At 40.4% G+C, this 144179-nt stretch overlaps 1 protein-coding gene across 6 annotated transcripts; it reads left to right on the forward strand.

Moving 5' to 3' along the window:
• Nucleotides 1–16896: 16896 nt before the first annotated feature.
• Nucleotides 16897–99463, forward strand: LOC124789286 (calcium-independent phospholipase A2-gamma-like). 6 transcript variants are annotated; one of them, XM_047256598.1, is made up of 9 exons: nt 16897–16993; nt 18019–18424; nt 43490–43627; nt 44753–44907; nt 51203–51321; nt 51401–51606; nt 58927–59118; nt 72312–72513; nt 98808–99463. In XM_047256598.1, exons 2-9 carry the CDS (start codon nt 18101–18103, stop codon nt 99062–99064), a joined length of 1593 nt encoding a protein of 530 aa, XP_047112554.1. In that variant the 5' UTR covers nt 16897–16993; nt 18019–18100; the 3' UTR covers nt 99065–99463. The 6 variants fall into 6 exon arrangements, with proteins under 6 accessions (XP_047112554.1, XP_047112548.1, XP_047112551.1 ...); XM_047256592.1 differs by lacking the exon at nt 16897–16993 and adding an exon at nt 17001–17412 and having other exon boundaries at nt 17996–18424; XM_047256595.1 differs by lacking the exon at nt 16897–16993 and adding an exon at nt 17001–17412.
• The last annotated feature ends 44716 nt before the right edge of the window (nt 99464–144179 follow it).

Here is a 144179-nt window from a genome sequence, read left to right on the forward strand (position 1 = left end):
ATTTAGGTTTTCTGTGATTTCCCTAAATCGCTCCAGGCAAATGCCGGGATGGTTCCTTTGAAAGGGTATGGCCGACTTCCTTCCCCATCCTTCCCTAATCTGATGAGACCGATGACCTCGCTGATTGGTCTCTTCCCCCAAAACAAAACAAACAAGTAAGAAAAATTTGATGTGGGATTCTCAACACAGAATACTTACTGAAAATTTTTAATTAGTAGGTGCATCTGATTTTATTCATTACATATTTTCTGGATAGCTTTTTTAGTGCAGTTTATATTGGCATTTTAAATTTTTAAAATCAGTCAGTAATTAGCTGAGAAATAGAGAAAAAGCGATCTATTTAATTGCCTATGTGGCAGCTGCTTCATAGATGTCCGACCTCTGGCAGATCTTTCAGCTGATTGAGCTGGGCGCCGCTGTTTTGGGTCTTCCACTTCGCTCCCCCTTCCTTATCGCCATCTCACTCACACAGTACATCCTGCTTTGTCACGCAGCTACAGTCACCATGTTAGCACACAAGGAAGTGTTCTAAATTCTGATTTTGAAATATTAACAGCATAGTAAAATTTACTACGACGTTTTTAGCATTTTTTACCTATTTCTTAACAAACATTAATGGTTTAAACTTTATGTTATTGCTGTTTAAGTGGTTTGCTATTGCTGTCTTAATGGTTAAAATTCATTTTAAAAGATTAGCACCTACCACATATTTCGAGTGACAAAACGTTTGTAAACAATTTTTTCACTTAATTTTTTCATCGCGTTTCACAGTTTAAACTTCGACTATTTAAGTCAGTTACTAACATTTACAATGTGTGCTGCTTGAGATGCAAATGAAATTAAAGTAATAGTTCTTGCCTTGTGCAGACAGCCCAGTGCTGAGGTGGGTGGAGACAAATCATTAATTTCATAGTTTGAATGCTGCTCAAATGCTGGGCATTTTAAAAAAATCCTGTGTAGTGTTACAAGTGATTTCTCCATACAAGACAAGGAATTTTGCCAAAAAAAAACAGTGTTTGGAGTAGTAAATTTGTAACTAAATTTTTTTGTTCATTGTGTTAATATTCTTGCTAAAGATTTTAATTGGTATGAAGATGATAATTTTAGGAATGAAAAAACGTTTTAAAAATAATGATGAAATTAATGCATTATAATTTTTGTTAACTGATTCTAGTGATTCAAAATTGATATGGAATTCTATATAGTAGCAATAGTACTACTAGTAAGTGGGTACTTTCAGTGTAGTTGGCATGTTTTTATTGCACACCTTTTTTTGGTGAATTAATTTTATTTTTGATTTTTAGTTAACTTTATTTGAATTAGAACTAATTTTATTTATGAAAATTTTAGGTTCAGTCGAAACATCGGCATTTTAACTGCTTCAGAGTTTCGTAATGACGTGGTCTTACACCCACAAAGATTTTATTCAAATTGATACTGTGGAAACCAACTGTTGTTAATTCTGCCACAACCATCAACAACTTCATGGAGTGTGGCAAACCTGCATTTGCTATAGAAGTCTTCTGACTATATTACTCAACAAGACATTAATTTATTCATATTAAAAAAGAAACACACTCACACCTTAAACTAAGATTGAATTAAATTTTGTGGGATTGAGTGAAATGAGTGAAATAGACTGAATTATAAAAAGGAACTCAAGGCTGATAATATAAAATATTTTGCAACATATAAAATTCAGTAATTAATTAATAGTCCCATCATCTACAGCTCATGACACTACGCACAAAAATATTTAATACAAAAAAGCACATTAAAGGGTTAAATGTGAAGAAACAGACACAATGAACAATTGTATTATTTTCATTTTTTATGAATGTTGATGAAACGTTGAAACGAAACACAAGTTGTAATGTGTCATCATACTGCTGTTGCACAAAACTGTAATAGAGTACATAAGTACCCTATGGCCACTTGTATAAGCAGTCTCTAATGGAATGACAATGTGGTATACCACTTGGTGTTTATATCATGTCACTAGTCTAGAATGTCTACAAGGTTACAAATTGACGCATCTCCCTTCATTGAGCTTGCATTCTCACAGTATTCTGAGCAGTTTAAATGTACATAACAGTTGTACATATAAAGATGGCGTATTGAAATTTACAGTCAACCTAAACAACTAGTATTTCTGCTCAAACAACATAAATAAGCGTAAATTGCAACTATATACATCTTATTCCTTTCCAAAGTAAAATATTTTACTCACTCTGAATTCCATTTTAAATTATCTACCGAAATTTGGGACCGACATATGATCATTTGATCCATCTTTTGCTATGTGTAAACTGAACTAGCAAAGATCTATTTTAATTATAAATCAGAGATAATGTTCACCCAAGCATGATCAGAGAACAGCATGGAGGTACAAAAAAAGAAGGGAAATGGCGCTACAGACTCACACTGTATGTTGTTTTGTAGCCATAGTGGGCAGGGCCTGCCCTCATCTTATACAGCCCAAAACATCAGCAGACTATGACTGATTCTTGTTCATTATTTTTGTCATGTGAACGCAAGGGGTTTTTAAAAACTAAAAATTACAGCGCTTACACAAATAATTTAGTGGAAGGAAGGGATTTTCGACGTTTTTCTGTTCTTGAATGCATATTCGCTCAAGTAATAAGTCACATTTAGCCTCGTTAATCGAACCTGATTTTTGTTAAAATGTTCGAATAACCAAAAGAGAAGGATGTGATGTGAAAAAGATGCTTTCTATATGCATTTAATGCCTTTTCTACTGTATTTGTATCGATGGCAAATGAAGCTATAACTAAAAAACTACAGCTTGTTTGCTTACTGGTACTGCTTCTTATACATCACATTATCTGATTTCAACCCATATGCACAATTTGTTAATGTTCATGTTTGCAAAAAATATGTGCATGTTCCTCATTAGTCCACAAACGTTTGCGATCAGGAAAGAAGCAAGGCATACTGTTGCATCTTGTGCACACCAACAAAGTAAATAATCATTGAAATGTCAAAGAAACAGACTGCATAAAGGTATACCTTTGTGCAGAATAGAGTTCTTGCAGTACTGAAATGTCAGTGCATTAGTCTCAGTTTACACGTCTCACCATTTTGATTATAAATGAGAGATAATGTTCACCCTAGCATGATCAAAGAACAGCATGGAGGTACAAAAAAAGAAGGGAAATGGCGCTGTAGACTTACACTGTATGTTGTTTTGTAGCCATAGTGGGCAGGGCCTGTCCCCATCTTAAATAGCCCAAAACATCAGCAGACTATGACTGATTCTTGTTCTTTATTTTTGACATATGAACGCAAGGGGTTTTTAAAAACTAAAAATTACAGTGCTTACACGAATAATTTAGTGGATGGGAGGCATTTTCGACGTTTTTCTGTTCTTGAATGCATATTCGCTCAAGTAATATGTCACATTTAGCCTCGTTAATCTAACTTGATTATTGTTAATATGTTTCGAATAACCAAAAAGAGAAGGATGTGATGTGAAAAAGATGCTTTCTATATGTATTTAATTCCTTTTCTACTGTATTTGTATCGATGGCAAATGAAGCCAGAACTCAAAAAATACAGCTTGTCTGCTTACTGGTACTGCTTCTTATACATCACATTACCTGCTTTCAATTCATATGCACAACATTGTTAATGTTCATGTTTGCAAAAAAAAAAAGAAAAAAAGATGTGCGTGTTCCTCATTAGTCCACAAACGTCTCCAAACAGGAAAGAAGCAAGGCATGCTGTTGCATCTTGTGCACATCTACAAAGAAAATAATTATTGAAATGTCAAAGAAACAGAATGCAGAATAGAGTTCTTGCAGTATTGAAATATCAGTGCATTAGTCTCAATTTACACATCTCACTTTAAAATTTTACCTAAGATGCATCATTCAGTGTGTGACCAATAAAGCATTTTACATGTTAAAAACGTGTTCCAGTCTTGGGCAATGCATTGGATGTGGTGAAGGGAATGGTCCTCAAACGCTGAAGACCCCTCAAAATTGATATTTTGCTTCAACATGTACGTAAGTTATTTTTAGTAATATAGCTTAATCTGTGTAACATGTAGGCTTACCTTTCCAACAGTAGCCTATTTCCTTCTTTTTCCAGAATCTTTCTCGCCAGCACCTCTATTGGTTTTTCAGGAATAACCAAATACACAATTGGAATTTACATCTACTTTATCAGCTTGATTTTACTTTCGACTTTTATTTTAATGTTTTCAAATATATATAAGTCTGTACTATGCTTTGTGATATATCAACAGTTAGTTACTTAATTAGTTAATTTCATGTTGCATGTAGCATTTGCACAATAAAGCGTAATGATGCCTAAAAAGTGATTTTATATTAACATCAATTTCTTTTTTGTAAATATGCCTCCATGCTGATCATTTATTAGTTTCTTCTTTAAATTAAAGACAGACAGATGTTAGTCAAATTCCTACCCAGCATCGTTTACATATTTCAATAATGTATAGCCTTCTGCAGAATAGAAGCATTTGTCAGAAGGAAACGTTATCCGTTAAGTTTTGAATTTTACTTTGCTGTCTGTCAAGCACTTCATATCAATGGGTAAGTGATCAAAACCTTTGGTTGCAGCGTTCTAACGCCTGTTCATACAACACACAACCTAAAAGTGGCAGAATGAATGTTATTTCTCTATTAATGTTGTAATTGTCATTGTTCCTGTTGAAGTACAGTGAATTATTTACAATAATCTTCACGTGGGAGTAACTATACTGTGCAGCACACTGAGCAGCAGGCAGGCATGATAAAAAGAGTGTTCAGATACGTTTTTGGCTACAGGCTTCTTCAGAAAGGAAGCAAAGTTCGCAAACATATTCATACAATAATATACACTCTCTCTCTCTCTCTCTCTCTCTCTCTCTCTCTCTCACACACACACACACACACACAGACACACACACACACACACACACACACACACACACAGGTGACTGCTGTCTCTGGCTGTTCTACGCAGAATCTTTTTTTAAAGAGGGATAAAATGTCAATAATGAATAGTTATTGGCGGGAGGAGTTAGAAAATGTGGCGTCTGTGAGTGTTGACATGACTTGGTGGAGATGGTTGCCCCAGTCGGTATGACGTGGAACGGCGTCCGTCTCTCACGACATCGCCACCCTGTAACTAGTAGAAAACCACAAACTCGTCACATGGTTTTCTTTTGTTGTGACTCCGTGACACTTTTCAGCTTGCGTGAACTGGCTAACTGTAGTTCTTTTTATTATGCCTGGTTAGATAATGGATGTTGAATATTAATAATATAGTGTCTTAACTCTTCAATCCATCACCCAGGTCATGGCCACATTATAGAATTGCGAGGATGTTAAACTGATAAATTGTTATTCCGATGTCAAGACGTCGCTACGTCGCATGTTCAATAACTACATGACGTAATTCCAGAGATAACATATACTTAAGCAATGTTCAGACTGCGTCGTAATCTTGGGACAAATCGATGATTGTACATTGTTAAATAATCATGAATTCACTTTTCACTTCATAATATTCTAATAGTCAATTAATTTTCGCTAATACCCATGATACTGTCTATTCAGTTACGTAGGTGACACAAAGAATTAAAGTTTGAATCCAATTTTATTGTTCCTTGTAATTAATTGTTCCTACACTGAGCACATACACCGATTTCTCACTCAGGGAATTGCTTCTGTTTGCATCAGTAATCCTGTCGTTGGCAACAACATCTGACAACTCGGTACAATTACACGTTCTTCGTGTTGGCGTTTGTATGTTACCTACTCGAGACTAATAATTGTTTCTCTGTCAGCAATCTTTCTTTTACAATGTCCTTGAATGTTCGTACTTATTCAGTATCATGGAGGATAAGTCCCATCACATATCTCACACGATTTAACTTCATCGCAAATCTCTGTATCCTATTATCTTGCTAACGGTAAAGATGAATTTGCTTTAGTATGACTTCTGAATAATGCTTCAGTCTATATCGTAAAACTTTCAAACTTCCGATTAGCTTAAAACAGTCTAGTAGCGCTTACATGCATGCTACGATCACGATAGTACTCAAAAGCGACTAGAGAGCAACTGAAGCTAACATTTCCATTTCCGAGTTACATTCTAGTCACATCGAACTTCGTTTACGATACAGCTGCAACTCTCTTATATGGTAAATGTTATCTTTGGCCAATTTACCATCTGGCTTTAACCTTCGTTACTAATAATTTCGCAATTCTTTCTTTGATGTTTTTGTATCCTATCATATTCTTTCTTTCAGTCTCTATATCATGATAAATATTATTATTCGCATGACATTCCTGCTGATCAAATTATCACAGGTGTAAATTTTGTCGTCAGTAGCTGCTGTCCCTGTCAAGATGACTAATTTTCCTACTTCTTTTACGACTAAGGTTTGTTTATTAGTGTTTCTGTAACTGGGGTGTTGCAAATGCCCCCCCCCCTCCCCCGGGAAATGAAGTGGGTATGTGACTTCCCGCTTCAATGTCCCTAACCAGGTAAGGTCCTTGTTTTTATTGTTGGCACACTCACATTCACACACATACACATATACATACAAAATTTAAATCATTACAACTTTTTTCTACAATACAATTAACTTAAGGTTCATGTCTTATGAATAATTCATTTTTCATTTTATTTTCGGCACATCGCCACACTGATGCTGCATCCTCACCAGAACATGAAAGCTGCAAACATGGCCTGGTTTGAAGCCAGTTTCTTCTCCACCATCAAGCATGGCGAAGCTGCCACAGCATCGGATCGTATATGGCAGCAAGTACGATCCGATTACTCGTGCTCATCTGGTTACTCTCGATCTCCAGTGGCTGCTCTCCCGGTAGACTGCACTAACACCTCAGCACAATCTGCCCTAAGAATGTCTGCATTACCATTGTTGTATATGCTGCAACAATTAAATCACTTCTCTTCTCGGTACGTAACATGAGATTACATATTACTGTTGCAGTTCATAATGCTCGTTCTGCACATTGTCTCTGCATTTAATTAATGTTTGTGGTAAGTATGACTAGTCTATCGCCACTTCACACATGTACTATCAGTCTATGCACAAGTACAACGTTCTACAGATCAGCACCATTCTAAGAGTTTTCCTTTATCAGTTAGTTTTTTCCTCTTTTTCAAGTCTTATTGGTTCATTTATTCATTTCTATTCTCTTGTAATCGTCTCTCATCTTTTCACTCCTCAAAATAAGTGATTTTGTTCAAACAAATTCCCTTATTCCCGAATGATCGTGGTAAGATGTTTCATTCTGCTCGCGTACTCTATCTTAAATTGATGCCTCGTTGATCACACAACACATACAGGCATTTTAGCATATGAATATCAATATCAATCATTAACATAATAATATACACTCAATTATACTACTTAATAAACTTTCAATGAACAAAATGATGATTATGAACTTGTAGTTCGTGATCTTTCTTGAACACTTAACTAAATAAAACTTAATTGTTGCAAGAATTACTTAGCACAAATTCATTGTCAACTACACAGAAAAATTCATAAACATTGTTGTAATGTCTTCCTGTTTTATGACTTATCCTAGTCTGCATACTTAAATCTAAACTTTCAATCAACTAAAATATTTCTTTAACTCTAAATGAGAGTACATCCCCCTTTATCTTCTTAGTATCTTCGTCTTCCAGCAGGTAACTTCCTTGATGTGGAATCTTAATAATTCTATATGGTCCTTTATACAAATTACACAATTTTCGATCTAATTTCCTTATCTTTTTTAGGATGATTCTTTAATAAAACACTATCACCACCTTTATACTTTCCTCCTAAACATAGCAATTCGTCAAATTTACATTTCCTAAGATTTGCTTTATGTTGAAATTTTAAATATACCTTTTTTGTAACTTCATTACGATTTTTCGGTTTATTATGCAGACATGGTAAATTACCAACCCAATTATTAATATTTTGTTTATTAAATAAGATCTCATTCGGTGAATATCCAGTTGATATATGAGGTAAGTCATTGTAGATCTCTTCAAAAAATTTGACTAATTCGATCCACCTATGGTTGATTAGGTACATAGGTTCTTACAAATCTATTCAATTCTACAAAGACTCTTTCTAGTGGGTTTCCTGACGGATTAAAGTGGGCAATGAATACATGAGGAATCCCACATGTCTTCATTGTATCCTTCCACACTTTACTTCGAAAATATGATGTATTATCTGAAATGAGCCTTGCAGGTTTCCCTAATGAATGCCGTATACATACTGGATTCCTTTGATATTTTAGTTTGCCAGTAGGAACTTCAGAGGTCAAGAATTTCACCCCGTGAAATTTCTGCAATAGTTCTTCGAAGTTACCTGGGTGAGTTCTTACAGGTTTGAAAATCTTACTAATGTCGCTAGCGTCAAGAACTAATAAAATATCGCCGTTCGGTTTAGTGAACGCTAACAATGGACTTGAGTATTCGGAAGCTGAAGTCTCAATTATTCGCCAGTCTATCACCTTATTTATTTCTTTCATGACAGCTTCTCTTTTCGACCAGGGGACTGAATAAGTAGTTTTACAAAACGTCAAGTAGGGGTACGTTTGAATACAATATTCAAAATCCTTAATTACGCCCGGTCTTTTATTAAATACTGGAAAATATCAATTCAATACTTCTCCCAATTCATCCTGTTGTTCTGTTGATAGACATTCTGAATCACATACTTTTTCTACGATGCTTGATACATCTATCTCAGCATCAGTTTGCCTAGCACAATCAGTAACCAGCAAATGCAAAGCATTCACAGGTAGACAATTAACTGTTATATTTTGGCAATACTTTACCAAAATAATCTTTTTCTTTAATAAAGTTACCCTTCATGGTTTGCCTTTAACTATAAAAGTACATACATCCTCCTTAATATCAATTACTGCACTGTAATCTCATAAAAAATCCATTCCCCAAATACAAGGCGTTGACATTCGAGACACTACCAAGAAAGTTCATTCAATGGCTACTCCTTGTAGTTCTACCATCACCTGTAGCTGTTTAATGATGTGTTGCGCTTTTGCACTAAACGCCCCTGACACCGTGCAGCCTGTTGCTGGTAAGGTGAGTATTTTTCTTTACCAACTAACCATATTCACACATCACATTAACCATCGCCCCTGTACCTATAAGTACATTAATCAGTGTGTTATTAATTTTTACTTCGACAATTGCTTGCAATGTATACCCACTCTCGTTCATTTCCTGTTTTGGTTCCAACATGAGATCTTCCCGAATATCAGTTTCCTTACCATATTCCAGAATACGAAATTTGCCTCCCTACTCAATACTAGCCACCTGAAGAAGGCCTAAAATGACTGGCATTAGTTTGACCATCCATCTTTTAGGTCACTCGGCTGTTATGCACCTCAACTATATGAATTTCGTTTCCTGTTTGTGGAAATGGATTGTCCACAACTACACCCCTTCCGTCTGATAACAGTAAGGGTCTCTTGGACCCAGACGATGCATCTGTATTATTAGAGTTTCTCCAATTTACATTGTGCATTGGACAATTTCCGCAATTCGATTTATTCTGCGGCTCCATAGGAAAGTAATTATTCCTACTGCCATTTTCAAAACATTGATATTCGACGACTGGCGCCCCCCCATACTCTCTTTTCTTGTTGGTAGTTACGACGATAACTCGTTGAAAACTTCCTTCTCCAAGCACTTGGTTATTAATTCCTACAAAATTCCCTTTTGAATATTGGTAATTCATGTTCCAATCATGACTTTTCTTTTGTCTGTGACCTAAATGATCATTACTGCTCTTAGAATTAGAGTTATTTTGGTTAAATTCCAGAATACGATTGTTAATTTGAGTGCCACTGTTCCAGTTGTTATTACTAGTGTTATTCCTAGAATAATAATAGTTATTGTTACTACTATGCCACTGTTTAGCATGCTCCATCAGCATGTCGATAGAATCGATTACTGATAGCAATTGTTCTATGTCAGAGTCGGGACCATGAATTAGTTTTTCTCGAATATTAAAAGGTACCCTGCCCTTCAGTATTCAGATCACTTCTCTACTCGAAATCGGTCTGTCCAATAACGCATCTTATTCAAATAGCGTTCAAAATACTGCCTTAGTGTTTCCTTTTTCGAGTTGTAAAACTCTGTTTTGTATACTTCCTTCTGCAGTTTCTCTGGTTTATTCAGGACCAATATTTAGCTAGAAATAATCTTTCAAACTCAGAATATGTGTTGCAGGTCTCGCTGACCTCAGTGGCCCATAACGCTGCTTCTCCTACTCTTTTCGATACTATAAACTGTAGTTTATCAAACTCCATCCAACTACGGGGTAATATTCTTTTAAAGGAATCGATAAATACTCTGGCTTTGATGTTATTCTTTTCATTCGAAAACGTCGGAAACTGTCGCCTTTTGAAAATACTATGTTCTACTCCTACTTTCAATGACGAAATGCATCCTCTCTGAACGTAAGGATCATCCTCCTCGTCTAATTGGCTGTTCGTTTCCCACAGTTCGCCTACATACATGCTACGTTGCACTCGCGGGCGTTTTCTCTCGCACTTAGATTTCATATTGTTATGTATTTGTTCATTTTCCTCCTTGGAATTGATTCCTGACGGGTGATCGGAAGACCAAGCGATACTTGGCACATTCCTCGACAATTTTGTCTTTAACTTGCCGAAATTCTGTTACAGAGGTCTCTATCAGAGAATTATCGGTCGTCACCTGTCTACATACTTGTCTTTGGGTGCTGTCAATAGTTAAACGCACCTTTCCGTCAATTCTACTGTTTTGTTTTCTATCCATTCTTTCAAGTCTCTTGCTGTTCAGCAAACTTAATGTTTAAAGTCGATTCCTGTTCAGCGAACTTACTATCCATATGAGAGAACTTAGTATTTAAATCATCCAACATAGTTAATTTTGCAAATATGGCACTAAGGACATCTATATTTCCTGACCACGTCGGTGTAACGTTCGTCATGTATTCATTGACTGCTTGCTCCTTAGGATCGGAATTATTATCCTCAGATTCCATTTTCTTACTTGCAAACCCAGAGCCAGATACACTAGGGATGTTAATTTTGTGTGACTCGGCAAAAGATTCTATTCCCACATTGACAATCGTTCTATTGATCTCCTCATGGGCTGATACTTCACTTAGTTCATCACAGGATTCGGGAACAGTTTTTTTCGAAGTCGCTACACAACTTTCTACCTCTTCTTGACATGATGTAAATTTTGTTAACTACCTTTTACTAGTAACCACGCTTACTATATCCACCATTGTCACACAATACTAAATTTACTATCTACTTGACACCAGAACAATGAAATACAATTACCATTTTGGTAAAGTAACGAAATCTACCGTACCTGAATAATCACTTATTTTGAGTAGTGATTACTGTATGTAGTCTGCTTGCAGACTCGCTCACGTCACTACCGGCAGCCGATGTCGCTGTCTCGACCGACGTCCTGCTCTGTTCCTGTTCTCCGACGCGTTGCGTCGCTCCGTCTGCAGATGTCTCGTACTCGCGAAGCGTCGACCCTCGTGTTGGAGTCGTCGTGGCGTCAAGCTCCACACGTCGTCGAGCCCCGCGTTGTATGCGCCAAGTACTGTGGCGTCTGCATCTCCTTAGAGTTGACACGACTTGGTGGTGATGGTTGCCCCAGTCGGTATGACGTGGAACGGCGTCCGTCTCTCACGACAACGCCACCCTGTAACTAGTAGAAAAACAAACTCCTCACATGGTTTTCTTTTGTTGTGAGTCCGCGACAGACTTTTCAGCTTGCGCGAACTGGCTAACTGTAGTTCTTCTGTTTATTATGCCCGGTTAGATAATGAATGTTGAATATTAATAATATAAAGTTTTGGATCTTCAATCCATCACCAAAGTCATGGGCACATTATGGAACTGCGAGGATGTTAAATTGATAATTTGTTATTCCGTTGTCAAGACGTCGCTACGTCGCGTGTTCAATAACTACATGACGTAATTCCAGAGATAACATATACTTAAGCAATGTTCAGAATGCGTCGTAATCTTAGGACAAATCGATGATTGTTCACTGTTAAATAATCATGAATTCACTTTTCAGTTCATAATATTCTAATAGTCAATTAATTTTCACTAATACCCATGATAATGTCTATTCAATTATGTAGGCGAAACGAAGAATTAAAGTTTGAATCGAATTTTACTGTTCCTTGTAATTAATTGTCCCTATGCTGAGCACGCAAACTGCTTTCTCACTCAGGGAATTGCTTCCGTTTGCATCAGTAATCCTTCTGACAACTCGGCGGAATTGTACATTCTTCTTGTTGGCGTTTGTATGTTACCTACTCGAGACTAATAATTGTTTCTCTTGGCAAGCTTTCTTTTTCAATGTTCGTACTTATTCAGTATCGTGGAGGATAAGTCCCATCACACATCTCACACGACTTAACTTCGTCGCGAACCTCCGTATCCCATTGTCTTGCTAACAGTAAAGATGACTTTGCTTTAGTATGACTTCTGAATAATGCTTCAGTCTATATCGCAAAACTTTCAAACTTCCAATTAGCTTAAAACACATGCATGCTACAATCGCGATAGTACTAGACAGCGACTAGATAGTATCTGAAGCTAACATTTCCATTTACGAGCTACATTGTAGTCACATCGAACTTCCTTTTCGATGCGGCTACAACTCTCTTATATGGTGAATGTTATCTTTGGGCAATTTACCATCTGGCTTTAATCTTCATTATTAATTATTTTGCAATTCTTTCTTTGATGTTTTTGTTGATTATCCTATCATATTCTTTCATTCAGTCTCTATTTTGTGATAAATATTATTATTCACATGACATTCCTGTTGATCAAATTATCACAAGTGTAAATTTTGTCGTCAGTAGGTGCTGTCACTGTCTGGATGACTAATTTTCCTACTTCTTTTACAACAAAGGGTTGGTTATTAGATTTTCTGTAATTGGGATGTTACAAACATGAGATGCTGCATCAACAACCAGCACTGTTACATAGCAGTGTGTTGTGCAGGGATGGGTCTGTTGACATAGTGGTTTGGATGATGAAGTGCTTGTGGTTTGTAAAGCAATGAAACACAGGAAAGAAGAATTTACAATAATATTTTAAATTTTTTGTGTTAGATATACTTTGTTGCATAACCAAATTTAATACATGGACTCAGCAGTGAGTGAGAAGAGCCTTCAGATTTCTTGTTACAACGTTATTACTGATGTGTCTGACCATACATTATTGATGCTCCATTATACTTCTGGCCAACCAACTTCTCTGCAATGGCAAATTCTTGAACTATGCATTCAACATGAGCAAACAAACTATTAATGGTTCTGTCTCCTTGACATCAGCAAAATATTTAGTTCACTTTCCCTTTATGCATTATTTACTTTCTTAATAGAAGCATCTGATTCATTATGTCCCCAAAATAGCAGCTCTTGTTTAGCTAAATAACACACTGCATCGAAGAATATTTTACAATTTTCCCTGTCCATTTAACTTGTTCGTTGTGTTGGCTAATGTTACTACAGTGCTGCACATTTAATAAGATGCCAATTCTGTCCTTTCCAAACATTTTTAATTGCCAAAGTGATTGAATGTCATTTTGTGATTTCGAATGTCTTTGTTGCCCAACTGACAGGTGACTTAAATCTGAAAAGCCAAGTACCTTCCAGGCAAATTCTTCTTTGGAAAACAACAAACATGGCCAACAAAAGGTTTTATTTGAATCGGGTGAACCTGTCAACCAATCAAGATTTTCATATTGCGAAACAGAAAAAAATGTCTAGCATAATGTTCTTTTTTGCCCTCATGCTATGAAACTAGGTTAGGTGGTCATGACTTTGGTCTACCTTTTTTAACTAGTTTCAATTTTTCTTGTAGAATTCTCATGGAAAAGTGGTTCAGAGTTACATTTACTTCCATTGTCAGTTCAAAATTGGAACAAAAACACTACAACCTACCTCAGCATTTCAAACAAAACCCTACATCTCATTTTAGATTATTAGAATTAAGTACAGTTCAAAATAAAAACCGAAAATGTCTTGGGGAACTTGTCTGGAATCCGCAAGTCCCATGTGTGAAAGCGTCCTTGCCGGTAGAAGTGAGTGGCTTAGTGTCTTTACTGCACACGTCAGTGACGTCCAGTCGCAACCGCCTCCCGAAAACTCAAAGTTCATGCATCCTGCCGTCTCCCCCCCCCCCCCTCCCCTTCCCATTCCTGCCCACATTTCCTCAACAATGTGTGTGGCCTCGACGTGTGACGCAGAACATGTTTCGTGTAGTCATTCGCCTGGATGAAGGCGTGTAAGGACTCAAGTGTCGACCAGCTATAACAAGAAATACAATCCATTCGACCAACAGGCGACTCGTTTCTATTGACTCGCGGAGAAAACTCAGTGATGCTGTGCCAATTGCAATCATAATTGACGATGTCGTCGGGTCAACATAGGAACATTAGGGGTCGTGTGATGTGGAGCTCCATGTTCAACAATGGCCTTTGAAAACAGTTCTCCGTGCATCAGCATTGTACTCACATATACGATATTGCAGTGCCTAATGCCGACTTACGATGCACTGTTCCTTTGCAAATGCATGCACGTCCGAAGGAACGAGCACTGCGGCGACTACAGCCGTTTGAAATACGTTAAATGTATTTGCAGTTGCAAGTGTCGATAACTATCCGCAGTATAATGGAATGACGACAATGAAACTTTGTGCCCGACTGAGAGTCGAACCCGGGTTTCCCGCTTATGGTGAGCGGCCGGCTTACCATTTGGCTACCCGAACACAAGTTATGGCCAGACGCAAACTTCCATATGTCGTCAGCCAAGTGTCTACAACCTGCACTCGTACATCCATTATGAATATTCCCGCGTAGAGGATACGTTTTACTCGAAAGTTGCTCGCCTGATGTCGGCAGATTTGTGCTCTGATAGCCAACTGATAAGGCGACTGCTCACGACAAGTGGGAAATTCTGGTTCGAGTCCCTGTCCGTCACAATTCATTGTCGTCCTTTATGCAGCTGATGGTTATCGGTATTCACAAATACATTTCATGTAAAACATTGTACTTTGTCGTCAAATCTGCCACAGATAGCTTTCATCTTGTATTACGCAGTGGGGGATCAATCGACCTCTACGTTTTGTGATGAGTAGACTTCGGGCTTTTAGGTTCTAAAAATCTTAAAAACTGAAGTATTGTGAAAAACGGCGCTCGGCATGTCTTTCAGCTGCCGGTGCAGGCTCATAGTGTAGTCGTCGCCTCCACGGAGTTTCGGTCATTTTGGATACCTCCCACGCCAACAGGTCACAGCATCTTTCTCCCTTCTTTTCATCTACGAGAATTTTGTGTCACAATTTACATCAATAAGCCACAAAGAAATTACATAAACCTTTTAATTCATAATAGTATCTGCTTATTGATGCATAAGTTGGGGTCACATTTGTCTCCTTGTCTCACGACAAACGACACGTAAATTTTGGCAGGTTACAAGGTCGATGTTTACGCTTGTTAGCGTAGTTAGTAAATATACCTAACAAGCATGTAACTTCATTCAGATTGTTTGTATTTACTAGTTTCTAAATATACACGTTTGTCTAAATTACTTACCATTCGTATTTCCAGTTATTGAACGAATTGAGAACGTCGTCGGCGTTATGCACACACATAAAAGTCAGCTGCTTCCCGCGATTTGTTTTTCAGTACAAATGAAAACACGTAACAAACAAGTGGGGGGACGCGAGGGACCGTCACCACCATGGAATGGAGGTACGAAGTCACGGCCAGTCAATGGGTGAGAAGAGGGCAGAAGTTGAAGCATGTTCATAAAACAGCAGCATGCGGGATACAATACGACAATGGAAGCCACGCAGCTGTGTGTTTTCGAAAGGTACCGTCGGGCATGCGATGAGGCGTCTGCTTACTTCGTGTGCTGATTGTGACCACCTAGCGTATCCTATATGCCATCGACACCTTCCTGTTTCGACAATTTTTGGAGCGAATACGTATTATATTTAGAATTGTTAGTAGTGCTTAAAAGTCGGGGTATTTGGCGCTCCGACGTTTCATGACACTCCAAAAAAAGTGAACATCCCACGAAAATCGGACAGCTGACAAAGCTACACATGCTTGTTCACAGACAGTTGCAGTTTCAAGTCGATCATACATACACATTTTGAATAGTGTTGTTCAAAATATCACATGTAAGTATCTCCGTCTTTCGCATATACTACTATTACACAGTAAACTCCTGAACCAGCTGTGAGCAGCAAGGTAGATTGAAAGATACCCAGTTTTCTTCCAATCATATATATAGTTCCTTGTGCTATGGGGATAATTCTATGCGCCTCGCTGTTACACAGTTTGAGTCCAGTTCTTCGTCCAAGTGACATTGATAGTTGGGCCAGTCGACATCTTTGATTCTAAACGTATGAGATGGGTAACATATATGTCATAATCGCATTCTATTGATGATAGTTGAATGTCTGCGCATGAGACTGATTCGAATTTACCGAGACGTACTACTGGGTGCTACAGAGATGGGATACGAATAAAACCCTCCCTGTTTCTGCAATTTTGCTGTATTTCCAGGCTGTGAGCCTGATACTGCCACATTCCGTACGACATTGGTATCCGAATAATTAGCTTGTGCTGGTCGGGAAATTTGTGCGTCCCAGTCGCAACAACAAGCGGTCAAATAGCATTATTAACGGCAGGTGAAGTGTAATGTTGTTTTCTTTCTTCCGCCCTTGGCTGTGTGTGGAGATAAGCGAGGTCATTTGAATCCACGTAGCTTCTACGTCTTTTCTAATGCTGTGCGCAGTTCCGAGTGTACGAACTACGAGCACTGCGAAAAACCTGTTCTTGATATACTACCTACGTAGACGTATGGAGCTCTCTCATTGGTCAAGCCTTCAGAAGACAGTCACGCCATCCGCTGTCAGTGAGTGACGTTGTAACCGTAAATAACACAGGGACACACAAACCGTTTCAAGTACACGTGCAGACATGATTAACTTAATCAAGAAAAATTTTGCGAGAAAATATTTCAAGAAATATGTTAAAACGTCACATTTTTCTCTTGTAAATGAAAGACTTTCGATTTCTTAGTAAGAATGCCCGGAATTTGCAGTAGTAAACATGTTTCAAGGCCTATACGCGAACATTTTTGGCTACAGTGATTGTTTGCGAATAGAAAGGTAAAGGTGGGCGAGCAGTAATATAAATGCGAGCATGAAGCGCACTTGTGTACAACTTGCGATGAGTGCATAAGTGATGTTGCTGTGCTCAGTCGTACAGTGTAAAGATGTCTCTAAGCAAAAATATTCCTCGGTGCAGTCAGTGCATCTGTATGTCAAAAAGGTATTTGTGTTTCTGCAGTAACTATCAGTAGCCATTTACTCTGTTATAAACAATATTTAGAGCTAGGCTGAAGAAATTACTCTCATGAAATTGTGGTAGGCGTGATAATCCGAAATGCTAACAGGATTTCAGTTAATAACAGTCGTGTGCTTCCGGAAGTTAGTGAAGTATGGTTAAATAATTTGGCATAGCAGTCACTACTGCTACGAAAGATGATGATATGCTGTCGTCTTCAATGGTGTAATCTAATCCGAATGACACAAATATGTGCGCCTCACTGTCACGATTGACAGTGAGAATGTACGTCGTCTGCTGCAACAAACATGGCGAACAAATTTATTGTAAGCAAATTGAGGAAGGTGTTAATAGTGAACCAACCCCTCGCTTCCGTCAGTTGTTCACAATACCGTAATTAATTTAGGTTAAAGGTACATGTATTGATATAATAGAGCTTATACATTGTTTTTGGGATACGGCAGATGACGTTTACCAGGCAGAAAACTGTAACTTCCATACTCATGTCAAATTTGCGTAGTGGTGACATTATTCTCTTAATATTTAACGTTATATCGATTGGTCACAGGTACACTGCCTGTTTTCTTCCAGACAATACGCCACTCGTAACCCCATTCATGAAAGATCTACATCAGTTGACAATGAAAAGCTGCTCGGATCAGCCTCGAAGGACATGCCCACAAATCATTGGAAACTGCTTAATCAACTGAAGGATTTTGTAACGAAGACACCCATTAACAAAGGTTTATTATTTGTATTGAATAATGAATGGGCGAAAGTTCTTCAGAAGATTCCATCACTTCAAAATCAGCTGAAGAAACAAGATACGTCGACCATATCACAGAGTTTGCAGAAGGTTACCACCAAGGAAAGCAGTACTCAGGAATTAGCAAATGTTTTGGAGGGACCGAACAAAAAGCAAAATGAAATTCGAATTACAGATTCGTCACAAGAAGTGCTGCCAAAATGGAAATCATTCAATAAAGCAATGTCAAAGGTATGGCAATTAGTAACACTGTATTCATAAGCACGGATATATGTAAATAACATGAATATGTTACAAAGCCTGAAAGCCACTGCTTAAATGTAGCATAGTCTAGTGATTCTTGATTGGCTTGTTTGCATTATACACTTTGTAAAATAATTAAAATCATATTATTGCCCTCTGAAGATTTGTCGTCATGCTACAATGAAAATAAATAACTCTATTATACACGAACACTATGGAACCATAGGAGTATGTTTATGAAAATGGGTCAGGAGGTTGGCTGTGGCCTTGCTGCAGGAACTGTTATGGCATTTTCCCTTAATGATTTAGGAAAATCACAGGCAACTTAAATCAGGATGGCGAGACAGCAAACACTATTCTCCCAAATCAGAAATCAGTGTCTCAACAAATCTGCACTGCTTCGTTAAGTTGGTTCCTACTGTACATTGTTCTCTTGATCATAAATAACTTGCACAAAATATTTTATACTAAAAACAGTTTTGTAGTGCACAAACTGTGGATGCCTGTTGGTGATTCCAGCACCAAGAATGTGCACAGCTCCATGTTGTCACATCAGTCTGTCTGGAACAGTGAGTTGAGTGAGATGTTGAGCTCAGGAGAACAAATAATCTTTGTATAGTATGCTGCAATTTTGAAGCACGATTTAGCTGTCATTTCAAACAAGTGTATTTAAGCAATTTGTTTCATCACTTTTGGCAGTTCATTACACACCTTTGTTTTGAGTTTTTGTAAGTGAAATCCAAAAGTGACTTTTGTTCCATGGTTATGGATAAAACTATTAGTGAAACACTTACTAATGTTTTCTGCGATACACACAACAAATTGATAATGTACTCACTTGGTGCATTAAGGATACCCAGTTTTTAAAATAGTTCTTTACAATGAGCCCAGTTACTGTTCCAAAATATTATTCTCGCAGCTGATTTATTACAGTTTGAAACTATGTCAATGTTTCTGTCTTTGATCCCCAGAAAGTAATCCCATATCTTAGAATTTAGTGCTTGTAGGAGCAGTGTATCACCACAAGACAGTGGCTGTTACTAGCTGCTGCTAGAACCCAGAGAGCATAACATGCTGACGACATTCTTTTTGCCACTATCTTTGTGTAATTATTCTGGATGTTATTTGTCGGATCAGTGTTCATCTCTAACAACTTAGTGTTTGTTACATAATCTGTGGGTTTATCATCTGTGCTCAATGTGATAGTCGTTTGCCCCTGTTTGTGCTGAAAGGCATGCCGTTTGTTTTCCTTATGCTTATTGTCAATTCTTTATATACAGCCCACTCACAAACATCATTGAGGGTGTCACTTGTCTTCCCTGTTGGGAGTTCTGGTGTTTTATCAGTAATTACGATGTTGCAGTCATCAGCAAATAGAACTTTTTCTTCGTGTCTTAAACTGTCCTGAAGGTTATTGATATTTATTAAGAACAGAACTCAGACTTCACAGTACATGTACTCCCTAGTAAAGTTCACTGTCAGCAAAGTACAGTGACTAACTAAAATTACAGTTGTTTTTTCACTAATGTGAAAGTTTTGTAAGTACTGTAAGAGCCAGAGCCAACTTTTAAAGTGAATGCAACAAAAAGTGTGAAACATTAGCACATACACTGCTACAAGGATCTCTCCTCTATCAGATACAAGTGCTCACATTCTGCTTCATAATAATGTGTAATTATTTGGTTATTCCGTTATTTAATTATTCAATTATTTGCACATTATGCAGATCACAACTGTTATATCTTGATATGATTTAGAATGGGACAGTTTTAGAATTATTATTCACATACCTGGTGGATAATATGGTAGTGTGATAATTGCTGATTGTCTTAAGCCACTTCTTCTTCATACAGTAATTCACAATGAACTGTGAATCATAGCAAGTCTGTGCATCGCTCCCGTAGCGATTGTAAGGAGAAGATTAGACTAATTACAGCAGCCATTGGAGCATGTAAACAGTCGTTCTTCATGCACCCCATACATGAATGGAACAGAAAGAATCTCAAGTATACTATCTGATCAAAATATCCAGGTGCCTGTTAGTCGAGCTTAATATGGGCTGTGTGCATTGTTTGCTTTTGCTTGAATCTGCTGGGGACACTTTCAGACGTGTCTTCCTCGACTTCAAAGTCACTGAATTCATGTGACCAACCCATTCTACTAGTGCTTTTCGACTGATACCACAATACTTCCAGCCTCCTTTTGTACTGGTGGGTCCACCTCTCAAGGCATCTAGTGGTCAATTCTACATTATGTAGGGGTATCTGGATACTTTTGATCAAATGGTGTAACTGATGCCATGGGAAATGCCCACATCCATGCACTTGACAGTGGTTTGTAGAGTGTGGCTGTAGATGTAGATTGCAATAGTGGTCTGCAGAACATGGAGACAACTAACTGCCTGACCACATATCAGCCTATCTATAACATTCATGTTCTTATCAATATACACATAATTAAAAATATCCTGTTTCACGTACAAATGCCTGTGTGCTGCTTTCCTTTGTAATTCCAGTGTGAGAATTAACTAGAGAACTTAGGTTATAAGGCTATATTTTAAGTGAGGTTGTATTTAAAGTGAAACTGATTATTGATTCTTAGGAGGGCACCCACTAAAGGCATCAGCACAACAAAATAATTTGTAATTGATCAAATATCAAGAAAAATAAATAAAAAATTGCAAAATTTGTCTGTGTTTTTAACCCATACCCCATATTAAACAAGCACAAAATCATTACCCTTTAGGCGGAGGGGGGGCGGGGGGGGGGGGCAGGGGAGTGCCTAATTTGCAAACTGTGAGTGGAATGCCGGGGGGGGGGGGGGGGAGTAATTTTTGCTGTTAAATCAGTTACTAAGGACGGGTATACACTCGCGCGCGCACACACACACACACATCCATCCACACATATACAGACACAAGCAGACATATTGGTCTTTAAATATGTCTGCTTGTGTCTGTATATGTGTGGATGGATATGTGTGTGTGTGCGCGAGTGTATACCCGTCCTTTTTTCCCCCTAAGGTAAGTCTTTCCGCTCCCGGGATTGGAATGACTCCTTACCCTCTCCCTTAAAACCCACATCCTTTCGTCTTTCCCTCTCCTTCCCTCTTTCCTGATGAGGCAACAGTTTGTTGCGAAAGCTTGAATTTTGTGTGTATGTTTGTGTTTGTTTGTGTGTCTGTCGACCTGCCAGCACCTTCATTTGGTAAGTCATATCATCTTTGTTTTTAGATATATATCTATAAAAATATAGATAGAAAAAAAGGACAACAATGGGCGGGACTACAGAACATGGGAATAAGTAGATTTTATTTAATCGTATGGCAAGGGGGGGTGGGGGTGGGGTGCCCTCCCTCCGCCCTCCCTCCGCCCTCACCTTCGGGCACACCATTCGCTGGGTGCCGGTCTTTCAATTTGATGATACTTCGGTGACCTACAGTCAATGAGGATGATAAAATGATGATGCTGCTGCTGCTGCTGCTGCTGCTGCTGCTGATGATGATGATGATAGCGCAAGACCCAATCGCTGGGCAGAGAAAATTCCCTGACACAGCCGGTGAATCGAACCTAGGCCCAGAGGATTGACAATCCGTCACGCTGACCACTCAGCTACCGGGGGGCGGACAATAAGTAGATGTCCAAGAAAAATTAAAATTTTAAAGTCAGTAGTGACCGCTGCTCATGTGTCTAGAATTAATAGTAAAGTACATTAATATTTATATATCCCTCCAGCCATCATCGTCTGAGTCTTCCTCTGCCAACTGGAAAGGCTCCAAGAAGTCAAACAAAAGTAAACAGTCTTCTCCTTTGCTGACTCGAAGATCCTCTTTGATGGTGTCACCATATGATAGCCGTGTAGCAGCGAGTCTTTGAAAGCTGGCGCTTGGCAGTCGCCGAGGTGACACCGCTTCATGTTTTCCTCATCATGACTCTCCAATGGAACCTCTGCAATCTTGGATCCAACAAAGAGGATTTATGACTGCTCTTAAAATCGCAGTGTCCACTTGTTCTCTTCCTTCAGGAAACAAAATTGCATCCGTACGATCTCTTGCACTTCTTGCCGATCTGTTTTTTTTTTTAAAGAATTTGTCAGGTAGGCGCGAACACAATCCTGACTTCCAAAAATTATGCACCCGAAGGACACATTTTCTTTTCTTTTCTTTTCTTTTATTTTTTTTGTTTTTTATTAATATTACATCATTACAACATAACATCTTTACAACAGTACATGAACAGAATTTTTGACCTTCCCCCCTGAAGATGGCTCATGGGGGAGTCATGCTGCTCATACAGAATGATGATCGTAGTAAATCCATCTTCCTGACTACCTACCTTCAAGCTGTTGCAGTTTGCCTTTTCCTTCCTCACTTGATTTTTCCCGTTGTACTATTTACGTCCCTCTGTCTTTCGATGTCACCAGGCCAGACTTCCTCTGGCTTATTGGGCAGCTAAGTCACCCCTTTGTGCTGCTTGGTGACTTTAACAGGCACCATCCCCTTTGATGTTCTCCCAGAACCTATCCGAAAGGTGCCCTCTTGGCTGACCTTCTCAGTTTACTTAACCTCAGCTGTCTTAACACAGAAGCACTCGTGTTCATTTCAGACTCCACATGTACATTTTCCCCTTTGGACCTATCCTTTTGCACTGCCGAGCTTGCCCATGTGTTGAGTGGCCCGTTCTCTCTGATAGGTACGTCAGCGATCATTTCCCGTGTTCTGTCCATTTGCTGACACCTACCCCACCTATGTGCACACCCAAATAGCAGCTTACTATGGCTGACTGGAGGCTTTACTCCTCCCTGACGACCTTCGATGAACAACATTTCCTTGGTTGTGATGACCAGGTAAAAATCTTAAATACATTATCCTTTACTGCCGCAGAACGTTCCATTCCTCGCACTTCCTCTTTACTACGCCATGTCCTGGTCAGAGGTGTGCCACGACGCAATTCATGCATGGAGATGTGCTCTCTGCATTTTTAACCATCATCCTATGATAGCAGACTGCATTCATTATAAATAGTTGCGTGCACAGTAACGTCGTGTTCTTCCGAATAGCAAAAAAACTAGCTTGATTTCATCCACTAATTCTTTTAACAGTTCCACTCCCACTTCCTTTGTATGACGGCTCTCTGCGACAAAGATCCATTCTCAAATTTCCAGCCTGACAGTCGCAGACAGTGTCATCGTAGACCCTATTGCTATTTCCAACACCTTCGACCGCTGTTTTGTGGACATTTTGAGCTCCTCCCACTATCACCATGCCTTTCTCCATCGGAAACAAGTGGAAGAGGCTTGGGCGATACCCTTCTCTGTTCAGTCGTGCTGCCTTTACAGTGAGGGAGCTAGATCGTGCCCTCACTTCATCCCTATCCTCCGCCCTAGGGCCAGACGTGTTCACATTCAGGTGTTGAGCACCTTTCTCTTGCAGGCAAATACTTTCTGCTTAATAAGTACAACCGCTTCTGGACAGAGGGCACGTTTCCCAGACTCTAGCATGAAGCCACTGTCATACCCATACCCATAGCTAAGCCTGGTAGGGACAAAGGTCTTTCTTCTAACTACCGGCCTATTTCTCTTACCAACTGCGTTTGGAAGATGATGGAACATGTGATTCATGCCCGGTTGGTATGGTGGCTAGAGTATCGCAATTTGCTAACCACTACACAGTGTGGATTTTGAATGCGCCATTCTGCAGGCTTCCGAGGCTGCATGACACCGAGCGAGGTGGCGCAGTGGTTAAACACTGGACTCGCATTCAGGAGGACGACGGTTCAATCCCATGTCCGGCCATCCTGATTTAGGTTTTCCGTGATTTCCCTAAATCGCTCCAGGCAAATGCCGGGATGGTTACTTTCAAAGGGCACGGCCGACTTCCTTCCCCGTCCTTCCCTAATCCGATGAGACCGATGACCTCGCTGTCTGGTCTCCTTCCCCAAAACAACCCAGCCCTCTGCAGATGACCATCTTGTCACTTTGTCCACCCATATCCTGAATGGTTTTCTGCAGAAATCCCAGATTGTGGCCATGTTTTTCGATTTGGAGAAAGCCTACGACACCTGCTGGAGGACAGGCTTCCGAGGCTGCATGCCTTGTTTCCTTTAGGAATTCTTAAAAGACCGAGTTTTCAAGGTACGTATGGGTTCTGCCGTGCTGGACACCGTTATCCAGGAAAACAGTGTGCCTTGAGCGTCGTCCTCTTTGCTATCGCCATTAACCCTATAATGGCCTGTCTCCCGCTGGACATCTTCAGCTTCCTTTTCGTTGACGATTTTGCCATCTACTGCAGTTCTCCGTGACTTGTCTGATTGAGTGCCGTCTTCACCGATGTCTTGATCGATTTGCTCATGGAGCATCGGCAATGCTTTCAGTTTTTCACTGTCAAAACCATTTGTATGAATTTCTGGCAATGCAGTCGGTTTCTGCCACCGTGTTTATGTCTTGGCCCTGTTGCTGTTCCATTCATTGAAACTACGAATTTCCTGGAGCTCCTCCTCGATAGGAAACTTTCTTGGTCCTCCCAAGTGTCTTACCTGGCAGCCCGCTGTACGCAGTCCCTCAATGTCCTGTGTGTCCTCAATGGTGCTTCCTGGGGAGCAGATCGAATGACCCTCCTCTGTTTGTGCCAGTCCCTTGTCCGTTTGAAACTAGACTACGGGTGCTGCGTTCATACATCTGCACATCTGTCACTCTTACACTTTCTCAGAAGTATCCACCGTTGTGGCATCCATTTGGCCACTGGTGCCTCCCACTAGCCCAGTTGAGTGTCTGTCTACAGAAGCTGCTAAACTACCACTGTCCTACCGTTGTCACTTTATCCTCAGCAGATATGCATGCCATTTGTCTGGTACGTGTTGCCACCCATCCTATGCCTCCTCCTTTGACGCCTGCTTTGATCGCCAGTATGGGGCGTGTCCCTCTTCTCTGTTACCCCATGGAGTTTGCTTGTGGCTCTTGCTACGGCAGCTTAACTTCATGCTACGTGCAACTTTCCCAGTGGGTATAAACCCTTCACCACCTTCACTTCGTGCAGCGGCCCATGTTCACCTTGGCCTTCATTCACTTCCTAAGGACACTACTCCAGCCTCACTCTATCATCTTCAGTTTCACGACATTTGCACGGAACTTCACAATAGTACCTTTGTGTACACTGATGGCTCTTGGGCTGACCGTGGTGTCAGGTGTGCCTTCATCATTGGCACTGATGTTTTTTGGTATTGGTTTCTGGAACACTGTTCAGTATCTACAGCAGAGCACTTCACCCTGTATCAGGCCACACAGTACTTCCGACGACACAGGCTTTTTAACTGCGTCATCAGCTCTGACTCTCTCGGTGCCCTTCAAAGACTCTGTGTGCTGTATGCCATCTATCTGTTAGTGCAACGGGTCCAAGAAAGCTGTCACTTGCTCACTCTTGATGGAATCACTGTAATATTTATGTGGGTTCGTGGTCATGTGAGTCTGACAGGAAACGAGGCCACCGACACTGCTGCCAAGGCTGATCTGTGTGGTGTTGTATGTCAACAAGTGATGACACTTTGGCATCACAGTTGGCCCTCACTTCATGGGAACAAGTTCCAGGTTATCAAGCCTCTCCCAGCGGCTTGGACAACCTCCTCGTGGCCCTCTCACTATGAGGAGATCATTTTAGCTAAGTTGCGTATCAGGCACTGTCTTTTTAGCCATCTCCATTTGTTAAGTGGTTCTCTTCCGCCACTTTGTACTCGTTGCGCCCAACCTTTGACAGTCCGCCATTTCCTGACAGAATGCATTTCTTGTTTGTGTTTGCCATCTGAATTATCGGCAGTTTTTGCAAATGACACCCAGGCTGTCAACCGCATTTCACTTTTTATTAGTCGTAACAATATGGCAGCCATTTCATTTTTAGTTCAGGACCTCCATTTCCCTATAGCGTATTTCAAAGACTTTTCTCCACGTCCGTCTTTTTAGCTGTCTTCTCTTCTGTTGTTTGGGATTAACGTGTAGTCATTTGAACTCCTCTATCTTCATATTCTACAGTTCTGACGTGGGCGCATATGACCCTAGTTGTTTTTGCACATTAAAACAAAACAAACAAACAAACCCTAAGGAAACCCCAAATTACAGTCCCTCAACTACATAAATTTGTCAGAAAAGTTTGTGATTTTTCCCTTCTACCATATTGCAGTAATTTATTCAGCTGTATTCTGTGATCTACACAGGAGCTCCCAATGCTTCATATAAGCTAAAAAGAACTTATTAGCTGTTCCTGCCGCCTAACTGTAAGTTTGTGGAAAAGTTACATTTACTTATGTAAACAACATTTTTTTTTGGTAACATTTTCAATTTTTTTGAAGAGACCAGAAGTGGTAATTAGCCTATAGTTGTTGACTTCCTTTACTTCCCCTTTTGTATGAAAATGTGTAAGACTGTTTGGAAGAGAACTTCTTGAATGGATGGAAGTGTTGTGAAAGCAACTACCTACTCAGTTACAGCAGAGTGCGAAGGCTGTGACAGTCGTAATATTCCGTGACATCCGTTTATTGTATAAAAAGTAGAATTTACTTCGGAGAAACAGTGAAATTAAAGGGAAACTGGCTGGATGGCCAATAGGCCTATTTAACGTTATCAACAGAATGACCTCCTCAGTGCCATCCAGCATGGATTTCAAAACTATCAATTGCATGAAATCAGACTTCACTTTTTCCACTTGACAATCTGACAATCATGGGTCAAGCTTCAGAGTGAAACTTCTTCAGTGTAATAGAAATGGCCTTGGTCCATCCACATTTTGACTGTGCTACAGACGTTTCAGTTGGGAAGCCTTTATGCATCCCCCATATAGTTTTGAACTTTCTCCATGTGATTTCCATAGTTTTGGAGCCATGAGGAAAGACATTCATAGCTGTCAGTTCATTTTGAATGAAGTAGTGTCTGTCTGGGTACAATCATATAGGCTACCGAAGTCATTTTTCCCTGAAGTCATTGACTATCTTGTCTGTCTTGTCTCACAGTGGGGTAGACATATTAACATTTTTGGTGATTAGTTTTGAAATGATAAATAGTTAATGTAGTTTCTTTCCATCTGTCTTGTTTCCATTTGACTGCCTCGTAATATTAACAATTTCAACACTGCCCTCTTTACACCCGGCACTTGGCTGTGAACTGGCATATTTAATGGATGTTTGAAATTAGATTGCAAAGAACAGAAAAATGATAGGAATATGGTTCTTGCATCATTTAAAAGGAAAAAGGAAGAGCTTTACATGAATGTGAGTTTATTTTACAATATAAAATACAAATGAGTGTTATAATTAAAAAAAGAAAACACAGAAATATAGTGGATAAAAAAGTTTTGCATGATCTCTCTCTTGAGTAATGCCATTATTACTTTATCTAAATTTAAAACAAAATATCACTGGACTGTCTAACTGCAGGTACCTGTAAACAAGAGTATTTTAATAGTGCAGATGTAGTTAGCCTTTGTGGGAAAATCCTGGAAACACTGTGGGACGCAAACTCCAACGCCACAGTCCTTGCACCACCATCTACTTTCCTTCCTGATGCTCTTACCCGTCTCTTTCTTCCCCCTGTCTGAACATACTTTGCAATACCTAGTAGTATTCACCATGTTTGCAGTGGGTGGTACCTTCTCTGGACAGTGCCTTGCAAATGTCCTCTCAGTTTGTGAGGATGAAGCGGCTTGTTGCTGAAAAATATTTCTGCCCTTCACAGCCAATTTCTTCCCCACTCTGTGAATAAAGTCTACTAGGGATACATTCTTCCTAGTGTTCTTTATATAAAATAAAACTGTTGACAGTTGACATGATAAACAAGTGGAAAAACAGCTTTTACCACCACCTCAAAGTTTTTCGGGCAAACGGATAATAACTGGAGAACTGATCTGCTCTGTCAATCCCAGCTTTATTCTTGTTGTAATCAATAATAACGTCTGGCTGTACAATTTATGCTATTCCACCTTTGGCCCTAACTTGAATACTAGTGCTGGTAGACCTATGCTTTGTGGAAAGACAAAAAGACATCTCGTTTTAACTTCCACTTCACTGCCAAGAGATGGTGTTTCCTTTGAAAAACTATTTTTTTTGTTTTGTTTTAGTGCTCTGAATATTCGTCGCAAACCTTTCCTGCTTTTCATTACAGTTCCCACTCCAAGACCTTTATTTTCCCACAACATGACCAAAAGAGATGGACTGGTGTAGTACCTATCCATATAAATGCAGTGTCCTTTGCCAAAGTACTGTGTACACAACCTTTTTACAAGGCCCTGGATACTATTGTCAACACTGCCTGCAGAACCTGTATATACATCACAGTTTAGCATATAAGTAGTTGATGAATCACAGAGAGCATACAATTTTATTCCATATTCATTGGGTTTGTTTTTCATGTATACTCTGAAGCTTGTTCTACCACGAAAGGGACACATTGCCTCATCTATTGTCAGATTCATGCCTGGACGAAAAGTAATTTTGCTTTCATTCACAAAGAAATCAAAAAAAGGCCTCACTTTGTGAAGTGGGTCGTGCTTTTCTACGCCTCTGCTAATGAACGTAGCATTGTCATTCAAGTGTAATACCGACAATGTAGTGCAAAATCGATAGTGACTCAACAATTTACTCGCAAATCCTGTCTGCGGAAACGGGTCTGTTGACCAATAATCACTGAATTTCGGCAATTTGATGACGCACATATGCAAAATAATACTATGAGACCAGTAAAGCTCTTGCAATTTTACTACAGACCACTTATGCCAGAGTTTATTTTCAGGCTACCTTTGCGTTTCATTGTCGTAATAACGTTACCAGCGTACAGATTCATTTCACTTTTGATGAGCCAAATAAGGTCGTCTTCAAAGAAATAACTAAAATATCGAAGCTCCTCAGTGGCATCTGAAAAATGCTATGCTACGCTGACTACTTCCTGGAAATCTGGCTGATCGTCTAGTTCCGACAAATCTTGCTCTTTGTGCTCAGTGAGCCACACACGACCAGGTACCACAGATGGTGACTGATGGTCTGTACCATTGTCTGCATAGAAAAAAAAAATAATGCTAAGATTGGTACTAAAAGGTACTAAATGCAAGTGAAGTAATGAACATTACTCACAATACAAAATGCGGGACCGTAATGAACTCTTCACTTTATGAACAATTGAGACATATACATACCTGAATCATCACTTGAACTTTTGTCTGGAGAGTACAAATCCTCTTTGTCAGAATCGTCAATTTCAGATCCTGCATCTCCATAAAGAATATCTAAGATCTCTGCCTCCGTCAACTTGCTGTGCGATATTTTTACGATCTTAAACACCTGTGAATGAACTGCAGGTAACTTCGTCTTTGCAGTGCTCACAGCCGCTCCCAGGATGAGATAGCCGATAAGTGCTTACCACTTGCGGAAGAAGAATGAAATACCTTCACATTAGTTAACGAAACTGCTTCGGAGACGCACTAAACGCGCTTACGGAGCCAAATAAAGGCTCGCCCATACGGTATACGGGCCCCGTCGTCAACGTCAGGGCGGCCGCGCCCGTATGGCATATGGGTGCCGTGCTGTAAGTGTTAATGAAATTGCAATCGTATGGGATGTTAAACAAAATTTGTAATTGTATTAAGGATTTCTTGGGCGGAGAAGAAGAAGTGGATGGAAAAATGGACAAGAATGTTAGAAGAGGACAGTGAAGGGAACAAAAAAGTACTTTACACCATGGTAAGAAATAAGAGGAATGACAGAAGCGAGTGCCTGAGGATCATGGATAATAATGGAAGAGTTGTGGAGGAAATGCATGAGCTCAAAAAGATTTGGAAGGAGTACTTTGAAGATCTGTTGAATGCTGCCAAGCAGGTAACTAACAGCGATGGAGAGCCTAAGGCAGCAGACGATTATAATAGTGGGGAAATTGATGATCTAACTTGGAATGAAGTGGAAGAAGCCATAAAGAGGATGAAAGGGGGCAAGGCACCAGGTTGGGACGAAGTAACAGTGGATATGATACGAGCAGCAGGAGAAGTAGGAACCCAGTGGCTATACAGAGTGCTGAGGGTGGTGTGGAAGGAGAACAGAATTCCTGAGGATTGGAAGAAAGGAATTATAGTCCCGATCTTCAAGAAAGGGGATAAAAGGAGATGTGAGAACTACAGAGGAATCACCCTGCTATGCCACTGTGGAAAAATCTATGAAAAGATGCTGGAGAAGAGAATAAGAAGCAGTATTGAAAGTAGACTGCAAGAGGAGCAGTACGGTTTCAGACCGGGAAGATCAACAACGGACCTCATATTTGCGGTAAGGCAACTGCAGGAAAGGCACTATGAGTACGGGAAGGACTTAATCATGGCCTTTTTGGATATTGAGAAGGCGTATGACAGTATCTGTAGGGACAAGCTCTGGGATGTGCTGAACGCAAAAGGGATAGATGAAGAGATTACACGAAAAGTCAGAAAAATGTATGAGGGAAGTGAGAGTTGTGTGAAAGTGGGGAGGGAACGTACTGCATGGTTCAAGCTGGAAAATGGGCTGCGACAGGGAAGTGCACTTTCGCCTTTATTGTTTATTATTGTTATGGATGAAATCCTACAGCAAGTATCAGATGCAATTGGAGATCATAAAATGAAAGCAGTGCTTTTTGCCGATGACCTGATGTTATGGGGAAATTGCGTGAAGGAGGTGCAAGAGCAGTTAGATGCATGGGAGGCAACGGCAGCACAATATGGAATGCATTTCTCTGCAAAGAAAAGTGAAATAATCGTCACAACAAGGAAGAAGAATAGGCCAAATGTGGATATAACTTGTGGAGGGGAAAAACTACAAGTGGTAGAGAACTTCAAGTACCTGGGAAGCGTGATTGAAAGTAAGGGGGGAAACGCAATGGAAATAAATGAAAGATGCAGAAAAGCAGGGCAGTTCTACAAATGCATTAGGGGGCTTATTTGGAGCAAGGAGGTGCCACAGAAATCCAAGGGAATTATATACCGAACCTACTTTGTCCCCATATTGACATACGGAAGTGAGACATGGGTAATGCACAAAAGCGACAAAAGTAGAATACAGGCTAGTGAAATGAAGTTCCAGAGGAGCAGGTTGGGTGTAACAAGACGAGACAGATTGCGAAATTTGTATGTGAGGGAAAGACTAAAGGAGGAACCAGTACAGGACAGGATAGAAAAATCAAGACTGCAGTGGTATGGACACATGAAGAGAATGGATGAGGGAAGAATTCCAAAGAGGATGTTTGATCTGCAACTGGAGGGGAAGAGGCCCAGAGGAAGACCAAGAGATAGATGGGTGAAGGGTGTGAAGGAATGTGTGATGAGAAGAGGAGAGAACTGGACGAAGGTGGAAGAGGGGGAATGGTGGAAAGACAGAACACGGTGGAGAGGCTTGTGTTCCCGACAGACCCAGCCAGTGGCTGGAAACTGTCCAAGATGATGATGATGATTAAGGATTTCTTGGTGGGAAGGACACAGCATGTTATCTTAGGTGGAGAATCATGCACAGATGTATAAGTAACTTTAGGTTGCATGGAAGTGCCTTGGGATCATTGCTGTTCTTGTTATATGTAATGATTGTTTAGAACAATATTAATGGTAACATCAAACTTTTTGCATATGATTCAGTTATCTGTGTTGAAGTACTGTGTGAAAGAACTGCACAAATATCCAGCAATAGAAACTCCAGGTTGGGATGTCTACAATGTAAGGAAAAAGATAGATTTCTACTTACATTAAGGATGAACATTAAGTTGCAGACAAGCACAGACTGGTCCGAGCTGCCGGAGTTGGTAGTCACGTGTGCCTGAGGTATGCTTATTTGTGTGACTGAATAGTGTGTGTTTCTTTGTCTCTTTCTGATGAAGGCTGTGGCCAGCCAAAAGCTAATGTGTAAGCGTCTTTTAATTGTGCCTGTCTGCTACTTAAAATGTCATCTTTACGGGTAGTAGCACACAATCTTTTCCTTGCATTGTTGCAAAAATATCCAGTCAGATCATGTTTCCAACTGGTGTGTGGCTTGGCATCTTGCTTTAAATTTTCACAGTGTAAAATTTTGCACTTCACAAAATGACAAAAAAAGTTGTATGCAGTGACTACAGTGTCAGTGAGTCATAGTTGTAATTGGTCAGCTCGTACAAATGCCTGGGTATAACAGTTTCCAGTTTTCACTGGAGTATCTTACAGGTCCCTACTAGCTGCCATGCTACATTGCTTAGATTCAGCTACTTTTTCTGAAAGAATTATAGGCATCTGAGCAACATAAAAATCAGGAAGTTAGTATTTTTGTTTTTCCATTTTTTTATGTCCTATGGGGCAATATTTTGGAGTAACTGTTTGTATAGGCCATACACAAAAGAGAGTAACTAAATTTATGTATGACGTTCCCACACAAATATTTTCAAGGCATTTGTTCAAACATTTAGGACTTTTTACAACCACATTTTATTTATTGGTTGATGTGCACACTTATTTGTTGATGAAATTTATTTTCAACAATTGTTTGAGTTTGAGACTAACAAGTACCAAAGAATACTGTACTAGAAGGGAAAATGATCTGTATTGTTCTCTGTTGCATCCTATATGGTCAATTCAAGGCAATAAAAGCCTGGCACACAGCACTAGCATTTCTAAATGCAAATTGAAGTTCACTGTGTGAAATAACTATTTCCACATGTAATGGCACAAAATGACATTGGCTAACATTTTGAAAATAACATACTATTTTTATCATATAAACTATTTGAAATTTGGTGGTAATGCATTATAAAGTATAAGGATTATAGACAAAAGTATGCATAACTGTAAGTAAAACCATCAAGTGAGGAAAAAATGAATACCTTTTTATACTTTATTTTGTAGAAAAATATTGTTCACCATTACATTGAATGTCACATAAAGGGAAAGGGATAGTACTAGAAATTATTATATTGTTATTATTATTATTACACTTTTGCAAAATGGAAAACTATAATTTTTTCTTCTGGACACATTCACACCTCTGAAAATTGGTAAGTTCTTCCATCTGATGTTTCTGGACATTCATCAACAGCAAGTGCAAGGGGATTGGCAACTGGGCAAACATCCTCTAATTTGGACCAATGAAATGATGACAAAAGTCTTGAAAGATGCATAAATTATCTGGTAACATCACGTTCCATTGTATTTACTTCAGTGATTATCAGAAAGTACTACAGAAGGTATTATTTTTGAGCCACATATGTTGATGAGATAAAATTTTCTTCTCTCACAAAGGACATCAATTTTTCTTTGAATTATATTTCCATGTGAACTCCTCATCACTAATAAGCCTCCTTGCTTTCACTTACCCTATATGACCTAATAGCTTAAATTTATGGAAATTTCTGGATCTGGGAAGTGTCAGAAGTTCTGTGAAGCATTCTGCAAGGTAACGATGTGTCTGGTCTGCAGGCTCTTCAGACGTAAAATGAAACTTGAGTTTGGTAATGTTAACATTATGAACTGAAAGAAATCTGTCTCGAGTAATATTTGATTTCCTGGGATTCTTTGTGTAGTGTTCATGACTTAGGGGAAGAACATGCTGTGATTGAAGTGCCCAGGTAGTGAAGGAATATTGTGTGTTATTAAGTCTAATGAACGGAATACAAGAACACAGTTTGTTGGGATATGCGGCACACTACTTGGTGCAGGCTGAAAAGTGAGTCACTGACAGTTGCACTGAAATGTTCATACACTAATGAGGTCCGTAAGGCCACAGGCGGCAGTGAGCGATAGGGTGCTCAAGGATGAATGAAGTTGATGAATGCTGTGGTGAGATACTGCTTGTTGGCATGGTAGTGTGAACTCCAGTTGATGAGCTGCTAGGCACAGATGGCTTAAGCCTGTAGAGCAGTCAGGTGGTGACCTAAATACTTGCCTGGCAGAAGGAAACCAAGGGAGGCAAATAACTCGTGGAAGTGAGGTAATGCCACAGTGGAAGCATCATTAGTGGAAGCAAGGCTGGCACCACACTATACCATGGCAGCTACTGGACGTTTGGTTGAAAACGACTCGGTATGTGTCTCTTGATACAGATTGTTTTCATCTAATCCCCAAAGAAAGTATCATGTGCACACCGGAGCTGTGGCAACCTGCAACACACTGTATGGTTGGTGGCTGTGGCATATATGGTATCCAGAGGATTCAGCAGCCTTTCCCTCTGTAAGGGAGAGATGGCAGAGCCATCTCAGAGATGATCTGGCATCCGAAGGGAGAAGGCACCCCTTTGTAGGTTTTCCTGGGAAAATAACTTTTGATACTCTTCTTGGGTTTGCAGTCATGTCAGTACTATATTTTGAGAACCCAACTGGCCACTGTTTTGAGGTGAGATGCTGCTTTTGCTGAATGGCATTGCACCGATGCCATGCTGGAGCCTATGCCCCTTTAAAGGCCAGCAAAGACTATTTCGTACATGTGCCAAGTGCTGTGAGTGCTGCCCCCACTGCAAAGAGCAAGAGCAGTGCTGGCAGTGGTGATGTTGATTAAATCAAAGACTGTCATGTTTTAATGCATATCAACACAAGGTTCGACAACTTGCTCAAATGATCGCCCTCGTCCCTATTAATAAGATTATCAGCTAACCTAATTTCGGTTCATTTTGTGAGAACAGAGTTCTGGTAATGGGAAGTGGTAGCAGCCACCTGTGTCTTATTATTGCATGTCTCTCAGCTAAGCAATGCCCTGCCACCACAGACCTTTCAGATTGTTGTAAGCTAGCATGGCAGCTGTGTTCTGCACACTTGTCCTCAGCAGTATGAATAGTCTGACCAGTGAATGCTTTATCACAGCAGAATGGAATCATAAACACCAGTGTTCCTTAGTCACAGATCTTTTTTAATATAACCCAACTGAATTCTAATCTTGGCTGCCAGACAGAACCCCGTCTTGATGTTAAAACTTCTTAAAATGCTCCCTGTTTTGAATGATATGCTCTCAGCATGTTTGTAGGAAAGCAACTGACATAGGTTCATTTTGATGTACTCACGGTGATGGTTTGAACTCCAAAGCATGAGTGGTATGCCTCTCAGAGGATACATTCTTTATAAATATAGACTTAAGTGTTCAGGTAAGCTTCCTTTATCAAATATGGTATACACTCTTTGCATCAGCATTGTAATAACTCTTCTGCATTGATATGATGGGTAACAGTTTGTCACATCTTGGATACCAGTCAGTATGCATAGATTTGTGGTGAATACAATGCCCCAGATTACCATTGTTTTGTTTGTGGACAAGAACGTCCACAAATGGGAGCATGCAATTAAGCTCCATTTCCATTGTAGACTTATTGGTAGGATTGAAGGGAATTAAAATGTTCCAATAATAGTTATGGATGGCAGCTCCATGTGGTCATATTAAAATGATTTTGTCATTGTATCTCCAGAAACATGTTGGTTTCAAGACTGCTGTCCTCAATGCTCTATCCTCAAAGTCCTCCATAAATTGACTAGCAACTATGGGAGATAAGAGGCTACCCATAGCTGCTCCATCAGTTAGTTGATCTAACTTTTCATTCAATTCTGAAAGTTTCAGTCCACTGTTGACAACCTGACCCTCCTAGAAGTGGCTATTCAGCAGGCTTTCCTCAGTCAGTATCACTGTGTTGGCATATTCTTTGATATTAGTAAGCCTTACGATACTACTTGGAGACACAGTATTCTCGCACAACTGCATCAATGGGGCTTTGTGGCCACCTCCCCATTTTCATTCGGTCTTTCCAGTCTCAGCGGTTTTTTCGGACCCGAGTTGGTCACACACTGTCTGATCGATTTGAGCAGGAGAATGGTGTCCCCCAGGGCAGTGTTTTAAGTGTTACCCTCTTTGCCATAGCCATCAACAGTATAACATCTACGGTAAGGAGTCCAGTACAGTGCTCCTTATTTGTGGATGACTTGGCTGTTTTATGTTCCTCATCCAGTGTTGCAACGGTGAGCTGACAGTTGCAACTAACAGTGCAGCCGTTAGAGGAGTGGGCTGCAAAAGACGAGTTTTCTGCCAATAAGTGTGTGTGTGTGTGTGTGTGTGTGTGTGTGTGTGTGTGTGTGTGTGTGTGTGTGTTTGTGTGTGTGTGTGTGTGTGTTTGTGTGTGTGTGTGTGTTCATTTTAATCATTCTCGTCATACTTTTAATTTGCCTGTCTTGCACATAGGGGACACTATCCTACATTTTAGAGACACAGTGCGGTTTGTGGGCTTCTTTTTTGTCTCCAGATTGTCATGGTTGCCACACCTGCGAGACTTGAAAGCCAGAACCCTGAAGGCACTGAACATGCTCAAGTGCCTTAGCCACATATCTTGGGGAGCAGACAGGGCGCGTCTTCTTCAGTTTTATCGGGCTTTCGTGAATTCGCAGCTGTACTGCGGGTGCACGGTGTATGGGTCAGCGAGGCACTCTTATTTGCGGATCCTTGACGCTGTCCACCATGCGGGGATTCGACTGGCCATGGGTGCTTATCGGACTAGTCCCATACCCAGCCTCTGTGCTGAGGTGGGAGAACTGCCACTTACCATCCGGTGTCAGCTCCTGTTGGTGCGGCATACTTGTAAGTTTCTTGCAGCTCCAATTCACCCGCTCACCATATTGTTGCTCGTCTGCTTTTGGAGCGCCTTTTTTCCAACCATCCACAAGCCACAATGCCATTAGGGATCCATGTGCAACATGTGCTGGAGTCCTTTGGTGTGGAGCCCGTACAGCCCCAAATCCAGGGTTTTAACCGCCTGCCACCATTGTAACTAGAGAGGCCGAGAGTGATTTTAGATTTGGTGCGTTACAAGAGAGATTGCACTCCTGCCACCGTTTTTAATGCAACATTTTCTGCCATTTTATCCGAGCACCAAGACTATGTAGACATTTTTACAGATGGGTCGAAACAGGAGGATTCTGTTGGTTGCTCTGTTGTTTTTACAGATCGTGTCCTCAAGGTCAGACTGCCTCAAGTATTTACTGTCTTTGATGCATAATTGTCTGTGATCTTGAAGGCACTGGAGCAGATGAGATGCTCTTCCCATCCTAAATTTCTTGTCTGTTCAGATTCACGAAGTGCTCTTCACTCATTGTAACATTTGTATCCAGCAGATAAAATAGTCTAGAACATCCAGGACACACTCCTCCAACTACAGCTTTTGGGGAAGGAGGTGGTTTTCTGCTGGGTTTCAGGGCATGTCGGCATTGCTGGGAACAAAAGGGCAGATCCCGCAGCCAAGGAGGCCTGTCTTGATTTGCAAGTATTTCAGTGCGCCATCCCCCTGCACGCACTCACCACACTATTGAGCTCACGAGTCATGCGTCGGTGGGAGGATGAGTGGTTGGAAATGACTGACAATAAGCTCCATTTAGTCAAGCCCACAATGCGAGTGTGGTACTTCTTTCCAGCCCCATACACAGGATGAGGTTCTCCTCACTTGTCTTCGGATAGGCGACAGTCCAATGACGCATGGCTTCCTGCTCCGGCGAGAAGACCCTCCAATGTGTGGTACTTGTGGCATCCAGCTCACTGTGTACCACGTTTTATTGGACTGCATTTTATTTTCTGACCAGCGGGCCGCAGCTGACTTAACGGCGGATATGCCATCTCTTTTAGGAAATACTCAAACAAATGTGGTTAAAGTTTTAAAGTTCTGTGACTTGTCCAATATTTTTACCAAGATTTTAGGGAGAGAGTCTTAATTTGTTCACAGGAAGACTGGCTTGCCCATATTTTACATAAGTGGCCAGCCAGTGACAATTTCCTGCGGCGTCCTTGACGCACCTTTCTCGTTTTCCTCACATTTTATTTTCTTATACAGCATTTTGCATCTTTTCCCGCTTTCTTTGCGTTTATGCTTCCATTTTACTAAGTTTGTCCACATTTGTTTCTTTTAATGTGTGTCAGGGCACTGATGACCTCGATCTCGATGTTGAGTGCCTGTAAGCCCCAACACACACACACACACACACACACACACACACACACACACACACACACACACACACACACACAGGGTAGTGCAGTGTGGCGACATAAGGATCCTAGGCACCGGGAAGTGTCTCAGTCATAGAGTCAGTTGGCGGTGGGCCAGAGGTGGTATTGGCTGGTGGTGTGTCAGACACAACATTGGGGCTGGCGTCGGTCAGTGGCACATCAGGAACATCGGAGGGGACCTTGTTGGCCTGCATAGTATTCGGTGTAGTGTTGATGGTGCTGTGACTGGGACTGGTGGCAGGTGGTGGAAACTCCACCTCGATGGTGCTGTTCTCACTGGCTGGAGAGGGCTCTAGGATGTAGGCCAGCTTGGGCCTGTCTATGGGGGCAGCTGTGACCCCATTCAGGCAAATGGAGAATGTCTTGTCTCCATGTACAAACACCAAGTGCGGGCCCAAATACTGAGGGCAGAGCGGTTGCTGGTAAGCTTCCAGCCAAAGCATGATGTTTGTGCATGCTGTGACGTCATGGTGGATGAAGGCTCACTATGATGGTGCGGAGGTGTTGGTTGCAGCTGGGCCACGAAGCCATGGAGCTGCTGCACAAAACCTGGGATGCTACTGTTAGTTGGGAGCAGCATCGCTTCCACAAAATCACCAGGAATGGCGAAGGACTATCCTTGTACCAGTCCGGTAGCAGAAGTTTCCAGGCCAGTTTTGTGTGCAATCCGCAGGCCTAGGCATACTGTGGGCAGGCCAGTGGACCATTCAGAAGAATAATTTGTGAGGACTGCTTTAAGTGTACTGTGGAACTGCTCCACAGTGCTGTTAGCTGCATGGTGGTAGCTGGTGGTATGGTGGAAACTGGAGCCTCAGGTAGCTGTTTGAGTGGAAGAGGGCCAAGGTGAATGGGAACTCGCAGTCTTTAGTGATGACACGTGGGCAATCAAAATGGGACACCCAGTTTCAAACAAAGGCTGCAGCCACAGTTTCAGCTGAAATGTCGGATATACAGTTGCCAGCAGATATCGATATCCATTGGAGGAGGATAGTGGAACAACAATGTTGAGATGAACGTGTGTGAACCAGTGGGGGGGGGGGGGGGGGGCAGGCGGACGCAGGGGAGTGAACGTGAACACAGTGTCCGACCTTTGTGTGCTATCATGTGACACAGGCCCAGTTTCTGCAGTCACACTGGATGCCCGGCAAGACAAAGCATTGTTTCATGAGAGTGGCAGAAGTGTGGATGCCGTGATGTGTGAGGCTGTGGACAATGTCAAATACTCGTTTTTGGGAGGCAGGAGGGAAGAAAGGGTGGGGGAGATCATCGGAACTGTCAGACTGTGAAGGATCCATAAGGATGTCACACCAGATGTTATGATCAGAGCTGGGTACGGATTTTAGCTGGAAGTTGAGGCCCAAGTCTGCATTTTGAAGGGAGTGGGCTAGTTCCGGATCCCCGTCTTTGAGCATTGGCCAGCTTATTGTAGTGTAAGGGTTGGGTGATGACACAAGAGTGGCTAAGGCAATCTGCTGCAATGTTACTATGTAGCCTAAATTGTCAAGGTGCAGTGGGCAGTGGTCTGTGAAGATAGTAAAGACGCATACTCGACTGAAGCTCGGAAATAGCAGATGGCTTTGTGGACTGTGAACAGCTCGCTGTCATATATGGTCCAGCGGCACTGTGTGTCGGATAGCTTGGACGAAAACAAGGTGATCGATTGCCAGACATTGTCCATGTATTGTTGCAGGATGGTCCCAATAGCCGTATGGCTCACATCTGCCACTATTGTGAAGGGGCCATTAGGGTGGATGGGGGACAACACAGAGCCACATTGGTGAGGTCCTGTTTTGTTTTTCTGAAGCTCTTGATCATGGCCTGGGGCCAACTGACCAGCTTGTTGCCTTTGTTTTTATCGCAACAGAGTGCTGTGATAAGGGACTCTTGGCTGGCAGCAGTGTCCTTAAGATGGCAGCGGAAAAGTTGACCGTGACCATGAAACTTCTGAGGCCTTTGAATGTAATAGGGTGTGGAAGGTATGCTACTGCTTGTACTGTCTCGAGGAGGAAGTGGGAAATGGCAGCAGAGACTAAGTGCCTGAGGCATTTGACCTCGCTCACCGAGAAAAAACATTTTGCCATGTTGAGGAAAAAATTTCGCGTAGGTGTTGGATGTTCAATAGGATCTCTGGAGTAGATGATATCATCTATGTAGGTGAAACACCTTGGTGTTCCCTGGAGGATGTTGTCCAAAATTCGCTATGTTTCTTCAGCATTGTAGACGCTGAATGTTGCGGACACTGAATGTGATGAATACACTCTTGAACAGATTGAAATGTTTGATTATGGCTGTTTTCTCAATGTCCGCTGAGGCAGCTGAGATTTGTGTGTAGGATTTACCACAGTCTATCTCAACTAAAGACAGTAGCTTCCAAGATAGCATTGTTGTAGATGCGGAGGAGTGGGACTGGATAGTGGTCAGCGATGGTTTGAGTGTTGAGTTTCCTTTTCTTGGGGGTGCGGTGAATAGCTGAAGAGCAGGTCATGCGGGGGCATGGTGTATGTGGAGGGGAGCAGGGAGAGGTGCAGGAGGGGAGCAGTGGTGCATGTTAAGGGAGGGCATGCATGGAGGGGTGTGGGGGGAGGGGGGAGGTGATGCATGTGGAGGGATAGTGTGTGTGTGGAGGGGTGCAGGAGGTGTGCAGAAGGCAAGGGGCAGGTGGGAATGCGAGCTGGATGCATCCGGCCGACCTAATGGGAACTGATTTCATGACCACGTGGGGTGTGCTAATCGGAATAATAAAAAAGAAAAGCCAGTGTTTTGATAGTGAGACTCGGCACTTTGGTTTAGAGGAGGTCGCCAAGGAATGTACGATTTAAGTTCCTTCCTATACTTGTAAGGGGCTATGTGCCTAAAAGGTGTGCTGATTAAGGAAAATGACAACAAATACTGGGATATTTTGGAAGATCCTTAAGGGCTGGTTCCAAGGTATTATTCGTAAAGATAATGACTACAGTAAAATTCAATGAATTAATACCACTTAATTAAGGAAGGCCCTTGCTCGGGTTGAAGTCTCTGGACAGGGCAGATCTTGAATGGCTTACAGCCTTTGTTCAGCCTTATCTGTCAGGAAAACCCACTTCAATGGCATGCTTGGTGGCAAAGGGTATGCCAAAACAGCCAGACGTGTACTAGCAATAAACCCACTTAGTACTCCAGGCCCGCACTGCACTTTGCTGTGCTATTTACACTCCACTCCACACAGTATTCCAATTGTTTATGCTGGGAGGACAAACCAGGCGTCCGGCATCAGTAGTCAGTAGAAGTACCACGAGGGGAGCAGCTTGGGAAGGTAGGGCAGAAAAATGCAGTAGCATTCCTCTTGTCAAAGGAATCATGACAGAACACTGACAATGAATGCGTAGTAAGAATTATGCTGTTCACGAATACCCCAACAAAATGCACCAGGCGATGATGCGAGCCAAGTGATGTGGCGCAAGTGGGCTGCCGAGAGCACGGCTGGGGGGCGTTGCTTCATCAGAGCAGGATAAGGGACTGGTCAAGCAGCGGTTCAGTGTGCGTGGTGTCTGGAAAGCGTGTCCATCATATTATTTCTCATCCTTTCTTGTTATGTTGATAGTTTTGCTTGCTTAACAATTGATTTTCTCTGGAGTCTGTAAACATCCTGGAAAAGTTGCAACTGACTGAAATTTCACTTCATTTTGTGAGGTGTACTGTAATTGCTCAATTTATAGAGAATGTACTGGCTGTGGAAAGTAGAAATAAAGTTTTCATTTCAATCTGTGACACTGTGTTTATCTACTACAGAGGTTTTAGGACAAGAATGTATTGCATTTAATATAAACAAAAAAGTTTTTGTGGAACAAGAAATAAAATGTTGATCATAACAAAATAGCTGCACAAGCGAGTTGTTTCAGACAGTGTGTATGTTCATAAAACCTATTTGACAACTACATATATGGAAGACAACATACCATACAGAAAGAAAATGGGAAAATGCAGAAAAGTCAAAGTGAATGGCAAACAGTAGAAAGAGGAAAAATAATAAAACAACAACAGAGGATGAAAAGGGTGTTGTTGTGACAGAGGCTGTGTTCTTTAGTAAGTTATCCCAGCTGCCATGGTCCTCCTTGCAAAGTTTTTTTTAGTGTTGATATTGTAAAAGGAGACTGAATATTTGCTATCAGACAGACAATTTATGTGCAGATGTGTTTGTCTTTCTACCTGTTTTATGCAGATTCCTATGTTCTAACTTTTTCTTTCTTTTATCTTTACTAGTATTTTCCTTTGTGCATTTCTTTTATTTCATAGTTTCCCATTTTCAAAGTGAAAGGATACTGGCCCCACCTCCATTAGGGATAAACATTAAAGGAGTTGTATAATTGCTCATTTGTCTTTGCCTTAGAGTTTCTCATAATTTTTACTACAGCTTTTTCTTTAAATTATTATATTCCTTTGTTTTTTCTGTCCTTCATGTATCTAGGTTGTCTTGTTTGATACAGTTTGTTGGTTAAATGGCAGGCTGTAAGTTTGTGTCATATATTTTCCTGTACCATTGGCATAAATAACTGCCCAATCATTAAGTAAAATGTGAACACTCCCTCCCCCCTGCCCTCCCCCCCCCCCCCCCCCCCCCCCGCCCTGTCCGTGTGACATAGTAAAGGGGCTCGGATGAGAAAAAAAAGGAGATATACATATATACAAATACTATGAGAAAAGCTGTTGTTTTTCCATTTGTATAATTTAAATACCCTTTCCTATTACAACCATTATGTGTTTTAATGTTCCACGAATGAATGTTGTTCGATGTGTGAAATGACTTACAGATATCCTTGTTGAATACACACTACTCATACACACATACATAATTATTGGAGTTTCTGGATTTAAAAATATTTAGTGATTTTTCCATCACTTTATTACTTTCTACCTCCTCAATGTTCACCATATTCCATCTAACTTTGTAAACAGGCACCCGTCATTCCAAGCTTACGAACTCTTAACTATCTGTATAGTAGTTTATTATTTTTGTATCTTATATTCTTTTCTGTCCATATCTTTGGGGCATTTTGCTTCTGATTTTCGAAAATCATTTGCTTCAACCAGAATTTCAAATTCTGTTTGCAGCCAAGCCTGAGATCTAGAACAAAACATGTGATTGCATCAATAAGCGCAGCCGAAAGTGAGCTATCGAGACATAAACGACTCGAAGATTTGACAAACCATTTAAATCAGTACCCAGAGGCCAAGCATCTAGTTATAAAGGTAATTCTCTCTCTCTCTCTCTCTGTTCTTTTTTTTCTGATTTTTGAATTTTTGTACTTCAATACAGAAGGCTTTACAAATTCATGAGGACTACATTTTATAAAACCTCGTGCTGAATTTGACACCATTTATAACTTCTTGTAAATCAATCATGCGGTTTAGTGTTGTTAATATAAGTTGATGTGTGATATTATTACATGTCTAAAAATACTCAAGAGCATAGTGTTCACCTAAGACTGTTGAAAATTCACCTTCAGTAATGTAGTCTATGATCGTGTGAAGTTGTTCATAAGTCTACTCCTTCACTAACATTTGTCAAGAGTTAGTATAGCCAGTCTTCAGGATAGCTTTATAGATTACATGTTTGTATACTCTCTGTTTTAGTGAAAATAATAAAGTCCACATTCACACAAAACGGGGGGGGGGGGGGGGCGGAGGAGGAGGAATCAAGTTACATGTAGATTGTTAAGTTCTGACTCAAAAAGTGAATAACACTAATTGGAAAAGATAAAGTCAGTGAGGATTCAGTTCAGGAATGTTATCAGCTATTTGTTGGAGAACAAGTAATTTATGAACTGTCTAGAATAATATTGAAATGCGCCTTCATCAGAATTACACACACACACACACACACAACTGTTTTCATAACACTGTCTAGAATAGTATTGCGTTTATAGATCATCTAGGCTGTAAATTTTCAGCATAACCAAAAGGTTGGTTTGAACACTGCAGTTTTACATTAGGCAAGGTCCTATTGGAGTTAGTGTGCTCTTTCTATCCCTTGACTTTTAAACTGATGTACCCAGCCAGTTACAGGGGGACCTACAGTTTGATGTGAACTATGTACCACAGCGTGATTCGACACATGTCACACATACAAATCTTTGCCAGAGATAAAGTATTAAGTTGTAGGAAAAATATACAGTGACCGACAAAAGATTAAACCCAAAACCTGTGCATTTGCAGACTAGACCTCTGCTTAACCATCAATATGCCCTTCATCTGCTTAATACTTGGAAATGTAGCACTTCCAAAGGGATCATATAACAGTAATGTTGTATAAACAGCAAACTTCATTAACTGTCTTCTATTTGTATGACATCTAATAAAACATATTTTACTTAGGAAGGAGGTATTGGAACCCTGTTACGTCTTCGTGCACAAACTAGAGATGAAAACACGCTTGCCACAGTTCGTGAAGCTCTTTCAATTTTGGGCTATGTCGATCCACCACCTGGTCGAGGAATCAGGATTTTATCAATTGACGGTGGAGGTATAAGGTAATGTTTTCACACATTTGCTATATATTTCTTGTACTTTTGTCACTAAGAGAAGGATATTTATGAAGTTCGGTGTGATTTATATATAAAGAATCAAATTTCTGGGACTGGAGCTGCAGAAATAGGATGTTTGTGTCATTAGTGGCTTTCATCTGTTAGTGTGTGACAACTAGAGTGTGTTCTGAAAGTTCTTGTAGAGTTGAAGGAATTCATGTGAAGTTGCTTTATGCTGCCCACACTTCACTGTAATTATGTATTTTGTATAGCAAAATAGCAGCAAACATGCAACTGTCTTAGTTTATATTGTTTCATAACAAGTATGACACCGTCCCTATGTATAGAACTGGCGAGTCACTTGTGGTAAGAACTTTATCTGCCATTTGCATTTTTGTGTGTGTTCCCTTCTCTTGAAACAGAAACAGTTTTCAATTTATTTTTGTGTACGCGGTGCTCAACATCTACTAAATATTTTGAAGTGGAACACCTGACGACTAGCGAGTTGCAATATAACTTCTCCATTCTCTGGTTGAGTGTAATTGAGACATACTGGCCAACTGTGGCAAGCCATTGCCACCATGTGCCATGAATCGTTCAACATTTGTATGCATACATCTATTATAGTTGGTACAGTTTATGAAACTGCAGTACACATACTCTGTATACACTGTCTACATGCTGCAGTTTGTTGACATGGAGTATAGACTAGATGGGGGAAACATTTCAAGGTCACCTCTTGAACATTTACCATATCAACGGTCAGTTTGTGATCAGGTGCATCATTCTGTTGGATGAGCTCTTTCATGATAATTAATGTTCATAGTTTCTGCTTCACTCTGTCAATTTTGCATAATAAGAGCCACTAACTATGTTGACATTTTAGAAATAGTCAACAAGATGATACACTATGAGTTTCAAAAAATTTTCACCGTCATATTTTCAATTGACAAAATGGTTTTTGCATTTTTTTTTTGTGCTCCATTGCCTCTCCCGACTCACTGCTTTACAGAAATTTTATTTCAGAGTTATAATGATGATCCACATTTCACCTGCAGTCACGTAATACTAAAAACACTGCCGATTTTGCTTCAGTTGTTTCAAACAAATTTTTAGTATATCATTCCTCAAGTGCATTTTATCTAGAGTTATCAGACATGATGCCTATCTTGCACTCAGCTTCTCTGGCACTAAACTACATGCAGAATATTATGTACTGGGTGATCAAAAAGTCAGTATAAATTTGAAAACTTAATAAACCACTGAATAATGTAGATAGAGAGGTAAAACTTGACACACATGCTTGGAATGACATGGTGTTTTATTAGAACCAAACAAAAAACAAAGTTCACAAAATGTCCGACAGATGGCACTGGACAGCAAAACGTCAGTGACTGCGCATGTATAAAAGGAGCTGTAGTGAAAGAGAGAATCAAATGCGCCAGCAGTCGCAGCATGTTGACGTTGCCTGAAAAGACGCTTTTAGTGAAGCTATATTATCAGAATGGGGAATGTGCTAGTTCAGCATTACAATCCTATCGCCATAGGAAGGGTATTCGAACAGGTAAAGGTCCGTTGACAAATGCAGCTGTGGCGAGAATGATTTCAAAGTTTGAAGCGACGGGTTGTTTAGACGATATACCCCATAGTGGCCGACCGAGCACAAGGCTGCTGAGACAGTTCAGGAAGAAATGGAGACTGTAGTGGGTTCGTCTATGCACGGGGAAGTCAGCGCTCGTGCAGTCGCACGTCGCACCAGCATTCCATACACTACTGTTTGGTTGGCACTTAGGCGCACCCTCTGATGCTATCCGTACAAAATCCATCGGCATCATGAACTGTTACCTGGTGATTTAGTGAAGCGGAGGGCATTTGTGGTGTGGGCGTTTCAAAAGATGACGGAAGAACACAATTGGTTGAGTAACGTGTTGTGGACCGACGAAGCTCATTTAACGCTCCGAGGGTCTGTTAACTCCCACAACTGCAGAATTTGGGCTACCGAAAATCCTAGAACTGTCGTGGAAACTCCATTGCATGATAAGAAAGTCACAGTATGGGTTGGATTTACCACATATGCCGTTATCGGGCCTTTTTTCTTCAAGGAAATGCGTGATTCTGGTTTTGTAACTGCTACCGTGAAAGGTGAGAGGTACGCCGATATGCTACAGAATCACATCATCTCCAGCCTGGCTGATAAACACCTGCTGGAACGTACAATGTTTATGCAGGATGGCGCTCCACCCCATATTGCTAGATGCATGAAAGATCTCTTGCGCGTGTCATTTGGTGATGATAGTGTGCTCAGCCGCCACTTTCGTCATGCTTGGCCTCCCATGTCCCCGGACTTCAGTCCGTGCGATTATTGGCTTTGGGGTTACCTGAAGTCACAAGTGTATCGTGATCGGCCGACATCTCTAGGGATGCTGAAAGACAACATCCGACGCCAATGCCTCTCCATAACTCCGGACATGCTTTACAGTGCTGTTCACAACATTATTCCTCGACTACAGCTATTGTTGAGGAATGATGGTGGACATATTGAGCATTTCCTGTAAACATCATTATCTTTGCTTTGTCTTACTTTGTTATGCTAATTATTGCTGTTCTGATCGATGAAGTGCCGTCTGTCGGACATTTTTTGTACTTTTGTATTTTTGTGGTTCTAATAAAACCTCATGTCATTCCAAGCATGTGTATCAATTTGTACCCCTCTGTCTACATTATTCCGTGATTTATTCAGTTTTCAAATTTAAACTGACTTTTTGATCACCCAGTATTTGTTTGTATCAGATGTCCATCGTCTCAACAATCTTATGGACAGAGTTGGGCAAAAGTTATTCGAATGATGAGTAACAAAGACAGATAAAAATTATTGTACATGAATTCAGATAAAAATATTTATTTGAAATATTATTCATTTCTGATAATAAAAACATTTGTTGGCCATCTATAAACAAAATACGTTAAGAGTAATAAATGAATTTGAAATTCAATGGCTCTTATTGCCCCAATTTTTGGTAACTTATATAATAATCTACCTCTTGTCGCTTTTAAATTAGTTTTCAGATTAACTCCCACACCCCACCCCCCCAGCCATATTGGCAGAAAGTTTATTTGATTTTGGAATACTTTTGATTTAGGCATATAGAAAAATACATTCTTCACATACAAAAGAGGTAGCCTTTATTTCACCATAAAGATATAAGACTTTAAATTTTATAGTCTTATTTGGTAAAATTTTTGGTGAATGACTTTGTAGTGACTACATATCAGCTTCACATCCCAAATCCCACACAGAATCGAAAAATTCATTTTCTTTTCCTGTCAGAACATTATTTGAAAAGCTACACCTGAGTTCTTTGAGATTTCTTTGGCTGTTATGTGTCTGTAGCTTATTGTAAACCTCCCCTTGATAATGGACAGTGATACAGGTGAACTACTGACTTTGAAATTGTGGATAAGTTTCTGCTGAAACCATTTGGTGTAGAAAGGCAAAAAAAGTCTACAAATCATCAGTTGACTCTTTCTTAATAGAAAGTTGCCTGTATGCTGCAGTATGTAGTCAGATTCAGTGTCTCTTATGAAATTTATCAGTCACAAAGCCTTACGTAATTACACAGATTTTTGTCGGATCAAGAAACTATTAAGGCTTGCAGCACAGAGCTTACTCTGAGTTAGTCCTTACATAATTTTAACTATCTTGGATGAGTTTGGACACCCAGTAGTATTCCACAAATTGTGACATTTTCGTGTAGGTTTGCAATCAACTTTGGCTAATACTGTTTTAGGAGAAGTTAGATTTAAAGCATGTTGGTGGTAGTAACTAGCAGATACTGAGTCCTTACTTTGTTTCCTCATTTTATAGCACTACAAATACAAGATAATTGTGTAATTGTATCAATGAGACAACCATATTTGGTAGTGTTAAGCAATGTTCGTGCAATTGAGGTAGGTATTGCAGATCAGAGTTTGTTGGCGCATTCTCATCTTTACGTACCTAGCAGGAGCGGGAGAGATGAAAGCATTGGCAAGAGCAGTGTCAGTTGAATTGGGTTGCACTGGTAGTGTGAACTGTTTAGTCACCGTGAAGGATTGTTACATTATGTTTGTTATGCTGTAAAGCAAATAAAGCTGTGCCTGACCCAAAGGTTGGTTTGAACAATGCAGTGCTTTATTTGGCATGTTCTGTTGGAGTTGGTATGACATTGCTTTCCTGAAAGCTCAGAACTGACTTACCCAGCCGGTTATGGGGGAACCTATAAAGGAACATTTTCCCAATTGTTAGAGGGGAAAGAAGTGGTCCCGAAACCAACGGGGGGTGGGATTGAACCCAGGCCATTAACTCAGTAGCCAAGAAATTATCCACTAAGCTACCAATGCACACTTCCTTACAAAGCCTTAATAAAGCATCAAACAGAAACTACACTGAACTGCAGGAACAAAAGCTGGTTATATGTGACCCAGTTCTTTTCAAGTTAAGGAAGAAAATGTGGTGGTATTCTACTTTATTTACTAGTTAAGTTATGAACAATAAATAACAAATAATTATTTGTAGTGACAGAGATAGAAAAACCTTTTTTCCGCCAACAATTTATTTATGGATAAAATTTCTTGAATAGTGTATTTATTGGAATCGTTATGTAGACAGAAATCTATATGAATTATGCCCGTCTCTGTTTAAGGACTTCATGTGGTCTGCCACTACACTTGCAAAATTTGAATTTCAGTTGTCTAATAATGAATGGTCTTAAGTACCTGCACAGCATTGCAATTTCCTTCAGCTGAGTTTTTAAGTGGAGCGCATACCATATTTCTTAAATGAGGTAGTATTATTAATGTAATATATTCCTTGTTAGCTATTTAAATGAAATGAGACACCCTAATCACGTAAGACAGTACCCAACAAACAACTGCTCGTTTCTGAGAATGCGTGGTTTGTGTAATTGGTAGTGCATTGCCACCAAAATTCAGAGATCTGGGTTTGAATCCTGTCCCAGCATACAGTTTTAACTAATCATGTGCAATCAAATATACCAATCATGTACTGGCACTTCAAATTTTGGAAAAAAGAAGACAAAAGAATTAAAAGAATAACTAACTCTAACAACTTGTCATACCTGTTAACAAACTTTTCTGCCTTAAATGTGAACATTGCAGGTTAGACTTGACAGAAACTGTTATCAGTATCAATTGAACTACAAATTACTGTAATCACTTACAGTGGTGGTGTCAAGCTACCTTAATTTGTAGCTTCAGTTCGAAATTTCTTGCTCTTTTGTAATAATTCCACTACATATCTTCCATCTTTGAGGATGCTCATCTACATCTACATCTATGTGATTACTGTGCTATTCACAATAAAGTGCCTGGCAAAGGGATCAATGAATTTTTTCACATTGTGCTGAGTGTGTCAGCAATTCTACTTTTGCATTATGATGGGACATTCTTACATCTGGAAATTTTCTGCAGAGTCAATCTGTGTGTCAAGCATGGTCTCAAATATGCATTCTGATTTTTTGCGGATGAAACAGTAATAGTTTCCAATATTCTAAGTGATGTACCATTATTTTTTCACTGTCAGGACTGTTTTTTTTTTTACTTTATCCTCACTCCAGATTTCTTGTGGCATCTCATTGGATGCAGTATATTGTATAGAAAATTTGATTGTTTTTTCGAGCTATATTTTCGTTTGATGACCTCCAGTTTCTCCTTCCAGTGCAGTTGAGTAGTGGATTAGGTTTTTCGTATTTTAACAGTTTGTATTGTGTTTTACCATTCTGAAAGCCTATGAAGAAATTATTTTTATAACTAGTATTATATCTGACACCAGGTGGTCCTATGCTTGGTTTGCTGTTCTTCTTGGCTCACTGTGCCCTTCTTTGACTGTTTTATAAATAAATAATTGTACAGTCTAATTCTCAAAAAAGTGAAAACAACAACCAGCCACAGTTAATAATGTTATTTATTAAGAACAAATAGTACTTTTACCTGTTTCAAACTGATGGGTTGGTCTTCCGAAGGCTGTACACATTTAACTACTGTGTAATGATGAACTTGTCAGTTTGAAACTGCTAACAGCGCATTGTTAACTGTAGCTGCTTGCTCTGATTGCTTTTTTCGTATGAATTAACCTGTATTTCACACAGCCAAAGGCTCATTGTCTCAATTTTCAACATATAGCATAAATGATTATAGTTATTACAGGTTTATATGCACCCATTTACGTCAGAGATGGAAAGATTACTTTTACACATGACATAATTGAAGCCCCACTAATGATCTTGTACCCCTTTTTTTTCAGAGGTGTTGTTGTGATAGAGATGCTCAAGAAACTAGAAGAACTTACTGGGAAAAGTGTATATGAATTGTTTGACTTCGTCTGTGGTGTCAGTACAGGTGCTATACTAGCTTGTGTTGTTGGTATGTATATAAGATAAGACTTTTTGATGTGTTTTTGCACTTGCTTCTACAGTTATTAATGGCTTTTTCTTGATTTTAGGTGCCCAAAGAAAACCATTAGATGAAGTGTCCACACTTTATAAAGAGCTAAGTACAGAAATCTTTACTCAAAATCCTATTTGGGGAACCAGCAGCTTAGTATGGTCTCACTCCTATTACAGTACTGAGTTGTGGGAGAAACTGCTGAAAAATTATATTGGAGATACACAGCTTATAAAGACCTCAAGAAGTCCCAATTGTCCAAAGGTATGTAGAAGATTAATGTGGCTTTATAAGAAAAATAAAAATTCTAAATAAATTGAACGTTCAAAATTTATTAATGTTGTTTCTTTTTATTTTCATATCTTACTGTCCCAGTCGAATAGGATTTGCATGTTATTCTCCTTAAAAACTACATACACTCCTGGAAATGGAAAAAAGAACACATTGACACCGGTGTGTCAGACCCACCATACTTGCTCCGGACACTGCGAGAGGGCTGTACAAGCAATGATCACACGCACGGCACAGTGGACACACCAGGAACCACGGTGTTGGCCGTCGAATGGCGCTAGCTGCGCAGCATTTCTGCACCGCCGCCGTCAGTGTCAGCCAGTTTGCCGTGGCATACGGAGCTCCATCGCAGTCTTTAACACTGGTAGCATGCCGCGACAGCATGGACGTGAACCGTATGTGCAGTTGACGGGCTTTGAGCGAGGGCGTATAGTGGGCATGCGGGAGGTCGGGTGGACGTACCGCCGAATTGCTCAACACGTGGGGCGTGAGGTCTCCACAGTACATCGATGTTGTCGCCTGTGGTCGGCGGAAGGTGCACGTGCCCGTCGACCTGGGACCGGACCGCAGCGACGCACGGATGCACGCCAAGACCGTAGGATCCTACGCAGTGCCGTAGGGGACCGCACCGCCACTTCCCAGCAAATTAGGGACACTGTTGTTCCTGGGGTATCGGCGAGGACCATTCGCAACCGTCTCCATGAAGCTGGGCTACGGTCCCGCACACCATTAGGCCGTCTTCCGCTCACGCCCCAACATCGTGCAGCCCGCCTCCAGTGATGTCGCGACAGGCGTGAATGGAGGGACGAATGGAGACGTGTCGTCTTCAGCGATGAGAGTCGCTTCTGCCTTGGTGCCAATGATGGTCGTATGCGTGTTTGGCGCCGTGCAGGTGAGCGCCACAATCAGGACTGCATACGACCGAGGCACACAGGGCCAACACCCGGCATCATGGTGTGGGGAGCGATCTCCTACACTGGCCGTACACCACTGGTGATCGTCGAGGGGACACTGAATAGTGCACGGTACATCCAAACCGTCATCGAACCCATCGTTCTACCATTCCTAGACCGGCAAGGGAACTTGCTGTTCCAACAGGACAATGCACGTCCGCATGTAACCCGTGCCACCCAACGTGCTCTAGAAGGTGTAAGTCAACTACCCTGGCCAGCAAGATCTCCGGATCTGTCCCCCATTGAGCATGTTTGGGACTGGATGAAGCGTCGTCTCACGCGGTCTGCACGTCCAGCACGAACGCTGGTCCAACTGAGGCGCCAGGTGGAAATGGCATGGCAAGCCGTTCCACAGGACTACATCCAGCATCTCTACGATCGTCTCCATGGGAGAATAGCAGCCTGCATTGCTGCGAAAGGTGGATATACACTGTACTAGTGCCGACATTGTGCATGTTCTGTTGCCTGTGTCTATGTGCCTGTGGGTCTGTCAGTGTGATCATGTGATGTATCTGACCCCAGGAATGTGTCAATAAAGTTTCCCCTTCCTGGGACAATGAATTCACGGTGTTCTTATTTCAATTTCCAGGAGTGTATAAATTTCAGATTTCAGAGTGAAAGTCTTGTCAAGTATGAGAGGAGCAATTTTAAACTAATAACATAAGGAAAGGGAAAATAAGAAGAGATGATTGGCTTTCTCTAATTTTCGTTAGAAAATTGTAAGCTGAAGCCATTGAGTTTTATTAAATATATTGTAAATTCCAACTTCTTGCATACCAGTGCAACATAAGATAATTAATAAAGTAGTGTGTATCAGTGGAGGCCATATGAGTCTACCATTGTCCTTTTTTGATCACTTTGTTTTCAGTTCTTATGATTTCACAATGCAGAATTCCATTTAGTTCCATCTTGTCTCTTAACTGAATTTTATAAGGACCAAAACTACTTCAAGAGCACCAAAAGCCAGACTAAGATAGCTATGCATTGCTAGCAGTGGTATAGTTTATACATGATAGTGTTACTTTAGATCCTCATTCCTCCTGTAGTAGACATATTTTTGTAATGTACCAGTATGACACACATCAGTAATGCAGTTTCAGAACCAAACAATCCAATAGGCATAATGTGGCATAACTTGTCAAGCTCATATACAATTTAAGAGAGACATTTAAAAAATTGTTTTTTATAATCTGATGCTTTGTTACATGCTTTTCCTGTGTAACACGCTGCTTGCTTACCTGCTTAGAGCTTGTTGTAGTAGGCTTCTGTTTGTATTGTACAGTCACATGTAATGTACAAAAAGGTACTGTAGTGCAATGTTACACTACACAAGGGACTGATGACCCTGTAGTTTGGTCCCTGTATCCCTCAAACAAACCAACCAACCAACCATGGCAGGTCACTACCACGATCGTTTCTGCAGCAGAAAACGCGATCCCTCGCTCTTTAGGTTGGCCCCAGTGAAAGAGAGACGCTTGGTGGCCACCAGAAGCCGCTGAGGCAATTACAGTGTGTCAACGAACTCTACAGCCTCTTAAGCGACACCCTTCCCTAGAGCATCTGATAGCCTTTAAGCGGCTATGTGCGCGTGTATACCAGCTTATAAAACGACGGAAACTAGAGTGTTGGGAGAGGTATGTGTCGAGGAATGGGTGCCATACGTCATCTTCCCGAGTCTGGACGAAGATCAAATGTCTTTTTGGGTACCAGACCCCAACAGTTGTCCCTGGCGTTACCATCAATGGTGTGCTATGTAGCAATGCAAATACGATTGCCGAGCAGTTTCCTGAGCACTGTGCTTGAGCCTCTGCGTCGGAAACTATCCCCTAGCCTTTCACACCCTCAAATGGTGGATGGAAAGGGAAGTCCTCTTGTTCACTACATGCCACAGTGAACCCTATAACACCCCATTTACAGAGTGGGAGCTCCTCAGTGCCCTTGCACATTGCCCCAACACAGCTCCTGGGCCAGATCGGATTCACAGTCAGATGATTAAACATCTTTCGTCTGACTACAAGCACCATCTCCTTGTCATCTTCAACAGGATCTGGTGTGATGGCGTCTTTTCATCACAATGGCAGGAGAGCACCATCATCCCAGTGCTCAAACCCGATACAAACCAGCTTGATGTGGATAGCTATCAGCCCATCAGCCTCACCAGTGTTCTTTGTAAGCTGCTGGAACGTATGGTGCGTAGGCGATTGGGTTGGGTCATGGAGTCACGTGGCCTACTGGCTCCATGTCAGGGTGGCTTCTGCCAGGGTCGCTCTACCATTGATAATCTTGTGTCTCTCAAGTCTGCCATCTGAACAGCCTTTTCCAGATGCCAAGACCTGGTTGCTGCCTTTTTTGATCTACGCAAAGTGTATGACACCACCTGACGACATCATATCCTTGCCACATTATGCGGGTGAGTCTCGGAGGCCCGCTCCCGATTTTTATCCAGAATTTCCTGTCACTCTGTACTTCCAGTGTCCAAGTTGGTGCCTCCAATAGTTCCTCCCATATCCAGGAGAATGGGCTTCCACAGGGCTCTGTATTGAGTGTATCACTATCTTTAGTGGCCGTTGATGGACTAGCAGCAGCTGTAGGGCCGTCCATCTCACCCTCTCCGTATGCAGACGATTTCTGCATTTCGTACTCCTCCACCAGTACTGGTGTTGTTGAATGGCACCTACAGGGAGCCATCGACAAGGTGCAGTCATGGGCTCTTGCCCACGGCTTCTAGTTTTCGGCCACTAAGTCGTGTGTCATGTACTTCTGTCGGCATCGTACCATTCATCCGGAACCAGAACTTTACCTTCATGATGATCCACTCATTGTAATGGAGACATATCGATTCTTAGGACTGGTTTTCGATGTCCGATTGACTTGGCTACCTCCCCTTCGTCAGCTTAAGCGGAAGTGCTGGCAGCACCTCAATGCCCTCCACTGCCTGAGCAGCACCAACTGGGTTGCAGATCGCTCTACTCTGCTGCAGCTCTACAGAGCCCTTGTTCAAATGCGCCTTGAATATGGGAGTCTGGTTTATGGTTCGGTGGCGCCCTCAGCGTTGCATGTACTCTACCCAGCGCACCACTGTGGCGATCGCCTAGTGATGGGAGCTTTTAGAATGAGTCCGGTTACCAGTGTCCCGGTGGAGGCCAGAGTCCCAACATTGCAGATCCGACGTGCACAATTGCTCACCAGTTACACTGCACACACTCATAGTTCTTCTGAGCATCCGAATTACTGTTTCCTTTTTCCACCCGCGGCAGTTCATCTCCCCACATCAGCGGCCCAGGTCAGGGCTAATGACGGCGGTTCGTGTGTGATCCCTTCTGTCTGAACTGTAGTCCTTCCCTTTACCACCTCCCATCCAGGTCCATCTGCATACAACTCCATGGTGTACACCCAGGCCACAGATTCATCTGGACCTTTTGCATGACTGTAAGGACTCAGTTACTCCTGCCACTCTCCGCTGTCACTTCCTCTCGATTCTTGACATGTTACGTTGCTCTCAAATGGTTTACACCGATGACTCGATGGCTGATTGTCATGTTGGCTTCGCCTCTGTCCACAGATGCCATTATTGAACAGCATTCCTTGCCTGATGATGGCTGCAGTGTATTCACTGCAGAGCTGGTAGCTATATCTCCTGCTCTTGAGCACATCCGTTCATGCCCTGGGGAGTGGTTTCATCTGTGTACTGACTCCTTGAGCAGCCTACAAGCTATCAAGTAGTGCTACCCTCGCCATCCTTTGGTAGCGTCCATTCAGGAGTCCATCTATACCCTGGACTGGTCCTGTCGTACAGTGGTGTTTGTGTGGACCCCACGACACGTCGACATCCCAGGCAACGAACTTGCCAACAGGCTGGCCGAACAGGCTACGTGGAAACCACTTCTGGAGATGGGCATCTCTGAACCTGACCTGCGTTCTGACTTAAGCCGTAGGGTTTTTTGGGTTTGGGAGACGGAATGGCATAACAGGACACACAACAAACTGCATGTCATTAAAGAGACTATGAATCTGTGGAAGTCTTCCATGCAGGCCACTCGCAGGGAATCAGTTGTCCTCTGTCGGCTCCACATTGGCCACGCTTGGGCGACCCATGGTTACCTCCTGCGCCATGAAGACGCACCTGATTGTCGGTGCGGCGCCCGGTTGACAGTGGCTCATGTTCTGGTGCACTGCCCCACTTTGAGTGCACAGCAATGAAATCTTGGGTTACCGGACTCATTGCCGCTAATTTTATCTGACAACGCCTCATCGGCTGATTTAGTTTTACGTTTTATTCGTGAGGGTGGGTTTGTCCTTTGTCCCTCTGTGTCCTCCACCCTAGTGCTTCTAGGGTGGAGGTTTTAATGTGTTGCAGAGTGGCTGGCTTTTTTTATCCTCATAGTCAGCCAGCCATGGTAATTTACTTTGTTGTTTTAATCTTTTCATCCCGTTTCTTGCGTTCTGTGATTTTTATTGTCCCCTTTTGTCCATTTACATGTTTGTTGCCTTTCACCGTTCTTGTGATTTTTTTCCTTTCATTCCGTTTGGAGTTGTGAGTCTCATTTGTTTTATTCTCACACTTCTGGCATTCCTTTATTCAGAACAAGGGACTATTGACCTTGTAGTTTGGTCCCTTTCCCCCTCTTTTAATCCAACCAACCAACCTATCCATTTCCCTTTCTAAATTTTCTACCTAACCTGCCCAATTAAAGGATATAACATTCCATGCTGTGATCCATAATGCCAGTTTTGTTTCTCTTAATGCCAACATCCTCCTGAGTAGTCCCTACCCAGAGATCCGAATGGGAAACTATTTTACTTCTGGAGTATTTTACCCAAGAGAGGATGCCATCATCATTTAACCACACAGAAGAGCTCCATGTCATCAGGAAACATTACAGCTGTAGTTTCCCCTACTTTCAGCCATTCGCAATACCGGCACAACAATGCCGTTTTGCTTGATATTGCAAGTCCAGATCAGTCAGTCATCCAGACTGTTGCCCCAGCATCTACCGAAAAGGCTCCTACAGTATGGCTATCTGTATTGCTGAGGCACGCAAGCCATCCCACCAACGGCAAGGTCCATGGTGCATGGGGGATATAACCAGATAGAATAATCATTAGTTCTCACAGCATCTTTAATTTGTACAGTACAGAGAGAACACACAAAAATATACATGATTTCATCATTGCTGATATTGTTCTCCATGATGTAGAAACAGATGGCAGGAAATGTTCCAAAATAAGAAACAAATACACAGCATTGTTAGAGAATGATAGGGAAACATAGGGAAGGAAATGTTCCAATATAAGAAACAAACACAGAACATTGTTGCTGTACTGATATAATATTGGAATTAAATCACAGAATAAGAAACAAGTATTTGTAGGTTGGGGCTCATCTGGTGCAGTCTGAAAAATCTCAATTTATGTGCAAGAGGATGTTTTCTGTTCTTACTCTTACTCACTGTAAGAGTATTTTGAAATGTGTTGTGTTCAGTTTTTACTTGAAAGTAGAAAGTCCAACAGTGACTTCCAATATCATAACATATGGATTTCATAAAGGCAGTGCTGCAACGTATTGACTTAAAATTTTCTTTGGATAGTTTAGCTGTCGTAGGATTCGAAGTTCTTGGGCACTCTCAGTATGGTCATAATTTTGATGAAAGGAGTGTGCCATGTTTGCATAAGTGAAGATTCTATTGGTGGGACAGTAGTTTTCTACAGAAGAGAAGTGGTGCCAGAACCACTTGGAAGAAGTGCTTTGATTGTTTTCGAAATATCATAAGGCTGAATATATTGGGAGTTGCGTTGAAAAAGTAAAATAAATGGGTTATTATTTTTTATCTAGCTGGCTGAAGGTACACTGTACATTCAAAATGACGTATCTAAAACAATAGTTAATGGTAGTTTTAGACGTGCTGTGTTCTTTTTACCGTAGAATTTTCAGCAAAATTTTAGTAGCATTTTTGGCTGTCGTATGAAGAATTATGATAGATTTTTGATGTTAGGTGTCATTAATTTTTGCATCCATGTCACCCCACCCTGCTTACCATCCCCTTTACTTCTCTGCATGTTTCAGAGGGCTGGGGTTCAACTGTGTTGTGTGTTTTCCCAAAAGCGCTTAAGGTAATGTGCTTCCCCGTCCTTCCACAAACTGAGCTTCTATTCAGGTCTAATTACCCTGTTGTTAGCTGTTAAACCATAATCTTTCTTTCACTTTCCCACTTTATGCCTTCAGCTGAGTCACAGGAGATGCAAGGTTGCATTTAAATCAAAGAGTGCCCCCCATTTACATTGAATTTATTTATTTGTAGTCTGTAACTATTGGTAATGTCATCTTTTACATTTTTTCTAGATTGCTGTCGTCTCTGCTATTGTTAATCAACCACGAGTACAAGCCTTTATATTTAGAAATTATTCTCTGCCATATGGAATAATTTCACAGTATACAGGAGGTTACAAACATGCATTGTGGGAGGCAGTCAGAGCATCTGCAGCAGCACCATCTTACTTTGAGGAGTTTAAACTAGGAGAATATTTACATCAGGTGAACACCACAAATATTAATGTCCAGTAATGCATTTACTGTTTTTCTTACCTTCTTTGATTATAAGTGATACCTTGTGTGCATATTCCGTAGTTAGGCTAACTACTGCTTGTGATGTACACTGGTTTCCACATATTATTGAAATACTAAGGCGAGTCTTACCTGGTAAACACACAACTTAGTTTACACGTTAGTTGAGCTGCTTGTTTCCATAGCAGAAATTCATAAAATTATGGAACGCAAATAGTTGGCATTGTCTCATTGCAACATTTATAACACACACTTGTTCAGATAGAAGTTGGATGACAGTTTGTTCTATTGAAGTGAACAAAACTAACTGGGATAGCCAGCCTGGATGCATTCTCAGCCCATGTTCATAAGACTTAACTGTAGCAACAACTAAAGCATTGGTACATCAAATATCTGCACACAAGATGAATAGTTGAACGAGATGCATGATAGTCTTTTCACCTAAAACTTCATGAGAAATCACTTATAGATACTGTATAGTTACTCTGTGATGTGCTTGCACTGATAACACTGACTGTAAGCTGGCAGTGAAGGAAGGAAGGGGTGGGAGGTATCCATTATTTGCAATAACATCCACTTCTTCTTCAGCTCCCTCTTCACTCATTTCAGTGTTTCTGTTGAGACTGCAACTATTTAGCAAAGAGGTGTCAACAACTTGTAAATGTTTCCGTGATGTTGTAGCCACATTTTAAGACTTTACATTATGGTTTCACAACGGGGCAGTTGTAGAAATAAGTCATTTTGGAATAAACATATTCAGAATTGTGAATACCATTAGACTTCAGCTGCACAATTTATTTGTGACAAATGAAAATTTGTAGTGGCCCAGGACTCTCCCAAACCCAGATTTCCCCGCTTTACATGAGCGTTCACCTTAACCATTTCAGCAATCCGATCACACCTCCAGGACTGACCCAAATCTCTACATGTCAGCGAGTGTTTATGTCCTGCACTGACGCTATTGCTATGACTCCTGTACAAGGAGAGACTTTATTACTTTCGTTGTGGCCAGTCTTATACATGTAAATACTGTTTGCCATGTATGTCATGCATGCATGTTTGAAGGACATTGCATAGTACATTGCAAAATGCAAGCACTGCAAATAGTAAACATCAGTTTGTTTTAACGAGAGTGACACAGGTGAGAGAAAGCTTTTAAAATTTTGTTTTATGCCAGCTCCAGTCAAAAGTTTTAATTGGAAGTTTTAGTGTGTTGCATATTGGCTGGCTCATCCTTTTCCAACCCAGCGGTCAGATATTCATGTTTTTCTGCTGTGAACTTTTTCATTTTTGTTGGATCTTTTCAAGTGAGTCACGTTAATCACATCACATCATATCTTTTCAAACAATGGAAAATCCAGAATTTAATAATGTTTTATGAGAAGGATAGTGTGCTACTTTCCATATAGTGGAGATGTTGAATGTTCGGCGAAAAAGGGCTTCATCGAAAGTGGACAAAAAACACACACACACACACACACACACACACACACACACACACACACACACACACACACACACACACACACACACAAAATCATGCAGGCACAAAACACACACACACGACCCCTGTTTCTGGCCCCAGTGGTCACGTCTGAGTTCACTTGTATGAATGATATGTGCATGTGCTGTCTACTTTCAACAAAGGCCTTTTTGGCTGAAAGCTCACACTGCTAAGCTGTCTTTTTGTTGTACCTGTCTGCGACTCAGCATCTCCATTATATGGTGAGTATCACTCTACCCTTTTCATAATACTGTCACTTTTCCATCCTGGACTTTCCATTGTTTGAAAAGATATGTTGTGACTGAAAAGATATGTTGTGACTCGTGTAGACAACACACGCACACATTCGTGCAAACGTAACTCAGATGTGACCACTGTCTCTGGCCTCAGTGGCCAGAGACAGTGGTTGTATGTTTGTGCTTGTGTGGGCCAGAGGCCAGAGACAGAGGTCGTAAGTGTGTGCTTGCATGATTTTTTTTCCTGTGTGTGTGTGTGTGTGTGTACTTTAGACGAAGGCCTTCTTGACTGAAAGCTCACTTGGTTAGCAGTCTTTTCATTGTGCCTGTTTGTAACTCAACATCTCCTCTATATGGTGAGTAGCAGTCCACACATTGTATAAAATTGTCACAAAGACTCTTTTGGACTAACTGGAGCTTAATGTAATTTGTTTGTAAGTTTCCATGAAGATACATACGCACTGCTGTTGAACAGAGAGTGGATTCCATTGTCACTCTAGCCATTTGTTCAAAATATTTATGACACTAGGTGAAGTAAGTTGATGAGAAATGTAATTGCATCAGGTACAAAATCAGTGGGTACTCCTGCATGAAGAATGTTAATAGCCTCATATTTTGGTGAAAGATTTTGTGTCAAAGCTGACCATTAAGTTAATTTTCTGTACTTATGTACTAATCGTGAATATGTTATCTACAGTGTTCACATATGTTTCTGCATATTCTGTGTGTTCCACAAGGTGACATAGTTTTCTGACCATACACTTCACCAGATTGTATGTAGCTGATTTGATCCCATCAGCTATAGGCCTAAGCATACAGGGTGTTACAAAAAGGTACGGCCAAACTTTCAGGAAACATTCCTCACACACAAATAAAGAAAAGATGTTATGTGGACATGTGTCCGGAAACGCTTAATTTCCATGTTAGAGATCATTTTAGTTCTTCCACCTACACTCAATGGAGCATGTTATCATGATTTCATACGGGATACTCTACCTGTGCTGCTAGAACATGTGCCTTTACAAGTACGACACAACATGTGGTTCATGCACGATGGAGCTCCTGCACATTTCAGTCGAAGTGTTCGTACGCTTCTCAACAACAGATTCGGTGACCGATGGATTGGTAGAGGTGTACCAATTCCATGGCCTCCATGCTCTCCTGACCTCAACCCTCTTGACTTTCATTTATGGGGGCATTTGAAAGCTCTTGTCTACGCAACCCCGGTACCAAATGTAGAGACTCTTTGTGCTCGTATTGTGGACGGGTGTGATATTATACGCCATTCTCCAGGGCTGCATCAGCGCATCAGGGATTCCATGCAACGGAGGGTGGATGCATGTATCCTCACTAATGGAGGACATTTTGAACATTTCCTGTAACAAAGTGCTTGAAGTCACACTGGTACGTTCTGTTGCTGTGTGTTTCCATTCCATGATTAATGTGATTTGAAGAGAAGTAATAAAATTAGCTCTAGCATGGAAAGTAAGCGTTTCCGGACACGTGTCCACATAACATATTTTCTTTCTTTGTGTGTGAGGAATGTTTCCTGAAAGTTTGGCCATGCCTTTTTGTAACACCCTGTATAGCTTTCCTTATGGATTTAAATATTCCACAAATTATTGCTCAGAGACTTCAATAATCAGTCCTCTGGCTGTGTCATGATAAATTCTAGAGTCTTCGATTAAGGCTCGTTTCTTAGTCAATTATCTTAAGAGTCTTAGTTAACTATCTTCAGTCAGATTTCACCTGTGTTCTCTGCAGGTGAGTGTATCTATCAGCCTGGATAATCATTGAGTGATTCTTCCCAGGATATTCTGTGGTGACTCTTTCTTCCAGTATAGTGTTATGTTTGGATGTTTCACTTTTTGCAGTATTCTTACTTTTTCATGGCCTTTTGATTTCAGCATCAATGTGATGGACATGTACTCACAAAATGAGAGAGGCAGTTGAAATACTGAAGCAGCTTACCGTCATTAGAGAGAATAGCCAAAGGCTTTCATTGTTCTGGTTGCGAGCAATTCTCAGAACGACATACAGTACTATCGCATAGCAGTGTCTCACCAGACACTAGTACAACTGACTAAGCAAGCAAAATGTACAGAACGGGCACTGCTTTACTGCAACTAACAGTTGGAACACACAGTCCATATAAGCTTATCACCAGTTTGTAGTGGGCTACCAATTACCAGTGTGCCATGTAACCCATGCCTAGTATGCCTTATATCCCCTCCCTATCTACTGGCACTGACTGTTTGTATTTAGACCCAATAAAATCTAAGAATATTGACAGTGGTGATCTTATGACGACCTTAGAAACACAATACATTGGAGCACCTTCCTTCAGCTAAATTTGTATGTGCTCTGAGGAAGGCCATTGTGACATGGCTGAAATGTCAGTTATTTTAGCATTTTAAGTTTTTTAAGTGATGAGGATTTCAGTAAGCTCGCCACAGGCTGCAGAAGCCCACGTGCTTAATTTCGTTGTTGCTAAGAATTCTCACCACTACGCAATTCAGAATTGACCACTAGTGGAAATGAACATCAGTGGTTTTTGGTATGGTATCAGTGTTACATTTCCTGTGTGTGATCTGTAACCCTCGTATGTGTGATATCAGTAGATTTATTTTTAAAAAATTCATGTGGTCACCTTTCGTAATGTTTACACTGAGGTGAACCTGCTAGTCAGTGCCGCATATCTGTAGTCCAGCAGTCTCCACAGGACTACCACTCATTCTGTGTGAATGGTTGCTGAAAGAGAGCATCCTCCAAGCTACATGAATTACATAAACAACTGAACTTTGAACTTTCTGTATTCACACTTTGTTTTACAACAACACAATCTCATACACTAATTGGGGTGGCAATTCTTGTACATACATAGCTTGTACAAGATAATGACAAGAAGTTTCTCTTTACACAAGCCAATTGGACAGTCATTTGTCATGGTGTTTATTGTAGCCATGACCTTTCCTCTCTTTCTCCTTGTCTTCTAAATGTCTTCAGAGTATGACACCAAGAAACACGTGGCCCCACACAGCAGGTGGTGACCCTCACTTGACATCCCATCTTGCAGAAGAGATGGGTTTAAGATGTTTTCCATATGCACATGTAATAATAATACCCCCCTCCCCTACAGTTGAATATCCCGACACTTACTTCCTAATAAATGTCACAAAGATGTTTGTTGTCATGGAAGCTTGGAAGTGAGACATGTCATCCTAAAAATGTCATCTCACACTTCATATGCCCCTGGTAAGATGAAAGATATTATGTAAACCATCCTAAACTAATTACAGCAACTTGGAACATAGTGTTTTTAATTACCATCAAATTATTTACATTTAATCGACCTTTGGGTCATAACTAATAAAGTATATAAGAACGTAGCTCTTCTATTCCAATACCAGTCCCCCTAATTTTCACTTCTGCTTTTATTAATTGGAGTCTGGTTTACAGAAACCTTTTTCTATATTTATTATACAGATTGTCTATGATAGTTTTACTACATATAAATCACAGCATTTAAAATATCAATTGACACTTCTCTGCACACAACTGTAATCATCTCCATATACTTAAACTTTTTTTCCAGAATCAGCAAGAACTTTCCTCTCCATTTCAACCATTTTATTTTGAAATTACATTCTGTTTTACTTTATTTCTTTTTCTGTAGCTAATATATTTCACTGTGCTAGTGGACTATCTTTTGTATTAAATAATCACACTCTTAACATGTGTGCAATTTTATGTTTGCTATTTATTTGGATAATTGCATATGAAAGTTATTCCCATTTCATTAATTTACTCCTGCACAAGATTTGTGGATTTCTTATGCATCACTTTAGATAATATCTGTTTTATTTAATATTGTCATGATAATGAGAGATTTTACCTGAAAAATAGTTCAGACTTCCTTTTGCCTTGTCACCTTATATTGATGACTGTATACTCTCTCTCCTTCATGAAGCAGACATAGCCACTGCTAGTTCACTCTAACTCAGTAAATTACTTCTTGCATGTATCCAAGGAACTGCGTGATGATCTGTAAATTCAATCCACAGTTGCTTATTGCAAATCTTAGGCACTTCCCATGGGGCTCACCACTCTTTGGTGAGTTCATGCTTGGCTACCACTGGTCCCCAGCCTAATGCATGATGTGTGTCCATTCTCCTACTAATCGTCCCCTACTTCCCCCCCCCCCCCCCCCTCCTCCTCTGGTGAATGTGTCTTCGATATTTTTGAGAATGCATTCTGAAGTTTTGGCAGTCCGGCATCAGAACAGTGCCTCTCGTCTACTTCTTTCTTCTCCATCTCTTCCCCTTCCTCTGGTTTGCCGTTTGAGGTCTCTCTTTGATTTTTCTTCCTACCTAAGTACTCCTGAAGACCAGCCCATGTGTATAACATGTAACAGGTGATAAGTTATGTGTAGTCCCCAACCCCGGGTCAACGGGTAGGGTTCTCTCATACTCCCAATTGCCAATGGTCCCTCTGTCTGGATTTTGGGAGGTGTGACTTGAGGTGTGACTTGAGGTGTGAACAATCACCTAAAGGCGGATGACGCCCCCCCTCCCCCCCCCCCCCTCTCCTTTCTGATGGTGGCCCCCAGTTGGCAGGAGCATGCCATTGAAGATGCTGGCAATCATGGGGGATTTTTTCACAGTGAGCCAATCATTTTCATCTCAGTCAACATCCACTAAACATAAACAGAATGAGGCTAAAAATTTAACAATTGTCCCAGTTGCACCTCGGTTCCTCGTGGTGTCATGTACTGGAGGAGGTTGGAGGTCGGAGGTCGGTCTTTTGCTACAGTTACTCTGTTTATTATTCAGAAAGGTGTTGGTGCCATTGCAGACCCTGTGAAACCCTGCTCTTGCTTACTTATTGTGATTTTGCTTCTGGAGACCAATTGTAATTTTGAAGCCCAAGAACTGCTTACAGCTTCGCTGCTCCAAGATTGTCGTGTTTGTGTCCAGGCCTGTCGTATGCTGAATTCTTTGCATGGTGTTACACTCGGCTGCTCCTTGGCCTGACCAAGGGGGAAATCCAAAATTATATCTCTGATCGGGGCGCCACCGCAGTCCGTCGAGTGATGAAAAAGACTGATACAAACTTAGTGCCTACACGCACTCTTTTTCTCACATTTGATCGAGTAGTGTTTCCATCGAAGATTAAGGCAGGTTATGAAGTCACCACACTTCAACCGTACATTCCAAACCTGATGCATTGCTACCTGTGTCAACATTATAACCACACTTGCATGTCCTGTCAAAACACAGCCAAATGTGTTGTGGTAGAGATGCTCACGAGGGAGATTGCCCACCTTCTTCTCCCTGCTGTAACAATTGAATCCTATATTTCAGAAGGACCCTAACTCAGCTTTTATGACTTTTGAGCTATTTACATTTTTGTGTTCTTTAGGGGTTGACTCATCGAGTGTGGAAAGGACCTCCACATTTTATCAGATAGCTGCAATATACAGTGGAGAAATTCTCATTAATTTCAAAAGAGCCCTATGTACAGAACATAGGACGTTTTTGCTCTCAACACTTTTGAACAATAACTCAATGTATGTTAGTGAGATGCTGTGATTGTCAGAAAAGGCAGGAGAATGATATAGGTAATGCATCTATAGTTTGTCTCAAAGTCATTGTTGTAGAGCAAGCAGTAGGATGTGATACTGTTTCCTCATAGTATCTTATATTTTATCAATATGAGAGAATCTGATTGTGCAGTTGAACCTTTCCATAAGGAAAGGAGGAGGAAAGTTGTACGTTATCCTAAGCATTATGAACGAAATGTAATCAAAACAGCTAAACTAAAGGGACTGAAGCATAATGATTATTGAGGTAAGCTAATATCAGCAAAATCTTTCGGACAGCCTTGAACATGCAGTTCTAAGTGTTTTGAATCCATTGGTCAAGATGATCAATTATCAAGGCTCAGACATGTTCTGGATCTTAATAGTAAAGATGAACAAGATCTTTACCTTCAGAGCCTAATACTGGCATTAAAGTAAAATAACTTAGACCAAGGGAAGGAAGAAATGCAAAAGCAAATTCTTTCAAATACCATTGTATGGTGGGAACAAACTGTATCCAAATTTGCAGAGAAGCATTTCTAACCTTTTTTGCTGTTAGTGAAAAAAGGGTGAGAAGAATAAGACATCTGGTTCTTCTTGGAAGAAGCCCTAAAGATGTATGAGGAAAGTATGATGTATAAGCGGTAATTCAATATCAGTACTTGAAATTGCCAAAGTTGATGAGCACATACCATCATTTCTGATGAAGGGGTCTCATTGTGCCGGTAAAGCGTACCTTTACTTAGTGCTGACTGAATAGAAAGATCACGTATGAGCTTTTCAAAGAAGTGAATTCCCTTTCTCCAATCAAATATGACTACTATGTGAAAATATTTAACCAGGATTTTGACCTTCATTTCGGCAGACCACAGGTAGATGCGTGTTGTGAATTTGAGCAATTAATGGTGAACATAAGTTTCAATGAGGTGTCTTGATGGACTTCTGTGTGCAATTTAATGGTGCACGAGAGAAGAGTCAAGAAATTTTATACTACTTTCAATGTAAGTGAAAGGCTTTGTAAAGAAAATAAACATATTTCAAGTCTGAGATTTGACTTCATGCAGAATCTTCATCTGCCAAGAGTACCTGTTCAAAACCTATTTTATCTCTGGTAGCTGACAGTTAATGTTTTTGGCATTCACAGTCTGAAAGACAATATGGCATTTCATTACCCACAAAGGTCCTAATGAAGTGCACACTTTCTTGTATCACCATATCACCACATGCATCCCAAAGACATAAAAATTATACATCTGTTTTGTGATAACTGTTTAGCACTAAACAAAAATGATTTGTTTAATAAGAATATGTCAAGCGTTTGTGGGTGCTGGAAAATTTCGGACAATAGAGGTATTCTTTCTTCTCAGGGGACACTCAGTCTTACCGTCTGATAGAGCTTTTGGCACAATCAAGAGATCACTGCAAAGAACTGACAGAGTATAAACTGTTGTGGATTATGTTGGACTGATTATATCATCTAGTACAAGAAGACAATCCTCCATAAAGGTTGTCTCAACAGATGAAATCGTTGACTTCAAGTTATGGTGGATGGGACTTTACAAGAGGACGACAACTCATTCTCTAGAGACAGTTACATCACAAAGGGACTTGAAAGTAGCATTCAGTGTTTAAACATTTCATCATTTTTGTCATCAGCGATGAGGTATTTGGGTCTCTAACAGCCTGCAGTATGATCAGTGGTTTAAATACCCATTCAGATTATGACTACCTGGAGTTTCTTGATCCAGTGTCAACTTCCCAGCTGTTCAAGCCTACTCAGATGACTACATTCCTGCCAATGCGAAGATGATGATAGGTGTAAAGAAGTTGGCTGCTTACATAGTGCAAGAAGAACACATCCTAGAATTCTGAAATACTGTTCGTCAGTGGCCACTGCTGTGGGAGCACTGGACACAGATGATGTGTTATTCGTGATATTCATTATTGATTAACAATTTGTTTTCATAAGCAGATATTGTGAATTCTTTAAACATTGTCTCTAACATTTACTTATATATTTATTGACAGTTTTTTTGTGTGCTGTAAAGGTTTTAAGATTTTTATGTCTCACTTATTTCTGAAAATCCATATGTCAAAGAGAAATATTCACCTCTGGTCAATAAATGCATACAGTATTTGAGTACAGAATAAATCAAGATAATTGTTCATAGTGGCATATCTCAGATGGTCACTGCAAACAGTTAAGAAAATGCCCCGTAAAATATTAAAACAGTTTTTTCCACTTCTCTCAAAACAATGTCAGATGGATATAGGGCCCTTCTGAAATAAGCGATTCAGTTGTAATAAGTGGGCCATCCAGGAGATCTGGGTGAAGGAAAAAGTACCCTACCCTGTCACACACAAGTTGTTGGCCAGTCAAAAGCCCTGCTTTTTACCATTCGACACTTATAGTACCATCCTTGCTATGCCACACTCCATGAGGGACATGGCCACACAGACGTGCGACTACCAGTTCAGTATTGCAGCTCTGAAATCGCCCAGTATCATAGTAACATTCAGTCTCCTCTTGCAGCTGCACGACAAGCCACCAAATCTTTGCCCTTGCCATTGAAATCACCTGATACACTACTGGCAGGCCATAAAGGACAAAAGAAACACTCCCGCGGAAACTTTTTATGTCCCTCCAACCAACAAATGTCTGAGTCCTTGTCTGCCAGTCATAAAGGCTCTAAGAAATCAAAGACAAACGGTTCTCTCATTCCCCGACTTGGAGATCCTCTTGAACAGTGGCGCCATGTGATACTCTCACCCAGCTGATCTCCATTTTGCTGGTGCACACTACCCCAATTTTTTGCCATAGAGGCTGCAGGCTGACCCAGGGAGAATGCTGAAACTTACATAGATTTCATGGAGCAGGATCCTCCAGCCTCTGGTGTCCTGTAGCAGTGAATCTTCGAAGACTGACACTCAGCAGCCACCAAGATGATTGCCCTTCATTTGTCCCCTCCTCCCCATTCCCCATTATGACTCTTCTCCAGTGGAACATTCATGGCATTAGATCCAACAAGGAGGAATTAAGGCTACTCTTGGAATTGCAATGCCTGGTTGTTTCTCCAAGAAACAAAATTGTATCCTCGCGACAACTTCCATCTCGTGGCGGAGGGGGGGCGGGGGGTCATGCCGCTCATCCATAGCCAAACTATCAGACTATTTGAACACTTGGCTGCAAGCTGTTGCAGTCCTCATTTTTCTTCCTCGTTTCACCAATTGTCTTTATAATGTCTACATCCTTCCTTCATTAGCTGTCACCAGGTCAGACTGACTCCAGCTTACTGGTCGGCTGCCTCACCCCTTTTTGCTGTTCGGTGACTTTAATGCCCATCATCCCCTTTGGTACTCTTCAAGGACCTGTCTTAGAGGTTCCCTCTTGACAGTTCTTAACCTGCTCAACCTCATCTATCTTAACACTGGAGCACCCATGTTCCATTCATACTCCATGCACACCTATTCCCATCAGGACCTCTTATTCTGCACTGCCCAGCTTGCCCGTTGTCTAGAGTGGTCTGTTTTCTCTGACATGTACTCAAGCAGACATTTCCATTGTGCTATCCGTTTGGTGACTCTCAATCCACCTGCATGTAAACCCAGTGTGCAGCTTTCTAAGGGTGACTGGAGACCTTATTTCTACCAGGGGCCTTTGACAAACATTTTCTCAGTTGTGATGACCAGGTAAAGTACCTTATGAACATTGTTCTTACCACCGGAGAATGTTCTGCACTTCACACTACTACTTCACCACACCGTGTCCCGGTCTCCTTGTGGACTGAGGTGAACCAAGGTGTGATTCGCATATGGAGACATGCTCTCCGCATTTTTAACCGTCATCCTGTGATGGCAAACTGTATGCATTATAAACAGTTGCACATGCGGTGTCGATGCATTGTTTGGTATACCAAAAAAGCTAACTAGATTTCCTTTACTAGTCGTTTTAACAGTCTCACTCTCTCTTCTGTTGTGTGGGGCAACCTCTTTTGGTTCTCTGGGACCAAGGTTCATTCCCTGATTTCCAGCCTGACTATAGCAGATGATGTCATTGTGGATCCTGTTGCTATCTCCAACACCTTGGGCATCTATTCTGGAAGATTTCAAACTCCACCTACCATCACCCTGTCTTCCTCCCTAAAAAACAAGTGAAGGAGGCTCGGGTGGTATCCTGCTCCTCTCAAATCATGAATGCTATGATGCTGCCCTTACTATGAGGGAACTTGACCATGCTCTCAACCTCATCCTGATCTTCCACCACCCTAGGGCCAGACGATATTCACTTTCAGATGTTGCAGTACCTTTCTTTTGCAAGCAAACACATTCTCCTTCGTATGTACAATCGCATTTGTGCAGATGGCACATTTGCCAGACATTGGTGTGCAGCCACTGTCATACTCATACCAAACCCCAGTAAGGACAAACACTTTGCTTCTAGCTACCACCCTATTTCTCTCGCCAGTTGTGTTTGCAAGGTGAGAACGTATGATTCATGGTGGCTCAAGTCTCACAATCTACTACCCACTGCACAGTGTGGATTTTGTGTATGCTGTTCTGCAGTTGACCATCTCTTCACTTTGTCAACCCATTTCATGAACAGTTTTCTGTGAAAATACCAGGCTGTGGCCATGTTTCTTGATTTGGAGAAAGCTTACAACACCTGCTGCAGGACTGGTATCCTACTCTACACACTTTGGGCTTCTGAGATTGCCTGTCCCAGTTCCTTCAGGAATTTTTAAAAGCAGAGTTTCAGCCTTGTTGAAGACCTTTATCCAGGAAAAGAGGGTGCCTCAAGGCTCCATCCTGAGCATCGTCCTCTTTGCTGTAGCCATTAACTCTGTAATGGTGTACGCCCCTGGTAGCTGAGTGGTCAGCGCGACAGAATGTCAATCCTAAGGGCCCGGGTTCGATTCCAGGCTGGGTCGGAGATTTTTTCAGCTCAGGGACTGGGTGTTGTGTTGTCCTAGTCATCATCATTTCATCCCCATTGATGCACAAGTTGCCGAAGTGGCGTCAAATCGAAAGACTTGCACCCGGCGAACCGTCTGCCTGAAGTGAGGCCCTAGTCACACGACATTTACATTTTACTCTGTTATGGATTGTCTCGTGCCAGGCATCTTCGGTTCCCTTTTAATTGACAACATTGCAGTCTATTGCGGTTCTTCATGAACTTGTCTCCTTGAGCGGCACCTTCAGTGATGTCTTGATTGTCTTTACTCATGAAGCATCGACAATGGCTTTTGCTTTTCCACTGACAAAACAATTTGTATGAATTTCTGGTGGGGGAATGAGTTTCTTCCTGTCTTTACATCTTGGGCCTGTTGCACTTCCATTCACTGAACCTGTGAAATTCTTGGGGCTTATGCTTGATAGGAAACTTTCTTCATCCTTCCACATGTCCTACCTGGCCAACAATATCTTACCTCTTCCTAGGCGTCACTCTTTTTACTCCAGCACTCATCAGCCATAGCCTTGCTAACCACTCACAAAGTCTTTTAAAGCTTTGAAAAAAAAAATTACAATTACCTATGACTATGTGCCTCAGTCAGTTGAATTTGTGTAGTCATCTGCAGTAATTCTTATTTGTCATTTTTTTTCATTTACATCCTGTCTCTTCTATTATTATAACATAAACAAGAAATATTGATGTTATTTAGGATATTACTTATTTTCACTCAGATCTATCTTGAAGTACCCCAGAACAAGCATGAGAACTACAATGTGATTACATAAAATTTTCTTACTAGTTGACTGGCCATTTCTGCTACTTGTGCTTTTTTCCATTATGTCATTACATTTCTACTCTAAATACTCTAATAAATATATGCATTACTTTTAGGATGGTGGTATTCTCGTAAATAATCCATGTGCTGTGGCTGTCCATGAGGCACGACACCTGTGGCCTGGCTCTCCTATTCAGTGCATAATTTCTTTTGGTACTGGCCGTTGTCAACCAGTTATAGGAATTCAAGAGGAATCATTGTCATCATCATGGAAAACAAAGTTCTTGAAAATTCTAGACAGTGCTACAGACACTGAAGGTTTGTAACAGTGCATATTTATTTTCTGCTGTATTGTTACTTGGGTTATACAATAACATGCACATTTTTAAGAGAATGTTACTGTAAAATTGTAGAAAGGTATTTATGGTTGGTCATTGTAGTCTCAATTATGCTTTAGTTACACAGTAATTGGCAGTATCTCAATCCAGAAAGAAAGATGAGTAACACTTTTTTGCAGCATCAGAGTAACTGGTAGAGGAGAAGTAAGGGACCCAAAAGATTTTTTTAGCTATTGCGTCCATTGTTCATTTCTCCTCTTTTTAAGAGATAACATGAAGAAAGAAGAGAGACTTATCCTTCCAACATGTTCATAATTACATCAACAGAGAGAAGAGGGAGAACCTATTTTAAAGACAAAATGATTAGTATTGGACAGGGAAATGGTCACTGCTGAATATTGAACTTCCTTTCTTCTTCTTTCCAATATGAGAATTTAACAAATGCTTACACCTCTAATATTGTGATGTAAGATAAATTTAACAGTGTCTACATATTCAAAGTTCCATGATGCAGTTGGAGTCGAAGATTTATAGAACAAGTTAGTGTTTACATTATTTAAAAAGTTGGACAACTGCAGCCAAAATTCTATTTGGTAAATAAAATCTTCCACACTAGCTGTTAAAATACTTTATTAAAAGTCACTGACTGTTTTGCATCAATAGAGATGCAGCTTCAGGTGATAGTTTTTTTTTAAACACTCATGTCATGACAAAGTGATTGCTTAGAGCCAAGTTCTATCTGCTTTTATCTATGAATGATAGGACTTGGCTGTAAGCAGTCACTTTGTGACACGACTGTTCAAAAAACCTATCATCTGAAGATGCATCTCTATTGAGGCCAAGCAGATAGTGACTTTTATAAAAGTATTTTAACTGCCAGTGTGGAAGATTTTATTCACCAAGTTAATGTTTGATAAACAAAGATTATTATTGCAGTTTCGATTTACCCTCCTATGCTAATGAGTATTGACTGTTGATATATCTATCTGAGGTCACACCCATACAGCTCTGTTAGTGGGATACATGGGCACTATAAGAATAGTTTGGGATCTATGCCATTTTTGTGTAACCATAGAACAGTATTTGAACATTGAAGTAATTGATACTTCATGTGTTTCTTTTTACCACCCTCTATTCAACGTAGAGAGATTGAGTTTCTTTTCCCCACAATGTTTTGAATATATTTTGTTAATAAAAATTATAAAAACTGGGGCTTATTGTTAGCACAACAGTTCATGTACAGCAGGTAGTTGCACATATTTTTGTACATTAGCACAGATTTTTTAAGATCACTGTGTACAAGCCATAGTAGAAGCGAAATCAAAAAGATGCCTCTGTATTATCCATAATAATTTACTATTTACCTTCACTTTAAATGTTAAGTCATTAATAGGCACATAAATTGCCTCTGAATGTTGATTATATTGTGTGCCTGAGACCAGCTGTGATCTGTTTTCCAAATCATTATTTACATTTGGGCTATGATATTTCCATTGCCATAAATTATAGTTAGTTCCAGACATTCTATTTATATCACTTTGAGTTTCAAGATTACTCATTTGATGTGGAACGGCTTGTTCTGGTAGTTCTGTGTTAAATACTGTTGAAAATTAATACTTATTTGCACATAGGCAGTGAAAGTTCTAGTTGACAGATCACTTTTTATACATCTTTAAGTATATGTTTGAAAACGAGTTTGGCCCAAATACTCCTGGGTGCTGCATGGTCAAAGAAATGACAGATTCTCGAGAGACAGAAATACACGAGAGAGAGATGGGAAAACAGCTGGAGTCACTTGATAAAGGAAGGTCACTGGACCCACTTGAATAACTGTCAGTTTGCTTTGAATATGCAGAAGACATGGTCCCTCTTCTACTTCAGGTTACTGAAACAAAGCAGCATTCCATGTGATTAGAAAATAGTGCAGATAGTTCCTGTCTTTCAGAAAAGTCATGAACAGCTGCCCAGAACAAAAAAGAATCTCACAGATATCACTTTATTACAAAATTAGGGAACAAAATTGTGCTAAAATTTATCACCACCACCATCATCAGCAGCAGCAGCTAGAGATGTATTTATGTTGCATCTTCATGTTTTTCTAATGCTATTAATCCACGTTCAATTAGATTAAATCAAACAATTGAAAATCCATAATGGAATAACAATTATGAAAAGGAAAGGGTATCATTACAGTGTTTTCTTATCACTTTGGGCTAAGCAAAGAAATTTCGTGGTCCACCTTCCACCTATTCAGCTCGTTACAAGTTCTGCGTACCTCTGTTTAATTATCATTAGTCACAATTTTGCCGTGCAGTCCGGTCTTTTCTCTGTTCAACTTGATTACTTTTCCTGTCTCTTAAAGACCATTGCCTCATTGTTGTTGGTCAAAACAGATAGTACACACTGACTGCAAACTTCCCATGTAGAAATGTTGGAAGCTACGTTTTGGAAAAATGTATTTTCCTTACCTAAACCATTCCACGCTATTTTTATTTTTCTGATTGTTTCTTTTGCTGTCCATCCCATCATTTTCTTCAGCTGTCCTAAATACAAAAGCTGATCAGCTGGTTCTACGATTATTAATCTTGTATTATTTCCTCTTCAGTGAATATATTGTTCTTTACTTTAATATTGTTATAACTGAGTCTTTGTCCTACTTACGAACTTGCTCTATAAGGCTCTTCCATTGTTATGAAAGGCTATGTTTGTCATAGGGTAAAAGTATAGTGTACTCAGCAAACTGAGAGTGATTCGGATGTGTTTAATTACCGTGTTTCCTTCTTCATTTGCCTGGTTTGAGGATCTGAAAATGTTGTCAGAGACTGTTGAGAACATATTTGGTGGTATGGAATCACTTCGCTGGACTCTCCTCAGTTCTGAATTTCCCACTATTCAGATGAAATATGTGGAAGCTGTATCTTATATGCATTCATTCCTCAATGTGATAACTTAGAATGAATTGTTGCCTTCTTTCCCTATGGTGCCAGTACAGATTGCTTGAAACTGAGTGAAAACTTTTCTCAAAATGTATGTATTTAAGAAAAAAGTATTTATTCATAATCTTTTGTTTCCTTCCATAATTTTGCCCATGACTTTGAAAGTGGTCCATTGTGTGATACCTGCATCTTAAGCATGCACAGACCGTTGCTAGATTATAATAATATTTAGTTTCTATGTGGTTGGTAATAATTTTAGTGGATACTAGCATTTTCCCTGTTTCTTTGCCTCTGTACATGTGTGTCACTTATAATTCGCACATCTTTTGGTCCCTCTCCATGTACCCTCTCTCTTTGCCAATTACCTCCTTACCTGTCCATCTCTTCCTCCTATATCTCAGCTCCTCTCTCTCTCTCTCTCTCTCTCTCTCTCTCTCTCTCTCTCTCTCTCTCTCTCTCTCTGTGTGTGTGTGTGTGTGTGTGTGTGTGTGTGTGTGTCCGTGTCCTCCTTCCCCTCCTTCATTTTTGTATCTCCTCCTGCCCCAACTATCCCTACTGATCACTGCCTGCCCCCTCTTCCCCATAGATCAGCCCCTCATTCCCTCCTCTCAAATCTTGTCCTCTATCCATCTCAACCTTCCTCCTTGGCATGACCACTCACATCCACATGTGTAGACCCTGTAAAAGACGTCAGTAAAGCAGGCTGGTGTACTCCCCCAACATGCTTCTTGTGCAGCACAGCCTATACATCAAGGGTTTGGAAACACTGTGTGTCCCATGATGTGTAGGCTGCCCTGCAAAGCAGGTTGATAAGGCAGGTTGATGCTATTCCTATGCAACACACCTATCATTCAGAGCAACTATATGCCACGAGCTTAAAAATGTCTGTACATCCATAAATACTAGAGCTGGAATACGAGGGTTGAAACCTAAATAATGGCAACTATTTGTTCACAACCGATACAAAAGAGTTACATGTTTGCACTTGTTACTGTCCTTCAAAGTAGTCACCAGCATTGTGTAGAACCCATTGCCAGCGATGTGGAAGGCATACTATACTGTTAGCAGAGCCTGTTCTGTTTGTTGTGTGAATGGAGCGGTCTACTGCCTGTCGAATCTCTGGAACAGTTCTGAAGCAAATGCCACAAAGTTGGTCCTTCATGTTCAGAATCAAATCAAATCAGATCAAAGTCACGGGGAAAATGGTGGATGGTACAGTACTTCCTAGTCCCATTGACCAGACAGAGCAACCACAGCTTGCGCTGTATGTGCCCATGCGTTGTCGTGCAAAATGATGGGTGGGTTGCGCAGAAAGTGTCACCACTTCTTTCGCAAAGCTGGTCGCAGGTGATGCTCCAAAAATGAACAGTAATACCGTGCATTGACGGTCTGCCATGGAGGAACGTAATGTGTTATCCTAACACCATCACAGTCGTATAACATAGTGACACCGTTACATTAGACCGCTCATTCACAAGTGACTGTTTTTCCCTCGATGGTGCGCATGCCGGTGACATGGGACAAGCGAGTCCATTTGCTTGGAGGTAAGGTAGGTATGTCAACATGTGCTATCAGTGACAATTGTAAATTCCATTGCCTAGTGTCTCCACAGCAGTGTTGCCACTATTTAAGTTCCAACCTACGTATTATGAACCCTCCCCCACCCCAAAATGTTGATCCTAGCAGGAGTTAGTTTATCAAATTTGGCCCACTTCAGTCCAAGGGCCTGGGAGTAGTTCTTACAAACGCTCAGCTTTGTGTGTGTGTGCGTGTGTGTGTGTGTGTGTGTGTGTGTGTGTGTGTGTGAGGGGGGGAGGGGATTGGATGAAGGGCTTTTGGGTTAAAGTTCACTTGTTTAGTTGTCTTTTTGTTGTGCCTGTCTGCAACTCAACCTTTTCGTAATATTAAACATGTAAGCAAAGGATAGATTGCTACTTACCATAAAGATGACATGTTAAGTTACAGACAGACATAATTAAAAGACACATACACCTAAGCTTTTGGCCACAGCCTTCATCAGAAAAAGAAACACACACCACTCATTCACACAAGCAAGCACACCTGTTGCACAGTCAACTGCGGCAGGTCAGACCAGAATGCAGCTGTCATATGCGGAAGGGATAGCAGTATATGGGGGGCAGGAGGTAGAGAGAGGAGCACTGTCAGACGGAGTGTGCAGGGACAACTCTGCCAACAGGTTCAGCAACAGGAGGCTGTGGGGCAGGGAGGTGAGTAAAACAGAGAAAAATAGGAGAGTGGGGTGGGGTGTTTTGGCAGAGGGAAACATTGGGAGATGAGAATATGGAAGAGGTGGTGGACAGACGGCATGAAACTGTTGGGTGGAGGGTGCTGGAACAGTATATTACTCTAAGTTCAGGAGCAGAGAATGACTCAGATAATGAAGCAGCCATTGAAATCAAGTACGCCATGTTCAGCTGCATGTTGTGCCACAGGGTGGTCTACTTTGTTCTTGGCCACAATTTGCGGTGGCTGTACATCCTGGTGGACAGCTGGTTGGTATTCGTACCAATATAGAAAGTTGTACAATGATTACAACAATGCTGGTAAATGACATGGCTGCTTTCACAGGTGGTCTGATCCCTGATAGGGTAGGATAAACCTGTGACAGTACTGGAATGGGAAGTGCTGGTGGGTGGATTTGGCAGGCTTTGCACCTGATGTTGGATGGGCGACGGAGCACCAGTTGTGGAAAATATCTTGGGTAGGACATCCCTCATTTCAGAGCATAATGATAAGTAATCAAAGCACTGGTGAAGAATGTGGTTCAGTTGTTCCACTCCAGGATAGTACTATTGCAGGGATCGGGAGAAGGAGAGTGGGTCCTTGACAAGTTCAGCGTGGTTAAATTTGGGTGCAGGGCTAAGGGTGAGGCCTTTGGATAGGACTGAAACTTCTGTGGAGCTGAGGATTTTGGTGGAAAGGTTAACAACAGTGTTATGGGAATGTTTTGGCTCTCAATTTGGTGGAGAGTTGGTAGGGAGTTTGAGGAATGTGACAAAGTGAAAAGGTCAGGTAGGCAGGGTTTAGCTGCTACGGGTGGTGGACGAGGAGGAATACTGTGGGTATGATGGGGGTTGGATAGATGACACATTAAGTTGCAGACAAGCGCAGTTGAAAGACACTTACATTGTTGTCATAGATATAGATATTGAACATTTAGGAAATGTCATTGATCAATCTATAGGTTTTTATTTCTTTTGTCTGTCTTCTTTCTTGTGAGATAGAACGATTTCAGCATTGTCCCACTTTAAACTAATTGTCTTTCACCACAGACATTTATGTACATTATTCTAGAGGATTCACCATTCTTACAGAAACATCATCACTTCCCAGCACCTTTCCATTTTTTATATCTCAAATTGCTATGTACATCTCAACTGCTGTAACTTCCAGATGGTCATTATTGTCTTTATTTCCGAGTCATTTCTTGAATAAATTCAAAATTTAAAGAAATATTTAGGTATGTAATTTTATCCATGTTGTTAGTTTCTGTACCATGTACATTGTTAAGTGGTATACTGTGGTGTTCACCCACTGTTTGTTTTATTTTAATTATACTTTTATTGTTTACAGATGTTTCTTGTATCAAACTTACATTGTATCTCCTTACATTCTGTTGAAAACATTTCCAGTAGTTCTATTGAAGTCAGCATAATCTATTGTTACTATTGGCATTTACTTGTAACTCTGATCTTCTCATTAACAGCTATCTGGTTTGATTTCATATTTTCTTTTCTTTTTGCATTCTTTCTACCAGTAACATCTTTTTCTGTATGCCCAAATACTTTAATTTTATAACTGCCGCAATTGTTTATTGAGATCATATTTATTTCTGAATATGTCAAAGAAGTTGCATAATTTAATCTGAAATATCTTCTTACTTTATAGTAAATACTCATAATCTGCATTTCTAGCTTCCTGCTGTAGGAGTCTCTTATTTTATACAATACAATCAGTTTCATTTTTAGTTCCTCTTGATCCTTCGTATTAGTTTTCGTGTTGAAGAAAAACATATGGCTTTTCTCAGTAAATTCTTCTAATTTATAACATCTTGTCATTTCTGGTATTATACCCAGCCTGAAGAACTGTTCCACAGTTTTTGTCCTACTTTTACATAAAAAATTACCCATTATCATCTTGTAGTGGGGTTTGCTATCATTTATCAGTTTCTCGAACGAGCTGTGTCTTCTACCTCTGCATCAGAATGTGAGCATAGACCTGATTGATTTCCATGGAATATATTTGTTTATTTTTAAAATAAATGTTGCTTTTTTGCTTGAGATTCCACCAACGTCAGCAACAGTTATTATATTATGTAAAGGAAAGTTGCCACTCGCCATATAGCATAGATGCTGAGTTTCAGATGGGCACAACAAAAAGACTGTCACAAATTAGCTTTCGGCCAGTATGGCCTTCATAAAGATAGGCAACAGACATGCAAACACACTCGTGCAAATGCAACACACACACATGACTGCCATCTCTGGCCACACTGCGAGCTACAGCACCCATGCACGATAGGAGTGGCGACTGGATGGGATTAAGGAGGATGCTGTGGCAGGGAGGGGGAATGACAGTGGGGGGGGGGGGGGGGCAGTAAAGCACTGTTGGGTGCTGGGGAGTGTGCAGGGATGAGGTGGAGAGAGGGTAAAGCAGCTATGTGCAATTGGGAGGTATGCCTGAGGCTAGGGGAGAAGTGGGGGGGGGGGGGGGGGGGGGATCGGAAAAGGAGAGAAGTAAAAAGAATGGGTGCAATAGTGGAATGATGGCTCTGTAGTGCTGGAATGAGATCAGGGAAGCGGCTGTGTGGGTGAGGTCAGTGACTAATGAAGTTGAGGCCAGGATGGTTTTGGGAATGTAGGATATATTGCAGGGAAAGTTCCCAATCGCACTAGGACATCTTGCAGGGAAATTTCCCAATCGCACAATTCAGAAAAGCTGGTATTTGTGGGAAGTATCCATATGGCACAGCTGGTGAAGCTGTCATTGAAATGAAGGATGCCATGTTGGGCAGCGTGCTCAGCAACAGGGTGGTCCACTTGTTGCTTGGCCACAGTTTTTCGGTGGCCATTCATGCAGACAGACGGCTTGTTGGTTGTCATGCCCACATAGAATGCAGCACAGTGGTTGCAGCTGAGCTTGTAGATCACATGAACCATTTCACAGGTAGCCCTGCATTTGATGGGATAGCTGATGTTTGTGACCAGGGTGGAGTAGGTGGTAGTGGGAGGATGTGTGGGACAGTTCTTGCATCTAGGTCTATTACAGAGATATGACCACAAGGTAGGGGTTGGGAGTAGGGGTTGTGTATGGATGGATGAGTATATTATGTAGGTTCAGTGGACTGCGGAATACAACGATGGGAGGATTGGTAAAGTTAGTGGGCAGCATATTTCTCATTTCAGGGACGAGAGGTAATCGAAACCCTGGTGGAGAATGTAATTCAGTTGCTCCAGTTCTGGGTGGTACTCCACTGTAGCCAGACAGTGAGACTTTCGGAGGTGGTGGGAGACTGGGGAGATAAGGCACGGGAGATTTGTTTTTGCACAAGGCTGGGGCGATAATTATGGTCTATGAGGGCTTCAGTGAGACCCTTGGTATATTTCGAGAGGGACAGCTCGTCACTGCTAATGTGGTGACCATATGGGTGGCTAGGCTGTAAGGAAGGGACTTCTTGGTATGGAATGGGTGGCAGCTGCCAAGGTGGCGGTATTGCTGGTGGTTAATAACCTACTAACTTTATTACTGTATCTACCTAAGTATAAAACAACCCTGAATATAAGGCAACCCCTCCTCCTTTTTTTAAGGGTCTCATTGTGAAAAAATTATTTTTAACATATTCTGGCTAATCAAAGTTACAAACTTTTGTTGATTTAAGGGATCTGTCCAAAAAAGTTAACATTACACCTACTCTAAATTTATGCCATTTGTTAATTTATATTTTTATAATACAAGGAGAAATAAAATAACAAAAAGAATTTTTAACATTTTTTTCTACCTGTACTTCCTTTTTTTGTTTACTTTGCCTGTCATCTGTGGTATCTTTGTTTTTAATTATCATCCTAACAGGACAGCTGTGAAAGTTATATCTCCATTGTCACAAATATTTGGCCATTTCTTCCAAATAAATTGCGATTTCTGAAGTTGTGGTTATTGCGGGAACTGAAAATGTAGCTTCTTTTTTTTTTTTTTTTCCTGAACACACAGCAGATTTCGCCTCTGAACTGATGTGAGAATGTTAAGTGTGTCTTGCTTCCAGACATACCATTTGCCCGCCACTCTCCCATTGGCTGTGTAGAACTAACAGCTGACACACCCCAAATCGTTACCGTCATACATCGTGGTGAGCATTGACAACATTGCTGTACGAAAACACATAAGTACGTCACTGGCCCCCATCTAGACTTCAGCATCTCCTGCAAACATGTATGCTATTGTTGAGTATTTGTCCAATTTTGAAGTCGATTTGATTCCTAGTGCATATGGATTCAGGAAAATTGCAATTTAAACTAGGTAGGTGTTCATAAAAAGCCAAAGCACACAGTATACATTCCCTTGGTTGGCTGCACATTAAAATTTCTGCCTGTTCAACAGTCCCAGGGCCCTCATATTTCTCAGCCAAGCTGCCTCCCCTCCAACTTCCTGCAATGCTGTGCTTGCACAACAGTGAAACATGGATGGCAGTATCTTCTAGGGTGCAGGTCATATTTACAAAGAGCAACTAATACATGAATAAAAGTCGCAATCACTATTCAGTGCAATTATTGATCTTTCGCTCATTCCAAAATCTAGTGACATCTGTTTGTACTATCTCCACGACAGGTCTTTCTGCTGCAATTTATTCTAGTGACAAAAATTACAGTCAGCTTAATACGTTTTAGTTCATTTGTTAAACATTCCATTCTGGATTAGTATTCCTTCTTGTTTCATCCGAATGTCATTCTCTTTTTCTAAAGCTGATTAAAAGCTGGTAATGATTTTATGCAATATTCTAATGTGTACACAACCAAATTTCTGATTTGAAACCTACCTGGTAAACCATTAATTTCTCCATAACTAAATAAAATTTAATGCGGATTCAGAATCAAGTAATGGTTTTTGAAGGAAAAGATTTTCTCCTTTGAATGTTACCTTTACTTAAAAAGATGATTATTAGTGTTTTAGGGTGCACAACAACGAGGTTATCAGCGCCCCACCTTTACTTAAAAAACGGCATAGATGTATTTATATGGTATCTGTACATGTATATGAACATTTATTGCAGTCATTTCAGACACAACTAAATTTGTAAGTTGATAGAACTTAATGTCATTTCCTCCTGTGTTTCACAAAATTGTCAATTTCTAAGGAGGGCATTATATTGTTGTAGTGACTAGTTCATAGTTTGTCACTTAATCTAGGGCTGGGCAAACGATACTCGTGTACAAATGGGCTCTAGTTTTCCAAATATGCTGCAGTGTTCAATACAGTATCAAGCTTGTTTGAACAATCATGTGACATTTGACCCATGCGGCGCAAGTGTGAGGGACACACAAGAAACTACAAACTAGGCAACAAGCCACAACAATAAGCTATGGCTGTACTTAAAATTTGACTATTTAGTGAAAAAATGGAGAAAATAGCATTAAATATTACCTGTGCATAAACTCCTGTTGTGTATACAAGTTCTCATACAACACTGATATACAGGATGGTCTACTGATGGTGACCAGGCCAAATATCTCACTATATAAGCGTCAAACGAAAAAACTACAAAGAACGAAACTTGCCTAGCTTGAAGGGATAAACCAGATGGTGCAATGGTTGGCCCGCTAAATGGCGCTGCCATAGGTCAAACGGATATCAACTGCATTTTTTAAAATAGTAACCCCCATTTTTAATACATATTCGTGTAGTACGTAAAGAAATATGAATGTTTTAGTTGGACCACTTTTTTCGCTTTGTGATAGGTGGCGCTGTAATAGTCACAAACGTGTAAGTACGTGGTATCATGTAACATTCCGCCAGTGTGGACGGTATTTGCTTCGTGATACATTACCCGTGTTAAAATGGACCGTTTACCAATTGCGGAAAAGGTCGATATCGTGTTGATGTTTGGCTATTGTGATCAAAATGCCCAGCGAGCGTGTACTATGTCTGCTGCTCGGTATCCTGGACGACATCATCCAAGTGTCCACACCGTTCACCAGATAGTTAAGTTATTTAAGGTAACAGGAAGTGTTCAGCCACATGTGAAATGTCAACCACGACCTGCAACAAATGATGATGCCCAAGTAGGTGTTTTAGCTGCTGTCGCGGCTAATCCGCACATCAGTAGCAGACAAAATGCGCGAGAATCGGGAATCTCAAAAACGTCGGCGTTGAGAATGCTACATCAACATCGATTGCACCCTACCATATTTCTATTTTTTTTTTATTTTGTTGTTTTATAGTTACACTCATTTTATTCATATATGCATGAGACACTATACACAATATAATAGAGGGAAACATTCCACGTGGGAAAAATATATTTAAAAACAAAGATGATGTGACTTACCATACGAAAGCGCTGGCAGGTCGATAGAAACACAGACCGACACATACATACACACTAAATTCAAGCTTTCGCAACAAACTGTTGCCTCATCAGGAAAGAGGGAAGGAGAGGAAAAGACGAAAGGAAGTGGGTTTTAAGGGAGAGGGTAAGGAGTCATTCCAATCCCGGGAGCGGAAAGACTTACCTTAGGGGGAAAAAAGGACGGGTATACACTCGCGTGCACACACACACATATCCATCCACACATATACAGACATAAGCAGACATATTTAAAGACCTTGTTTGCGGAGGGAATGTAAATAAAACATAATGGGGTCTTTGTGGGGGGTGTTGTGAGGGTGACATGGTATTAGAAGGTGGAAAGTGTAACATGAGGCTGAAATGAAAATGAAAATAAAAATATATGGGGAGGGATAAAGGTGGACTGGAAAGTAACTGGAGATCTGGTGTGAAAAAAGGCGAAAAGGTATTGGTTACAGCTGGGCTATGTTGGACTTGGGTTGGTAGACAACGATGTGCACACAGGTTAGGTGGTTGTGTTGCCGCCAAAGCACCTTAGAGGACGGAGAAATTCGGGAAAATTTCGAAAAAACTGCGTGTAATATATTAAAAGGAGTGGTTTTGTGGTGGCAGATTATAAAAATGAGGCTAACAATTGTCTGACGAAGAAATAATGACGTTAAAACCTGTGGGAAGCAGCTAAAAATTATCAGTGATGTGAGAAAAAACGGAAATGGAAATAAAGCAAAAGTTATTAGAACTAGCCGAAATGGTTGTTTAAAAGGTGAAAGGAACTGTTTGTGAACTAGAAATGGTGGATTTTATAGCGGCGGTAGTGTTGAAAGCGGCAAAAAAAATTTTTTGGTTATGGTTTGGAAGTGGGTTACGTGTTATTGAGTATCTATAGGCGGGATAAAATTGTACAGCAGATTATGGTAAAAAGGAGAAGGTGAATACAATGTCTGCTTGTGTCTGTATATGTGTAGATGGGTATGTGTGTGTGTGCGCGAGTGTATACCCGTCCTTTTTTCCCCCTAAGGTAAGTCTTTCCGCTCCCGGGATTGGAATGACTCCTTACACTCTCCCTTAAAACCCACTTCCTTTCGTCTTTCCCTCTCCTTCCCTCTTTCCTGATGAGGCAACAGTTTGTTGCGAAAGCTTGAATTTAGTGTGTATGTATGTGTCTGTCTGTGTTTCTATCGACCTGCCAGCGCTTTTGTATGGTAAGTCACATCATCTTTGTTTTTAAAGACACTATACACAGATATACGAGGGCTGTTCAGAAAGTAGGGAATGTTTCCATCTGATGCCGCTAGGCATGCGCTGATCGTGTATATTTTTGTATGTGCATGCTCGGCAACTCAGTTGGCATCCATCCATGACAGTGAGAACGTCTCTGTGCGTCTGGTTTTTTAGATATTCAAATTTGAAATGTGTGCTGCAATCGAAAATCCCGCCAGTTGTGAGGTGCGATTTTTGTTGGCAAAAAATCTAAAACCTATAGAAATTTATCGTGAACTGTGTGAAGTGTATGGAAACAACGTAATGAGTGAATATTCCATCTGGAAATGGTGCATTCGGTTTAAAAATGGCTGAAACAATGTTCATGATGAAGAGAAGAGTGGATGCCTAAGCATTGTGACTGATGATCTTGTCGCTGAAGTTTGTTGAAACGATTCGTGAAAACCATCGCTTCACAATAACGGAGCTTTTGCTTTCTTTTTCACAAGTTTCAAGGACTTTGTTGTTTGGAATTGTCACTCAAAAGCTAGGCTACCACAAATTTTGTGCATGATGGGTGGCCAAAATGCTTGTTGTTGTTGTTGTTGTTGTTGTTGTTGTCTTCAGTCCAGAGACTGGTTTGATGCAGCTCTCCATGCTACTCTATCCTGTGCAAGCTTCTTCATCTCCTAGTACTTACTGCAACCTATATTCTTCTGAATCTGCTTAGTGAATTCATCTCCCCCCCCCCCCCCTCCATCCGCCCTCAAATGCTAAATTTGTGATCCCTTGATGCCTCAGAACCTGTCTTACCAACCGGACCCTTCTTCTTGTCAAGTTGTGCCACAAACTCCTCTTCTCCCCAATTCTATTCAATACCTCCTCATTAGTTATGTGATCTACCCATCTGATCTTCAGCATTCTTCTGTAGCACCATATTTCGAAAGATTCTATTCTCTTCTTGTCTAAACTATGTATCGTTCATGTTTCACTTCCATACATGGCTACACTCCAGACAAATACTTTCAGAAACAATTTACTGACACTTAAATCTATACTCGATGTTAACAAATTTCTCTTCTTCACAAACACTTTCCTCGCCATTGCCAGTCTACATTTTATATCCTCTCTACTTCCACCATCATGAGTTATTTTGCTCCCCAAATAGGAAAACTCCTTTACTACTTTAAGTGTTGGTTGGTTGTTTTGGGGAAGGAGACCAGACAGCGTGGTCATCGGTCTCATCGGATTAGGGAAGGTTGGGGAAGGACGTCGGCTGTGCCCTTTCAGAGGAACCATCCCAGCATTTGCCTGGAGTGATTTAGGGAAATCACAGAAAACCTAATCAGGATGGCCAGACGCGGGATTGAACCGTCGTCCTCCCGAATGCGAGTCCAGTTTCTAACCACTGCGCCACCTCGCTCGGTCTACTTTAAGTGTCTCATTTTCTAATCTAATTCCCTCAGCATCACCCGACTTAATTTGACTACATTCCATTATCCTCATTTTGCTTTTGTTGATGTTCGTCTTATATCCTCCTTTCAAGACATTGTCCATTCCGTACAACTGCTCTTCCAAGTCCTTTGCTGTCTCTGACAGAATTACAATGTCATCGGCGAACCTTAAAATTTTTATTTCTTCTCCATGGATTTTAATACCTACTGCGAATTTTTCTTTTGTTTCCTTTACTGCTTGTTCAATATACAGATTGAATAGCATCAGGGATAGGTTACAATCCTGTTTCACTCCCTTCCCAACCCCTGCTTCTCTTTCTTGTCCCTCGACTCTTATAACTGCCATCTGGTTTCTGTGCAAATTGTAAATAGCCTCTCGCTCCCTGTATTTTACCCCTGCCACCTTCAGAATTTGAGAGAGAGTATTCCAGTCAACATTGTCAAAAGCTTTCTCCAAGTCTACAAATGCTAGAATTGTAGGTTTGCCTTTCCTCAATCGTTCTTCTAAGATAAGTCGTAAGGTCAGTATTGCCTCACATGTTCCAATTAGTGCTGTACATGTTCCGCTTTTAACCCGCCCATGCTTGCCCGGTGGCCAGGCGGGCAGGCCGCTGCGCGTTGTCAACAGAACGGGCAGGCTGCTTCACTCCCAGCCAAGCCAGGCAGAACCCAACCCGGGCAGGCTGCGGGAAACTTGCTTGCCTGCCCATATTACTGCTGAGCTGCGCTAAACAGCTGTTTAGTCTGCGCGTGTCATTGTCGTATTATGAACGTTAATTAAAAGTTTTTATTTTACCTGAGCACCAAAAGACAAACCCCAACATTATATGTATATATTAATTTCAGGTCAAAAACTATTGGGTTTTATTTGTACATTCTTCCTTTATGCGTATATTTTGGGCTCATTATCTATGTAAATAAAAATGAAATGCCATATGTGTTGATAAGCGTAAAACTCGAGAATGGCTGGACCAGTTCGGCTAAATTTTTTTTTTTCTGAGTTTGTAATTCTCAGGACAAGGTTTTTTATGAAATAAAATTTTTGGAAAATCGATTGAAAAATTGGAAAATTTGAGAAAAACTGAAAGTGCGTTTTCATTGTGTCCGTGTGTCTGTATTGCATACAATCTTGATGAAATTTTGCACACTATACCTTGAAACCAAGAGGAAGGTCACTGTCTACATAAAATTTCGTAGGATGCATGGCAGAGGTTACTTTACCTAATGGAATTCGACAAAATGTACGTTTTTATTCCGGTCTTGATGAAATTTGGCACACTTGATATTCAAAGCAGGATGAAGGGCGCTGTCTTCTTAAAATTCTGAATGGTGCATGGCGGAGGGTATTTAACTTAAACACTTCTACACCAACCTACAGTTATATTCCGGTCTTGAAGAAATTTTGCACACTTGATCATCAAGAGGAACATCACTGTCTACATAATATTTCGGATAGTGCATGGAATAGAGTACCTTACAAAAGATTTTGACATCGTTTGCGCGTTACCATGAAAGTTGGCTCATGTACGCATGTTTCCATGGAGAAGGTTTTTGAGTATTTCCGTGTGTGTGTGTGTGTGTGTGTGTGTGTGTGTGTGTGTGTGTGTGTGTGTGTGTGTGTGCACGCGCGTGTGTGTGTATATGTATATATATCTATATGTATATGTGTGTGTGTGTGTGTGTGTGTGTGTGTGTGTATATATATACATACATTTTGTTAAACGAAATGTCTATTATCTTTTTGAAATTTGAGAGATGTCTTACACATTCACAGTAATCGTGTTTGACAATTCGCGCACAGCAAATGTCGTTTAACAGTTGCAAACAATTTTTGGTTGATTGAGCGAACGTGTTATATTGGCTGCAAAAAACCTTGATGTTAACGAAATGAATTTTCAGATTCAAAATATGATACCTGGCGAATTGATGACATGAAAGTCGGTTTATTCCGTTACTAACCAAGATGATGTAGTCAACTATCCTACGGAATTTTTAAATTCGCTGGATTTGCCCGGATTACCGCCTCCCAATCTGCAATTAAGTCGGATGGGCAATCATTATGTTGCAAAAGGTAAACCAGCCACGTCTTTGTAATGGTACCCGGCTTGCGGTGAAGAAATTAAAGAACAACGTAATCGAAGCCACAATTTTAAAAGGAAAGTACAAAGGTGAAGACAGTTTGATTCCACGTATCACTATGATTCCGACCGACATGCCATTCGACTTTAAACGGTTATAATTTCCAGTGCAGCTTGCATTTGCCATGTCGATAGATAAATCGCAAGGGCAGTCGTTATATGTTTGTCGCTTCAATCTTGAAAATCATGTTTTTCACATGGCCAATTGTATGTCGCATCTTCCCCTGTCGGGACACCTTCAACATCACTTGTTTATGCACCAGAAAACAAAACTATCAATGCTGCGTATCAAAAAGTATTACAATAAATGCTACCTAGCAATAAACTTTGACACTGCTTCACTTATCACCACAAAAGTTGACAGATATATATGAGTTTTCATAGATATGTGAAGAGGAGATGAACTGAGGTGGCGGAGTCCAACAGAGAGAGGACGAGGAGAAGGATAGAGGGTGGGGGGAGATGGGCCAAGGGACGGGGAGGTGAACAGAGAGAGGTAGTGGGAGAGGAATAAATGGATAGAGAGAAAACAGGGGAGGGAAGATGGACTACGAGAGTATGGAATAAATAAATGCCCAGACAAACACAGAGTTTTCAGCTGGTTGTCAAATATAAAAGGACTTCTTCGAGACTTCACAAATACTGGACATTCTCAATTCGAACCACCATCAGATCACATCTCAAACAGGTTTGTGTAGCAAGCAGAACAATCACTGAAAATGGAGCTCCTTTGTACACTAAAAGCTACAGATAACTACCAGGGGCATAGATAACGGGAGAGGGGGGGGGGGGTCAGGTGTCTCCCCCCCTTCCCCCCCCAGCCCATGAACATAGTGTTTTTTGTTTTAGTGGAACGCAATGCAGTCTGTGTTGCAGTTTTCAACTCTGAAAAGGATGGATATTTGTACTAAAGAAGTGAACCTCCACCCCCCAAAAAGAAGTTTGGTCCCCTCTCCAGAAGAATAAATTATCTACGCCTCTGATAACCACTGTACTGCAATGAGAACCAAATTAAGATTTTGGAAGTCTAGATTCTTTAACTTTAGTATGTTTCAGCCAAGTATGACACCAGTTATACAAATATTTAACTCCTTTTCCAGGATGTATTTTACTGGTTCTGCGAATTCATTCGAAGTTGGCAAAATCATTCTAAATTGACAAAATGCATTTTAACAAAATCGAAGCACTTGTTTCATATCCAGTTCGTCTAAAAACTATAGTACAGGGAATAAAATGGCGACTCTAAGCAATTTCTCGCGGCGTCTACGTTTGCGTCATGAGAGTCCACACTTGTAGTCTAGGTCTGCATTGTGAATGACCATAGTTCGGACCCTCATGATGCAGACTTAGATGACGAGTGTTTATGTGCATGATGAAAACCTAAACAACGACTGTAGACCCTCATAACACAGACCTAAACGACGACTCTGAACCCTCCTGACGCAGACGTAGAAGCTGTGGAGAGTGGCTCAGAGTTTCCATTATATTCCTACTACAATACATTCGTGGAAAAAGACACTCTTCATTTTAAAAGCATTTCTAGTGTCTAGGTCTTCACCATCTCGACCCTGCTTGTGGGCTTCCCCTTAATATATAAATACAGGAATAAAATTACATTTTGCACTGTGTGTGGAACTCAACAAAATAAATTGTAATTTAAACTCATAATGTGTATTGCCTTAATCCAAAAATGAATATTTCATTTTGCGGAACACTTTTCAATATAAAATATTTACAAATTTTCCTTCAGTTTCCCTGAAAGTATTACTTAGGCCAAACCAGATACTCCTAAAAATTTGGCTACTTTTGCAAACACAAGTAACAGAAAATGGTTTACAAACAATAATAAATTTCACCTGGGAGGATTGAAATCAAAAAGTTTAGTGTAAAATAAAAATGAACTGTATGCATTACAAAATTTCTATCTCAGAAATTGACGCCCAGAAAGCACAAGAAAGAAATCTGCACTCGTAATTAGTAAATTTGCACTCAAACGCATAGTTTCCCGTTTAATGTTCTACTGTATTCTTAATGCATCTGCTGATTAGTGTTTGAATTAATTATGACGAGATCATTATGTCTGTCTGCATTAATACGTGATCGTTTTTCGCTAAGTAGGTTTCCAGCGCAACTAAAACATCTCTCACTAGAGGCACTATTGGCTGGTATATTTAATATTTTTCTTGCCACACACGCAAGTCGGGGAAGTCGTTGGGAGTTATTTTTCCACCACTGTAGAATATCTCCCTCGTTCACACAGTGTTCTTGCAAGTATCTGCTGACTTCATCATGTAGGAGAGGAGACTCTTCTGCCCAGTCCTCAAATTTCGCCATTTTGTACGGTCCTGGATTTGTTTCTTGGGTGCTGTGATTGGGCACTTGTACTGAAACTATACAGGTTCCAATTAATATTTGCAGAATAATGTGAAGATCGTACTACACATAGTTGAAATTATAATAGTTTTTAGATGATGCTATCATTTATCGTCCAGTAAAGTCACCAGAAGATGAAAACTAACTGCAGGATGATTTAAATAAGATACATATTTTTGGTGTGAAAATTAGCAGTTGGCAATAAATAATGAAAAGAGCGAGGTTATCCGTGTGTGTACTAAACTATGTCCGTTAAACTTCATTTACAAGATCAACCAGTCAAATCCAAAGGCTGTAGATTCTAATTAATATCTCTGATTACAGTAACGACCTACTTGAATAGGAATGGACACACAGAAAATGTTGTAGGTGTTTTAATGCCAAAACACTCTTTTGGAGCATTGCTATGCAGTTGGAGAGCCTTTCTGGTGCGATTGATGGAGGAGGTCGAAAGAGTCTAAAGAAGGGCAGCTCGTTTGGTATTATCGTGAAACAGGGGAAAGAGTGTCACGGAAATTATACAGGAGTTGAGGTGGGAATCATTACAACAATGGCGTTTTTTGAAGTGGCTCAATTTATGTATGAAATTTTGATCACCAACTTGCACCACCGAATTCTAAGATACATTGTTGAGTCCCATCTACATTGGAAGAAATGATCATCAGAATAAAATACAAAAAAGCAGCGCTCAGACGGAGAGATGTAGGTGTTTTATCCCGCGCGAAAATCGAGAATAGGAGACAAGTAAGGTGAAAGTGGTTCGATTAACCCTCAACCAAGCACTTGCGTGTGACTTGCAGAGGACCCATGTACATGTAGATGAAGAATATATGCATTATCTTTGGAGCTTACCTTCAACACACATCTGTCTTGCTGCTTGGTAAACATCAATTTTTTCATCCTCGCATAACTTTCTTTTATGCAACATACTAACGCACATTTTCTGTTCTAGGAAGGCTCCGGCGGCTTGTTTCAAAGGTTTCATGTCCTGAAAATACATTTTATCAACATACATATTTTACAAGTGGTTCTATAATATTCAGATGGAATAAAATTACAAACCTCTTCATCGTTATCCCGTACAGTACAGTGAGCTTTTAAGGCATAAAACCACGGTAGAACTAAATGTAGGGTTGGCTCCTTGTCACCCTCTAGATCAACTGTGGCTTCTTTCAACGGCTTAAGAAATGCTATAAGCTGGCCAGTTATATGGTGGTCATAACCCAGCACCATATCAGAGGCACCTTCGTGATGTAAGACAGCCTTTACTGAATCAATCTGAGAATGGACTGATACAAGCATGTCAAAATAACTATTCCAACGAGTTGAAACCCACTGCTTTAAAGATGAGTTCAGTCTCACACAGAGACCTCTTCTCTTGAAGTAGGAAACCGTAGCCAGCACTGTACTAAGAATGGCTAATATATTTGAAACATTTTCTTTCAAAAACTGTTCGCTCAGAACATGTTTCAAGACTGTGTTTATACTATGAGTCATGCAAGAAAGACGCTGACATATTTCGAGAGCTTTGACAATGTTACTGCCCTGGTCTGTGACAAACGTAATTTTGGCAATGTCTTCATGAGGAACACCCATAGTTTGTAAGCGATCTTCCAACTGGTTTCGAATATTCGAGCCAGTTTTTGGGCAGTCAGGAAACGAAGAGCACACCAGTACATATTTATTCAAATGTCAGTCTGAATTTATGTAATGCATTGTCACGGAAATGTAATGCACCCCTTTGTAATTGTCTGTCCATAGATCAATTGTACTGTTACATATACCAGAACAAATCGCATGCACTATATCTGGGAGCATTTTGCTGCGCACGTTATCAGCTAAGGTTTGAACTTTCCTAGCTACTGTCACTCGGGAAGGCATAACATTTTTAATATCAACTGAGACATATTTTTTACCTATGTCGATCAGTGTCTGCCCTAAATTAAGAAATCCTTCTCCCTCTATACTGCTAAATGGTCTCAGGTCCTTAGCACACATTTCGACACACTTTTCGGCCACTAAATCTTTGTGCTCTTTCAAGATGTTTACGGAGTGAGGGAACTGCTTGTCAAATTTGCACACATGTTGTAACGTACTTGAGGTTCCCGAATAAGTACTTCAGAGTTTTTTACATAGTTTGCATTGAGACACACCTACCGATTTATTTGAAGCGGCCCCATAAGCACACGAAAACGTTTCCCATGCGGCACTTGTGCTCTGTTTCGTTACCAGAATGTATTGGCCAGTTGTCCATTTTTTTTTTCAATCTCACTAAAGTTCGACCTATTTATCATTCTGCCCCCATCGTTGCGATAAATGAACTGCGGGCTACCTACCTGGCTACTCTAGTCATGGTAGCTTGACAGCACAACCTGTTGTCAGGCGCAGCAAGCTGAGCGGGTCCCGTGAAGGTTGGCAGGTTGCAGGAACCCAGGTAGCCCAGGCTTGCGGGAGCCCGAATCGGCCGCATTACCCACCATGCCTCAGTACACGCTCACTCTTGTGTTTGTCACGGCAGGCTGACCTGCATGAATGGTTGCAGAGGAGCTAGGGGCAAGCAGGCTGCAAGGGGAATTTGTACACCTCTAGTTCCAATATTTCTACGGAATCCAAACTGATCTTCCCCGAGGTCGGCTTCTACCAGTTTTTCCATTCGCTGTAAAGAATTCGTGTTAGTATTTTGCAGCTGAGACTTATTAAACTGATAGTTTGGTAATTCTCACATCTGTCAACACCTGCTTTCTTTGGGGTTAGAATTATTATATTCTTCTTGAAGTCTGAGGGTATTTCACCTGTCTCATACATCTTGCTCACCAGATGGTAGAGTTTTGTTAGGACTGGCTCTCCCAAGGCCGTCAGTAGTTCTAATGGAATGTTGTCTACTCCCGGGGCCTTGTTTCGACTCAGGTCTTTCAGTGCTCTGTCAAACTCTTCACGCAGTATCGTATCTCCCATTTCATCTTCTTCTACATACTCATCCATTTCCATAATATTTTCCTCAAGTACATCGCCCTTGTATAGACCCTCTATATACTCCTTCCACCTTTCTGCTTTCCCTTCTTTGCTTAGAACTGGGTTTCCATCTGGGCTCTTGATATTCATACAAGTGGTTCTCTTTTCTCCAAAGGTCTCTTTAAATTTTCCTGTACGCAGTATCTATCTTACCCCTAGTGAGATAAGCCTCTATATCCTTACATTTGTCCTCCAGCCATCCCTGTTTAGCCATTTTGCACTTCCTGTCGATCTCATTTTTGAGACGTTTGTATTCCTTTTTGCCTGCTTCACTTACTGCAATTTTTTATTTTCTTCTTTCATCAAGTAAATTCAGTATCTCTTCTGTTGCCCAAGGATTTCTACTAGCTCTCGTCTTTTTACCTACTTGATCCTCTGCTGCCTTCACTATTTCATTCCTCAAAGCTACCCATTCTTCTTCTACTGTATTTCTTTCCCCCATTTCTTTCAATTTGTCCCTTATGCTCTCCCTGAAACTCTGTACAACCTCTGATTTAGTCAGTTTATCCAGGTCCCATCTCCTTAAATTCCCACCTTTTTGCAGTTTCTTCAGTTTCAATCTGCAGTTCATAACCAATAGATTGTGGTCAGAGTCCACATCTGCCCCTGGAAATGTCTTACAAATTAAAACCTGGTTCCTAAATCTCTGTCTTACCATTATATAATCTATCTGAAACCTTCTAGTATCTCCAGGATTCTTCCATGTATACAACCTTCTTTTAAGATTCTTGAACCAAGTGTTAGCTATAATTAAGTTATGCTCTGTGCAAAATTCTACCAGACGGCTTCCTCTTTCATTTCTCACCCCAATCCATACTAACCCACTATGTTTTCTTCTCTCCCTTTTCCTACTCTCGAGTTCCAGTCACCCATGACTATTAAATTTTCGTCTCCCTTCACTATCTGAATAATTTCTTTTATCTCATCATACATTTCTTCAATTTCATCATCATCTGCAGAGCTAGTTGGTGTATGAACTTCTACTACTGTAGTAGGCATGGGCTTCGTGTCTATCTTGGCCACAATAATGCATTCACTATGCTGTTTGTAGTAGCTTACCTGCACTCCTATTTTTTATTCATAATTAAACCTACTCCTGCATTACCCCTATTTGATTTTGTATTTATAATCCTGTATTCACCTGACCAAAAGTCTTGTTCCTCCTGCCACCAAACTTCACTAATTCCCACTATATCTAACTTTAACCTATCCGTTTCCCTTTTTAAATTTTCTAACCTGCCTGCCCGATTAAGGGATCTGACATTCCACGCTCCGATCCATAGAACGCCAGTTTTCTTTCTCCTTATAGAGCACCATAAAGAACAGTGAATGGGGCAACGTTGACATTTCTGGAGGCCTACCACAAACATGGTGATTCATTACTGGATTGAATCATAACCAGTGACCAGGCTTGAATGAAACATGTCAATTGCGAGACAAAATTACAGTCCACCAAATGGGGGCACACAAGGTCCCACCCAAAAACCAAGAAAATGTTGTCCCACCCAAAAACCAAGCAAATGTTTGCAAACCTTGTCAGCAAGGAAGTTGATGGCGACAGTGTTTTGGGATAGGCAAGGTGTGCTTCTTATTGATTTTCTTGAAAGTGGAGCAACCATAAATTCTACGCGGTAATGTCAAACTTTGCACAGCCTTAGAAGAGCAGTTAAAAACAAACACTGAGGAAAGCTGACGTCCAAAATTTTGTTCTTGCACGACAATGCCTGACCTCACATGGCAAACCGCACTAATGAACTCCTTAATTCATTCAAATGGGAAATTTTCCCTCATACGCCCTACAACCCCGATCTTGCACCAAACAACTTCTTCTTGTTTCCCAAGATGAAGAACTGGCTTGCAATGCAATGCTTTGATGACGATGGAGAACTTTAGGTGGGCGCGACTCACTGGCTGAAGTCTGAGGCGGCTGAATTTTATGATGAAGGTCTTTCAAAGCTTGTCCACCGCTATGATAAGTGCCTCAATGTGTTTGGTGACTATGTGAAATAGTAGTGTGCCAGTCGCTCTTTCAGATGTATATATAAAATGTATTTCTTGTATTTAGTTTTTTTTAATGCTAAAACAATCCCTACTTTCTGAATAGCCCTTGTACAAAAAATAACCATAAATACTTAATACAGTGCACAAAATAATGGCAAAATAGTTTACATTATGTAGATAAACTTACTACACAATCACATACATAGATGAACTTACATAAAAGATTACTATATTGCAAGCTGAATGATTTGTGCAACAAATAATAAACTATTGAAAAAAACATAAATCTTGTTATTATCTCTTATCTTAAAATTCTTGTCACGATAAAAAATGAAAATTAAGAAACTGCCATTAGAAAAACTCGTGTGAAAATTTTGTCACAAAATGTTGCAAAAAACAGTCCCAATTAAGTACGAGTATGATTGGCTGAAATAAGCAGAAGAACTGTGAAACAGTGCATGCATGATATGTCAGTCCTGTACAAAAATTGGTTAACATAAGCTTGTTTTGCCTGAAAATAAATTTTCTACAAGATAATGTAGTAGTTTCGGGAGAAAATGCAGTAAAATATTTTCTATTGCTCAGAAATAAGGTGATCTTTTCCTCTGAAAAATATTTTTATAGTAAATTTGGCTTATTTTTTAATTTTCTGCATGCCCGATGAAACAGTGTATCATTTTGTACAGGGCTGTGTATAATTCTGGTTTGTTACATGCATTGTTTTGCATGTCCAAAGATTTTCTGATGATTTGAAGCCACTGTTAAATGTAATGTATAAGCAGCTAAATGATAATCAACTGTAATAACCAGTTTTTAAAATTATATCCAATGCAGTGCTTAAAATGCAGTGGTTTTCTACAAAACACAATTTCATGTGCAAACATGAGTTTTAGAATGTAAAACTTGAATGATGAAAGATTTTTGGCAAATGCTTCTTACAGTTACTGTAAAAATATATTTTTTATCATCAGCTGTAACACTGTAAACTGTCTCAGCATGTGCAATTTGTGTAAAACTGGATTTTATGTGCAACTTTTGACCTCTGTATCATGGCAACAGATAAAGCTTTCAGGAAATAATGTGGAGACAATTAATTACATGTATTTGTCTAACTTCTTACAAAATTTGAACCGTTTTGCACAAGTTTGAAACCTAGAAGTGGTGCATGTAAAAATACTCATAGAAAACATGTTTTTTCGTGTAAAATCTGAATGAAGCTAGATTTTTGAAAGCTAGTTTTTAATTTTATTGTCAGAATGAATCTGTCATGTATTTGATTCACTTTAACCTGCTTCTGTGCATTCAGTTCACATAAGAACGAATTTTGCATGCTACATTTAGTTAGAATTTAAACTGTCATATCTTGACAATGGGTAAAGATTATTGGATGAAAAAATTTCATTTTGACTTAATCCATTTATCTATTTTTGTGCAATGTTTAAACTGATTCATATAAGTTTAAGGTATAGAGGTGACGCGCTTCAAAAACCTCCTGAAAAATGTGTTTTTGAACATAAATCCAAACAAAGCAAGATTTTTTTCGAATGGTTAAAACTTACTTTAACCCAAGGTTCGATACACTGATGGACCAAATTCAAATTTGAACCATCAGTCTTGCTTCAGTCCAGAGTTATTTAGTGGTGACTGTTTTTGTATGTAAAATCCGAATGGAGCACATAAAAATGGTGCCATTAGCTGAACTTTTAATTTCAGCCCAATTAAAATCTTTTGCAAAAAGAATTAAGCAATTCACTCAATTTTCCTGGGTGCCAGGTTTGGTTTGTCTTTCAACTGTTGCCTAATGTACTATAACATAGCTACAGGAAGGCAAATGTTCCAACGGTATACAAATGGCCACTGGGCTGATCTAAACAAAAAACTTTTTACCCCATTTTCCTTGGTGAAATAGGAACTGAGCACCAAGACCCCCCAAAAAAACCTTGATTCTGCATACGGCCTTTTCATACACATTTGTTACAGTGCTTCCATGCTGTAGCAATTAGCAACCAGTTACTGATACTTCAGATATACACTTCAGTACTATAACAAGTGTATCAAGGAATTTTTTCGGCCTGATGTGCCTGCTGTGATGTCAATAATCCATAGAACATTTTGCTCATTGCAGTAGAGCACTCAGATCTCTGTATTGACAAATTTATAAACATGGACTGCAATATGGTATGTAGCTTCTACATCAAGCAGTGTCAAATTAAATGATTCAACAAGCTTTGTGCATATTGGGAAACTGGATGCAGGAGAGGGATACAAAATAGAATTCTTTCCTACAAAACAGAGATGTATTTTTCAGTGATTATTTATGATTCCATTGAATTAGTTGGAGAGTTCCCTCTCTTCTTAGACTGCTCATTTTCTCCAACTGAACTGGTCAATAATTTCTCTACACTATTTTTTAAATAAACTGGCATATTTAAAGAAACTAAAAGAAAGAGACTCATAAAATTCAAAGCACATGGACATTCTTATTAATATTTGAAAATGTTTATAAAGTTGTAGCTTATATTTTTCAGTTGTTATCACAAGTTTGAACAAGTATTTACTCTCATCCCTTTCCTTTTCAGCGGTTCACACAATGTTGAATGATCTTCTGCCGGGAAATGTGTATTATAGATTCAATCCATATTTAACAGAAATGGTCTCTATGGCTGAAATAAATCCAGCAAAAATAGCACAGTTGGAAATGGATGCAGAGATGTATTTTCGACGAAATGAAGAGACATTCCAGGAGGCAGCTAAGGCACTTGTGGCAACAAAAACATTTGGGCAATGGTGCCAAGATTGGATTAATTTAAAAAGAGAATTATTAGGTATCAAGTAACAGTATCCAAGAAATTCCATGGAATATGTGATTATATCTCAGGTAGTGAACATGATCAAATTAATGTTTCCCACTTTGAATTTATTTAGCTATTTCAAATTAGTGTTCCACCTTAGGCATTTAATTTTTTTTATTTTTGCCATTATGGCTTAGTTAATTAAATGTTCACTTTTTTTGGCTGCACGTATATTGTGTCAGTAATTAAAGTATCGCATATGCCAGCCTTCTTTTTATAGTTGTGGTTTTTATGCCTTATTTTATTACTATTTCAATGTTCGCCATAGAGGCATGCAGTGCCTCAGTTGACAACATTTGTTGTCTTAATCAGAATAAGTCCTAAAGTATTCTGCATAGAACTAAATTTATATGGTCAGTTCAGAGCTAAAAAAAAAACAAAAACTTTCAAGGAAAATAAAACTGTTAAGAACAAGTATTACTACAATTTTCCAACTGACCGAAAAGATTTAACAGACAGCTCTGTCTCTTGCTGTTACAGTATCATTTCATTTCTGTGATACATTTTTGTGTTGTGTCTGACGTGGTTCAATTCCATAGATTGAACAATCTTTTGAGTGTTTCTGATATCTAAAATAATTTACATTTATGTATGCTTCAAAGTCTGTCTGTCTGTCACTGAGTAAGCTAGCTTTTCATGGCAAAAGCTGAAGTATATGTTTGTGAATACTTAATAAGAAACTTGTATTCCGTAATATGAGTATTCTGAATGTTAATACCTGTTGGAATGGAACTTGGTGTGTGACTGAAAGTTAAAATATTATGTCTGATGTGAGCAGCTAGTTCTGTAGCAGTTGGATAGTCTGTGCACCTTGTACATGTATGATAAAATTTCAATATGGCATTATTTTAATTTGTTCTTTTGTGATAAACAGTAATTCATATGTATATAAACATTTACAAATATAAAGATAGCTTTTCCATAACCACTGAGCAGTATTTCATACCAAAGGGCAGCTGATTTTTAGTGCAATGTATTTTTTATAATGCAATAAATATATGAAAGAGATTTTATTCTTTGTGTTTTGATTTCTGTTTGTGTGGTTATACAGTCCAGTTGTATAATTTGAGTTTCACTAAGCAACATTTTCTTCATGCACTAGCTGTAACCAATGAACCTTACTGTCTAGTCTGTGGCAGATAAAGTCCACATCTGTATAAGCTGCTGCCATCAAGTACACAAAGTAAGCTATCCAGAAACATCATGGTATGGGATTTGGCATCACAGTTGTACATGAGAAACACCATAACTTTAGACTGCTCCATATGCACCATCAACAGAACAGGCTCTGCTAACGGTATACTACGCCTTCCCCATCACTGGCAACAGATTCTACACAATGCTGGTGACTACTTTGAAGGACAGTAACAGGTGCAAACATGTAACCCTTTTGTATCGGTTGTGAATAAATAGTTGCCTCTATTTAAGTTCCAACCCTCGTAGTAGTGTAGAGATGTATGTACAAAAAATGTGTGCAGTACCGGTATGTAGTTACATAATATTTTGCTGTTTGTTGGATCTGAAAGCATGAATTATATTTTCTAACTATATGTAAAAAATGCCTTGGTTCATTACATTCATGCAGAAATAAACGTCTTAGGGGTTTCTCTGACTCACCTAGTACTGGATGTAAGAATTGGCCGCCAGAGCAATATATGCCATTTCTCCCTTCCATTTTAATGCATTATGGTGCCTACATTTTTTGACCTATCCCCCTCTGATGGCTAATTTATGATTAACACAGTCAGTTAATAGATCGTAATCAGATGCAGTCTGATTCCACATGTAAAGGTATGACTCTCTGTTAGTCATACAGCCTTTAAATGGTGCCATTGTCGTGAGTCTTCAAGCATCTTGGAAGCTGTAAGAGATGCATCTAAAATGTGACAGGCTTGTGATTGATCTAATGACTTTGTAGCTCTTAAGGCCATCTGATGTTCGGTAGCCGAGTTTTGGCAGACATTGCTCTGAAGATTGATTGAGCTGATTAACTTTCGCAAACTTGAGCTCTCTTCGAACTATGTGTTAAATGAGATGTTTGTGAGGTTTATAGTAATAGTTTTAAATGTGGTTCTTGGGATTACCATGTGATTTTGTTGTTCTATCTACACCAAAACTCTCCAGCTATGCCATGTGGTGTAGGCATTCAATATCATAAACCACGCACACAGTAACATTGGATTTACCATGTCACAGAGTAATCTATAGACACTGAGACGCCGCCCATCGAACCAGTGTCGTGTGCATGCCACTCGTGTATACCATATTTAAAAATGGTAACAATACTCGTACAGATAAAACTTTCCAAAGAAACCTTTGGTCTTCCTCAGCGTTCAAGCTACTCCGTACCAAATATCCTCGTAATCAGTTCAATGGTTTAGTCGTGAAAATGTAACATTGTTACATTTGCATTTATAATATTAGTATGGAGTTATGGACCAGCATAGATTAAACGCATTGAGGATTCTATAAGCATTGTATTCTAGATGTTGCTCACAGCTGTGCTTGTGTATCAGTAAAATGAAATGAAATTTGGTTATGGCTTTATTGGCTGGGAGTCCCCAGTTGGGATGTTCAGGAGTTTGGTGCAAGTCTTTTTATTTGACACCACAACAGTGACTTGCACATCAGTGATAATAAAATGATGAGGACAACACACATGTCCAGAAGCAAGCAGAAAGAAAAACTGAACTGGGCGGGAATTGAACCTGGGAACACATGATTGTGAAACAGCAGTGCTAACCATGTGACCATGAGCTGTTCACACAAGTTTGAACACAATAAATGATTTATAAAAGATGCATGATGCTCAGTGGCTAAAATGTGACAGTTTTGTGACTGATATTAGTATGGAGTAAACAGATTAGAGGATTGTATAAACATTGTATTTGGTATGTTGTATTATATTATGTACAACATATCGAAGAATAAAAGTGTTTTCACAGGTATGATGAAGTTCAAAAGACAAAGAGTACATAGCTTTTTCAAAGAGTAGTTATTGTTCTATATTTCACATTATATTCTTCAGATCAATAAATACATTGTACTACACACTTTCTAAAGTAGCCAATCTTCTTTCTCAGCATTCAAGCTATTTTCATACCGAATTCTGTCAGAATTGGTTCAGCGGTTTAGTCATGAAAGTGTAACTGACATAGTTACTTTCACATTTGTAATATTAGTATGCAAGTATGCATTATGAAAAGGATAGAGATCTATGCTCCATGTAGGGAAGACACTGAGTTGCAAACAGGTACAACAAAAAGGCTGTTATACATTTGAGCTTTTGGTCAAAAGGTCCTCCAATGTGTGATCACTGTCTCTCCATTGTGGCCAGACAGCATACAGCCAATTGCACCTGATGGGAGAATCTGTGTATGAGTGGGCAAAAGGCAAGGTGTTTGGGAAGGAGTGATACTGTACTTCTGTGAAACTAAGTCTTTTGGAGGAAAGGTTTACGACTGTGTTTGTGGTCTGTTAGGTTGTAGATTCTGTATGGTGGTGGGAGTGAGTTTCTGAGGGTGTGGTAGATATGGTAGGTCTGCAAGGCAGGGTTTGTTGGTTTTGAGGGGGTTGCTTTGACCATTTGGTGCAGTTGGCTGTACACAGTCTGGCCTTAACAGCCAGAGACAGTGGTGCTTGTGTGAATGTGTTTTGTACTTTAGAAGAAAGGCGTTTTGGCAAAAGCTCAAATGTTTAGCCATCTTTTTGTTGTGCAACTAATATTTATCCAGTGAACTTTTACACTCTGAAAATCACTGTCAAGAGCATGGTTGAGGTTACTTCCTGTTACCATCTATTGAGGTTTTGCTATTGAAATATGGAGTGCGGGAAGAATCAACATCTCCTCTGGATGGTGAGTAGCACTCTATCCTTTTCATAGCATTCTCGTTATTCCATCCTAGATTTTTCATTGTCTAGGTTTTAAATATGTGATGATATGAAGTGGAATATTCACATTGCTTCAGTTGTGTGTAAAGTGGATAACAGACTTTGATTCGTTGGTTGGGTACTGTGAAAATTCACTCAGTCTACAAAGAAATATACATACAAAAGACACTTGCAGCCCATTCAAGAACATTGCTTAGTTGTATGGGACCCATATCAAATACGACAAAGGCGGTATTGGGCATATACATAAAAGGGCAGCATGGGAGAGAGAGGTTTTTGGGTTATGGAAAAGTTATGGAAGTGCTGAAGACCTGAACTGGCATACACTTAAAAATAGATGCCAATTGTACCATGACAGATGTGGATGGAGAAAAACAACTCACCAAGTTTCAAGAACTAGTACAAAATGAGTAATCTAGGAATCACTACAGCAATACATAACATTTCTTTGACTTGAAGATGGTCGCTTACCTTAAACTATTTTTCGTTTGATAAATGTTTGTTACAGAAGGTTTTGGTGATTCCATAATGCCATTCTTTAACTCCCGTAGGAACCACAAAGACAAGACCTGACTGATTACAACATGCACAGAGTCATTAATGTGGTCATTCTTCCTGCATTCCATATATCAGTGGTGCAGAAAGAAACCTCAATATATGGTAACACAGAAGTACCCTCAACCATGAACTAAACAGTGATTTGCAGAGTGTAGATACAAGTTCACAGGATAAATATTATTAGTTGCTCCTTTAATTAATTTACACTGGTCACTATGGAGCAATGTAGATAGTGTAGAACTGTTACTGGGTGGTCACAAGTTGTGGCACTGAAGTGTTGTGAATATGCCAGTAAATTGTATGGAATCGGCACAATAAAGTGTGGAGACATGATGAGCAATGAAAAGGAGCTGTTGTTAGGATTTGGTCATACTGCAAGTGTACTGTAGTTGCCCAATTTGTTGGAGTATCCATCCTGATTTTACACTGTGTACAAGCAATAGTGTATCATTCTTTGCTGTGTAACACAGTATAAGAATAGTAGTTACAAAGAGATCCTAATAGTGGGTACTGGAGACAGTGGTCACAGTACAATCCTTTTCAAACACAGCAGGAATTGCTGCTGTCTATCTGTTTGGGTTCAATTCAACCATTCCCGAGTGAACGTAGTGAAGAGATTTGCATCCAATTGACATTTGGAATTTGGTATCTTTTAGAAGGCCATTTTTTGCAGTTTTCAGTGAGCCAAACAACAAATATTTGACGTTAGCTGATGGAAGGCATCTGATCTGAAAAGTCTAGATTTTGCCTTTTTTCAAATGATGAAAACTGTCGAGTTCACCAGCAGCCTGCTGTAAAAAGTGTGTAGTTAAGACTGCAGGTAGTTTTGTGGTGTTTTCCAGTGTTTTTCATACAGTGACTTGGATCTAATCATTTAGGTTTCTGTGGACAAGAACTAGGATGTTAGTTTTTTTAATTTCTATGACCAAGTGTTTCCCTTTCCTCTTCTTCACAGTGAATATTGTCTGGACACTCTTGCCTTCCAAAATAACAGCATCCATGTTCACAGGGCTGCACATATATGTTTCTTTTTTGATTAACAGTCTGGCACCCTTTTGATTGGTCCACTAATCACCTGATCTTAACCAAACAGAAAATGTTAGGGGCAGTTTGAAACGGCTGGTGAACCATAGTAATCACCATGAAACTTCTTGGCAGATTAAAATTGTGTGCTGGACTGAGACTCGAACTCGGGACCTTTGCCTTTTGCGGGCAAGTGCTCTACCATCTGAGCTACCCAAGCATAACTTACGCCCCATCCTCACAGCTTTACTTCTACCAGTACCTTGTCTCCAACCTTCCAAACTTTACAGAAGCTCTCCTGCGAACCTTGCAGAACTAGCACTCCCGAAAGAAAGGACATTGCAGAGACATGGCTGAGCCACAACCTGGGGGATGTTTCCAGAATGAGATTTTCACTCTGCAGCATAGTGTGCACTGATATGAAACCTTCTGGCAGATTAAAACTGTGTGCCGGACCGAGATTCGAACTTGGGACCTTTGCCTTTCACGGGCAAGTGCTCTAGTAATCACCATCCTTGCAGTTTGGTAGCTGTAGGGTATCTTATCATCAATTAATGGCTTCATATGGATACAGCATACATAAAGAAACTTGTGGGCACTCTTCCTCACTGAACTGTGGCCATTACAAGGTTAGAGGCTGTGTTTCATTATATAGATGTGGTGCCTCTTGGGAGGGACTAATTTTTTGTTGTGTCCACTTAGGTGCAGTTTCTGTGCTTCCCTGTATTTAACCAACTACTGAGCCCAAAAGAGGAGTGAATGCTTCAGTTTTGAAAGATTTCTGTAAATAATATAGACACCGAACTACCAAAACTTTAATAAGTAATGAAAATGGTTTGTTTATTGAACTGATATAGTTTGAGCTTTGTGAAGAGAATTGAGCAAGATCAGGGTCCCCACTATCTTGAGTAACAAATGCTTGTCAGTTGCTCACATAAGCAAGCAACATCAGGTGGTCTAACTTACTCACTCACTCTATAGCATTAGCAGTGATGTCCGCCCCTGGTAGCTGAGTGGTCAGTGCAACAGAATGTCATACCTAATGGCCCAGTTTTGATTCCCAGCTGGATCAGAGGTTTTCTCCTCTCAGGGACTGGGTGTTGTGTTGTCCTTATCATCATCATCATCATCATCATCATTTCATCCCCATTGACACGCAAGTCGCCGAAGTGGCGTCAACTCAAAAGACTTGCACCAGGCGAACTGTTTACCCAACGGAAGGCCCTAGCCTCACGGCATTTCCGTTTTCCATTGGCATTGATGTAAGATCTTCTGTCCCCATCTCAGGAGGTTGAACCTACCAATGTCCAGTTCAGAAGTGTAGTCGTAAAAATGAACATTAAGTGTTTTTTGAACTTTTACTAATTTGACAGTTGACAGCTATTTCACAGTAGATGGAAACATTTAACACATAGTATGAAAAGCTTCTAAATTTATTCACTTATTTTTAAATCTTTTTGGCAGCTTGCTTTGCAGTATCTGCTTCAGCGAATTTAACACAGTTCAGTTATGAAATGTATTTTAAATTGTGAACATACAAAGAGAATCCAAATTGTGATTTGCTAATTTTAATACAAAACAAAAAGACATATATATATTATTTGCTCCACTTTAATTGCCTGGAATGGACTTTGCTCCACTTTAATTTCCTGGAATGGAGAATATAATACATTTCTGCCTTTAGAAAATCAGCCTTGGCACTGAGGCTGCTGTGGAATACCGAATGCAGTGTTTTATCATCATTCGTTGGACTTCCACCACTGGATAAAAGCTGTCTAGGATTTTCCATGCATTAGTCTTCAGCTATACGAATTCATATTGTTAACAACTAGTCTTTTCTTCTGGACTGTCTGCTGCTAAGCACTTATTCTGTTTAGTGAGTAGTGATCAGGATCATATACATTGTCATACTCTGTATTTAATGAGTGTGGTATGGTAGCACACTGTCAGACTACAAATTATTAGGTCTCTGGGGTTCGATCTCTAATAAGTCATAGGTTTTCATCAGCCACTTATTGCTTCTTTCGCCCCTATTGGGTAAGTTAATTTCAATGTTGAAAGAAGGCAAGATCATACCACCTCCAATAGAACCATGCTTAGTAAAGCAATCCATTGCCAAACCAACCTTTGGGCTGAGCATTCACCTGTATCTCAGTTAATGTGTAATGCAGAAAGACAGGCAAATAATAAGGGGAATACCACTACCTTCCAGCGCACACACACACACACACACACACACACACACACACACACACACACATAAATGTGAACTAAGAAAGTACCATTTTCATCTATGTCGTACATTGTAGTTGTGTTCTGCTGATGTAGCACACAATGCACCCTAACTCTAGTCAATATCCAAAGAAATTTACCTACTTAATTGTATTTTATAGAGTTCAAGTCATTTAAGTGTTTATTCATGGGATACATTGTCACATGCCATCAGTAATCTCTCATTATCATGCTTAGATTTTATATATTGGTTGGTGGTGAGAACCAAGGACATGTTGTGCTAGTTCCCATCTGTGCAGTTCAGCATCTGAAAAAATACGTTTGCTTCGGATGCTAAGGCTGCATAGGAGGGAACGTTTGACATGGAAAAGATGGCAGCTGTCAGAATGTAATGTTTGTTGGTAGGTTTAATGTGGACAGAAGTGTGTAGCTCACCTTCGATGAGGAAGAGACCGACAGTGGCATGGGATTCGGAATAGGACCATGTGAAATATAATTGGGAGGAGGAATTCAGAGATTCCAGGAATTTTAGCAGGTCAGCCTCGCCATGAATCCATATGGTAAAGATGCCCTGAAATGAGATCCATTCACCCACCTGGCCATAATTTACATTAATTTCTTCTGTCTCAGGATTTCTTCACTGTAACTACTCTTTGCTTCAGTCCATTTTAGTTTTCTACTTCTTTCATTGTCGTTCCTGTCTATTTTTGCTGCCACTCTCCCAACTCTGTTACATATAATGCATGTAGCTTTTCACTTTTGTTAAATCATGCAAAATGTTTTAGCAGTAAGCCCTGTCTTGCATATTACCCTGTCTTCCACCGTTGAGCTCTCAGGTTATCAATTATCGTCCACTGCAGTCCCCAACAATCAGTCTTCCATTCTCATCCCTTATGGTAAGTCTCCAGTGACCCACAGTTGTGGATGATTTTCCTGAAATACACCCCTTTTCCTAGACCTCTCCAGTCCTTTTCCTTCGCCTTTCTTCCTTCCCTTTAAACCCTTCTGCCTGAAGAAGGAGCCACTGGCTCCAAAAGCTTGCCAATTACAACAGTCTTTTATGTGTGTGTTCTGCCACCATTTGATGAGTAAATTTTTTATCTATCCAATTAAGTAACTTTAACGATTGTATTAAACTGTTTTTGATTTTTTCAGTTGTCATGGCTGCATAAACTAATATAAGTGTAATGTGGGAAGGTGACGAAAATTGTCAGCCAAGCAGGTGGCAGTGGATGCACTGTCCACTCAAGCAAAGTGATATCCTAGTTTTGAAAAAGTTACACAGTCTCAATATCCACGAGGGAAAGATTCGTAGCCATAAGGCACAATGTCAGCAATAACATGGACATAAGACAGATACCAAAAGCATTGTGTTAGCTCGGAGATGATGATGAAAAATGGTTGTTCCCGAAAAAATATGGTCAAGGGTCAACACTCAGCACTCATTTTGGAATCTGCCTTTGTGGAGAATGGCAATCAAGGGCAACAAAGTGACTGTGCTTGAGTCACAGTTATGGAGCCATTGAACAGTGACTGCACATAGGAACACTCCATGATAAGCCAGTAACATGTCATCATCGGGCCTATGATCTGACTGGATAAGTATTCAGCTAAGTAGTACTAGTTAATCTAATAATAACAGAGATCCCAATGTGCACATAGAACAAGAGACATAAGTGGTAGCAGAGATTTGACAAAAGTAGAGCCAACGTGAGCTGATTTTGTCTCTGCTGTATAATTAGCCAGCAAGCCAACCTGTTGTAAGGCACCTCCACAGATAACAAAAAATGTTTCAAAACATAAATCCCGTTCACATGCTGTCAGCAGAATGGCCTCAGTTTTGCCTAAGATAAATTCAAATCAAATAGGGGTAATGCAGGAGTAGGTTTAATAACGAATAAAAAAAAATAGGAGTGCGGGTAAGCTACTGCAAACAGCATAGTGAACACATTATTGTGGCCAAGATAGACATGAAGCCCAGGCCTACTAGAGTAGTACAAGTTTATAAGCCAAATACCTCTGCAGATGATGAAGAAATTGATGAAACGTATGATGAGATAAAAGAAATTATTCAGGCAGTGAAGGGAGACGGTAATTTAATAGTCATGGGTGACTGGAATTCGACAGTAGGAAAAGGAAGTGAAGGAAACGTAGTAGGTGAATATGGATTGGGGCTAAGAAATGAAAGAGGAAGCTGCCTGGTAGAATTTTGCACAGAGCATAACTTTATCATAGCTAACACGTGGTTCAAGAATCATGAAAGAAGGTTGTATACATGGAAGAACCCTGGAGATACTAGAAGGTTTCAGATAGATTATATAATGGTAAGACAGAGATTTAGGAACCAGGTTTTAAACTGTAAGACATTTCCAGGGGCAGATGTGGACTCTGACCATAATTTAGTGGTTATGAACTGTAGATTAAAACTGAAGAAACTGGCAAAAGGTGGGAATTTAGAGATGGGACCTGGATAAACTGAAAGAACCAGAGGTTGTACAGAGTTTCAGGGAGAGCATAAGGGACAAATTGACAGGAATGGGGGAAAGAAATACAGTAGAAGAAGAATGGGTAGCTCTGAGGAATGAAATAGTGAAGGCGGCAGAGGATCAAGTAGGTAAAAAGACGAGAGCTAGTAGAAATTCTTGGGTAACAGAAGAGATACTGAATTTAATTGATGAAAGAAGAAAATACAAAAATGCAGTAAGTGAAGCAGGCAAAAAGGAATACAAACGTCTCAAAAATGAGATCGACAGGAAGTGCAAAATGGCTAAGCAGGGATGGCTAGAGGACAAATGTAAGGATGTAGAGGCTTATCTCATGAGGGGTAAGATAGATACTGCCTACAGGAAAATTATAGAGACCTTTGGAGAAAAGAGAACTACTTGCATGAATATCAAGAGCTCAGATGGAAACTCAGTTCTAAGCAAAGAAGGGAAAGCAGAAAGGTGGAAGGAGTATATAGAGCAGGCTGTTCCGACCGAGCTCCAAGGAGCCGGAGCGCTCACTGCGGCAGCCCGGAGCCCGTGTGGAGGGGGAAAGTGAACTCACTGCCCCCTGGCCGCATGCAGCCGCAACTGACGCAATAATCCGTGTTCAATGACAGCTATGACTAGCCGCGGGAGCCCTGTACATCTATTGGAGGATACCTTTCTATTCATTGAGAGGGATGGTCGTCTGCAGTGTCTTGTAAGTCAAAGTATTTAATTCTGTGAAGAGGTTCAATATACAACAACATTATAAACGTCTTCACGCAGCACACTACGATCAGATAGAAGGCGTTACACGCAGAGAACTGGTAGCCAGGCTTAAGAACGACGTACCAGGAGACGAAAGCTTAAAAACGGTTTCGTGATACGGAGGGTATCAAAACATGCAACATAGTTCATGTTCTGTAATGCGTTTATAATTTTCAGGTGAATGAGAGCAGAGAAAACACTACTGAATCTGCAATTCGAGCAAGCTACAGGATCGCTCACGTCATTGTGACGAGTGGCAAGCAATTTTCGGTGGGACCACTCGTAAAATCGTGCATGGTAGCGGTTGCAGAATGTTTGTTTCCAAGGGAGGTGCAGGCAATTAAAGGGGTTTGCCTGTCGAAGCAAACAATGTCTCGTCAAATCCTAGACATGGTAGCGGATTTAGAGACACAGTTCAGGAAAAAGGCGGAGAGCTTTGTTGCATTTTCGCTAGCGCTTGACGAAAGCACCGACATATCGGACTGTGCTCAGCTTGCAGTGATTAAGCGTGGTGTCGACATGGAGCTGCAAGTAACTGAAGAACTCTTGGATGTGGTACCACTCGATTACATCGCAACAGGATGTGACATTTTTGAAGCTGTTATTGAATCAGTGGACAATATGAATTTGCCGTGGGATAAGCTCCATTCTGTAGTGACAGACAGTGCATCACAAATGATCGGGCGTCACCATGGTTTTGCTTAAATAAAAATAAACTCAGGGACGAATTCGGGAAAGACATTTTGACTCTTCATTGTTTTATTCACCAAGAGGCCCTGTGTGTCGAAACAGTAGAGCTAGGTGGCATAATGAAAGATGTCGTGAAGTGTGTGAATTTTGTGCGGCGTCACGGTATGAATCATCGCCAATTCAAAGGATTCCTGAAAGATATTGAAGCGGAGTATGGGGATATACCTTACCACAGTACAGTTCATTGGCTGAGTCGGGGAAAACTTCTTGATGTTTTCTTTGCCATTCGTGAGGAAATATCCCTTTTTCTTGAAATGAAAGAGGAAGAAATGCGTTGTCTGAAAGATATAAAATGGATATCAGACCTGGCGTTCCTAGCTGACATAGCTATGCATCTGAAGAATTTAAATCTGTCATTGCAGGGTAAAGGGCAGCTAATCGTTGACATGCTCGACCAGATCAAAGCATACATGGAAAAATTACGTTTATTTGAGAGGCAGATGAGTAATGGACATTCAACGTTCTTCATACGTCTTGCTTCTTTAAAACTACCTGAAGGTACTACTTTCGGCAATTACCAAGCAAAGTTAAAGCAGCTCATCACATCATTTGAAACACGATTCCGAGGCCTCATTAGTTTGGAAATGGAACTTAAGATGTTCAGCACTCATTTTTCAGTTTCCCCCGATGGCTTGTCATCGTCACTTCGATTGGAGATTATTGATTTACAAAATTCAACTTTGTTGAAAGAGAGGTACTACAACAAATTGGATTTGTCACGATAGTATCGTTCATTACAACAAAAAACATTTCCCAAGCTTCACAACAATGCCGCTGAGATCATGCGCATGCAACAATGAAGGCCATCCTCCGCATTAACGCACTTTGACACCTGATATTTCCGATTTGTAATGAAAAGAAAAGTCAAGCTGCAGAAGCCCAATAAATTTAGTATGCAATTTCTTGTAAAACAGTTGTTTCTTATTTATTTCCTGAACATGGTATTTCCTGGTGCAGCATGTCACCACGTCTTAGCAGCTAAGAGTATGAGGTTGTCGATCTTGTAAGATGCAGCTGGCACATCAAAACGCTTGCCTTGCCGCCTGCCTCAGCCAGCTGCGCCACATGCCGGCGTGCCGGACCACTTGAATGGTCACAGCGAGCGACACGGCTCCCTGGAGCAGGGAGCGCTCCGCGGCTCACAACGGAGCCGACGAGCTGCAACAGCCTGATATAGAGGGTCTAGAAAGGGGCAATGTTCTTGAGGACAATATTATGGAAATGGAAGAGGATGTAGATGAAGATGAAATGGGAGATATGATATTGTGTGAAGAGTTTGACAGAGCACTGAAAGACCTAAGTCGAAACAAGGCCCCAGGAGTAGACAACATTCCATTAGAACTACTGACAGCCTTGGGAGAGCCAGTCCTGACAAAACTCTACCATGTGGTGACCAAGATGTATGAGAATATAATAATTCCAATCCCAAAGAAAGCAGGTGTTGACAGATGTGAAAATTACTGAACTATCAGTTTAATAAGTCACAGCTGCAAAATACTAATGCGAATTCTTTACAGACAAATGGAAAAACTGGTAGAAGCCGATCTTGGGGAAGATCAGTTTGGATTCCATAGAAATGTAGGAACACGTGAAGCAATACTGACGCTACGACTTATCTTAGAAGAAAGATTAAGGAAAGGCAAATCTATGTTTTTAGCATTTGTAGACACAGAGAAAGCTTTTGACAATGTTGACTAGAATACTCTCTGTCAAATTCTGAAGGTGGCAGGGGTAAAATACAGTGAGCCAAAGGCTATTTACAATTTGTACAGAAAGCAGATGGCAGTTATAAGAGTTGAGGGACATGAAAGGGAAGCAGTGGTTGGGAAGGGAGTGAGACAGGGTTGTAGCCTCTCCCTGATGCTATTCAATCTGTATATTGAGCAAGCAGTAAAGGAAACAAAAGAAAAGTTTGGAGTAGGTATTAAAATCCATGGGGAAGAAATAAAAAATTGAGGTTCGCCGATGACATTATAATTCTGTCAGAGACAGCAAAGGACTTGGAAGAGCAGTTGAATGGAATGGACAGTGTCTTGAAAGGAGGGTATAAGATGAACATCAACAAAAGCAAAACAAGGATAATGGAATGTAGTTGAATTAAGTCGGGTGATACTGAGGGCATTAGATTAGGAAATGAGACACTTAAAGTAATAAAGGAGTTTTGCTATTTGGGGAGCAAAATAACTGATGATGGTCGAACTAGAGAGGATATAAAAAGTAGACTGGCAAGGGCAAGGAAAGCGTTTCTGAAGAAGAAAAATTTGTTTACATCGAGTATAGATTTAAATGTCAGGAAGTTGTTTATGAAAGTATTTGTATGGAGTGTAGCCATGTATGGAAGTGAAACATGGACGATAAATAGTTTAGACAAGAAGAGAATAGAAGCTTTCGAAATGTGGTGCTACAGAAGAATGCTGAAGATTAGATGGGTAGATCACATAACTAATGTGGAGGTATTGAATAGAATTGGGGAGAAGAGGAGTTTGTGGCACAACTTGACTAGAAGAAGGGATTGGTTGGTATGACATGTTCTGAGGCATCAAGGGATCACTAATTTAGTACTGGATGGTAAAAATCGTAGAGGGAGACCAAGAGATGAATACACTAAGCAGATTCAGATGGACATAGGTTGCAGTAGGTACTGGGAGATGAAGAAGCTTGCACAGGATAGAGCAGCATGGAGAGCTGCATCAAACCAGTCTCAGGACTGAAGACCACAACAACAACAACAACAACAACAAATTCAATGACAGTCCCTTTGCAGAGAATCATATCATTTTGAAGTTTTCTCTCTCTTTGGAGGAAAGACATTTATGACACACCTCTAGAGCAATAAATATGAAGTTAAAAAGCTTGTTGTCTGATTTATGGCGTGTTTCCACCAAATATATTTATTATTCTTAGGAACAGTTAAATCATTAAAACACTTCAAACGTAGTTATAACTGTCTCATTACAATGTTAATGTACAGTGGTGGTCAGCTTGAGATCTAAAAGCTATAAATGAATTGGAAACAGCTACTGAAATATTTTTGGGCCTGTCCAAAGTGTGTGAGGGAATTAAAGGTATTTCAGATTATTCAGTTAGATCATATTTTACTAACCAGAAACAAAAAGTTGTTCTTAAAGAGGACACAACCACTGGAAAGATAAAAAGGACAACATATTCATCAGAAAACTCTTTGATAAAATATGGTGAACTGCAAGGATCTACGTTAATGCCAGTCCTCTTTCTCTTACTCATGCCAAACAGAAAACTGTATTCACAGCTGACAGCAGTACTTAGTGAAAGGGCTAAACAGAACTAACACACTTTGTTTTGTGTGTGTGTGTGTGTGTGTGTGTGTGTGTGTGTGTGTGTGTGTGTGTGTGTGCATGTGTGTGCGCGCACGTAAAAAACTAATTGTGGTGTCACCGCCAGACACCACACTTGCTAGGTGGTAGCCTTTAAATCGGCCGCGGTCCGGTAGTATACGTCGGACCCGCGTGTCGCCACTGTCAGTGATTGCAGACCGAGCGCTGCCACACGGCAGGTCTAGAGAGACTTCCTAGCACTCGCCCCAGTTGTACAGCTGACTTTGCTTGCAATGGTTCACTGACAAATTACGCTCTCATTTGCCGAGACGATAGTTAGCATAGCCTTCAGCTACGTCATTTGCTACGACCTAGCAAGGCGCCATTATCATTTGCTATTTATCTTGTGATGCATGTACCGTCAGACCAATGTTCACCAATTATGGATTAAAGTTAAGTATTCCAGAAGCTACGTACCTTTTTTGCTAGTCTCTATTCCTTTAACTGTTCCAGATCTGACGCCAGCCTGCGTGAGCTTAAAAGCGTGCCCTTTCGGCTATCTCATAGTGGCTTGGCTGTCTTGCCAAGTCACAACAGTTTGGCACCAAGGATTGGCGATGAGCTAAATCGCGTTCGTATCTCTACAGACTGATTTACTTGTGTAATGGCTTCACCACAATCTCCAGATGTACTGTCCGAATTTTATCGCTTACAGAATCAGCAGATGCAGGCCTTATTGGATGCCCTTGGACAGCTCGTCCAGGGTCAACGTACAATGCAAAACGATGTGGCAGCCGCCGCTTCACCGCTCCCGCAGCCACAACACGCAGTTGCACCACCTTTTCGTTCTTTTGATGCTCCACTGGAAAGCTGGACGGAGTGGTTACGCCAATTTGGATTCCATCTCGCCGCCTACATAATTCAGGGTAACGAGCAGCAGCCTTTCTTATTATCGTGTGTCGGAGTGGCCACGTACCGTGTGATAGTGAAATTATTTCCCCGACGCGATGTAGCAGCTCTGTCCTACGAAGAAATTTTGTCTGCATTAGATGCATATTTCAAAGGATCAGTCAATGTAGTTGCCAAACGGTATACGTTCTTTCGTACAAAACGTACGGCCGGTCAGACTAATCGGGAGTGGGTTGCAACCTTGCAAGGCCTTACTAGGGATTGTGCTTTTGAGTGTGAATGTGGACTCCCTTATTCAGATACTATGGTACGCGGTGCTATTGCACAGAACGTTTCTGATGTTTGTACAAGGGAACAGATTTTGAAACTAGTCAATCCCTCCCTTCAACAAGTGATGGACATATTGGATCGGCAGGACACACTTGACTTTGCTCAGGAATCATTTGCAACTTCGCCACCCGTGTGTCAGGTTAACCAGCCCGCCGGGCGAGCTGCACGGAACAGTAAACAGTCCTCGCGCCCGGCCGCGCCAAAGCCGCCTGGCTCTCAATCATGTGTGCCGCGCAAGCAAGCAAATGCAGTGCTAAAATCATGCCTGCGGTGTGCTACTAGACATTCGCGTGAGAATTGCCCGTCACGCCAAGCTATTTGATTTTTCTGTAATAAACGAGGACATGTTCAGAGTGTTTGCCAGATAAAGCTCCGATCGGACACTCACAACCATTCCAGGCCCTTTGCTTCGCGCCGGAATTGGAATGGAACCCAGAATAATCAGGCTCGTGAACCTTCGCCCATGGAAATTCATGTAGTTCATTCCACTCCGCCCAGTGCCACACTCTCTAACGGTGACTGTGTTCGTCCCACAAATAGTGTGCATCCACATCGACGGAAATCCCGTCAAGTCGCAAGTGATTCTATACCAGTGTCAGTTCACGTTGGACGAGACAGTCGCTCTTGTCGTCAGCAGGACTTGGACATTCACGGCAAAGTGATACCGTTCCAGCTCGATACCGGAGCTGCAGTTTCACTAATCAATCATGACACATACAAACAGCTGGGCACACCTCCGTTGCGTGCCGCAAATGTTAAGCTCAGTAGTTATTCAGGACAAGCAATCCCTGTGTTAGGACAGCGCAGCCTTCTTGCAACATACAAAGGACAAACAAAACTTGTGTCATTTTACGTCCTTCGTTCTTCTTCTGCAGTGAACTTGTTTGGTTTCGATTTGTTTCAGTTGTCTATAGTCAATCAGGTCCTATCAGTGAACCAGACTGTGCCTTCAGACAGTGTTTCTCGTCTACGTGAAGAATTTGCAGACATTTTCACACCGGGCCTCAGTTGCGCTAAGAACTATAAAGCACATTTGGAAATTTTTCAGAGCGTGCAATGTTCCCCACACATTGCGTGATGAGGTCGCAAGAACATTACACGATTTGGAATCACAAGGTGTAATTGAACGTGTACAGGCTTCTCTCTGGGCATCACCCTTAGTAATTTTGCAAAAGCCTTCCGGAAAATTGAGACTTTGTGTGGACTTCAAGGCAAGAGTGAATCCACAACTAGTGATGGCAACTTTTCCTTTACCCCGCCCGGAAGATCTTTTTGACAAACTGTGCCCGGGTAAATATTTTTCGAAGTTGGACCTAGCAGATGCGTACTTGCAAATACCGGTGGATGAAGAATACCAGCGCGTTTTGGTGGTTAACACGCATCTTGGTTTGTATCACTTCAAACGACTGCCATTCGGGTGTGCATCCGCCCCTGCATTGTTTCAGCAATATCTGCAAACAGTTTGTGCATCGGTCCCTACTGCAGCAAACTATCTGGACGATATTGTGATCTCCGGAAAGACAGAAGAAGAACATTTAGCCAATCTCAGAACATTATTTCAGGTCTTGCGACAAAATGGTCTTCGCTTGCAGAAGGACAAATGTGTGTTTTTTGCTTGTGACTTACCCTATCTGGGCCATGTACTCAATGCCCAAGGCATACATCCCAGTCCAGAGCACCTCCGTGCCATACAAGACTTGCCTTCGCCGCAGAATTTGAAGCAGCTACAGAGTGTGCTGGGAAAAATAAATTATTATCATTGCTATGTGCGCCACACCTCTTCCATTTCAGCTCCGCTTCATCGCTTACGCCGTAAAGGTGTTCCGTTCGTCTGGACGACGGAATGCGAACGCGCCTTTCACCAGTTGAAATCTGCGTTGCTTTCCAATACTTGCCTTACGCCATTCGATCCCCAGAAGCCCCTTTTGTTGATGGTGGATGCATCGGATTTCGGGACCGGTGCTGTGCTTGTGCACAAAGATGGTTTGCACGATCGCCCTATTGCCTTTGCATCCAAATTGCTCTCGTCTGCACAAAGAAATTATTCACAGATCGAGAAAGAAGCATTGGCTCTCGTATTTGGTGTTACAAAGTTTCATGATTTCTTGTATGGTCGTCACTTAACCATCATCACAGACCACAAACCTTTGACATCGCTTTCTCATTCGACCAAGCCTGTACCTCCACGTACAGCGCAGAAATTCATTCGCTGGTCTATTTTCCTCTTGCAGTACCGCTACGATATCTTGTATCGGTCCACTGCTAAGCACGGAAACGCCGATGCGTTGTCCCGTTTGCCTGTTGCTGAGGATAGAGCCTTCGAATCCTCCGAACTTGCTTGCATGTTCATTGATTCGGAAACCGATGACATGGTCGAATCGTTTCCGATTGATTTTCGTCGTGTAGCTGCAGCCACAGCTGCCGACCCTGTCCTTGCTACCGTTCTGCGTTTTGTTGCTACGCAGTGGCCCTTGTCAAAGTCACGGATCGGGGATCCGTTAGTTCGCCGATTTTTTGCTCACAAGGAGAGAATTTTTGTACGACGTGGTGTTATGCTGTTGCATTCTGATAATGATCAGTCCAGGGTCGTGGTCCCACGTTCGTTACAGTCCTCTGTCTTACGGCTTCTCCACCACGGACGTTGGGGTATAGTGCGAACGAAACAACTTGCACTGTACTCGGTTCGGCATCGATGCCGCGATTACGAATATGTGCTCTTCTTGCATGGTGTGTGCCGAACACCAATCAGCACCGCCGAGAAAATTCTTTGCATGGCCGAAAGCCACTACCCCTTGGCAACGCTTACACATCGATTTTGCTGGTCCATTCTGGAATGCTCGATGGTTGGTTGTAGTAGATTCATTCAGTAATTTTCCTTTTGTAATTTTCCTTTTGTTGTCCGGATGTCTTCCACAACGTCTTCTGCCACCATCCAAGCGTTATCCGCTATCTTTTGCATTGAAGGTCTTCCACAGACTATTGTTTCCGACAATGGCCCACAATTCATGTCCGCAGAATTTCAGTCATTCTGCAAGGCCAACATCTGACGTCCGCACCGTTTTCGCCGCAGTCAAACGGTGCCGCTGAACGATTGGTCAGGACTTTCAAGTCCCAGATGTTGAAGTTGAAAGAGTCTCATTCTCGGGAGGACGCCTTATTGCTCTTTTTGTCCACATATCGCTCTCAGCCCCGAGATGGTCGCTCGCCGGCTGAGTTGCTCCACGGTCGTCCTCATCGAACCTTAATGTCTTTGCTACATCCGCCACATCAGGTTCCTGTGCAGCAGCAGACACCTGCTTTTGCCCCAGGCGACGTTGTGTACTATCGCAACTATCGAGGTTCACGGCGTTGGCTCACGGGGCGCATTCTTCGTTGCCTCGGCCGCGCTATGTATCTGGTTTTGGGGGCCTCTGGTGAGGTGCATCGGCATCTCAATCAGCTGCGCCTCTGTCATCGCACGGGTTCTGCCGCTCCCCGTCTGCTTTCAGCAACGGTGCCGTCCGGTCAGTGCCCTGGGGACCCATCTACTGGCTCGCCTCAGCCCCAGGTGTTACCGACGATGCCTTCCCTTTTGCCCCATGGCGACGCGCCGCCACCGCCGCCGCCCCCTGTTCTCCCGCTGGCGACGCCCGCAGTGGACGCGTCGCTGCAACCGCCGGGCGCCTCCCTGGGTCACGCGCCGCCGATCGCTTCCCGTGACCCGTTGTCCTCCGCCATGGACTTCTTGCCCGCTCCGGACCATAGGACGTCTTCGCCCGTCGGGTACCCCGACCCGATGGAGGTCGACCCTTCGGCCCCTCCTGTCTCTTTACGGGCACATACACCGCATGTTGGCGTGCACCCTGGACTAGGTTTTCAGGCGTTTCCTAGCTCCCCTCGGACCGAATGGCAGGGTGCGGGTGGCACAGCCTCGCCTGTTGTTAGGCTCCCCACCTCGTCGCATACGTCAACATGGGGTCCTCCCCATAGCGGGCGGAAGCCTTATAATACGACCGTTCGCTGACTTGCGGGGGAGGAATGTGGTGTCACCGCCAGACACCACACTTGCTAGGTGGTAGCCTTTAAATCGGCTGCGGTCCGGTAGTATACGTCGGACCCGCGTGTCGCCACTATCAGTGATTGCAGACCGAGCGCCGCCACACGGCAGGTCTAGAGAGACTTCCTAGCACTCGCCCCAGTTGTACAGCTGACTTTGCTCACGATGGTTCACTGACAAATTACGCTCTCATTTGCCGAGACGATAGTTAGCATAGCCTTCAGCTACGTCATTTGCTACGACCTAGCAAGGCGCCATTATCATTTGCTATTTATTTTGTGATGCATTTACCGTCAGACTGATGTTCACCAATTATGGATTAAAGTTAAGTATTCCAGAAGCTACATACCTTTTTTGCTAGTCTCTATTCCTTTAACTGTTCCAGACCTGACGCCAGCCTGCGTGAGCTTAAAAGCGTGCCCTTTCGGCTATCTCATAGTGGCTTGGCTGTCTTGCCAAGTCACAACACTAACACTATGGCCATGAACTTTCACATGTGCCATCAAAAGGAAACAAATGACAAATCGTTAATAACAAATAACAAAAGCTTAAAATTGCCCGAGTATGGAACTCTTAGGTATATATCTGCAGAATCATTTAAAATGGAATACATGTCCAATCTCTAGAAGCTGATAAGTCATCTCTCTGTTATATGCTACAGTTACTGAACATAAGCTTTAACAGAGAAACAGTGATACAGATGTAACATGCACATTTGCAGTGTGCGATCATGTATGGAATAATACTCTGGGGTATCACATTCTGTGGTCAAACTATACTCAAAAACCAAAAATGTACCATCAGAAGCAGACGGAGCTCATGTAGTCATTCTTTTCTTGAACTAAAGATTCTAAACCTTCTGTGCCTGTCTATAGTTGTTTTCTCTGTAACCAAATTCCTCTACCAATTAAGACGAATTTGTAAAACTTAAAATTTCCATCATATTGTGACCATGTATTTTGTATAATAATTATCATAGTGTCAGTTTTATTTATCCAAAGTACACTGATTAAGTATCTGCTGTTTGACAAGCACACATACCTAATTCAATACTGTGAAATGCCTAAAATATTAAACAAGATAAATTGTATTATTGTTGTGATATATATCTAACCTTAAACTGTGAACTGCCTACAGTAATCATTGTATAATTGTATTAATTTTATTTATTTAACCGTATGGCTAGGGCCCCCCTGTCGGGCAGGCTGTTCGCCGGGTGCTGATCTTTCAATTTGATGCCACTTCGGTGACCTGCAGTCGATGAGGATGATAGGATGATGATGATGATGATGACAGCACAACACCCAGTTCCTGGGCGGAGAAAATTCCCCGACCCAGCCGGGAATCGAACCCGGGCCCAGAGGATTGACAATCCGTCACACTGATCATTCAGCTACCGTGGGTGGACATTGTATTAATGCTATTATGTATTAGTAATGTTTAACTCTTTATTGTGTACTTAGTAATGTTCAACTCTTTATTGTCTACTGACCTGTCATATATCTACATCAGATGCCACAGCACCAAAATAAAATAAACAAATTGATTGGTTAGCTAAAAAGACTGTAACTGTCATCCTTTTCAACTCTTTTCATGTGCTGCAATTTATAAGACGATCCTCAGATTGATTCCTGATAAGGTACATTGAAACACTATCAGAACCATAACAGTCCACCTTTCTTGCAAATTTCCATAGACTCTATTGCTATTTCCAACTTTATACTTAGTTCTGACATGAAATCTAAAAAAGACAATGTCCTTGGTGATCACAAATAGAGAAAAGGAAGACACATAGATATATTCATAGATGAAACAAAACTTGGAGATGTTACCTTTATAAAATGTTTGGGAATTACAGTTGATAATAAGCATCAATGGAGACAAAATATAGACAATATTTATTGTAAATTAAGCACTGTAGTATTTATTATGAAACAGGTTCCTCAGTATGCTAACAGAAAACGTCTGTGTACAGTGTACCATGGTCTATTTGAAATGTACTTACAGTATGGAGTAACTGTTTGTGGAAACTCCAGCAACAATAATATGAAAGGAATTTCTGTTTTGCAAAAACAGGCCATTAGAACTATCTTGAATAAAAAACAGAGACACATGTAGAATTCCATAATCTAAAGATATTGATGTTTCCATCCATGTATGTATACAGGTCAATAATTTCATTAAACCAGTACACTACTAGAAATAAATGCAGATGTTCAGTTATATGATACAAGAAATAATGATGGGTGAGAAGTATGCCACACAGACTGAGACCTGCTAAAGAAGGTTCTTGATACTCAGGTGCACAAATGGTAAAGCATCGTCTTCAGAGTCTACAAGACAGCACAGGTGCTGACTCAATGGGGCCTGACGAGGTTCCCTTTCTGTGCAGCAACTGTGGAATATAAAATTATAAAGAATGTATCAGCCAGCCGCAGAAACATAATTTATTTGTCTTGTTGCAAATTGATTTTGACTGAAATCAGTCATCATTGATGCATTTTTCTAACCAATACATGCCATGGTAGAAATCTGCGTACAAAGAAACATTCCACATGGGAAAAAATATATTAAAAAACAAAGATGCCGTGACTTACCAAACGAGAAAGTGCTGGTAGATAGACACAATAAAAAACACACAAACACACACACAAATTTCAAGCTTTCGCAACCCACGGTTGCTTCATCATCAGGAAAGAGGGAAGGAGAGGGAAAGACGAAAGGATGTGCGTTTTAAGGGAGAGGGTAAGGAGTCATTCCAATCCTGGGTGTGGAAAGACTTACCTTAGGGGGAAAAAGGGACAGGTATACACTCACACACACACACACACACACACACACACACACACACATATCCATCCACACATATACAGACACGGGCAGACATATGTAAAGGCAAAGAGTTTGGGCAGAGATGTCAGTTGAGGCGGAAGTACAGAAGCAAAGATGTTGTTGAGTGACAAGTGATGTGCGAGGGGCAGCAACTTGAAATTAGCGGCCGCCCCTCGTACATCACTTGTCACTCAACATCTTTGCCTCTGTACTTCTGCCTCAACTGACATCTCTGCCCAAACTCTTTGCCTTTACATATGTCTGCCCGTGTCTGTATATGTGCGGATGGATATATGTGTGTGTGTGTGTGTGTGTGTGTGTGTGTGTGTGTGTGTGTGTACCTTTTTCCCCCTAAGGTAAGTCTTTCCGCACCCGGAACTGGAATGACTCCTTACCCTCTCCCTTAAAACCCTCATCCTTTCATCTTTCCCTCTCCTTCCCTCTTTCCTGATGAAGCAACCGTGGGTTGCGAAAGCTTGAAATTTGTGTGTGTGTTTTTTATTGTGTCTATCTACCAGCGCTTTCTCGTTTGGTAAGTCACAGCATCTTTGTTTTTATGTGTGTGTGTGTGTGTGTGTGTGTGTGTGTGTGTGTGTTTTTTTTTTTTTTTTTTTTTTTTTTTTTTTTTTTTTTTTGTGGTTTAAGCCCCTTTTGTGTTTGTATATATTGGGTCACAGCAGGTCTGGCGACTGATTATTAGAGTTGTCAGCAAGATAATATATTCTAGTTATATATAAATGTTGCTGTTTAAACTCCCCTATTTTTAATGTATGCATATGCTGGGTCGCAGCAGGTCTGGAGACTATGTATTACTGTTGTCAGTAATACCTGCTACTTCTTGCTTCAATGATAGTCTGGTTATAGTCCTTTATCTATGTCTGTTAATATTTAAAAGGTAAAATAATTCTGGGCATTTAATAGTCTTACCCACAGCAGGTTTATCTGGTAGATTACAGCCATCAGCTGTAGTATTCTGGGCTTGTTGCTTGGTTGATTACATTTTTCTAGTTTTAAGCATGTACATACTGTTTAAATCTTCACAACAGGTTTGAGAATTAACCTATCATTATTGAGAATTGTGCCCCGGTAGTTGGTTTGATTGCGTAGTGACCATAATTTTGGTATATCCTTTTATATACATTCTTACAACTTAAGGCTTGGGAAGACAAGAAACGTCGGTATTTCTGATCATTGCAGGGCCGACATTGGTTTCTGATGTTCTGCACCCAACCGTGATCTTGTACCCTGTAATTTTGGCATGTATTTGCATTGAAAGAGTTGCTTATTCAGAGGCGCACCACTCGCTGTCTCTGTCGGAGCCTGTATTGCTTGATCCCCTGGAACTTGGCCTAGCCCTCCCACTCCCAGTCCTACTTAACGATAAATACAGACTAGAGTAGGACCTAATTAATGGTAGCAGAGCGTGGTTTTTTCCAGGTTACAAGTGGAGCATGTTGGGTTTCATACGAGCGTGACCGCCAGGAGCTGTCCAGGGTTGTCATACTTAAAAATTGACTATCTGCATTATGAGCTCACCATTCATCAACAGACAACCCAGGGGACCGTAACCAAGTTAGTAAATAGGTTGTGGGCTACATTAGATGAGCCAATTGTCATTTCTCCTGACATCCTGGGGAAGGTTGACCAAGTTATACCTTTTATTGAGCAGGCTGTTGACCAGCTTGAGCAGAGCTTGAATTTTTTGGTGAGTACTCAAGTCACTCCTAAACAAAGGGCAAGAATTCAGGCCAACTTTGTCACTGGCAGGCTAGATCAGGTGATCTTAGCTCCATGCAAACCGATAAGCAATCCATGGAAGAGAGAGATGGTTTAGCTAGCAGAATTACTCAGTTACAAGCCAAAGCCAGTACTATTGGGATAGAGGAAGAATTCGAAGTTATGCAGGTGTACCAGAGGGAGAGGTGACGGTACAATTTTCCATATTGCCCAACCCGGTCATGCATTTGCTCTGATATGTCACCCAGCTCGCCATTGTTATGTTATGTTATGTGGTTTATTCATCTCATTACATACAATTTTCAAATCATTTGATTTGATGTACAGGAGACATGTCAAGGTTTACAAAAGAAACTTTTTTCACTTTTTTAAGAGAACTACAAAAGTTTACATTATATTTTACATTTCTAAGTTACAGCTACACATGTACATAAAATAATAAATGTATTACAATCCCTGTGTTCAGATTGTGAAGCTGTCCTCAATGAATTCATCAACAGAATAATAACACTTTTCCACCAGGAGAGTAAAGAGCAATCTTTTCAGTGAACCAATCTCCATTTTAAATATATTACTGCCTTTTATTTTATTGAAAATTTTTAACCCCATATACTCTGGCGTTTGGGCATAAAGTTTTAAACGATGTGTTGGAAGTTTGAAGTTATCTCTGTGGCGAGTGCTGTAGTTGTGGTCAAAACGGAAATTGTCTAGTGTATGTTGATTTCTATATAGGAACACCACCATCTCATATATGTAAAGTGAGGGGATAGATAGTACTTTTAAATTTTTTAACAGTGGTCGACAGGATTCCCGTTTTTTTGCAACACACATGTTTCTAATTACTTTCTTTTGTAATACTAGGAGCCTAGTGACATTTGCTGAATTTCCCCAGAAGATTATGCCATAACGAATAACTGACTCAAAGTAGCAGTGATAAACTATCTTTCTGGTATCTATGTTTGTGGCACCTGACAAAATACACATTGCAAATGCTAAGTTGTTCAGTTGATTTGCTAAGTAATCTATGTGTACCTTCCAATTTAAATTTTTGTCAAGATTTAGGCCTAAGAACTTCACGTGGTTTGCTTCTGTGATATCCTGATCATTGCAAGTTATCTTTATTTCACTCCTTTCTACTGATTTAGCTTCAAATTGCATCATTTTGGTTTTAGTTACATTTAGTTTTAGTCCATTTTGATAGAACCAAGATTCAAGTTTTTCTAAAGTGTTTTTGGCTTTTTCTGGAATATTTTCAGATACCTCATTTTCAATTAGAACTGATGTATCATCAGCAAATAAGACTGAATGAACATCAATAGCAAGTGGTAGGTCATTTATGTAAAAAAGAAACAGATAGGGACCCAATATCGAACCTTGTGGGACTCCTTGGGGAAGTGTTTTCCAGTCTGATGAATAATTGGTTCCATTTGAAGTTAAAATTACTCTTTGTTTCCTACCTGACAGGTAAGAGCTAAACCATTTTAAAGCAGTGTCTCTGATTCCATACATCTGTAATTTGTGGAGGAGTAATGCATGGTTCACTGAATCAAAAGCTTTAGTCAGATCACAGAATATACCTGTGACCTTTCTACCTTTATCTAACGTGGAGCATATTTTTTGGATAAACTCATTTATAGCATTCGCAGTGCTTTTACCCTGTTGGAATCCGAACTGGTTTTTAAAAATTATATCATTTACAGTAAGAAAGTTATTAATTTGTTTTGCAGCAATCTTTTCAAACACTTTAGAGAAGACCGGCAAGAGAGAGATAGGGCGGTAATTCCCCATATCTTCTGTCGATCCTTTCTTGAATAGAGGTTTGATCTCACCATATTTCAATACCTCTGGAAAGCATCCCTGTTCATAAGATTGATTTATAATAGTTGACGGTGGTTGGGAAATAATATCATACACATACTTGATTACAGATGTTGTTATTTCATCCCACCCATGTGAGGTTTTGTTTTTTAGAGACAATATTTCCTTTTCCACATCCCTTTGGGTTATTTTTTCAAATTGTTTAAAAGATGTGTTCTGGCTGTTTTCCAAATTTGTGATGCCCTGATAGAATGTCATATCCACATCCGATCTTACTACGTTTAGGAAGAATTCATTGAAACAACTTGACATCTGAACAGGGTTTACTATAATTTCATTTTCATGTCTAATTTTCAAAATCTCATGAATTTTTACTTTGGCTCCTAGTTCAGACTGAACAACTGACCACACTGCTTTTGTCTTATTTCTGTGTTCTCGTATGAATTTATTATTTGCCATTTTTTTAGCTGCCGCTACAACTTTCCTAAATACAGCTTTATACTGTTTGACATAAATGACAAAATCTGGATTTCTGTTTGATTTTAACTCATTGTGGAGCTCTCTCTTTCTGGCACTAGAGATCTTTATTCCTGTTGTAATCCATTTGAGTTTACCATTAACCTTCTTTTGCTTATATCTACGAGGAAATGATTCATTAAATACCTCTAAGAAACAATTTAAGAATTTGTCATAGTTAATCGAGCTTGAACTATTGTAGTCTACAGGCCAGCTTATTATACTTAATTTACTGCGGAATAAATCCATTTTACTTTTACTGAGATCCCTTTTTATACACACTTCTGGAGACTTTAGGTTGACAGTATTGTCAAAATTCAACATTTTATCTGGTTGGTCATGTGTCTCCAGTTACATGGTGAGGCTTTAGGGGTGCCGGAAGCTACCGTTTTTTGTTTGTTGTATCCGCTAAGTGTGTGGACCGTGTCTGGGATCTTCTTGTAAGTACTGCGAGAACGACCTACCCTTGACTACCTCCAGTGGACTATTATTACATCTAAACTTTCACTGCACGCCCACAAAAAATTGGAGCACCAGTATTATTGGCGCGTTCAGAGACCATCTGAACTGTTAGTACAATATATCGACTGAGTTCATACTGCTGAATGCGCCTTAAGTATGGAGGTTGCCAAACAGTGTAGTGTGGAGGTTATTCTGCAGGGGATGAAACCTGAGGATCAATCAAGGGCTCAGTTCGCTGGGAAGCCTACTACCTACTCCCACTTATCTGAGATGGCTACCTCTATAGAGGTCCTTAGGGTTGCTGATGAGCAGAGAGGCCTTAGTAGTGCCGCAATCAGGGCACCTGAATTTTCTTCTGAGCTAGCACAATTGCCTCATCGGAGGTGCTTCAGGTGCGGATCTGACACCCATCTTGTCAGGAGTTGCCCTGAGCAGTGTGGGGCCAAAAGAGGTTGATGGCGCTAGAGGAAACGGGGGTGGGGGGACCTTTGTCCTAGGTTACTGAAAGGCTGTGCTCATGTCAGAACAATAAATTCCTCAAAACTTCCCTTTGTCTGTGCTCTACTCAATCAGGAGCCCGTTTGTGGTCTCCTCGACTCCAGAAGCGCTGTGTCCCTGCTCGATCTGGACTGGTATCTTGAATTTCATAGGATCTGTAAGTTGCCACCCCCATCTCCCACTTTTCAGAGGTGTCGAACAGTTAACGGACAAAGGCTGCCTCTGGTGGGAGAAGTTCGGATCAAGTTGTCTGTGGTGGGTTTTTCCTGGCTGGTACAGCTACTCTTGGTGAGAAAATTTCCTGTTACCCTGTTTCTTGGCTGCAATTTTATTCAGCACACTGGACTTATCCTTGACGTCAACAGCAGGACGTTTTTCTTTAAATTTTGCCGTGACCAGAAAATAAGGTTTTGTTTCTGTGAGATTAGTCAGCAGTGTCCCTTGCTGGTCAACAAGATTAAATCTGAGTTTCAGCTCAGTGACCTCCAGAGGCCCAAAGCTCAACAACTGTTCGAGGTGCTCCAATGTTATCCTGACGTTCTTACTGACAGATTGGGAATAACCAGTAGGATAGAGTATAGAATTCACTTGGTTGATGAGGTCCTGTTGCGCCAAGCCCCCTATTGGGTATCCACTCTTAAAATGCGGATCCTATGCCAGAAGGTCGAAGCTATGTTGTGTGATGGGTTTATCAGAGCATCTACCTCCCCTTACACTTCCCCATTGTTCTTAGTCCCAAAGGCTCAGGGATGAGAATACTGGCCTGTTGTCGACTGCCGGCAACTTAACCAGAAGCTGGTTCTGGAGTCCATTCCCCTTCCTGACCTTCATAACCACTTCACCTGGTTTGCCAGCACTAGGTATTTTACCGTCCCTGACTTGAATTAGCCATACCATCAGATTCCATTGGTGGAAGAATCCAAAAAGGCTACCAGGTTTTGTACCGACTGGAATCTTTTTGAATTTAACCGAGGGCCGTTCAGAATGTCGACTGGAGCCACTGTTTTATCTCACCTGTTGGACGGTGTATTTGGTGATATCAAGTTTGAATTCCTTTATAATTATTTGGATGATGCTGTCATCTACAGTAAGACTGTTGATGAACATTTAAATCATTTGGAATCCATTCTGGAGAGATTGCAGGCTACTGGTCTGACAGTTAAACCATCCAAGATCACCTTGGCCAGAGAACACATTTCCTTTCTCAGGCATTTGGTTTCTCATGAAGGAATCTGCATTGATCAGGAGTGGACCACCAGTCTTAGAAATTTTCCCCCGCCCACCGCGCGTTGCATGTTCATCGGGATGACCAATTATTTCAGGAAGTTTGTGCTGAATTTCGCTCAGCTGGCTGCCCCACTTAACAGCTTACACAAGAAAGGGGTGAGCTTTATTTGGGGAGAGAGCCAACAAGCCACCTTTGATGCCCTGAAAATTGCCCTCACCAACCCCCCAGTCTTGGCCATCCCTGATTTCAATCACCGATTCATTGTCCAGACCGACACATCAAGCACCGGCATTGCTGCCGTCCTCCTGCAGCAAATTGAAGGGGATGGACACCCTGTTGCCTTCACCTCTAGGTGTCTGTCCAAGGTTGAATTGAAGTACTCTGTGTACGAATGTGAAGCTCTGGCTGTTTTGTTCGCTCTCGAGAAGTTTAAATTCTATCTTGAGCATAGGGAGTTCGACCTTGAGACGGATAACCAGGCAATAAGCTGGGTATTAGCCAGGCCCAGAAAACCTGGGCGTATTGCTAGGTGGGCGATATGCATATCGACCTTTCCTATTAAGATTCATCATATAAAGGGGCCGAGAACCATGTCACCGATGCGCTGAGTTGCATGTTTGAGGAGAAAGGGGAAGATATTAAAAAGGACGCCTGCTAGAATGCTATCCTCATTGGAACTGTCCTGTCTGAGATCCCTGAACTATTTGTTAACCTCAAAGAGCAACAGTCGTAGGAGCCCATCTTGGAGCCTATTAGGCGGACCATGTTGAACGGGGAGGAGGTCCAATGTTGTATCTTACACAGAGGAGTCCTATGTCGGTGGTTCGGCAGGTCCAATAAGGATAGGAGTTGCTTGCCCCAGAGTGCTGTTCAGCCCACCTTTAAGTATTTTCATACTTCACTCCTAGGCGGACATTAGGGGTGGCCAAAACAGTTGCCAAAATGTGCCAGCATGTCACCTGGCCCGTGATGTATAAGGATGTCTGTCGATTAGTTAAGCAATGTTAGGCCTGTAAAATTGGGAAACCAGGAAATAACATTCATCATGGATTATTGCAATCCGACCGAGAACTTACCCCATGGATAAGGTCTTCATCAATCACGTGGGACCCTTACCCAGGACCAAGAATGGGAACTGCTATATTACGGTCATCGTGGATGCCTTTAGCCACTTCACATGGTTCCTCCCTCGTGCAGTGAGATTATGACGTGCAGCACCATTAACCATCTTACTAAAGTTTTTACCCTCTTTGGTCCCCCTAAGACCCTGGTTAACAACAATGCACCTGGCTTTATTTCAGAAGGGTTTCACAGGTTCTACTTTAATAATGCCATCAAACATGTTACCTCCACACCTTACTATCCACAGCCTTCGTTTGCTGAGCGTGTTAACTGGAACCTAAAGGCAGCCTTAATTATTTATCATTCCAACGCGCAGAGCAAGTGGGATTCTTCATTGCCATGGCTCAATCTTGCTTTAAACACTGCTCAGCATGAGGCTTCCGCTGCTACCCACACCTCCTGCATGCTTCCGTAACCAATTAATACTCCCCTAGCCAATCTGTGGAATATCGAAGACATCTTACCAGCAAATTTGGATCCGCATCAAATTAAGTACAATTGGGAGAACACTAGGTGCAATATTAAGCGAGCACGCCTCTAACAAGCTCAGCACTATAACCGTGGTAGGGTCCCAGTCTGAATAAGGGTAGGGGATCGGGTTTTTGTATCTAACTTTAATGCCCGTGTAACCAGGGGAGCACCTAGTGTTGGTAAGTTAGCCCCCCATTTTATTGGTCCGTTCCAGGTATGCAAGCGATTGGGTCCGGTCAACTTCCTGGTTAAAAACCTTGCTAACAATAGGTTCATTCAGGTGCATGTTAGTCAAATTAAAGCCTAAGCTGCCATTCCCCCTGTAATATTATTGGATTTCAGATACTTCACATATGAGATATTTGTCATAAAAGAAAAGGACATCCAACGAGCTGTAGTTCGTAAAAATGCTAAGCATCACAGTGTGAAAGTAAAGAAATGAAATATTTTTTTTAATGTGCACCTATACCAAAACATGCGTCCAGCGTTTAAATACCCTAAATAAACACTATGACCTGCTGGAAGCAGATATTTGAAATCATTGCCACAGCACTTGATAGCAAGAAGCTGTGAAACAGAGGAAAGAACAATCTATCGCTTGTTAAGAAATATTATAGAGACTTCATTATACCTTGTACTTTTGGTCACTGACATGTTAAGACGTACTACATAGCATTGCCACAAGTTGTATTTTTATTTTGTGTAAAAGTTATGTGAAACGATGAACAAACATTTCAATAACTCAGGTGAAGATATAATTTACTTACGTACACGCAAGGACATTTAATTTTAAGAAGGAATGGACTGACAGAGCTACGATTATTGGACTGTGCCATGTACAAAATAAATATCAGATGTAAGTCATGAATTTATTGTGTATTTGTCAATGTCTAGAAGTTTAAAGCTAATTTGTTCCAAATATATTAATATTTTATGCTGTAGTAATTTTCTTTGTATTCTTTTCTTTTACTAACCAAAAATGATATTCAAATGTATATGAGCTTTGTTACAGGTTCACTCTTTATCGCGGTGTCTCAATTGTATTTGGGAGACCACTAATGTGTTCAATTTCCGATCTGTTAATCTTTTTCTTGCGAAATTCCACTAATTTGCTTTCATTTCCATTTTCATATTCAAATAGGTCCCTTAGGTATTTTCATCAAAGATTCTGATTGTATGAAGGCAATCTGGGTCAAAAGGTCAATCAAGAAAACCCCTTCGCACAATCAATTCATACATCTCCTGAAAACAGTCGAGAACTGACTCATCGGTGATCAGTTAATAATCGCCCTCTCTTTTCAAGTCATACTGAAAAATGGCCGCACAGGATAGCAATCTAGTGTTAGGTTGCACTTTGCCAGTAAATAATACCAACGAACAGTGACAGCATCACTATTATTATTTACTACTATTTCTTATACAGAATAAGGAAGTTCCCAACATCAGAACCCCCCTTCCACCTCATCTTTGGAGGAGGAGATTGAGCCGTGCTCTCCTTCCTGTGGCGCAACACCAGAGGGGGTCATTGTGCTTAGCGTGCGATCGCTGGCGGCTTTCGGAGATAGAGGACGTACTAGCGTGTGGGCAGTTGGTGGCAGGTGGCTTGCGTGGATGGCCACGTTTCGGGAGTGGGATTGTTTTGCTTCCTGGTAGAGTGATGCTCACCATTTGACAGTTTGAATTTGCCTGTGGTTGCGGGTGTGTGTTCACCATTAAATGGTATATTGTCAACTTGATCTGCAAGTTCGCATCTTGGGGATTCATGTCGTGGCCTTCTCATAGTGTTCCCCGAATTTTCCTGTTGTTGTTAAAATGCACCATTGAATGACAATTTGTTTAATGGCAAGCAACAAGAGGAACCCTTCGACAGAACGACGTTTAGTGTTCAATGAGCATACAGTTGAAATTACTGTTATTACCAAATATGTCATTGTTCTGTGATTGTTGGGTCACAGCAGGTCTGGTTGTCAGTGATATAGTAACACCTGCTACTTGTTGCTTCAATGTTTATCTTGTTGTAGTTCTTTATCTACGTCTGTTAATATTTAAAAAGTAAAATAATTCTGGGCATCTAATAGTCTTACCTGCAGCAGATTTACCTGGTAGCTTACAGCCATCAGTTGTAGTATTCTGGGCTTGTTGCTTGGTTGATTACATTTTTCTAGTTTTATGCACGTATGTACTGTTTAAATCATGTGTTTGGTCGCAACAGGTCTGAGAATTAACCACTCCCATTCCTACTTAACGATAATCCAGACTTGAGTAGGACCATATCATTTTTCACTTAAAATTTAGAAAATTGCCCAGGGCAAGACCCCCAGTATGCACCCCCCCCCCCCCCCCCCCCTCAATATTTTTTATAAGTTGGCAACCCTGCAAGACAGTATTAGTCAAAAGACTTCTAGAGCATTACTTAATTGAAAAAGAATTTTATAGTGTAAAGGAGTATATGTGTAAAGAATAGGAATGCTATTATTACTTGTGTATATATGCTGTAGTCACTTGAAGATATTGTAGTATGTTATTGACTTTAAGATCTAAATGTTGATCAAGAGAAATATGTATGCATTGTATGTATGTATTGTCAATTTGATGCTTTATATTGTAACATGTAGGTCAAATATTTTAAGATATTAGGTTAAGTTGACCTGTCATATATTACAAGTACACTCTTTTTACATAACATGATCAAATGGGACCAAATAAAAATCAGTCAGTCCATAAATCCATATTGATAAAGTACCATCAAAGGAGAGACTTGAGATGGCAGGGTAACTTGCAACAGTTTAGTAGTGTTTTGTTTTGTTTTGTGCTGGCAACAATGGGTGGGCATAATTACATTTTGCAACTTGAGCAATATTTACTTGATAGCCTGTTGATGCCCTCAAATTAAAGGATATAATTTATTATCAATGTAAGTACTATCTTAAAATATTTAAAAATGGTCAGAAAATTTGCAAAAAAAATGCTAGTGAAATAGGAGTGACCACTAATTGTTGTGATTTAAGAGTGTAAACATGGTTTATTTTTAAATTATAACTTCTCTTACGTCTTCAATGACCTCTAAACAATGAAAGAATTTTGGACTCATGTTATGTATTGGAAATATTGACTTTCAAATTCACTGTAAAGTTGGGGTCACTTGAGACATGTTGTTGATTGTGCAGAAACATTACATTTTGCTGACTAAAGAGTGTATGGTGGTGTTGAACCCTGAAATTGATATAGACGTATTTTTTTGTGTGGATTTGTATTAATAAAGAGGTACGCTTCACGGTGACACTATCTGCATAGTTCCCACATTCATGACTCATGACAACAATATATTTTCTATGAACTAACAAAACAAGCAGCACTACCTTCCCACTGAGACAATGGATATCACCATCAAAGGTTATTGGTACCTTTCACCATTTTTGATTGTGCTTCTCACAGATTGCCTAGTACTACAAATATGGAGCCACCCAAGTATGAAGCTGCTAGTGAAAGTGGCTACAACCTTCTTCTCACAAATGTAAATGGATATGTAGAGTCCATATGGTGACTAGGACTGTTGATATTTTTAAAAATATCGGGAATCCGATATATCGATATCTAAAAATAAAGTCATTATTGGCTCTCAATATATCGAAAAAAAGGATCAATATATCAACCAAAAACATATCGACGTACCAGCCTATAAAATATCAGCTGCACACTGTAAATATACTACCAGTTTTAGTGCTGTACATTTAAGTATTGATTTATTATTAGATATTCTGTACATCAACAAGCTAGCAGCCTGCCTACCCCCCTTAGAGCAATAATTTAAAGGAGCATGATACACGTTCATGCTTGGCAATAACCACTTTGTTACCAATGGTAATCACATGTAAGTGGACAATAAAAGCCATTCAGTGGGTCCATCATTCGGTTTTGTCACATATTGGGCTTGTCCGGAACACTTTATGTCAACTTCCCTGTTTTTTTCATTTCTGTCAATGCCAGTGACCTAGCAACTACAGTGCCAAAATTACATGGTGAAGCTAAATGCATTTGTTTCTGTTGGTACAGCCAAATGCCAATTATGTTAGCATTTCCCCTAACACGTCTCCACCCTATGCGAAGACCACTCTCGTCATCATTTAGATTTTTGTTCATCATTTTCGATAACTGTTTTTTAAGAATGCCACTGTAAAGAAACAGCACACTAGTTATGTTAAAAATTGTTTTTCAACACAACTGGTGTACTATTTGTTCACATCAGAAATCTTCTTATTCCATTCACACTGTCACACTCCAGTGCAGTTGGACTACTTTCTTTGTGCCACATGTACTTGATTCACACAGTCAAAGAGAAAGATTGGAAATGATGAAAACTCAAAAAGTAGTAAGACTCCATCACACAGCAAAAGTAAAATTATGTTCTACTACAATTTTAGAAGAACAATGTCAAATATTTACCAAAAATTGTGAATAAATATATAATATAAAATAAAAATATCGGTACTCAATATTACCATTTTGATAACAATATATTGCATATTGCCAATATATATCAATATTTTTTGGAAAAAATATGATATTTTATGTACAGCCTTAATGGTGACATTCTGTGTTGCCTCCCACGGATCTGATTGACTAACCTGTGACAGAGAAGCAACAAAGACTGATACCTCTGTGCGCTACAGGACATTTCATTCAATTCAGCATGAGCTTCTGCTCTGGTTTTGAAAGTGATGAATCCATTCTTACCCAAGGTGGAGCTTGGCTGGCTGAACCACACCAGAAGATTTCCGGGTTTTTTACCTCATCATGCCTGACTGATAGGGTTATGCCCAACGGTAGCCCCAGATCAACTCAGTTAATGCCAAATGCACACTTTTCCAGCAATGTTTTTGCTGATCAGCTTGTGTCACTGAAACCACAAACCTGGTTCACCATTGTAAATTTGGTGTTCTCCATTCCCAACATTATTGAGGATACAGCAGAATACTCTGCATTACTGTGTCACATACAAGAGTAATCTTTTGTTATCAGTGATGTTATGTTATCACCACCTGCTTTTAACAAATCTGAGACAGACAAGATAGCATTACTTCAAAGACTGTGCAAGTCACATGAGCAACAAATCTCGGAGCACAGGAGCGGACAGACACCCTCACAGTTTTGGTGCCATCAACGAATTCTGATGGATCCTACATTAATATCAAACAATACTCAGCAAGCCAATGAGCAAGTATCCTGCCTCAAGAGGTTCAAGTGCTCTTAATGTGTAATGGAGGACTCACACCAGAGGCTAAATTACAGATGGTAGACAATGTTTTCATGTTGCAAGACGAATACTCTTGCGACCCAGCAGTCACGAATGGAATGTGTTCTCGGCAGCCATATTGTGCTTCAACATAGCAGGCAACTACCAAGCACAGCAGACTGCATTCCGTGTTTCATGACATGATACCTACAGAGCTGTGTAAGCCATCTTGATGTTCATCACAGTGGGCAGTGGCTGAGCAGGACTGAAGGCATCTCAAGACTTCCACTGCTCCCACCACACATCTGTGACCCTGACAACTTAGATGCAGCACAATCAGTGGACAAAAACAAACCAACCATCACCACTCACCATTCAGAGTGCTACCAGTACCAATAGATCGCCCGATGGTGCTGGTTCCACACGTGATTCAGAGCTGCCGCACATGAAGTACTCTGCTCCACGCAAGCACCAAAATGCCACTCATGATCTCCATCAGGCATCAGAGTTTGTGATATTATGAAAGTAAGCCAAAACTCCAACCATGTGAATCAAACTAGTTCACTTCCAACATCTGACTTCAGTCTGGAACCGCACTGCTGCTACAGTTGCAGGTTCGAATCCTGCCTCGGGCGTGGATGTTTGTGATGTCCTTAGGTTAGTTAGGTTTAAGTAGTTCTAAGTCTAGGGGACTGATGACCCTAGATGTTAAGTCCCATAGTGCTTAGAGCCATTTGAACCAACATCTGTCCACAAAATTCGCCTCTAACTTGAGTACTAGTACCAACCAATATTTTTTTGCTGATCCAGATTCTGAGATCAGCAAGATTCGAAACACCATTACCCTTCCTCATGCTGCAGATCTCTCACCTCAAGTGAAGGTGGCAAATCGTTTGATTATTGCAACTTATGGCTCTTCTGTATGCAACATTGACGTTGGAAATGGTCAGACTCTTATGTGGACCCCCATGCAAGCAGATGTGAATGAGGCCCTGTTAGGGGCAGTTTTGGGAACTATTTTCACTTGTGTCATTTTAGAGAAAAGGAGTGCTCTTCAACAGACAGTGATAGCATCAGAGTATGATCAGGAGACCTTGTTTAGGACTGTTCTACAACTTGCAGAAGCATTTAGATCCCCTGTGTGCAAGCTACAGCAGTTACAGTCCTCACTTAATGATCAATTGGGTGCAGCTAATAAACTACACATGGACACCAAAAGGAAATGTCTTGGATTGCAAGAGATACTGAGTGAAGAATACATCAAACTGGCAGACATTAAACATCAGTTTCATCATTGAAAACTTCATATATTAGCAACATTAACTGTCATTAGAGAACTTCATCCTCATTGGAATTTGAGGAAACACGAGGAACCTACAGATGAGATTAGGAAACTTCATTAACAATTGCGAGGATGACAATGAATTTAGATATGTTGATGGGTTGCTCACACAGGCTTTATTGGATTTAGACTTGGTGGATCCTAAAGGTGATGAGAGCACATGCTGTTTTCAAAGAGGAGCTTTGCAAACTGTCCAATACCTGGGTCATTCAGCTGATATAATCATGGGTGATGCTGTCTACCCTCTACAACAAACTTCCCTCTGCATCAACAACACACCCACAGCTTAGAGATAATACACTCAGGAATGGAGACTCTCATACATGTATTTTTAGTGCTTCTCAACCTCTTACCACCCATGACATTAAGAGAGATACAGTGCATAGAACTGAAATTACAATAGGACCTCCCATCTTTTACAAGGCACAGTGACTGTCCTCTAACAAGTCACAGGTACTGAAAGCTGCCATAGATGAATTGTTAACAAAGGGAATCATAGATCTTTCCAACAGCACATGGGCTTCCACAGCTTATTTGGTTCAGAAAAAAGACTGTACAGTTTAGATATGTGGAGATTACAGAGTCCTCAATGTTCGAACCATCCCTGACTGGTATCCTATATTGAATATAAGAGATTCTCTCGTTCATTATCGGGTGCTTCAGTCTTCAGTGTTATAAACTGTCAAAAATGGATTACTTGCAGATACTAAGCCATAGACAACATTCCAAAGATGGTTATAATTACCTTTTGGCTTGTTTGAGTTTTTGTACATGCTGTTTGGATTCAAAAAGGCGGCACAGATTTGGCAGCATTTCATTGGTTCTGCTCTGCGCAAGCTTCCCTTTTGTTTTCGATACCTCAATGCTGTGCTAAATTTTTAATAGCAAAAGTACATCAGTGCAATAAGAAAAGTTGTAACGGCAATTATCAAAAAAAGAATCCGCATTCAAATTTGGATCCAGTAAATTCTTAAGAATTTGTACTGAGTAACCTAAGAACACAAAATGAGAAAGTAGTATCTCGTTTTGGTAACCAACCTGTAATTGGTAGTAATGAGGAAAATGTTGTTCGACCTGGATCCAGGGCTGGGGCCCAGGTCATAGAGATAGATTAGGGGGCCTTATTCCATATAAGTATGTTAATTTTACACACAGAATACCCACAATGGAATGGTTGCTACTTGAAGAACCAAGCTTAGCCACTAATAACCCACAGCCTATAATAGCAGGGACAGTGGAAACTTCCGAGGTCAACATATTTAGAGATTTTGGAAGTGAGGTATCACTCATCTCAAACGCATTTTTTAACTCACTGCAGAATAAACAGCACTTACTGTTATTGCCAGTGACTGGACTGTACATAGTCGGTATAACAGGAACAAATGTAAACTTGTGAAATATGAAACTCAAGTGAACTGCAGTATTGGAAATATATTATTTCATCAAACACTATTAATAGTTGAGAATATTAATAGAGGTGTTTTGTTTGGCTTAGATTGGTTATTAGAGTTTAAAGTCACCTTAAACTTTCACAAAACTTTGGTAGAGGGGACAGTAGATGTTGGACACCATTAGTGACAGATAGTTACATTTGAAAACAAACAACTGAGTTTCAGTGTCTACGATTAACAGCTACAGCACAATTGTCAACAAAGATCGATAACGTGGCCCAAGGAACACATCGAACTGATATTTCATTTCATTTCATTTATTATCATCCTTTGCATCATGTACATGATATAGGAATTGTCATAATACTGTCCAGAATATGCACAGCAGAAAATTACAAATTTCTATCAGACACATAAAATTAACATTATATAATATGTTGAAAATTAAAACATTGAATTAATGGGTTGTTCTTTTACATGCTGTTTTAACATGTACCATATGTGATGAATTTATATATATTTAGTACATTTTGGAAAACACATATTACACACAATTTAGAGTTAAAAGAATATAAACGAGACATAGAACTGACAATGAGAACAACTTGCTATTGACAATGCAACTATCAGTTAGTGATTTAAGGATTCAAAATATTCCTTTATGCTATAAAAACATTTATTTATCAGATACCTTTTTTAATTCTGACTTAAATTTTCCTTCATTTTCTGTACCCCTGATGCAGAGTGACAGAGCATTATAAAGCTTTATTCCATAGTGGCTCACATGTTTTGGAGTTTTTGTGTTTCTTGTTCTTTCTACATGCAGATTCTTATAGATATGTGTATTGTAGTAATGAAGATCTGAATTTACACGTAAACTACTCAAGTTTGCTTAGCTGCATGAACAAGGGCTTGCAGTGTGTTTGTAGAGTGCTGTGTGTAATAATTCCAATGGCCCTTTCCTGTAATTTAAAAACCTCTCTCAAGCGACATTTAGTTGCACCCCAGAATATTATTCCACAGGATATAATAGGATCGAAATAAGCCATATATACTAATCTTGTACACCCTGCACTGCAAACTCTAAAAATTATTCTCAGTGCAAAACATGCTGAACTGAGTTTTTGGATAGGTATGTGACATGGTCTTTCCAGCTCAAGCGCTGATCAATGTACATGCCCATAAATTTTGTAGACCAGACTTTCTCTATTTCATGGTCACTCAATGATAAATGGTGATCATCCTTGTCATTTACTTTACCGTACAGTATGTAATTTGTTTTATTTAACTTGAGTGTTAACTTATTAGCGTAAAACCACTGTTGCACACTCTTCAGAACTTTTTCAGCTGTAGTGAATAAGGATTTGCTGTCATCACTTATAATTATACTTGTATCATCTGAAAATAACATAATTTTTGATGATCTGTTGGTCCTTTCAGTGTCATTTATATAGATTAGGAATAATAGGGAACCAAGGACACTACCCTGAGGGACACCTACTGCCACTTTCTTAGCATCAGGTACCCACTTTATTTTTTGCTTATTCTGAGATGAGGCGAGTTCCACAACATGAGTTCTATCTTGGAGATGGGATTCAAACCATTTCCTCCCAATTCCTCTGATGCCTATTGCTTCCAGTTTGTCAAGGAGAATTTGATGATCTACTGTATCGAAGGCCTTGAAAACATCTAGGTTGATTCCTGTTACACATTTGTTATTGTCTAAATTTCTAAGAATTTCTTCCATATAGGCCTTGTATAGCTGTTTCTGTGCTGTGACCTGTATGAAAACCATGTTGATTACAGTTTAGAAGATTGAAAGTGTCGAAGTATCTTATGAGTCTAATATTCATCAGTTTTTCAAAAATGTTTAATAAAGATGGAAGGAGGGATATAGGTCTATAGTTTTCTATCTTATATGTACCCCCATTTTTGAATAATGGTTTAGCCTTAGAAATTCTCAGCCTTTGGGGTAACTTACATTCATTGAATGATAAATTGGCAATATGTACCAGTGGTTCCAAGATTTGTGAGGCGGCTTTTTTTATTAGTGGGACTTATTATGCTACTGACTACTTTTGGTGCTGTTGTTTTCTCTTCTTTGGTAAAGCCCTTCCTTAATTTATCAGGTACACTTAGAAAGTAGTTGTTAATGCAACTGGGCAAGACTTCCTCCTTTATTTCAATGTTATCACTAGATTTAAGTTCAATATCCTGGTCTTTAGAGCTTTTTCCTATTTCTCTTTTAACAATTTCCCATGTGATACTTGATTTATTGTCTGACTTCCTGATTAGTCTGTCATTACTTTATACTTTTGCTAGATTAATTACCCTTCTATGTAACTTTTTGTAGTTACTAACATATTTTTTAAAATATTAGACAAAGTTAATGAATCCCAGGTATTAACCGATCAACAAAGGCAAGATTTATATAAAATTTTAATGCAGTATGAAGTACTGTTTTCTGTCCAGGTAACATCAGCAACTGTATCCTGTAAGTTCATAATCGAAGATGATACTCCATTCTTTTGCAGACCATATCCAATACCACTGAGTTTGAAGGAAGCAGTTTGGGATGAGATTAACAAAATGATTGATAATAATATTATAGAAAGAAGTTCGAGTGTGATGAATAATCCTCTGGTTGTGGTAAAGAAAGCTACAGGCAGTGTATAGTTAGTCTTAGACACTCGTACATTGAATTGATGTATAGAGACAGAGAGAGACTGACCGATTAATATCGACGAATTGTTGTCCAAATTTGAAAAGGCAAGATTCTTTAGCATGATGGATTTGACTACGGGATATTGGCAGATAAAATTACATCCAGAATACAAAAAATATACAGCCTTTTTATTTGATGGAAAATCATATCATTTCAACGTATTGCCATTTGGACTTAATATCTCTATGTCTGTATTTATACGCGCATTAGATGAAGCACTAGGAAGAGACTTATTGAAGGTTTTGATAATGTATGTAGATGAAATCCTAATAATATCAGCTACTTGGGAAGAACATTGTCTAACTTTATGCAAGACTCTGAAAAAATTTAAAGAGAAAGATATTACAGTGAAGCTGTCAAAATCGTTTTTTGAGTACCAAGAACTTAAGTTCTTGGGGCATATTCGAGGGGTAGAGGGAATTAGACCAGACCCTGAAAGCATAAAAGCTATCAAAGAATGTCCGCACCCCAGAAATATAAGATAATTAAAAGGATTTATAGGTATGGCTGGATACTATCAATGATATGTATGAGGGCAAGAGTTAAATGACCCAAGAATTTTATGTTTATTAAAGAAGGGAGTACCATGGACTTGGGATCAAGGTGCAAACGATGCATTTTAAAACGTTAAAAGAGCACTTGTTGAGGCACCCATATTTCATCATACAGTTATGGGCAAACCATTTAAAATTTCGACAGATGCATCTGATTACAGTATTGCTGCCAAACTTTTCCAAGGAGAACGGGATCCGAGTAATGTAGAACACAGAACCATAGCTTTTGTTAGCCATACCCTAAATGATCACAAACTAAATTACACAGCTACAGAAAAGGAATTATTGGCTATTGTGTGGCGTATTCAAAAGTTTCAAACATTAGTATGGGGATCAGAAATACATATTTATGCAGATCATCAAGCTTTATTCTTTCTGATGAGTAGTCGATTACTAAACAGTAGGCAAATGCTTTTCCTACAGGAGTACGATATTAAGATACAAAATGTAAAAGGTTCTGAAAATATTGTACCTGATGTTTTGTCTAGGCTACCCATAGGAATGGAAGAATTGAAACGTATGGAAGGACCTGGGATTATTTTTGCTATTAATTTTATGTCAGCAGAATATCCAATCATCAGAGTAAAGGAAATGGCTCAAAGAATAACAGAAAATATCTGTCATGATCCCTATTTCACAGAAATATTTTCTGTGTGTATCCAGAACTCATTTCCTCCTAATCAATTAGGAAAATGAAAAATTATAAATCGTAGCTTGTTTTGGAGAGACAGCGTAACACCACAGCATTGGCATTTATGTATTCCGTAGGTAATGGAAGACGAACTTGTATGGTATGTTCACACAGGGTATGGACGCTTTGGAATCAAAAAATTTGTATCCCATATGAATAAGTTTTATTATCTCAAGAAGCTAGGTCATAGAATAGCATCTTTGATTAGAACCCGTCAAATCTGCCAGAAAGTAAAAGAGGATAATATTCATGTGAAATACAAAATGTATCCTATTATTCCTAAGTCATTACACAACCCCACAGCAATGGCAGACTTTTGTGGACCAATTCCACAAGGAAAGCGAGGAGTATCATATATTTAGGTTTTCATAGAATGCCAGTCAAAATATATTAAACTATATCCCATTAAAAAAGCAATTACACAAACAGTTATACACTGCTTACAACAATACTTCCTAGAAGTAGGTAAATCAAAATGGTTTATTATGGATAATGGACCACAATTTGTCAGTAATGAATTTAGAGAATTCCTAGCATGGGAAAGTATGTGACAAGTGTTAATATACAAGTATAACCCATCGTCAAACCCGTGTGAATGAGTAATGAAGGAAATTGTAAAATTATGTCATTCTTACTGCCATGAAAAACATATTTTGTGGGCAACAAAAAATGAGTTACCCCATTTATCAACTGGGATGACACCTTTAGAAGTTATAGACAAACCTTTTACAGGAGAACCTCTAATTAAATATTTTAGTTGGCTTGAACAACCGGGTGTCAATTATGAAGTGAATTAGAAATAGTTTCTAAGAATTTAGTTGAGAAAGTGCAACAAAGAGTAAGTACGCATAACGAAAAAGCGGTAGAATCTCAGTACCAAGTCGATGCCCTGTCCTTATAAAACACCTTCAAAGCTTGACTCTGAAGAAAGAGACCCAGAAGTTTTTCCAAAAATATGAGGGACCATACTGGGTACAAACAGTGGTCCATCCTAAGACATTATTTTTAGTAGATCCCACAACTGGATCAGAGAAGGGGAAATACAATATAAAAGATGTAAAATTGTATACCCCCAGGGACGTTAACATTGAGTTAATGGGCGGAGTGAAGACTGTCGGATCCCGAGTTGTTTTCAGTGTTTCTTCCAAAATAGTCTTTCTGCACTGAATTCCTTTAAAATCTTAAATTATTTTGTCATCTATTCTTTAAAATCTAGAACTATCCTAGAGTCTTATTACTTAGAAAACAGAATATGACTATAAAACAGAGAACAACTTAAGAAAATCACTGAAAAGAAGTGATATCTAGACAACATAAGCCGAATAAATTATTATATTTGTGGATAATATAATATGATGTGACTAGTTAAGCAATGGTGATACCACAAGTACCTAAGAAGTAGGGATTCTGGGGAAAGGGGGGAGGGGAAGGGTTTCCTGTCTTTGGGGCTATCTTCTTTCTCTTCTTCGATCTAGCATGTGTATCTATTTTTTCCTTTCTTACTTCTCATTTGAGCACCTGTCTATTTTTTCCCTATTTCCATAATCATAAACTTCTATCGTTGAAGTCCTTCCTTATTTCCATGGTTTCTAATAACCTACATCTTATCTTTAGTTAAGAAGGCCGAAGAATCAGACTACATGAACACACATCTGCATATACACAAGTATACCCTTAGACACAAACATACAATTACAGACTAGAAAGCCTGTCACGATATGAGTACCGCCAAGTGTTTTATGGGAAAATGTGGGTAAAATAAGAAATGTCAGTATAATAAATACTCTAACGAATTGAAGGACAGTAGGACATGAATAGTATATGTTGACATAGTATCTATAGAAAGTATAGAAGTTGATAAGTAGAGGAGGACTCTAGGGTGTAAATGATGTATTAAAGAATAAATGTGAAGCTTAAGATAGATTTATATCTTTACCAGAAAATACTTAATTATGTTATACATAGAAATGTATACTAATGTAATGAACCGTGAGGCCTACTCAGAAAGGATAAGGGGGGCATACCCAGCATTCACTAAGTATAAAGGGCAGGCATACCTATGTGGAGATAGTACGACCTGTGGCCTAAAAAAATAGGGATGTTTTGCAAGGGGCGTACCTACCAAATGGAAAGAGGAAGTGCTCTCTTAAGGTCAACCCACAAGTAAGGAATAGGTGCTGATCCTAGGAGAAGGGGACAGTATGGCTACAAAAGTCACAAA

Source organism: Schistocerca piceifrons, chromosome 3 (assembly GCF_021461385.2).
Source record: "Schistocerca piceifrons isolate TAMUIC-IGC-003096 chromosome 3, iqSchPice1.1, whole genome shotgun sequence".
In the NCBI taxonomy this organism is placed as follows: Eukaryota; Metazoa; Arthropoda; class Insecta; order Orthoptera; family Acrididae; genus Schistocerca; species Schistocerca piceifrons.

What these genes read in the sequence shown, in the direction of transcription:
- LOC124789286 (XM_047256592.1), top strand. Translation starts at nt 17,326, where the DNA reads ATGTTGCTGTGCTCAGTCGTACAGTGTAAAGATGTCTCTAAGCAAAAA. An exon ending in TATACTAGCTTGTGTTGTTG is followed by an intron (nt 51,322 to 51,400) that starts GTATGTATATAA and finishes TCTTGATTTTAG; the next exon opens with GTGCCCAAAGAAAACCATTA. An exon ending in TAGGAGAATATTTACATCAG is followed by an intron (nt 59,119 to 72,311) that starts GTGAACACCACA and finishes CATTACTTTTAG; the next exon opens with GATGGTGGTATTCTCGTAAA.